At 39.2% G+C, this 141,666-nt stretch overlaps 12 protein-coding genes and 1 long non-coding RNA gene across 14 annotated transcripts; 9 read left to right on the top strand and 4 right to left on the bottom strand.

Moving 5' to 3' along the window:
* Window positions 1–445: 445 nt before the first annotated feature.
* LOC111605769 (GTPase IMAP family member 7-like) lies at window positions 446–2,978 on the bottom strand. Its single transcript, XM_023346398.1, has 2 exons — window positions 2,905–2,978; window positions 446–1,898 (listed from the first exon to the last, which is right to left on the bottom strand). The coding sequence occupies exons 1-2, from the start codon at window positions 2,909–2,911 to the stop codon at window positions 712–714; spliced, it is 1,194 nt and encodes a 397-aa protein (XP_023202166.1). The 5' UTR covers window positions 2,912–2,978; the 3' UTR covers window positions 446–711.
* A 6,597-nt stretch (window positions 2,979–9,575) lies between these two features.
* On the top strand, window positions 9,576–14,965 carry LOC111610987 (GTPase IMAP family member 7-like). Its single transcript, XM_023346397.1, has 4 exons — window positions 9,576–9,752; window positions 10,348–10,478; window positions 10,857–10,920; window positions 11,444–14,965. The coding sequence occupies exons 2-4, from the start codon at window positions 10,365–10,367 to the stop codon at window positions 12,472–12,474; spliced, it is 1,209 nt and encodes a 402-aa protein (XP_023202165.1). The 5' UTR covers window positions 9,576–9,752; window positions 10,348–10,364; the 3' UTR covers window positions 12,475–14,965.
* A 767-nt stretch (window positions 14,966–15,732) lies between these two features.
* Window positions 15,733–19,295, bottom strand: LOC106699932. Its single transcript, XM_023346394.1, has 3 exons — window positions 19,220–19,295; window positions 17,422–17,472; window positions 15,733–17,108 (listed from the first exon to the last, which is right to left on the bottom strand). Exons 1-3 carry the CDS (start codon window positions 19,224–19,226, stop codon window positions 15,775–15,777), a joined length of 1,392 nt encoding a protein of 463 aa, XP_023202162.1. The 5' UTR covers window positions 19,227–19,295; the 3' UTR covers window positions 15,733–15,774.
* Window positions 19,296–19,893: 598 nt separating this feature from the next.
* On the bottom strand, window positions 19,894–24,612 carry LOC111610984 (immune-associated nucleotide-binding protein 12-like). The gene is made up of 4 exons (XM_023346391.1): window positions 24,538–24,612; window positions 23,312–23,654; window positions 23,127–23,177; window positions 19,894–23,042 (listed from the first exon to the last, which is right to left on the bottom strand). Exons 2-4 carry the CDS (start codon window positions 23,622–23,624, stop codon window positions 21,580–21,582), a joined length of 1,827 nt encoding a protein of 608 aa, XP_023202159.1. The 5' UTR covers window positions 23,625–23,654; window positions 24,538–24,612; the 3' UTR covers window positions 19,894–21,579.
* Window positions 24,613–36,406: 11,794 nt separating this feature from the next.
* Window positions 36,407–53,433, top strand: LOC106699931. The gene is made up of 14 exons (XM_023346664.1): window positions 36,407–36,648; window positions 37,881–37,996; window positions 38,628–39,065; window positions 39,201–39,437; window positions 39,527–39,745; window positions 40,240–40,297; window positions 40,788–41,863; window positions 45,661–45,955; window positions 47,175–47,290; window positions 48,572–49,696; window positions 49,833–50,069; window positions 50,159–50,377; window positions 50,987–51,062; window positions 51,237–53,433. Exons 1-14 carry the CDS (start codon window positions 36,471–36,473, stop codon window positions 52,328–52,330), a joined length of 5,484 nt encoding a protein of 1,827 aa, XP_023202432.1. The 5' UTR covers window positions 36,407–36,470; the 3' UTR covers window positions 52,331–53,433.
* A 2,304-nt stretch (window positions 53,434–55,737) lies between these two features.
* LOC102221863 (E3 ubiquitin/ISG15 ligase TRIM25-like) lies at window positions 55,738–60,889 on the top strand. 2 transcript variants are annotated; one of them, XM_023346393.1, is made up of 7 exons: window positions 55,738–56,194; window positions 56,837–57,202; window positions 57,282–57,377; window positions 58,035–58,268; window positions 59,479–59,626; window positions 59,704–59,763; window positions 59,857–60,889. In XM_023346393.1, the coding sequence occupies exons 1-7, from the start codon at window positions 55,919–55,921 to the stop codon at window positions 60,384–60,386; spliced, it is 1,710 nt and encodes a 569-aa protein (XP_023202161.1). In that variant the 5' UTR covers window positions 55,738–55,918; the 3' UTR covers window positions 60,387–60,889. The 2 variants fall into 2 exon arrangements, with proteins under 2 accessions (XP_023202161.1, XP_005809241.3); XM_005809184.3 differs by having other exon boundaries at window positions 55,741–56,170.
* Window positions 60,890–62,671: 1,782 nt separating this feature from the next.
* Window positions 62,672–72,597, top strand: LOC102221598 (leukotriene B4 receptor 1-like). Its single transcript, XM_005809183.3, has 5 exons — window positions 62,672–62,819; window positions 69,542–70,090; window positions 70,183–70,383; window positions 70,479–70,522; window positions 70,864–72,597. The coding sequence occupies exons 1-5, from the start codon at window positions 62,802–62,804 to the stop codon at window positions 71,156–71,158; spliced, it is 1,107 nt and encodes a 368-aa protein (XP_005809240.2). The 5' UTR covers window positions 62,672–62,801; the 3' UTR covers window positions 71,159–72,597.
* Window positions 72,598–75,514: 2,917 nt separating this feature from the next.
* Window positions 75,515–81,012, top strand: LOC102221337 (leukotriene B4 receptor 1-like). The gene is made up of 4 exons (XM_005809182.3): window positions 75,515–75,840; window positions 76,622–77,163; window positions 79,177–79,450; window positions 80,277–81,012. The coding sequence occupies exons 2-4, from the start codon at window positions 76,667–76,669 to the stop codon at window positions 80,661–80,663; spliced, it is 1,158 nt and encodes a 385-aa protein (XP_005809239.2). The 5' UTR covers window positions 75,515–75,840; window positions 76,622–76,666; the 3' UTR covers window positions 80,664–81,012.
* An 8,763-nt stretch (window positions 81,013–89,775) lies between these two features.
* Window positions 89,776–96,060, bottom strand: LOC102221074 (kelch-like protein 33). Its single transcript, XM_023346379.1, has 6 exons — window positions 94,617–96,060; window positions 92,975–93,417; window positions 91,927–92,169; window positions 91,542–91,792; window positions 91,173–91,343; window positions 89,776–90,403 (listed from the first exon to the last, which is right to left on the bottom strand). The coding sequence occupies exons 1-6, from the start codon at window positions 95,263–95,265 to the stop codon at window positions 89,881–89,883; spliced, it is 2,280 nt and encodes a 759-aa protein (XP_023202147.1). The 5' UTR covers window positions 95,266–96,060; the 3' UTR covers window positions 89,776–89,880.
* Window positions 96,061–97,215: 1,155 nt separating this feature from the next.
* Window positions 97,216–113,677, top strand: LOC102220820 (solute carrier family 12 member 3-like). The gene is made up of 28 exons (XM_023346374.1): window positions 97,216–97,290; window positions 97,906–98,091; window positions 98,701–98,857; window positions 100,112–100,246; window positions 100,420–100,495; window positions 100,774–100,869; window positions 102,053–102,192; window positions 102,464–102,574; window positions 102,690–102,801; window positions 102,892–103,022; window positions 103,099–103,183; window positions 103,430–103,587; window positions 103,709–103,816; window positions 103,909–104,032; window positions 104,159–104,260; window positions 105,165–105,320; window positions 105,437–105,536; window positions 106,448–106,559; window positions 106,726–106,860; window positions 108,510–108,616; window positions 108,762–108,844; window positions 108,944–109,012; window positions 109,820–109,930; window positions 110,715–110,826; window positions 111,452–111,538; window positions 111,798–111,933; window positions 112,017–112,084; window positions 112,195–113,677. The coding sequence occupies exons 2-28, from the start codon at window positions 97,925–97,927 to the stop codon at window positions 112,331–112,333; spliced, it is 3,117 nt and encodes a 1,038-aa protein (XP_023202142.1). The 5' UTR covers window positions 97,216–97,290; window positions 97,906–97,924; the 3' UTR covers window positions 112,334–113,677.
* A 4,468-nt stretch (window positions 113,678–118,145) lies between these two features.
* On the top strand, window positions 118,146–121,410 carry LOC106699930 (C-type mannose receptor 2-like). Its single transcript, XM_023346400.1, has 5 exons — window positions 118,146–118,193; window positions 118,594–118,685; window positions 118,855–119,232; window positions 120,149–120,514; window positions 120,776–121,410. Exons 2-5 carry the CDS (start codon window positions 118,652–118,654, stop codon window positions 121,129–121,131), a joined length of 1,134 nt encoding a protein of 377 aa, XP_023202168.1. The 5' UTR covers window positions 118,146–118,193; window positions 118,594–118,651; the 3' UTR covers window positions 121,132–121,410.
* A 2,505-nt stretch (window positions 121,411–123,915) lies between these two features.
* Window positions 123,916–126,777, top strand: LOC111610988 (C-type mannose receptor 2-like). The gene is made up of 5 exons (XM_023346399.1): window positions 123,916–123,983; window positions 124,096–124,157; window positions 124,289–124,684; window positions 124,774–125,130; window positions 126,069–126,777. The coding sequence occupies exons 2-5, from the start codon at window positions 124,124–124,126 to the stop codon at window positions 126,428–126,430; spliced, it is 1,149 nt and encodes a 382-aa protein (XP_023202167.1). The 5' UTR covers window positions 123,916–123,983; window positions 124,096–124,123; the 3' UTR covers window positions 126,431–126,777.
* A 6,358-nt stretch (window positions 126,778–133,135) lies between these two features.
* On the top strand, window positions 133,136–133,938 carry LOC111610996. The gene is made up of 3 exons (XR_002753849.1): window positions 133,136–133,206; window positions 133,303–133,373; window positions 133,557–133,938. It is a non-coding gene; the product is annotated as an uncharacterized LOC111610996 (long non-coding RNA).
* Window positions 133,939–141,666: the final 7,728 nt, after the last annotated feature.

Here is a 141,666-nt window from a genome sequence, read left to right as displayed (position 1 = left end):
CTTCAAACAAAGTAATTCCATACAAAAATGTCCTTCATTTTGACTGCATTGTAGTGGATCTTTGCCTTTTAACTCTTGTAAAGGTTTTATTAGAGTACAGCAATTGTTCTTTTAGCATTTCTTTCTGTGCTCTCATCTATAATGTGATTCCTTTTTTTTAATTTTCTCACATTACACAGATGATTAAGTTTCGACATAGGCCAGATACAAATTAATCAACACAATTCTTACAATTGGTCAAATATTTCATGAGCCCAACTCCGGGGCCAGAAATGATTCTAGGCCTAAGTGTACACACTAGATGAGTACGTAAACAGCAGCACTGACACGGCAATATTTTTTAATTTTAGTTATTTATTTTCATAATATCTCACACAAAATCTCTGTCCATCAAAATTGTGTCTAATTTTTTGACCTGGATAAATAAAAGTAGATTTGAAACGACTACAGGAAACATTAAACATACAGGCTGAAGAATAAACCAATGACAACAGGTTTAACAATCACATCTATATGCTTTATTCCAATCAAATTAGTTTGACAATGTATAACTAGATTCCATTAATGACAGTTTAACTGGACGTCCCTCCTGTCCACTTTCCTCCTGCAGCAGAAATTCATTCATGTTGGAAGTTCAGAAGACACTTAAAATGTTTACCAGAATAATCCACACAGCCAGTAAAGATGATTTCAGTAAAGCTTGTAAAGGTTTTACATCAGAGTACAGCAAGATGTCTTCTTTTTTCTAGAAGAGTCCTCCTCTAAATTTTCACATTTTGTTTCTATAACTTTGTTCCAGCCCTGGTTAATCGTATCTAAGCAAACCTGCGCCTCATTCTTCACAGCCTCTGCTGTTTTCCATGCAGCTTCCTTTGGAGTCGCTGCTTCTTCAGCCACGTCGTATCCAGTTAAAGCACCTTTAACAGCTCCCGTTGCAGCAAATGCTGCTGTTACACTCAAAAACATCGCTGCTGGTACCACACAGCTCCCTACTGCCTTTCCTCCTACCCCTAATGCCATCCCTGTTGATGCTGCAACTTCCACCACGTTCCTCAGCTTTACTGGCTTCGAAGATTCCTGTAAAACAGTAAGGACTGCTCCAACCATGAACACCACACCAAAAATCGCCCCTAACAAAACGCCAACGCCAAGGCCCGTAAATCTGATCAAGAGTTTATCAGCAACACTTCTCTTGGCCTTTTCTCTGATCTCTGCATCCGGCAGGTTTCCTGAGACCAGTCGAAGGTTCTCCTCCTCTTCTTTTATTTCTTCCTCGGCCGCCTGCAGCAGGTCATTGGTGTAGCATTTGCCCTCGTTTTCCGTCACCAACGTGTCAATAGTTTGAAGCAGGCTCTCCATCTGGAACGGGTTGGTCCTGTATTCGTCCTGATGCTTATTGTTCCAGTGCTTGTTGTCCAGGACGAGGCAGCGGCCGCCACACTTCTTCACCAGTTCACTCACAAGCTTATTGCGCCCGACTAACTCCTCAATCTGCGTCCCATCAGGCAGCTGGTCGCCATGAGTGAACACCACCACGGCGTATTTAAGAGCGTCCTCAGAGAAGCACGTGCAGATTTTCTCGATGACGGCCTTCTCGTGCTCTGTGAATTTCTCCACCTTGAGCACAATGAGGAACACATGGGGCCCAGGAGCGCACTCTGCGAGGCACCTCACTATCTCAGGCTCCAGCTCCTCCTCCGGCCGGTCCGTGTCAAAGAAACCCGGGGTGTCGATGACCGTGAGGTTTCTCCCACTGACGGACCTGGTGATGGCTTTGCAGTGGCTTGTTTCAGAGTTGATCGTGTGGTTGGTGGTGAACAGCTGGTCTCCGCATATTGTGTTGGCCAGGCTGCTTTTACCAGATCCGGTTTTTCCCAGGAGGACCATTCTAATTGGTGCTGCAACCAAAACGAGAGCAATGTTGATTAATCGTATTTTGCTTCCTGTGTAAGCTGCGTGTGAACATATATTTTAGGGTTCTAGTAAGAGAGGATCCAAAATAGTTTAACATATTCTAGCATGTTATTTTTAAGCAATACAATTGTTACAGCTACTTTTATGAAAAAAAAATAGCTAGTGACTAATTACTTTTTAAAAGTAATGTGCCCAGTACTGGTTATTATATTGAAATTAATTTTAATACAAAAATATATTTTATACAATACAAAAGCACTATGAGTATAGACGATGATAATAGGTTGACAATGAAAACTACATAACAATAATGGACTATCGGAAAATTGTTAAACTGAAAGAATCTTAAATTAGAAAGATTTCACAAATCTGGGAAACTTAGAAGACAGTGAAACATTTATTTTAAAATAGGAAGCCATTAAGCAAATATACATTTTACAAAGACGTATCCAAAGCCCCGCTTTGTAAGTCAGACTTTACTCACTTTTTCTTCTGGGGCAGCTGTGCAGTTACAGTAAGTATTGTCTTTGATTGGTCGACTTAATATGTCAAACACTAAAACAGCTAGCGGCCTGACTTGTTTGACGGTTAGCAATAATGTTCCTTTTGGGAAAGATTGTTGTAGCTTAACATCAGATGTAACAGAACACACACACAACAAAACGGTGTACTTTTTTTTTGTCACTCCCCAGAAAATGTTCCCTAAGGTTTAGGGTATAATCAGGAAGTTCTTGGTTTTTAAATGTGAGACATGCAATGGATGCCATTTTGCCCAGACTCTTTTTTATTGCTTGATCTTGATTTCTGATCTTGACTGAGACAAGTGAGAAGAGCTCAGTGTTTAGTCACATTTTAAGCATAAAGAAAATTGAAATGCAGAAAAGTGCCTTAATGAAAAGGGTCTATAAATTGCAGACCTAAAAAGTGGAACCTTATCTTTAAAATAGTTAATATTTGAATGTAAAAGATTTTAAGGTAAGCCTTACTCACCACCCATGATAAGTGTAGAAGTTCAGAGGATCAGTCTTCTAAAAAGAAGATGTTACGTGCTTCGTGAGAGATTTGCCGTCTGAGACAAGATGGCCCGGCAGCTTTGATTTATTTGCTGGGTTTTTTTTGCAGTTGGTCAAGCCCAGATCTGGGTGTGTTTATTATTATCTTACACGTTCTCACTGAACTTCCTTAATCCTCTGCCAGTTTATTTGGTATATTCCATAAAGTTATTAAATTACACGCTGTATAAATATTTTTAAAACTGTGGAAAACTAATTCAATCAACACATTGACATTTTTCCTCCTTTCTGACTGTACAATGTTCAGATTTCAGCAAAGATTTCTTTATCTGCAGAATGACAGTTCTCTTCGTCCTCAGCACAATGATAAGAACAGAAACCTCATAGGTTGGTAACCACATATTCATGCAAAGTTACTGCACCTTAAGCAGATTTTTCTGTACAAACCACATTGCATCATCGTGACCAGTGCCGTGGTCGTCAGACCACTTTTTTCAGTAACGAGTTATCTAACGCGTTGCTATTTCATATCCAGTAGTCAGACTACAGTTACTTATCAAAATCATTTTGCGTTACTATTTTCTTTTGGAATTTAATTTTATTTCCTCTACGCGTCTTGTCGAGTGATCGCTGTTTCTATGCGACAGTATCAGCAGCGACAGAAATGTAAACAATGGAGGGAAGAGGGAGATGCGCATTTTGTTGGTAGAAAAACAGGAACTACTTTGAGTTTCTGTCGCCAAGTTCGATTATTATAAGCGACTGTGGGCTTTTATTTTTTTAAAGTCGCTAGCAAATTTAATGAGTCGCGGGTTTTGCTTTTTGGGCTCGTTTTTTAACGTGAAGTTGCTCATTTGGGCTTGGAAATAAGCAGACATAAACCCCAGAATGTGTCTGACCTCCAGTTAGTTTTAGTCAGGCTCTGCCTGTCCATCATTTCCCGGATGATCCGTCCCGCTGTGTCTTTGTTAATGTCAAGTTAATATATTACCTGGCCAAAAAAAAAGTTGCCACCTGGATTTAACTAAGCAAATAGTTACAAGCCTCCTATTGGATAAGTACTGCATAGGCGATTATCTTTCAGCTGGCAACAAGTTATTTAACCCCAGCTGATGCAATGAGTAACTCCTCATTTCTTAAACAACCATGGCAAAAGACACATCCTGTGGTCGTGGAAAAGACGTTAGTCTGTTTAAGAAGGGTCCAATCATTGGCATGCATCAAGCAGAGAAAACATCTAAGGAGATTGCAGAAACTACTAGAACTGGGTTAAGAACTGTCCAACGCATCATTAAAAACTGGAAGGATGGTGGGGAACCATCGTCTTCCAGGAAGAAATGTGGTCGGAAAAAAATCCTGAATGATCGTGATCGGCGATTACTTAAACGTTTGGTCAAATCAAATCGAAGAAAAACAACAGCAGAACTCAGGAGTATGTTTAATTGTGAACGCAAAAGCATTTCCACACGCACAATGCGAAGGGAACTCAAGGGGTTGGGATTGAACAGCTGTGTAGCCGTAAGAAAACCTCTAATCAGTAAGGCTAACCAGAAAAAAAGGCTTCAGTTTGCTAGGGAGCATAAAGATTGGACTCTGGAGGAATGGAAGAGGGTCATGTGGTCTGATGAGTCCAGATTTACCCTGTTCCAGAGTGATGGGCGCATCAGGGTAAGAAGAGAGGCAGGTGAAGTGATGCACCCATCATGCCCAGTGCCTACTGTACAAGCCTGTGGGGGCAGTGCTATGATCTGGGGTTGCTGCAGTTGGTCAGGTCTAGGTTCAGCAACATTGTGTGCCCAAAGAATGAGGTCAGCTGACTACCTGAATATACTGAATGACCAGGTTATTCCATCAACGGATTTTGTCTTCCCAAATGGAACGGGCATATTCCAAGATGACAATGCCAGGATTCATCGGGCTCACATTGTGAAAGAGTGGTTCAGGGAGCATGAGACATCTTTTTCACACATGGATTGGCCACCACAGAGTCCAGACCTTAACCCCATTGAGAATCTTTGGGATGTGCTGGAGAAGGCTTTGCGCAGTGGTCAGACTCTCCCATCATCAATACAAGATCTTGGTGAAAGATTAATGCAACACTGGATGGAAATAAATCTTGTGACACTGCAGAAGCTTATTGAAACAATGCCACAGCGAATGCGGGCTGTAATCAAAGCTAAAGGCGGTCCAACAAAATATTAGAGAGTGTGACCATTTTTTGGTGGCGACTTTTTTTTTGGCCAGTCAGTGTATATTACCTGTCAATTACGTTGAGCTATCCAGAACATTGGAAACATCGAGACTAATATGAACAGCGCAATAAACGTGAAAACAGCCACGAATGAACGAGTCCGTAAAGTTGTGCAACTAAACACCATTATAATTATTAATATTAAGATAAGTGTCACAAATCTGTGCAGCAGCCATCTGAATTGTGGAGCCACAGGAGGAGCTCTGTGCGCTGTGCTTTGACACCAAACGCAGGGCCGTAACGCACAACCTGGAGGCCTTGCTTGGGGGTTAGGGGTCAGGGGTTGGGGGGGGATTAAAATCCTTAGCGTTTTCCAGACAATAGTGGACCACACAAAAACATGCACAAAATAATAAAGTTTTGTTTTTTTGTACTGCAACCATTAAAAATCTCCCCTTCAGTTCAACCTTATAAGTGGAGACACATTGTTGATGTTACCGTTATAAAATAGCTTACAATTAAGTTTTGTTAAAGATCAATGTAATTTTCACAGTGTTGTTGTTAGCAGCTGCTGAAAGTAACTAAAAATGTTACTTTTAATGTAACTTAGTTACTTTCCAAATCAAGTAGACAGTAATCTAACTAAGTTACTTTTTCAAGGAGTAATCAGTAATCCGATTAAAGTTACTTTTTCAAAGTAACTATGCCATCACTGATCGTGACAGAGATTAGAAGTTTTTAATCCCAAAAACAACTTGTGCTTAAGTTACCAAAACGTGTGCAAATGTATTATATAGTTATAGCTCCAATTAGCCTTAATGACGTCGCCTGGAGATTTTCTTTTTTTTTTAACAATTCAGTCAAAGTTTTAAATTTGGATTTTGCATCTGATTGCAAAAACCTATTATGTACTAGAACCTGTCCTGTAGAGCGAATCATCAGTAAATTGATATCTATTCAAGGACATTGCAAACTTTACTATAATATCAAGAATATTTAGACAATCTTTTATCACAAATTTCTATTGGAATATTCTTTTTGCTTTGACTGCTGTAGTCATTTATTTGTATACTTACAGATGTATGAAGACATGTCAACAGATATCCACGAAATGGTAATAAAATCAAAATTCATAGTAGCTTCACTGCTCTTTTTATTTTTGTTCTCTCTCACACACAACAAGCAAACAAGTTAAGAAGTTCTAAATGTTGCTCAGTTTAATCTTGGGGTTTTTAGAAGACTGGGAACCATTTTAAATCAAAGTCATGACATCAAGTGCAGTTACATTTCTTTCCCCATTATCTTAATGTCTTTATTATATTCTGACCAACATCAGGGGCGCAACTACATATTTTTGAGGTGAATGCAAACATGTCGCTGCCCCCGCATCACTCAGAGGACCTCTGGCTATGTGGGAAACGAGCTCCGGCTCCTTCGTCCACGGAGGCGCAGGCGATTCTTCTTTGTGGCTGTGTCCTTGGCTCACCACCTGCAGCTCTCGATGTTATTCTTCTCGCTGCAGCCATTCGGATCACAGCTACGGGGGGCATCTGCCTGGTCCTGCTTACCAGCAAGTTCCTGGAGGTCCATATGGCGTCTTTGATGGTGGCTAGGGTGAACCACATCTCAGCGAAGTCCTTTTTCGCAATTTCCCGGAGGCTCACCCCGTACAGCACTAACTTTTACGGGGTATATCTAAAATCACTTTTTATTAGTTTCAATGTTCTCAAATAGGAACCTAGCCAGAATCTGTTCATTGTGTTAGTTTTTTGGTTGGTGCCGGAAGCAGAGATCAGAGAAAAGGCCAAGAGAAGGGTTGCTGATAAACTCTTGATCACATGTACGGGCCTTGGCGTTGGCGTTTTGTTAGGGGCGATTTTTGGTGTGGTGGTCATGGTTGGAGCAGTCCTTACTGTTTTACAGGAATCTTCGAAGCCAGTAAAGCTGAGGAACGCGGTGGGCAAAACAGCTGCAGCTTCAGCAGGTATGGCATTAGGGGTAGGAGGAACGGCACTAGGGGGCGGTGTGGTACCAGCAGCGACGTGTTTGAGCGTCACAGCAGCAGTTGCTGCAACGGGAGCTGTTAAAGGTGCTTTAACTGGATACGACGTGGCTGAAGGAGCAGAGACTCCAAAGGAAGCTGCACAGAAAACAGCAGAGGCTGTGAAGAATGAGGCACAGGTTTGCTTAGATACGATTAACCAGGGCTGGAACAAAGTTATAGAAACAAAATGTGAAAAGTCAGAGGAGGAGAAGTCATTACTTTGTGACAAACTTTACTGAGATCATCTTTACTGGCTGTGTGGATTATTCTGGTTAACATTTAAAGGATCTTTTGAAACTGGACAGGAGGGATGATGTGTCATTTATTGAATCTAACTATAAATTGTCAAACTAATCTGATTGGAAAAGAGCAATGAAGCTATATAATTTTTGATTTTATTGCCATTTCTTAGATATATTCACTTGCCTTCCCAGACATCCATTAATATACAAATACATGATTACATCAGTCAAAGCAAAAAGAATATGATTCCAATAATGCGTATCTTCCCAGCCTTCCTGTTCCATGCTCTCTCCTCCCCTCAGTCTGATTCCTGCTCCAACTACTCACACCTTCACTCAATTAGCTCATTAGCCTGGTCCATTGTTCTCGATACCACCTCACAGTATCTAAGCTCCTCTTTTTCAACCATTAGCTGCCAGTTTGTTTCGTTACCTCCATCCTGTTACCTTGTTCCTCTTGCCACCGCGCCACATTGTCACATTACTTTCCTTGGTTTTACCCAGTTCCTTATGTTCTCCTCGTGTCTCTGGTTTTAATTTGTTTTTTCCCCTGGACTTTTGCATTCGGTAAGTTTTTGTTCATTATTCAACACCACCTGACATCTAATGACTGCTGCATTTTAGTCCACACTTCAACCACATAGCATGACAGAATCCATTAATATTGCAGTAGTCACTTCCTATTTTAGGAGAGTCTCCTGATGAGATGGGACTCAGAACCACAATCAATGCGGAAAAATGGAATACAAAGTTTTCAAATGAAGATATGCTGTATAATATTTTTGACTGTTCATCTTTGTATTTACAATGCCAAATTTCAAAGATGGAATAATTCATACTATAGTTTAAGTACATGCATTCAAAATGACTTGCTTAGATGGAAATATGAAGGGATAAAATGGATTCAAAATGAGGCCACAAAAGTTTTCTTAAGCTCCCATCACAGTAGTCCAATGACATTGGAATGGACATATGGTTTTAATTTTTATTGGTGGGATGGGAATAACTTTCTCATTGATGACTCAGCCTGGACCAAGCTTTATTTGTCGAGGAGACGACCTTGTGTTTGACTTCACATTTCACTCCTAGTACATAAACTAGATACAGTCCCAGTTTAGAAAAGGTACTTTCTTCAAATTCCCCTATTGAGCATTGCTAACACACACCAAGCAAAACTCTGTATCTCTGCATGCTCTACATCACAGGTGTCAAACTCGAGGCCAGAGGGCCAAATCTGGCCCACCATAGCTTTTTATGTGGCCCCCTAGACTCCAAATCACATAACTACTTCCCTCCAGTTTTTAACAAATTTACGAAATTCACACAAAATCAACAAATCTCCACATTTATTTCTGATCTCACTGCAAATTTTCCTTAAATTTACAGTGAACAGGTGGGTCTTTAGTCTAGATTTAAAGGAAGTCAGTGTTTCAGCTGTTTTACAGTTTTCTGGAAGTTTGTTCCAGATTTGTGGTGCATAGAATTTGAATGCTGCTTCTCCATGTTTGGTTCTGGTTCTGGGGATGCAGAGAAGAACCAGAACCAGAACATGAAGACCTGGAAGGTTGATACAATAAAAGCAGATCTTTAATGTATTGTGGTGCTAAGCCGTTAAGTGATTTATAAACTAACAACAGTATTTTAAAGTCTATTCTTTGAGCTACAGGGAGCCAGTGGAGGGACTTTAAAACTGGTGTTATGTGCTCTATCTTCCTGGTTTTAGTGAGAACGCCAGCAGCAGCATTCTGGATCAGCTGCAGCTGTTTGATTGATTTGTTGGACAGACCTGTGAAGACGCTGTTGCAATAATCAATACGACTGAAGATGAACGCATGGATGAGTTTCTCTAGATCTGGCTGAGACATTAGTCCTTTAATCCTGGAAATGTTCTTCAGGTGATAGAAGGCCGACTATGAAGAAGAGCACATTACATGATTTTCTGGAGGCAGGTCTCAAAAAAAGATAACAAATCAAGCAAGGGAAAATCTCACAAATCATCTTAAAATCATGCTGATTATGAATAAGTTGCTGTCTCTTATGAACAAGTTGAAAGTGAAAGTGTATTATGTTACATTTCATCATGGAAAAACCCATTTGTGTGTTTACGAAAACAACAGTACTTAGGGTGCGGCCAAGAGGAACTAGAAGTTAGTTTGCGTTCTGAATGAAGATGGAGGACTGTTATCCATACCCCGTTTTCATCGAGTGTTCAGACGTTCTCTCAGAACAAAATAAGAAGAAAGTAGAAAATTATTTTCAGATTAAACGCAAGTCAGGCGGAGGAGCGTGTGGACCAGTAACAATTGCAGCCGATGAGACCTACAGTATCGCTTTCAAACTTCAAAGAGGTAAAGTAAAATACTGTCTATCAGTTCCAGGTGTAAATTATTTATTTCAAGTGTAAATTGCCTTTAAAAAAGTTAATTTAGTGAGTGGAACAAACTTGAAAGATGACAGAGACAATAACAAAGCACAGATGATGTAGGAGTTTTTTTTTTCAGACTTTTTTTCTATACTAACTTTCTCTTTAGTTGTTTGGCATCCGGTGTGTCTATTTAGTTCAGGAAGGTTTAAAGGAAGTAATTTTTTGTAAAATGCAGTGATGGGTTAATGAGACGTCATGAAGCGTATTGACACATTGCCAGACTGTGTTAATATTGTGTCACTGAATATTGACTCTTGCTGGACCTTAAAAATCTCTACAGGCAATTTGATTGACCCCGTCAACTGAACTGACCCTGATTTGATCACCTGGTATATAATGTGATATAATTTAAATCATTGTATTTTACATTGTATTATTTCTTATCTTCATTTAAATTTAAAATGTCTTTGATATTTCTATCAACAGTTGACTGTTGATCGTACAACAATTTGGTTGTAATTGCACCATGTATACCTTATTAAAGCTCAAAATAATGATTGTGATCCATTTTGTTGTAGACCAGCAGGAAGTCCTAATGAGATGTGAGCACACAGTGGAGCTGCCCTCAGGTCCTCTGGTCTTAATTGTCACAGAGAAACCTCTATCTTCTGACTCTTCCAGCACCAGTGTCTCCACAGCTCCAGAAGAGGTTAGTAGGACTCAGCAGCACTTTGGACGCATACTCTTTCTTCACTCTCAAATCTTCTTGACCAACATGACCAGGACAGGCCTCTAGAAACCTTGTGAACAGTTGATCCTCTAGAGTTCAATATAATGGTAATAATATGATTGCTAAAATATAATAAGACATAATATGAATATTAATAGAAGATTTTAAAAAATCTGGAAATTGGGTTTTAGGTGCAGATGTTTGGCGGTGTGAATATAATATTTGCACATCATTAGGTTCTACCAAATTCTGTGTTGATAAAGTGTTTTATTGTCTCTGTACACCTTATTTTCATCATTACTGCCTAAAGACTTAAAAAAAATTCCTACATAAATAAACCATTTTCTTGTACACTAGAGGGCTGTGTCAAACGAAAACGACTGGGACTGCATCAACACTGGTAACAGATGTCTTCCTGATGGTAAGTCACCCTCATTTATTTTCTCTAACTTTTTCCTTTTCAGAATACAATATTTGAAAGCCTGCCTGAGAGTTTATAATATCAAAGTATTGTAAACTCAGGCAATAGGCTCTTTCTGTTCTATAACCAAATAAATGGTGGTAAGGTGAGGCAAAAATATCAATCTCATCAAGGAAACATGGACCAAACCTTACTTTACAGCAGAACAGAGTTCAAGAAAACACAAGAAAAAACAAACATCGCAGTCTGACCAAAACAGTGCAGTCAGGGCGGAGCCTGCTACAAAATATCCAGAGGGCGGTGATGCAGGAGGCTGACCAAAAATCTCTAACACTGGGTCTAGCGGGCAGTATATATATGTTTTCTCCAGGGCCAAGCTGCAATGTTTTCTGTTTGACAACTGTCTATGTCTAATATTCAGCTTTGAATACAAAGTATGACTTTGTTCACCAAACATTAATCAACTTGATTTTGTTCACATTTCTTCAGTGTTATAGTAATGACGGACATTTTTATGTTTTAGAGTCTGATTTGAGAAGAGTTGTGATTCTTGGGAAAACTGGATCTGGGAAAAGCAGTCTTGGAAACACCATATTTGGAGAAAACAAGTTCACTGTCTGCCCTGGTGCTAACTCTGGTCAAAGTCCATGTCAGGCACAAACTGATTCACTCAATGGGAGACAAATTACTCTGATTGACACACCAGGCTTCTTTGATACAAAGATGCCTGAAGAAAAACTGAAGGACGAAATATGGAGATTTATCACAGAGTATTCGCCTGGGCTGCATGCCTTCCTCATTGTACTTGAACTAGGACGTTTCACAGACCAGGAAAAAGAAATTATTCAAAAAATTACTGAAAGCTTCTCTGAGCAAGTGTTTCCATATGCAACAGTAGTTTTTACTAATGGTGAGAATCTCCCTAAAGGGCAGAATATCAAAGAATATATTAGCCAAAACGAATCTTTGATGGAAATAGTAGCAAAATGTGGTGGTCGGTGCCATGTTGTAGATAATGAACACTGGAACAATCATTCTGTTGAGACCTATAGGAACAACGCCTTCCAGGTGAAGGAGATGCTCAAATCAATTGAAGAGACGGTGGAAAAAAACAAAGGGAACTGCTATACCAATGAGCTTCTGCAAACAGTGCAGAAAATGACACAACGTGTAGCACTTGCAATTGTTCAACAAGAACAGCAAGCTGTTCATGAACCGGTTGTTCATGAAGAACAGCAAAACGATGGAAAGTACTACACCAATGGTTTGCTGCAAGGAGAGGAGGAAATGACACAACAGTTTCTACATGAAGAAGAACAAATTCCTTATGAAGAACTGGAAGTTGATGAAGAATTGCCAGTTCTTCGAGAACAAGAACAACAAGTTGCAAAAGAAGGAATCATGAAGAGAGCTATAAGAAGAGTTCGTGAGATTTTAAAGACAATAAAAGACATTACAATAAATCTTCTATTGAAAGCCTTTCTTGGTACACAAGAAGCTATTAAGACTATTCTTGCATATATAACAGCTGCCTACAAGGCACTGGACCTGTAGGTTAAGCAGAAGATGGAACAATTGTTGGAGCTGCTGGTTTCACAGTAGCAGCAGCAGCAGTGGCAGGTTTAAGACCTTCTTCCACTTAACTATAATCTGGCCTTAAGCTTTGGGAAAATAATGTAACTGTGAGATAAGATTTATTGCGAATTATAAGATGTTTTTCAGACAGCTGATTTACTAATAAACTTGGAAGAGTGCCCTAATTTGAAAAAAGTCAGAGTACAAAGGTTATTTTTGACATTTCATTAGTTTTTTGTGGTTTATATTATTTTAGTTGACTCATATCACTAAGAAAAATATGTATTTATAAAATGTTGCTTTGTAATCAGGAAGGGGTTTAGTTCCTTTCTGTTTTTTATGATGTTACTTGTTGTGACATCAGACACCAAACTAAAACCAAAAAGCATCAAACTGAGGGCCGCTGTCCCAATCAGTGGATCCTGAGAAATAGGAGGATGTTACTTTATTTGTTTTCGTAACTTCAGGCCTCTGTTGCTCCAAAGTCACCATAAAACTTGTTTTAGTGACTTTCTGTTGAGATTTAAAATCTTTTTTTTTTTCCATACCTTGATGACTACGAATCCTAGTTGGAGCAATAAGATTCCTTTTTGTGTGCAGAGAGTCAAAGCTTTTCATCTTCCTCTGTGATCAAGACTAGGAGAAGCCGTATTGTATTTTCTTTAAAGCAACAGCGCCCCCTTCTGGATATTTTATTTTTGTGCTGGAAAGCTTTGTTCCCACCTCTAGCTCAGGATCTAGCTGAAATATGAGATGCTTTAAAAAATTTGATTTTAAACCAAATTATGAATATTTTTATTCCATGTTTCAGGGTGGAAACATCTAAATACCTCAATCTGATAGAACTCCCTGTGAATCACAAATGGTAGCCATTGCTTAAACCTGAATCTCGAATGGTTTAACAACAGAACTTATCTGTCATTGCAAAAGGTTCAATATAAATTTAATATTTTATATTTAATACTAAATACTTCAAATATGTATCAAGTATATCTGCCATATTAAGGTTCAATAATGTAAGATCTGCATTTAGACTTATTACATTTTAGCAATTTCATTTTGGTTCAATATTTGGTTCTTCATAAATAATTAGTTTTGATGTGTTTAGAATGAAAATGGTAATATCTTGCTCATACTGAATATTTAGGTATGTGATTTATGTACTTGTTCATCTTGAAATCATTTTTTTCACTCGGATCTATTAAATCAAATGTAATATTCATTGCAATAACTTTACATCCAGCTCCAGATTCTATCTGTCCTGGTAAAGATAAAGGGGTTGATCTGTGGCATTTATTCATAATTTTCTGTTATGCATTGACAGAACCAATATTATAAATATAACATATATATCCTGTGTGATTTCTTTTGTGTATATCTCAGTGGTTAGCAGTGAAAAATTCTTATTTGAATTTTGCATTTGAAAATATCTGAGAAGTCATTCCAGGACTTGTTGGATAAAAGTTCAGGACGGACAAGAAGTATGCCAGCCTGTCAACGACAGTAGAAACAGTCCAGGTATAATTAATGTTTTTACTCATGATATCAAACAGTTATGACTGCTGTGAAAGTCCAAATTCGCTTAATCCTGAATTGAATTGTTTTTGAGAGTTATATCTGTGCCACACCTTACATGTTTGTTCATTTTCTTTTATTTATCTTTCTTTCTGTATTCCTGGAAAGATGGAACAAATGCAATAAATGTCAAGTATCAAAAACCTCTGGAGCTGCATTGTTTGAGATCATTTAAACTGAGCAGGATGACGACTTGAGGCATCCAACCCAAGAATAAAGAGTTTTACCCTTACAGGCTGTTGCTAGAGAGTCTCTACGTTCTGCTTTGATTTCGACAAGGACTGGACACGCAGGGGAAATGTTAGATGTGAAGTAAAAATGTCTACAACAAATTTTAAGAAAATATCTCTAAGAAAAAGTCTAAAGTCCCAACAAATCTAAAATTGTCAGAATTTTACATAGCTTAAGTTTAGTGTGCTTTTGGCAAGAAATGTGCTCAGAACCAACTAACTTTATAGAATCCTGAAGATTTTTCCCAGCGGCTCAAGACAAAACAACCTGCTATCATCATTATAACGCAACTGGATGGTGTTGAGACGTTTGCTCCAGACACGCACCATACATGCACGCACACACATCTACGGACACAAAGATTCTGCACAAAAGCCTTTTGTTTCATACGGACACTTTCTGTAGAAACGAAACTTAACTTTAGCTCATCGTCTGACCACTAGGCAGTGACGTAACACACCAGCAGACCAGGAGGTGGACTTCAGGATATAAGCAAGGTGTCTTCCGTGTTTGAGCAGATGCTGTATAGATTCGGGCCTTTACACTTGACATCCACATAAGCCTGTAAGGGTAAGCGTCTCTTTCTTTTTAGCGCTAAAAAGAATAAAATAAGTAAACTCTGATTGTTCTGTGTTGGCTGATTTCCTGTTCGTGTGCTCACACGTTTTGGGTCCATCGAGCTTAAATCACAATAATGGTTAGAATGATGGTTGGTCCAATAAAAAGATCTGATTAAATAAAATAAATCTACATATAGAAAACATGTCTAAAGGTTAGTGTTCTCTGAATTTAAAGAGATTATTCATCCAGCTAATAGGATGAAACATCACACTAACATCGGTTCACAAGAAAAATAGTAAAATGGTACATTTCAGCAATGCTTTTGGAAAACTATGAAACACCAATTTTTTTAGTGGACTTTATGTCTGAGTAATCATAAACTCGGGTTTTTACATATTTTGTGTTAATCTAGAGATGAGCAAATGCAGTCACTCTAATAATATGACTGTTATGTTAGTTGTTTTATTTAACAAACATTATACATCATTAAGCACATAATTTCTCTAGATGTAAATCTGTACCATTAAACCTCTAAAGTGCACAGTTTACTTCTCCCCCTTCAATCCATTATTGTCTCTCCTGGAACCTTTAAAAGATGCTCAGGCCCCTGGGGAATCTTTTAGCCTGAACACCAGGCACAGGAAGAAACAACAGAGTTACGTTACTTGTACTCTGTCACAATAAATTCAAACACTTTTTGCCCTGTTTCAAGGATTAGTCACACTAAACCTTATATTTTATCTATTTGTTTGTTTTGTTATCAGAACTGATCATCATCAGTACCAGATGAGAAAAAGCTGCCTAAGAAAACCCACAAACTAAGAATAAAATGCTTCAATCTGTTTCTCTTGGTGTTTTTTTTTTTTTTTTTTCATTTATTTTTAAGTGTACTGGAGTAAATAATGAAGATTTTTAAGAGTCTTTGGTCAATGGTTTAGCCACTGCTTTAACAAGATCTGATGCCAAATTCTGAGATTTCTCTATGGCTGTAAATCCTGAAGCTGACACAGCCTGAGCCGCCTTCTCTGCTGCTTCCCATGGAGTTTTTGCATTTTCTGCTGCGTTATATCCTGTCACACCCCCCAAAAACGCTCCCGCTGCTGTAGCCGCACCCACTACTAGTCTTAACGCTCCTCCTATTTGTGACGATGCTCCTCCGATTTTTCCAGCTACTTCTGCTGCTTTTCCCTCTTCTGCTGTTGCCACCTTTTGCGCTACTGGTGGCTTTTCTGCTGCTGCTGTATCTGCTGCTTTTTCCACCGCCGTTGCTGCTGGTGGGTCTCCTGCTTCTGCTGCTACATTTGCTTCTTTTTCTGCTTCCCCTGTTTTATCTGGTGCTGCACTTGCTGTTGCATGTAAGGCTGGTTTTGTAAACGTTGCACTCCATGATTTGGTTGCAGAGGCGAGGACTCTAACAGTTGTTGCCAGCAATGCGACAACCACTGACACAGGTACTGCTGAACCAAAAGCGGCTCCTAACAAAGCACCAACAGTGATGCCTGCCAGCCTGTTTAAGAAATCATCATACGTCCTTTCTTTAGCCGTCTCTCTGATTTTTTCCTCTGGTATGTTTCTGGAAGACTTTGCGATGTTTTCTTCTTCTTTTTTGATATTCTCCTCTATTTTTTGCAGCATGGCATTGGTGTAGAAGCTCCCGTCGTTTTCTTCCACCGTTTTCTCTATTGACTTGAGCAGTCTCTTCACCTGATACCGATTGCTTCTGTATCCGTACTTCGATCGCTTGTTCCAGCGTTTGTTGTCTACGACGTGGCAGCGATTTCCACACTTTTCTACTAAATCGCCAAGGAACTCGTTTTCCTTCACAAACCCTTGGGTTTGTTGCCGCCTCGGGAGCCGGTCACCGTGAGTAAAGACAACAGTTGAATATTTAAACACTTCCTCAGAGAACTGCTCATTCATCTTGCTGACGATGTCGTCGTCTTTCTGGGTAGATTTCTCCACGTTGAGCACGATGAGGAAAGCGTGAGGCCCAGGCGAACTCTCTGTGATTCCTTTCAGTAACTCAGCCTTCATCTCTTTCTCATCTTTCCCTGGATCAAATAAACCAGGCATATCGATCAGAGTGATTTCTCTCCCACCAACACGTTTGGTCTTTGCTTCACATCCTCTGATCCCAGGTTCCACGTCATGGTTGACGTTGAATTTCTTCTCTTTAAATATGGTGTTTCCAAGGCTGCTTTTCCCTGCTCCAGTTTGTCCAATGATGGCGATTCTTCTTTTGGGCACTAAGAGACAATTTTGTTTTTCAGACAAAGAAAAAACATTTAATTTTGTTGATTGTTCTTCAAGAAGCAACATATTTGTGCGACATCTAATTTAACTCAAGAAAAATTAAAGCTGAGGCATGTGGCCAATAAAGCCATGACATGAGAAATCATCTAGTCTGACCTGAAATACACATTTATAGTTAAAAGTTGTTTTATGTCATATATATTATTCATCATTATTGTTATCATAGTTAGAATTCTTATACAACATTTGCTTTGTCGTAAATTGCATTAAACTCATTTACACATGGTTTGAAAAAAATAGACCTACGTTGGGAATTGCTCCGTTTTGCTCCCAACCCACAACAAGCAGCTGGACGGCCTACAAATACAAGAGAAACAGATCACAACCAAAAACAGCAGAAATGCAACTTAACTTTTGGTGTTTTCTGAAATAGAAAATGATGAACTTGAATTTTTTTGCGACAGTAGGCAGACAGGAAAGAGGGCGAGGACATGTGGCAAAGGTTGCCGGGAGTCGAACCCGCGACGTCCGCGTCGAGGACTAAGGCCTCCAAACGTGGGGCGTGCTAACCCCCTGCGCCACCACAGCACGCCTCATTTAATTGCAATTTTGTTAATTTGTCAGATTAAACTTGACGGAAGACGCCCTCCTCACAACACCGCCCGTGTCGCCCATATCAGCAGAAGCCCCTGTTCAAACATTGTTTTGGATTACAACCTGGTAAAATGATTCAAGACATCATCAAAACATGATACTGGCAATGAGTCAGAATCATCAGTTGTGGGTTTTTTCACCTTTAGGACTCTCAACAGATTCTCTATTAGATTCCAGCTGGGATTCTGACATCACTCCAAAATGTTCATAAGACTTCCAGGGAAGAAAATTTAAAGATCACTTTAAATCTAAATATGCAAATAGTTTTTGGTTTATGAACACAATTTCTACATATACAGTACAGACCAAAAGTTTGGACACACCTTTTAGTTCAATGAGTTTCCTTTATTTTCATGACTATTGACATTGTAGATTCACACTGAAGGCATCAAAACTATGAATAACACATGTGGAAATATGCACTAAACAAAAAAGTGTAAAACAACTGAAAATACCCCTTATATTCTAGTTTCTTCAAAGTAGCAACCTTTTGCTGTGATTACTGCTTTGCACACACTCTGCATTTTCTTGATGAGCTTCAAGAGGTCGTCACCTGAAATGGTTTTCACTTCATAGGTCAACCTGCCCTGTCAGGTTAATAAGTGGGATTTATTGCCTTATAGTCATGAAAATAAAGAAAACCCATTGAATTAGAAGGTGTGTCCAAACTTTTGGTCTGTACTGTAACTGAAGACAGGTAAAGCATCAGGTGTAAACAGGCAGAACTGAGAATGTCAAGAAATGAAACCAGCTGTACTATTTGGTTCTCTGCAGTAACATATAAAACCGCCTTGGGCTCATCTACATGGTGGATTACTTGCAGGTTTTTTCCTGAATGAGCAGCATCCTCATAAATCAAGTTCATATTTGTCATCTGACACAATGTTTCTATCCAAACATGAAACTACAGGCAGAAGGAGAATCAAAGGTAATGAACAAGTTTATTTCACCACACATTGCACAAGGACATTTTTTTAAAATCTCTCAGAAAGAGGACTGTATTCCTTCTTCTGCCATTCTGTCTAGTCTAAATTGTGGACATGGCATCACCTCTATTTTTTTATTAATTTGACCTACTTTATAACTCCAGTTATATAATCTATTGACATATTATAGAGAAAATCAACTAATGTAAATTGTGTCTACAAGACCTAGTTAGAATAGAAAAGAAATGTGTATTTTACACAGAAAATCATCTTATTCTTCTTGAACTGGACGACCGCGGTGTTAAAGGTGCAGTGATATTAAATTAATATCCCAAACTTTTCCATTAGCTGAACTACTTCATGTAGTTTACAAGAGAAGTACATGTGAGAAATGTGCTGGCATTCCCGCTCTGTGTGAGAATGTCAGTGAAAGCATGAACTAAACTGCAAGCAAAAACAACGAGTTTACATTACTAAAAAGAGTTAAGAGTTAACATTTCTTATTAGTTATTATAATATCTTACCTTCCATGATGTTGAAGACAGTATTGCTCAGGAATCCCTCAGAAAAGCCACTCACCAAGGCGGAGCGACTTTTTTCTCTGGCTTATTTCGTAGACGGTCTGACTTAAAATTAGGTGAGTGTTTCATTTCACTTTTGGTTTTATTACTGGTTACGCAACACAAGCAAACTTAACAACATAAACATAAGATACTTCAAGATCAGGGTGTGTTTAACATTTGTCTGATAAGACAACTGAGATGATGTCAGACATCAGTGGTATTCACACCCCTTGAACTATTTTTTTTATGCCACATGACAACAACAAACATAAATATTATTCAAATTTTATGTGAAAGACCGACACAAAGAGGTGTACTATTGTGAAGTAGAAAAAAAATTCTACATGATTCAAAACATTTTTAACAAATAAAAAACTGAAAAGTACCTCAGTTATTTTTAATTAAGGTAATATTGTCATAAAAAAGGGCTGTGTGTGTCAAGAATATTGTTTTTATCAGCTGCATCAGATTTGATAATCTGGATGAATTGGATTTTAGTGTTTACAGCTGGCAGATAAGTTTCAGCTGATCTGCTGATGGATCCTACCTTAAATCTATTATCTTGGATTCCAGTAGAACAGATTTCTTTAAGGAAATAATCAAGAAATTAAAAGACAATTAAATCATCAGTTTTGCATCTGTTTTTATTACTATTATTTTGTTTTTAAAAGAAACATTTTGGTGTTTCTACCTAATTACTTTTATTCAGAAAACATAAAAAATGGCAGCCAGACTGGAAAGAGAAATTAGATGAAACAAATGAACAAATCCGATTACAGTGGTGAAATGACACAATGTTCTATAAAAGACGCGTAGTTTAAAAGTTCTCTTAAAAATATAAAGATATTGTCGAAAAAACAAAAACAGACATCACTTTCCATTAAACAAGTCCTGAAAACGACAACACACCTGACTAACTTTCTGCAGTCACACATGTGGATCTTCGACTATCAAATCACATTGAAACAAAAAGTTCAGAAAAGCAAATTCAAGCGACCAAACTGCTGCTGAGCAAAGTCGAACCTTCCCACAGTCTGGTACTTAATACAAACAAATACAAAGTCTTACTCCTAAATCTTGGCACAAGATTGCTTAGCGTTAGCATGTCTAGCACTGGGAAACATCACACCAGATACCTAATGAATAAAATTACATTTTATTTACACTTTATTGCTTTGCCAAAGGCTGTTGCACACATAGCTGGTGTGTATATTTAGACAAAGTAGTCAGAACATTTTGTTAAACATTGAACCGTGTTGTCCTATTTAACTTGGCTTATCTGAGATAACTTGCAGTTTTCTAAACAAGGAAGAAGCTAGTGAGGTGGATGCTAAGGATCAAAAGGGCTTTTGATGACATTAAAACCACAGTGGGCCAACTACAGTGTCTTGGGAGTTTCATCTAAATTTTTTCTTAATCAACAAATACCAGCAGTTTACATGAGTCTCTAGTCTCATGTAAATATATTTCAGAGACTACTCTGTGGTTTGATATGTCTAAAATATCTCCTACACACTTTTTATGTGTGTAGGAGCAGACAACCACACACACAGCCATGCCTGATGGAAATTTAGAGATCAATTAACCTAACAATCATGTTTTTGGGTTCTGGGAGGAAGCTGGAGTACCTGGGGAAATCCCACACAAGCACAAGAAGAAAATGCAAATTCCATGTAGAAACACCCCGACGTTTGGACTCAAACCCAGAACCTTCTTGCTAAAAGCCAACCAAATTAGCAACAGTACCATCCCCTAAAAATCAATCTCTCTGTTTTACAGGTGACCAAAAACCAATCCAGCATGTGTTCAAAGTTCTCATGTTTTGAACAACATCAAACTGAAAACCAACCTGAAGTTCAAAATTCTGTCCAGACATTTATGACCAGAGGTGAAGACAAAGGGGGGACATGACAAGGTCCAGCAATTAACAGAAACAAACTACTGGTAATGAGAAGGATTCAAATATCAATTGACATATAAATAGGAACCAGAGATCTCCTATATAAAACAACTAAGACTGATGTGATTTCCATTCTTAAATATTCTTTAAGGGATTAACATATTGTCCAGTGATCCAGATCTAATCCAGATTACTAATTGCTCCTTCTTCACCCAAGAATCACCTTTCATGAAGAGAATACACAGATGCATTGATTATGAGTTCAAAAAGCAGTAGCGGTTTGGAGATTTTTTTTAAAAATCTCCACATTCACTGAAGATGATCACACATCTTAAAATCCAACAGTTACGTCTCCATATCTTCAGATTTTGGGCCCAATTCCCGAAATACATTAAACTGGGTACAGAGTCACAAACTATCATTATTTCACAATGACAATGAATAACAACAGTATGACCAAAAACATCACCAATATTCCACTTGAAAGGAAAATGGTTCCAGCCATTGGTACTCTGTCACAAAACGACAGGAACAGCAGGAAGTAAAAAGCGACGACCAGAAGGACGACTCCGATGTTCTTCTTGATCATCTCATAAAAGTCGATGATCTTGTCATGCATTTTCTTGACCCAAGTGAGAAACCATGCTGCTGCTACCAAAGATAATATACCTGCAGTTATTTTTGCCACCCAAGTTATAGCTGTTCCAACTGCCCCTAAAACTCCCACTATCATCCCAGTAAGACCTGTTCCAACTGCCCCTAAAACTCCCACTATCATCCCAGTAAGACCTGTTGCAACTGCCCCTAAACCTCCCACTATCATCCCAGTAAGACCTGTTGCAACTGCCCCTAAACCTCCCATTACTGCCCCAAGTAAATCAGTTACAAATCCCCATAAACCTCTAGATTCTTTCCTTACTGTTTCCTTCCTCCTGTCCGACTTTTCAGGCGCCTCGTTTGTTTCTGTATCAAACTCTCTTTCTTTTTCATTTTTCTCTTCCTCCTCCATTGAAGTGGAGTTTGTTTCAGATGGACTCTTGTACTTTTCATCTCTCCCTTTTGGTTCAGAACGTGGTACTTCATATTCTCCCTGTTTACTAGTAGTGCATTCTCCAGTCTTGGTGGATGTCTGTGTTGTTTGCCAAACTGCAACATCTGACCCAAAGAAAGCTTCTGCCACCAAGTTCCCCTCAGGGCCTGACAAGCTAATCCACAAGTTGTTGTTGGCATTACATTTTTTGTCGTCGTTTGGATGTTTTGGGTTACTTAATTTTGTGTTATTTTTGTCTCTCTGATGTGCCTGGAGGGTTTCGTTGGTGTAACACCTTCCTTTGTTTTCTATCACTATCTTATCCATCATGCTGATCAGCTGTGACACCTGGGAGTCGTTTTCGTCACCCTTCGGGCTGTTCTTATGATCAGCTACCTGATATCGGCCACTGCACTTCATTACCAAATCCTTAAGATGTTGATTCTCATTGATATACTTTTCAATGGTCATTAGATTAGGGCCATGAGTAAAAACAACGGCAGCATATTTAAATGCTTCCTCTGGAAGACACTGGCAGATTTTGTCAATTACAGCCGACTGTTGCTTTGCGGATTCCTCTACGTTCAGCACAATCAGAAGAACATGGGGACCGGGACGGCACCTTGCGGTACACCTCGCTATCTCATCCTTCAGCTCTGCCTCAGGTTGGTCAAAATGAGAGAAACCAGGAGTGTCCAACACAGTGATTCTTCTTTCGTGGGCAGATTTGGACTGAATTTGATAGTCAGTCGTCTTGCCAGGTTCAAACACTTCCTCTCCTAAGATGGAGTTTCCAAGGGTGCTTTTCCCAGCCCCGGTTTCTCCCAACAGGACGACCCTGTAGGCTCTCAGCACTACGAAGCAATAGTGAAAATTAAATCATCATGTTCATTTGGAAGGATAACAGAAAACTGTAAATCGCTGTAGTCTCTAGTTACCTTTGATGCACTTCTGAACTCCATCTGTTCCTTTGATGAAGACCTTTGATGCTGCCACCAGAGAAGAAAAATTGTAAAGAAAAAGAAAATTCTTACATTGTCTATTGCTTTCTTGTCCCTGAGCTTCACAGGGACGGATTTATGACTATTGCACATTTCTGTTTACCACCACTAAGGGTCTTTACCTCTCTTTGGTTTCATTCCCTCTGCTCGTTGTCCTTGTGGCGCTGACCAGGTTGCATTATGAACACCTACATTTACAGAGTGTTCTTCTACAATCTGTCTCCTGTCAGCGGTGACTTTTTGAACTTTAACTTCGTCTTCTCTTCCTGCAGCCGTGAGTTCTGCTTGTACCATAACACTCGATCCAAAGAAAACGTCCCCAAGCGGCGCAGCTGCAGGGCCTGTTATTTTCATCCATGCTTTGTTGTGGACAGAGTAGTCGGCCTTATTGTCAGTGGAGTGGCAGGTACTCTTTTTGTCAATGTGCATCACCATCTTCACCTGTATATTTAACCTCTGCTCTTCCTGGAAATGATAGAGTACAGTAAGAAACATAAAACGTTAGGGATAGCCTCATCTATACATTTAGGGAATCTTACAGAAAACCGTCGCATGAAGCAGATAAAGTTTTTTCTTGCAACTGCATGGTGTCACATTTAAAACTACATTCTCTACCAGTGAATTCTGAAACTGTTTTCACTTTCTTTGTGATTTTTTTTTAGCTATTTGTGGTGTGGAAAGATAAAGTTTGGTCACAGTTTAAACTGTGTACTCTGTCTCTCCAACTGTAGATATAAGCTAAAGTGAGTAGCTGCATTGCCATATTTCCTAATATAAATCTGCTTTTCGTCAAAGACATCTTGTCTTATTTTACCTTCTTATGATATCAGCTTATCAGCTTAGTGAAATAAACTTCTTTGCTTTGTCTTCTTCAGAATTTGTGAGTTTATTCCCATTTGAAGTAAGGTAAATATTTTCCAGTTGGAACAGAATGAGAGATAACCCTCAATCAAAATGTCTGTCTTGAAAACGTGTTCTCTGCACCTCAGAGTCCGAGTGCTCTGACAGAGAGAAAACAGAAAGTGAAACTTGTAAATCCACCCTTCACTGGTAAACAAGTTGCATTTATACGAGACGTTGCTCATTCTTTACACACAAAGAGACCTAATCACATTTCTCTGCCAGCCGACTGTTGCTTTGAGGATAAAAGACATCCTTGTACCTTTGATGGATGTCTCCAGCTGTATGATTTTAATGCTGTGTGGATGTGAATTAATGTGTGAGCAACAGATAACCCCAATTTCCCTATGGGATTAATAAAGTTTAACCTAAACTAACTAGTTTAAGTCAAGGATCTACAAATGTAGTCTCTAATTTGAAGTACTGCAAATAAGTGAACATAACTTACCAACACTGATATTTATTGTGGAAACTCTGAGAGGATCTTGTAACGGTGCAGGATGGGAGTGCCTCTTGATCTAGACCACTTTCACTTTCGGTATCACGAGAAGGAGCTCCTGTACGCCCCCTCGTGGATACTAGAAAATCTACAGGTTATATTTGGAACCATTTTTACAACCTATAAAGAGTGATTAAGAAGTAAAAGTAGCAACTCAAAAGATTTAGGTGAACTTAATAGTTTTCTTTTTATGATACTTTATAATTCCACTTCAAATGTTTTATGTAATTATTGATGTTAGACTAAGTTGTACTGCCACTAACTACCTTGGAGAGGATTCACACAGGTTATTACAAACTGTTTATATATTATAGGACAGAGACGACAGTGAAGTCAAGGCTTTGTGGCAGTGTTGGTGAGTAACAGAGCAATTTTACATTCAGTTCCAGCTTCCAGCTTTTCTTTGATAGCACTCTGTCTGCATCTCATATGCTGTCTTGAAAATATCTGTGCACTATTTCTCAAATGCTCACTAAATAAGGACATCCAGAAGCTTCTTTGGGTTTTTTCCTGAATTAGTTCTGACATCTGACTCCTCCATTCCAAAACTTTACTTTTCTGTCTCAGCGTTATGGTGTTCCTCTTTGGTCATGTTCTGTAGTTATGCCAAACAAATCTTGGCCTTAAAGTTCAAGTGTGGTTCCTTTCAGATGATAACACACTTTACTAGTTGATGTGCCTCCGTGTCAAGAGTTACTAAAACTAGGGTTAGAGACAACTATTTAGTTAAAGTCTAAGGGGATTTTAGGAATAAGAGTCTCTTTTGCTTGACACCGTCATTTCCACAGCACCCGGTGAAACAGTCACATTTTCTAAAACAAAATGCTAGCAAAATGTGTGACTTGCTCTACTTTTCATTTGGAATTGAAGTAAGTTTTGAAGCTTTTTGAGTGTTTGAGATCATTTTTTTAAAGGAAAACTCATTTTTGAGTGTAAACTTGCAGACATTGTGTAAGGATTTGAGTTTTTCTGTGCGTTTATTTAGGATTCTGTGTTGTCAGCTGTGTCTAGTTCCTGTGACCCCCTGTGTATTTATACCCGCCTGTGTTTCTTGTTCTCTGTCAGGTCCTTGTCTAGACTGTCTGCCGTCTATAGATTAATGTTTATCACTTGCTACCAGATATTAGCTCCTAGCTTTTGCGTCTCTGTTCTGCCTGGATTTTTGTCCTTTTCTTTTCATCATTAAACCACCATCATCATCATCTTCAACTGCTTGGGTCCTACCATGTTTATCCTCATTATCTTCACCCTACTTCTTGCCACATTGTGTTTCTCTTTGAAAAGTTTTTTTTTTTTTTTAATAAAAATGTCCTCTAGACCAGTGGTTCTCAAATGGGGGTACGCATACCCCTGGGGGTACGTGGAGGTACTGCAGGGGGTACGTGAAGCTTTTCAAAATATCTTTAAAAAATCAGTAGGCTCCTCATAATAAGTCTTGGGAAAAATTATTTTGTAAAAAGTTCGATAAAATATAAATGTGTGTTCCTGCATTGAATTATTATTTATGTATATATTTAATTTTGTACCATTACAGAGACCAATATAAATTAGCAGCGTTTTGCATATTTCAGTTTTGACTGGTTTTATACCTTCCTGGTGGTCACCATCTTCTGTTTTTCTTTTTGTTTTACCATGCAATGTTTGCAATATGGATGTATTTGTCAGGTTCACTGATATAAGTTGTTTGGCTTTAATAAATCAGACAGTGATTTTACACTGTCCCAGAGAGAAGCGTCGTTTTTTCTCGAAAAATGTTTTGCCCGTGTCAGGGGGTACTTGACTAAAAATATATTTTTAAGGGGGTACATCACTGAAAAAAGTTTGAGAACCACTGCACTAGACTGCGACTTTAAAAGCTCATCAGTAATTTAAAGAATTAAACAAACATTTTTTGAGCTTCCAGCAGCTCGGTATTCAGTGACACCAACGGCGTGAACCCAAAAGTCTAATTGCCACTCAGGTTTATGATCCCCTCTGTTCTTTCACTTTTACTGGCTTCTATTTAAGTTAAGCCAGTAAAAGACAACAAAAGAAAAGCATCAGCATAGCTTGATTCTATTTTGTTTTATTTCGGGTCAACACACTCACATTTCGGTTCACTTGATGAGCAGCTTTATTGGTGTCAAAATGAAAGATTTCAGGATGAGTCAGAATATATCTCCTTTTCATTTGAACCTCACCATGGTCACAGAATAATAATACTAAATATTTATCTAAACATCAGTTGACTGCTTGTGTTCAGCTTGATTCCAGTTTACCTTGATAGAAGTTTGAAAGTGTGTGAAGCAACAAGAGAGGCAGTATTTAAAAAAGCTCTTCAAAAATCTAACAATTGTTAGCTGTCTCTATGTTAGTAGTATTAAACACCAAACATCAAGTGGACAGAACAAGACTAATTAACACAAGGAAAGCTGAAGTAGACATAAACAATAAACCAAGGGGAGAAAACTAACAGCAATCTAAGGAAACTAAATTATAATATCCAACAACAGGAGGCAAGAATAAACCAAGGAACAAAACTCAAAGGAATTAATTAAGTCAGCCCCTGATAGCCAACAATAAACTGTGTAAAATGAATCAAATATGGCCAAAGTTGTGATCAGAAATAACACACAATAATAAAAACTTAGATTCAAAATCAGAAACTCATAGTGCCCGTTGAATGTGCCCCAAAAATGGTAAAACAGATTTATAGGATTTATACAGGCCAGGCTACATGACTTGGCTCCACCGTGACAAGCAGGAAAGTTTGTCCATGAACTTGTAATTCTTATGACTGGATGACAAACCCTCAACTTTTTAAGGGGCAAAACCAATCTGATATTCTGCCACTTTAAAAGTTAATCCATAGTTTGAGAATAACCAAGATCTATCTTTAGCTTGGTATTTGGTCACCAAAGGTGTGGACACAACGGTCTGAAAACCTTTTATTTGTATACTTGGTAGCATAAGCCCATCCCTGATGTCACACAGATTAACTCCACCTTTAAAAAACATTAAAACATGTCCTCCTGTTCTCACATGGAGGACATGTGAGAACATGTTCGATCAACATCGTAAAGTTGCAGCTACAAGTTATTCTAAATTCAAAATGTAAAAGTGGGAATCGATTTCACACAGATTTGCGTCCGCTCTGCATGAACAGAACATCAAAGAAAACATAATAATCGCTAACAAGCGTAACATATAGTCATGACGATTTCTTGATGATTTGCTCTGTCCTTCAAGTTTATCTTATCTTATTAGACTGTTTATTTATTGAATATTTCCTTGTATTGACAACTGCAATTCACTCACAAAGTTATGAAAGACCGTAGAAAACATATGCATAGTGGTCACTACAGTGGACAGCTATCTAAAAGCCATTTTCTTGTGCTTCCTGTGGATTTTTATGTTATAAATGCACACAGACCACTGAAGTGGACACTAATGCATCATAAAATATACCATCAACTACTGGCCATCAGCTGCAAATGAAAGAAATTATTTTTGTTAAATACAATATGGCCGACAGATAAAAAAGCATGAGAACCAACCCGGTCCTCCTCCTACTGTAGACGACTCTTGCAAGTAAAAAAAATATTGTGACATCAGATAACCCCTAAGGAACAATACTACTGATGTATTTTTCAAATAACAACTTTGTATTTGGGCAAAATTACAATTGATCACATAAAAAATATATATATATATTTTTACAAAAAAATTTTCCTACCTTTTTTATGCCTTAAGATTTTTTTTTTTTAAATGGAAAAAAAATTCTGACACAAAGGATCATAATTCATGCATGAAAGGGTTAATTTGAACATTCAGTTTTCTGCAGCTTTGTGTTTGATCGCACCTGAATTTTAATAGGATTGCTGTTCCTGCATTTAATTAGATAGCATGGCAACCACACTGACAGCAAAACAAATAAATATGTTTAAATGTGAAACTTATTTCAAGTTATTTCACTTCACACAAAGAAAATACAGTACATGCCACCTTTAGGCAGCACGAAGGAGGGCAGCTCAGTTAACCACACAGCAGGCTATTATTAAGGTTCCTTGCAAAAGTATTCATAGTGATGGTGTTTCTTTAATCTTGTAATGATCATGAACTTCAGTGAATGTTGTTTTGACTTTGTTTGACAGACTAACACAAAACAGCATGTTGCTAAGTGGAAGGAACATTTTATTTACCAGTTTTTTTTTTTTGCTTGTTTTTATGTGTCTCTGAGTCAGAGGAGTTGATTTTAATATCTCAAATATGAAATTAAAAAAAATAAACCAAATGTAAAACTTGTCATATTCAGTTTTGGTCACAAAGCACTTATCTCCAGAGATGCATCATGGACCGGCTGCTAGCATCGAAGCAATGGAGAGACAAAGTACAGACAGCAATGCACACGCAGTTGTCTCTGAGGGGAAGTTAAAGAAACGAATTAATCTAACAATCATGTTTTTGAATTGTTGGAGGAAGTCGGAATCCCTAGACCACACTGAAAAAAGTGATTTTGGAGAGTGGTAAATATGATCTATACAAATCATATAAAATTTAATAAATTTTTTCAGACAGCCAAGGAATTATAAAATAATGGGTAAATTATACACATGCTACCCATTCGTTAACATTAAAAACCATTACATAGGAAAATACAGTAAAATATAACCACGAATCTTAAGTCCGCTGCTCCAAATTGCGCATGCGTCAGACCGTGTTTTTGAACGAGCGGGACAGAGAAGTCTGCATCCTCTCTGCCATTGAACCGTGAGCTGAAGGTAAGCTATTTACATAAGGGTGCTGTGAATAATAGCGCGAAGGCAAATTGTAATATTTGAAATGATGAGATGTTACACTTCACTTATATTCCATGTGCATCTGTGTAACATGCCATTACTCGAAATCAAAGTTTGAATCTGTCCCTGGCGCCACCATGGCAACTGCAGGTAAGTTGCAATGAAATGTTCGCGGTGTGCTTTAAACAAGATTAGCCAGCATGCATGACTGTGTCTGACCGCTGGTTTAAGGTTAGAAACTAGTCAACGCCAGCGTTTCCTAATATATTGAATGGGCGGCTGTTTAGGCAACACATAGACTGTAAAGCGGATAGTTCAGCTTTTGCCCAGTGGTTAAGGTATAGCTAATGGTCAGTAAGTACCTGCAGGTCTCTGCTCCCACATCACGCTGCACCGAGACACAGCCAGTAAATACACTGCTGTCAACGAGGAACAATTCATTTAAGTCCCGTCTTCAAATACTACTACACTAACATGTGGCCAACATATGAAATGACTGACGTGTTTTCTGTTGTTAGCCTGTTAGCTCCGTTAGCTCCCTTAGCATGGCTGCTAGAGTCGGTCTGTTTAAAAACAAAATGATCCGATGTCCAGATTACCTGCATGTCTCTGTTGTTAAAGTTTAGCGTTACTTCTCAGAGTTTTATTTTTACAATCGGGACTCTGAAGACTCACGTGAAGATGACGTGTCGCACGTCTTTTCCGGTCAGTCGTCATGGAAACAGGACGCTCATCCAGCGTGCTGATGCGGACCAGAGTGGAAACAAACATGTTGTAAAATGAAAACAAAGTACCACTGTATCCACCTTTATGTGTGTAAACACCCACTGTTGCTGCACCTCATTTTTTTAATGTTCAAGTAAAACATTTTAGAATTGATTTTATATTATATTGGGTATTGTTAAAACGTCAGTGCTTAATAAATGTTTTCAGAATCTTGTAATATTGTTTATGAAGCATATAATATCTATGAATATGATCTATAAAACTAATTTTATGAAGAATGAATATTACTCTATGCAATTGCATTGCCTTTATTTTAGTGAGGTAAGTACAGTTATTTCTGCACAACAGACCCTGTCAGACAGACAGACAGACAGACAGACAGACAGACAGACAGACAGACAGACAGACAGACAGACAGACAGACAGACAGACAGACTGCTCTGATCAGAGGAGCACAGAGAAACTGCAAAATATTGACCTTATGTTTAGTTTCTACCTTCATTAAAGAGCCTCAGACTAATTGTGACGTTAGATAAATGACTTGTAACTTGTTGGTTGTTAAAGGGAGAGTGGAGGCTCAATTCCACATCATGGTTTAAAACCAAACCTGCATGATCAGAACCTTGGACCCGGTGTCACAGCTCTCGTCTCTGCGGCATCACAATTCTGGGCCCCGTAAAGCATAATCTCTTGTTTATGAGGTTGTTCATGAGGCTAACATGAAGGTAATAACCTCTGAACTATACATTAGCCCTTATATATTTCTTCTCCCAGGTACATGTCTGATCATTTCTTTCTCTCTTATTTCTGTTGCAGCCAGAGTCTTTGTATGTGGACACTCAGTATTTGCCGTCTCTTCAGTTCCTCTTGTCTGTTCTCCACAAGCAGGGACTCACTGATAGACCACTCTGCTTCTGGGGCTGACACACTCTCCCACGTCCCCACACCCAGTGTATCCTGTACAGGTATGCAAGTTTGCTAAATAAAATAAATAACATTGACCTTAAAGGTGTAGTTACCTTAACCAAACACCTCAGTTATGGGAAAAGGAACTGGAAATGCAAGTTGTGCAACTTCACAACATCAAAAAGATTAGACCTGCTGAAACACAGCAGGCTAATGCATGGGCATTTTGGTCGGGTCCACTCCATCCCCTGCCTCTATGCAGATTGTCCTTGCACTGTCAAGACATGGGGTGCATTAAGGACACATTTATCAAGGCAGCATTCTCAGTCTGTCATTTAAAATTTTATTTGTGTCCTTTTATTTCCTAGATCAAGGAAGAGTTCAGACGTATCACGACAGTTTCCTTGGAGGAGACATTCATGCTAAAGCTTGATGAGTACACACCAAGTCTTATGCAGCTTATGCGTGCTAAAGGAGGGGCTGCTGGTTCCAAGATGCACCCTCTGTTGGACACTTTAAATGACGTATGTTATTTAACTTTTTTTCTCAAATATGTCATTATTGATATACGTGAATTAATTTGTAAAGAATTGCTTTGTTGTGCACAAAGTTGAGCTCCTTACCAACTTAAACTACCCTTTTTTTTAAGCAATTCGGTGTTAGTGTATGTAATTCTCTCCCCACTTTCCACTAACAGTCTTTTCACTAAATTGTATCTCCCTACAGACACAGAGCATTGAGAAAAATAGGGATGCAGTTGTCTGCTGCCTCATTAACTACCTTGGTGAAAGACAAGAAGATCTTTTCCATGACTGCCAGGTATGTCATTGATAACAGATGATTGATTAACTCAAGGGATCCTCTCCTCTTTTGATCACTCCCCTCTGCTCTCCTTTAGATAAGTTGAAATGTATTGAAACAGCATATTCAATAAAATTAAAAATGTGTATCTTTTTTGTTTCTTTCTTTTTAACATGTAGGAATGTGAGGACTACACAGACAAAATAATGAAGGTGATCGTGATGCACAACATCATGGCTGAGGAGGATCCATCAGATTGTGATTGAGGGAAACCAAGTGATGGACGGATGTGGAAGCCGAACATCTGTACTGCTGATGGGACTGATATATGCCCTCAACCATGACTATCCAAAGCAGCTCAAGAACACATTTGAAGCTTTTCAAAAACTTTTTTTGGAACTTGATGGGGCAAAACTACTGAAGAAGATCCACAGCCTCAAAAACAAGCTCATGCAATAGACATACATTTCCCCTCTTATTCCAAGAGGATCTTTTGTCTGGACAGAGAGTTTTAATGGAGTATAGTTTTATATTTTTGTTCTCTTCCCTCCTCTGCTCCACACACAGACACAGAAATATCTGTACAGATGGATACATAAGTATGTTGCAACCTCTCTCAGTTTTTTTGTTGTGTATAAATACACCTGCAGATTTCAGATTTGCTCAGTCACTGTTGTGTGAGGCCGAAGAAACACAAGTAAGAGTTTAGATACAAGAAAATCTTCATGTGATTGGACATCTCTTGCACCTCTGCTCTGATCACCTCACTTCTCCTTTTCTCTGATCTACTCCTTTCTTATCGAGCAGTCTGGATGTTCTAAAGCAGGGATATGTTTTATTGTCCAACATTACTGAAACAACAGTTGAAGTTGTTGGGTTATAATGCAGGTTCATTATTTGAAATGTGTGACACTGTTGTGCTGCAGTTTATTCTGTGTTTTTGTTTTTGATGACTTTATGGATTAAAAACATTGAGAAGGTGTACGAGCTGAATGTCTTTTTTGGGGGTACATCTTACCTTCTCTGAATAAGTAATGGTTATTAACTGATTTTAATTAACTTTGATTTGTAATTATCAGGTATTACCTACTAGCAAACAAGACATAGTTTTACCTAATTTAACTGAGTAAGTAGCTGTTGAATATATACATAAATATGAGGTAAAGTTTACCCAATTTCTTTAAGTATTTCATATATTTTTTGTTCAGTTACTTTATACTCAATATATGGAATTGAATTTACCCCAAAAGAGTCAATGCAAATTGTTACCTCAGATTTATTAGGTAAATTCTATAGATGAGTTTTTTCAGTGCAGGATTCAAACCATAGAAGATTCAAACTTGCTGCGTAGACACTGCAACCACTGTGCAGCCCAGAATACAACATACTGCTCAGAATTAATATTCAGGCAAAAGCAGAACTGAAAAGTTTCTTGTTGCTGTTTTGTTTGCAAAGCAAGGTGACATAAAGTGTCGTAAAGTTTCTCTTCAGAGCTGTTACTAAGGTTCCGCTTATTTGCCTTATCGACAGATGGGCCACAAGCTTGTAAAGTTAATAAAACAGGATTTGCCTTGCAAGCTGCAGCTCATGTGACTGTCACGTTGTTGACAATAAATATAGGAACTGTGGAGCGGAACAGTACAGCAGCATCAGAATCCTGAAAATAGCTGATTAGTCAGAAGCTATAGAGAAGCTACACCACAGGTGTCAAACTCCAGGCCTCGAGGGCCGCAGCCACTAAGGTACAAGACACTGGAATGAAATGACTTAATGACCTCCTCCTTGTGTAGATCAGTTCTCCAGAGCCTTAATGACCTAATTATTCTATTCAGGTGTGGTGCAGCAGAGGCACATCTAAAAGTTGCAGGACTGCGGCCCTTGAGGACTGGAGTTTGGCTCCCCTGAGCTACACAATGCTGCGTTTTGTAAAACATGAAATACAGATTAGGCTAAATGTGGGACATTACCTAATATACAAACGTCTGTTGCCATTTCAACAGGTGCTATACAGGGAGCCTACAACACATTTCACAGTATAAACTTCAAAATACTACTGAATAAATCAATATTCTGTGCAGCTGGGCACAGAGTTCACAGCCATGGAGAGCGTTACCATGGTTCTGCCATGTGTAGTGTTGTCTTAATGGCTGAAGAGCAAAAAAGCAACTTACAAGACATAGAAAGTCTAGAGAGAATCAATCTTTCTGAATATGTATATATATATATATATATATATATATATATATATTTACATGCAGTTAGGCAATATTATTCCTTGTTTGATACGTATTACATACAAAAATGTATCCACTTCATTGTAAAATAATATTTCCCAGCCAGCTAAAGCAGTGTGCGAACACTAGACACGGTGGAGTACTTCAGTGGGTTATGTATGTATATAATACAGCTACACCTCATCTCCCACAGCATGTGTCTGCAAATCAGGTTATTGTACAGATCAACGCGCTGGTGCATTAAAACAATATGCTTGCAATATGCACGTCATGCTTCCTTCTGCTGAAAGGGTTCATGGAGATACTGGTTTCATTTTCCAGCAGCTCACTGCCAAAAGATGTGAAATGCTGGCTTGATGACCTTGGTGTTACTGTGCTCTAAAGGGCAGCAAGCTGGCCTGGCTTGATTGTCAAGAGGAAGGTGAGTCAGAAAACCCATTATGCAAATTACCTAAAGGATATCAAAACAACCTGGGTTTTCAATTCACTGCCATGGCACGCCACATGACTGCAATAATTCATGTGAAAGGGGTCCTGACCAACTAGAGTGTATAGACATGAATATAGTTTTCAGAAGCCTGACATTTCTCTTTGAAGTATTTTACTCATCTTGTGTAATACTGTTGTTAGAAATGTCTGGATGTGCCAAAACTTTCTCCAGCTGAACAGAAACAAAACTGAAGTTATTGCCTTTGGACCTGAAGAGGAACGATCTAGAGTCAATGCACAGCTTCAGTTATTACAAGTAAAAACCAGCCATCAGGCCTGATAACCTGGGAATAGTGATGGACTCTGACCTGAACCTTCAGAGCCACATAAAGACAGTTACAAAGTCGGCCTTCTATCACCTGTAGGACATCTCCAGGTGATTAGAGGACTAATGTCTCAGCGAGATCTAAAGAAACTCATCCATGCGTTTATCTTTTGTCGCATTGATTACTGCAACAGTGCATTTACAGGTTTGTCTAAAAAAATCTATCAGGCAGCTGCAGCTGATCCAGAACGCTGCTGCTAACATCCTCACTAAAACCAGGAAGGTAGAGCAGATCACACCAGCCCCTACACTGGTTCTCTGTAGCTCAGAGAATACACTTTAAAATATTGTTTAGTTTATAAATCACTGAACGGTTAAAGGCAGGCATTAAAAATCTGCTGGCGTTGTACCAAGCCTCCAGACCTCTCAGGTCTTCTGGTTCTGGTTCTGCTGTGCATTTGCAGAACCAGAACCAAACATGGAGAAGCAGCTTTCAGAAATCTGGAACAAACTTCCTGAAAAATGCAAGACAGCCAAAACACCGAGTGTGTTTAAATCAAGACTAAACACTCATCTGTTTATTGGTGAGTTTTAATCATCATAAGTGAAACACTGACCAATATGTTGATGTGTAATGACAGCACATGGCAAAATGTGTTTACTGTGTCGTGTTTTTATAATGTTAAGCACTTTGAGCTGCCTTGTTGCTGAAAAATAAAATAATAAACTTGATTAATTTATTACGCTCTTAGTTGAGCAAACAAACATTTTTACAGAAATCAGTTAAAAAGTGGCACGCCACAATCTTCAATGCAATACCAGTATTGCTTATAGGCTTACTGTATATGTTGCCTTGTGTCGGGATCTGTCCCTTATCTGTGTTTATTTTGAGTTTCTGTCTCTCTGAGTCTCCGTGTTGTCCTGTCTCCCCTTGATTGTTTCCAGGTGTTTCTTGTCTCTTTGATTACCCTTTGTGTATTTAACCCCACCTGTGTTCTTTGTTCCTTGTCGGGTCCTCCTCGTGTTTGCCTAGTCTGCCAGTGTCACCAGTTGTGAGCATTTGCCCTGCGCTCCTTTTGTGCTACCTGGTCTTTTGGACTTTGTATGTTTTTGGATTTTTGGACTACTTTTGTTATTAAACCATCTTATTCATCTTACCCTGGGTCTGCTGCCTCTGCCTCACCACCTAAATCATGACACCTTGTTTGTTTTGTAGATTTTGAAACATGTTTAAATGTTTCAAAATCATTTGAAATGAACCCATTTTTTTCCTTTTTTTTTTGGTATTCGGGCTCATTTTAGGAGAGAACTGGAAGAGAACATGTTAAGTCTGCGATCTTTCATATTTCAGACTTCCATATCCATGACCACGACTGTAGGAACAACTGTGTTTTTGACTTTCACTTGAATCCAGAGGTTTGACTGAACCATTTAGATCATAAACTAAGAAATTTTGGAAAGTGTTTTATCAGAAATGTTTCTGCGACATTAAGGGTTAACGCACCCTTCATTTCTTATTTAGAAAAAAGAAAAGCAAACAGGTGGATTGATGTGACAGCTGCGACTCCTCTCTGCCTCAGTTATCTCCATTGTGGCCACTAGGGGGCGGAGCTCCGGAGTACATTTGACACATCTCGTCGTCTCATTAGGGAGCGCGTACTGTTTTGTCAGGGAACCATAACTATGGCGGACAATTACCAGTACCCCGTTTATTTCGAGTGTCACAGTCTTCTTTCGGAGAAGGACAACAAGAAAACTGAGATGTTTTTCCGCGTTCACAGGCTGTCCGGCGGAGGAGACTGCGGTCCACTAACCAGAGTGGCTGATAACTTCTACAGCATCGCGTTCAAAAGTCAGGAAGGTACAGAAACACAAGACTTTCTTTTGCTGTTTGTGTTGCGACGTTGCCTTAAGAAGCAAGGGAGACCTGATACATGTCCTTCAACACGTACGCACGCGGCTATGTTGTCGTGCACGTTGTGTTTGTTGTTATTAATGTTATTAATATTGTCGTCCCGTTTTGGAAACGGGAAATTAAAAAAAATGAAACTTAACTCAAGCTGCCAAAGGCCAGAAAGAGCCGCTGAAAAACTGACAAGAGTGTCAAAGAGCAACGCACTGTAAAAAATGATCAGTTACACTAGTATGAAGCTTAGTAAAATCTGTTTTGTTTTTTTTTTACATAACGAAAACTACTGCGTAACATGACTGATTCAGAATGACACTGAAATATAAGTAGGAATTTAATTTATGAAGCCGGAGCAAATATTAAAATATTCTGAGTCTTGTATTACTATATTATGTTGCTCAGAAGGACATTTTTGGAAATGTTCATTGCACTTCCACACAGGTGAACGAAATTTAGCAATGGTAACCAAAATGTTGTTTATACAGGTGTCACCGCTAAGGCGGTACAGTAGATTATTAGAAATAAAGGCACATTCTAATGTCCTAAAATGCTCAGTAGTTTAAAGTATTGTACAACATTATGGTTATTTCAGTTCATACAACCAGCAAAATTATGTTCTGTAACTAAAAGATGACAAAACCAAAGTGAGTTGTCAAGCAGTGTACTGTAATATAGCCTGGGAATCACTAAGCCAATGTAACTCAAGAGTGGAGGTAATGACTTTAAAACTAAAGTCATTAGTTTTAAAGGGATAGTTCAAGATTTTTTTTGTAGGTATGCTCTGGGTAAAGGTAGTAGATTGTAAAATCTGCTCTATTAGTATAGACGACTCTTAGTTTGCATAGATAAAGATTAGTTGTTGCTGGAGGTGGAGTCTGGTCCTCATGTGACCAATTACTTGGTCAGATAATGTGACCAACTAATTGGTCCTCATGTGACTCAAAGGGTCTGAAACTACATTATATTTCAACCATGAATCAATCTTGGTCTCTGGAGTTTCACATGAAACTCAGCACTGCTTCCCTATTTGCATTGGATGGTTATTTCCATATAAAACTTCCGTGATTATTTTCACAGAAGTCTGAGCTCGCCCTGTAGGTCCACAATGATACCATTTTATTACACACGCACACAAATATATAATTTTGTATGCATGCATGAATTTATGATGCTTTGTGCTGTAGATCAACAGGAAGTGTTGAGGAGATCTAAGCATGTCGTTGAGCTCACTGAGGGTCGTCTGGTGTTGAGTGTCAGGGGCGACCTGTCACATGACTCCACCGCTGCAGCGCCAGCAGAGGTCAGCACAACGTTTCCTTCTGGGTTTCTAATTCAACAAAACAATCATGTAACAGGGCCTTCAGGGATGTTTTATAATCTGCTAAATGTCTGATCCACATGTAAATTCTTTGTTTTTCTTTCAGGAGGTGTAAAAAAGTAAATAAATAACACTGCAATTTTGAAAAATATAGTTGGTTAGACAGATGTTTGATATGCATTAAATAAGTGGTATTTTGCATTAGATAGACAGACAGACAGACAGAGTACTAAATAAATAAGTCTGCCTTGCCTACAGCTTAGCCTGAAAAGATGACCCAAGAAAGTAATCTTTAACATTTACCGTGGAATTCCCATAAACTAATAATTACCAACTTATCGACTGATTGTATGAAAGCCTGGGTGTTGGTCTTGTGTTAGGAGTTTGCTGTATTTCAGTTGTTTGGCGATAGAAAAGTAAAATTGGAAGAAGAATGACCAAGAAAGCTGTTAATGTTCAAAGGAAAGACTTCTAGGATGCTAAAATGTTATTCCAGTTTTAAATATAACTAGAAAATCTAGTTATATGTCTGCTATGATTTTTACATGGGACCCTTCCTATATATGTTTACTTTGTAAATTCTGTTTTTGTTTTGCTGTTATGCTTTCAACAGACCCAGCAGTCCATTCCTGACCTCACTGATGCAGTGGTTGAAACTAGTGACTGGAAAGGAGAGGAAGACCAACTGGGTGATGGTACGCCAGTCCATTTTGATGAAAATCCACATGAGGGTGAAGCTCAACACTACAGAGGAGAAGACAGCAGATCAAGGATCTCAGGTGTGGGAGGTACTTTGGTGAACGCAGAGTCGTTGGATGTAGAGGAGGAGCCACGTTTCGATGAGAGCTCTATAAAGGTGGTGAGGGCCATGCAAAAACCATCTGACAGGCGGCTTCTGGGGCAAAGTGCCGCCTACGGTACAGGAAGCGAAGATTCACTTGGAAGGGAGTTTGATTCTGCTGGACAAAACGTAGCCAGAGGAGCCACAGCCGCAGCTCCCAAAGGTCCTGTCCAGGTTGAGGTTGTTCAGGGGACCATTGAAAGCCAGCAGGTGAGAATTAATGTTAAAACGTTTCTTGTCTCTAAAGTGGATTGATTATTGCAGTGTTATGGCACTGTTAATATGCTGCTATTTTACCTGTCAACATAAGCAAGTTGATAACCTTTGGTTTTGAACTGTTTGTAGACAGATGCAGTGGTATCTCCAATGGTCTTCAACGATCCTCTGTCTACTCGTGTTGGAAACATTCTCAGTGAAGCAATTGGTCGAGATGTGACTCAAAGGGTTAAACAGAAGTCAGAAGATAAAATGGGGCCTGGTGACGTCATACTAGAGGAAAATTTGACTGGAGTTCCTTTTGGTGCCGTGTTCTTCCTCAGCCTTGTTCAGTGGGATGCAGAAGACGATGGAATCGCGGTTCAGGTGAGATAACTGAGCATTTTCACCACAATTAGTCTGTCTGGATCAGTTAAAAATAATGTTCAGCTTGTTTCTAATACTTGTTTTTACAGGTTCTCCGACTGGGCATCAACCAAATTCTGACTTCCTGTGAGAGCAAAGGGTTCGGCTCTGTAGCCCTACCTGCACTTGGGACTGGCATTGCTCTGTGTTTTCCAGTCACTCTGGTAGCCAGGGTTTTACTGGAGGAGATCTCTAAATTTGAACAGGAGAGAACCACCAGCGCACCAGTTCGAGTTCTCCTTGTTCTACCAGATCCAGAGGATGTAGAGGTAAAGTACAATAAACATGTTCTTTCCTTGAGTGATTCACAACAAAGGGGTTTTTTAACTTTAAAAAAATAAAATATTAGCTAATACATAGTTATATTTTAGCAGTTCTACAGTGGAAAACTTCCTATCTACAGTTCAATATTTGTGGATTCAACTATTCACGTTTATAAAATATATATATTTTATTTATTTATTTTTTTGCCGATCATATCGAAGATAATGCTCGTCTTCTTGTCTGATCTCACAATTGCTTTGGTGTAAGAACGGTCAATCATTTCTGTAGACAGTCTTTCTTAAGAACTGAGGTGGTTCTTGCTGAACAAAGGTGGGGCAAATTATTTTGCAACCTTTGAAATAAAAGTTGGTTGTCATTTGATTTAGTTGTGTGTAAATGAAAATGACATTAATTTTGGCAATATGGTGTAAATCTGCATTGCACAGGGGGATCCCATAATTTGTTACTTGTCCTAAATTTGAATATCTTGTCTCTACAGATATTCAAGTGTGTACAAGAAGATATGAAGTACAACAGATTTACTGAACATGATCATGGTGGGTAGACAATATGGGAACAATAAGATTTAAATAAATTTGGTAACACTTTATTTGAAGAGGTGTGCATAAGGCTCTGTCATAAACTGTGCAAAGTTGACTCTTTTAATTGACGTTTAATGTAAGTTTTAATGCAACGTTGCATAAAAATGTAATTATTTACCAAATAATGCTAAGTTGACTCATTTAATGCACTTTCAATGTGACATGTTATGTAAATTTGCATTAAAAGTGTCATTATTTACCAACAGACACTTTGTGACAACAGTCACAGACATTCATGAAGACCACCTTCATGTTCATAACAGGGTCTTGTCAGTCTTATGAAAACCCCTTCAAATAAGTTACCATAAAATCTGTTTTTAGTCAGGATTATTGCGGTGAAGATTATCAAATAAACATTAGAAAGCAAGAAAAAAACTGACAGTACTAAAAAAAAGGTTTAAAATTATATTATGTATTAACATCATCAATCTCAACATTTCTCCAGACTCCAGTCCAACGAGGATCGTTCTGCTGGGGAAAACTGGAGCTGGGAAAAGCCACCTGGCTAACACCATTCTGGGGGAGGAAGTTTTTACTATATGCCATTCTCCTAACTCAGGCACACAAACATGTCAATCAGAGACCAGAACAGTCAGTGGGAGGTGCCTCCATTTGATCGATACGCCTGGTTTCTTCGACACCGACAAGTCGAAAGAAGAGTTGAATCCGGAGATAATGCGTTGCCTCACGGAGTGCGCACCTGGACCGCACATCTTTCTCATTTTACTTAGAGTTGGCAGATTCACAAAGCAAGAGCAGCAGGTTATCAAAGAAATATGCGATCGTTTCTCAGAGGATGCTCTGAAATATGCTGTAATCGTGTTCACTCACGGTGAGCAGCTCCACGAAGGGATGAAAATCGAAGAGTTTGTCAGTCAGAATGAGGATCTGAGTAATCTGGTGAAGAAGTGTGAAGGTCGGTGCCATGTGTTTGATAATAAACACTGGAACGGAAACAGGCAAGATGATTACAGGAACAACCAGGTCCAGTTAGAGGCATTCCTTCAGACAGTAGACAAGATGATGGTGGAAAAAAACGGATCCTACTACACCAATGCCGTTCTGCGACACGTAGAAGAAAGGATCCAGAAGCAAGAGCAGCAGATTAGAGATCTGGCAGTGTACTTACCCCCACAGGAGATCAGGAAGCAGGCTAAAACTTTTGTGTCTAATGAATTTCTGATCAAGTTAGCGGGTACTGCCACCGGTGCTTTGTTGGGGGCATTTTTTGGAGTGGCAGCATTATTGGAAGTTGTAATGAAAGTTGTAAACAATCCCACTGAAGTGATGAAACGCGTGAAAAATCTAACAACGATGGCACCTGCAGTGGCTGCAGCGGGAAGTGAGGTGGCAGTCGTGGCTGGTTGTGCCGTGGCAGGTGTTGCTGTAGTAGGTGCAACTACTTTAGGGGGAATTCAAGGTGGTGCTATTGGATGTGAAGCATCTAAGGAGGCGAAAACACCGATGGAGGCAATTGAGAAGAGTTCTGAGGCTGTTATGAAGGAGATGCTGCCACAAAATTAATATTGTGGAAACGTATCAATCTCCTAACGACTGCATTGGCAGTGATTAGGAAATTTAAGGATAATTCTTTTTTTGCATCACACTTACCGTAAAAGTACAATATTTTGTGTAATCAGCCACAGCATTTCGAGTGTCTTTTTAACCTTGGATGCCACAGCATCAGCAAGCAGCTGACAGGTGCATATTGCTAACATATACAGGCTGGATTGTCAAAGGAATGTTTTATGTGAGCTTCATAGCGTCTCGTGGAACCATGAGAGATAAAGCGATATTTTTAGAACCAACACTATTCAAATGCTGCAGATAATTTTTTGTCAAAAATACTTTACTTGTTTCTATGTAAAAAATTCTATTTTAAACTGCAAGATTTGAGTACAAGGGGCCCCTAGTTCTTCTTTTTTCTTTACTTATCTTTTTAAAGTCCTGCTTTTGTAAAGGCACTTTATTTAGTCATGCAGGCAGTTCATAGTGCTACTTGTTTTAGACAGACTTTGTCATTCTGCTGCACATTCACAGCACACATGTTGAGCTAAATTTTATTGCAAGGCTCCCAACAGATAAAAACAACAACAACAAAAACAAGTTAAAAAAGAAGACAGCATAAGTATTTATCATAATAATAAAAAGACCAGCAGGAGTTTGGCAGTCTTGTGGCATTAAGCTGTTAAGCAACGCTGTTCTGCGTTTGAAGTTGCTGTACATTTTGTCGGACGATAGGATGGAGGATAAACCGCGGTGAGGGAGGATACTTTACACGTTTGAAAGATTTTACTTTTCTTGAAGACTTAAAGTATTTTGTATTTTTTGTCTTTGTAAAAATTAAACTTTGTCGATTCCCTACCTCCACTTTCCTAGTGAGTGCTTCAAGCTTTTGTTTTTATTTTTCCAACGAGACTGACTTCAAAAATTAAGCATCTGTCGAGAAATTCACAAAGCAGGAGAAAGACGTCATCAGAGAAATATGCAAATACTTCAGGGCGCCACGCCGGACTCAAGTGTAAAAAGTGAGAAAGAGGAGAAAGACTGAGAGTGAAGGAAAGGCAGAAACAGATTCATTTTGTTTATTTGGACGCGTTAAATATTAACAGTAATATAAAATATGCTGATTTTATCTCTTGAGAGAATCATATACGCTCTCAGCAATAATAATAAGAATAATCTGCCAAATCATGGGAAAGTATATGTTGCAATAATATTTACTTTTTATTTGATTCTGTTTACCTAACGAGGTCTACTGATAAACTGTTGTAGACATACTTAGCCTCCAGGGGGAGCTAAAGCGCATGAAAGGAAGAGCAAAAGAGGAAGAGCAAAGCTTCTGAGCTGCTTTGTTGTTAAGTGTTTATGGGCTGCAGATATAAAACCATGCTAGAGAAAATAATTTGTTCTGTGTGAATTTTGAGAAGCCAAACTAATCAAAGGGGAATTTTTTTTAAAAATACAACTGAATATTTAGTCACACTTTCGGACATTTAAATAGAAATATGAAACATTTTGCAGCTTCTCTTTTGAAATGATTATTGAAGCACTGATATTATTTCTCATGTGTGGAATTTCTCAATTTTGCACTGATTTACGGAAGAGTTTTTTTAAATTATTTGTTTGACACAAACCTTAAAATGTGTTTAACAATTTTACAAAATTATTTCCCTTTATATTTGACACGTTTTCTTCATGTTGTTTTATCTTCCACAATAATATATGAACCTTAAACTGAGGTTACTTGCTGTACAACCTTTTTATAAAATAAGAACTGAAAACCAAGTTTTTAATCATAAGACGGAAATAACAAAGGAATGTCTACATCCCAGACAGAAACTTTATTGAACTCACGAGAACTGTCTATTTTGTATTTAAAAATGAATAAATAAAAAGGAGTTTTTTTCATTTGAGCTTTTTTGTGGCATATATTATATATATATATATTTTCAGAAAACGTAAATATAAAGGCTGTATACTGTACATAATACAGCTTAAAAATCAGTCATGTTTTATTTGAGCCTCCTGTGTCTCAGTAGTGTTTAAAATTCATCAAGTTAACACGATTTGCAGGGGAAAGCCAAAGTTTACAGAATAAACAGCGCCGCCTAGAGTCTACATATATAATCGTTGCAGAAGTAGGTGCATTTTTACAGAATTAAAGCCTTTTATTCAGAATGTGCATTATTAAAAAAACTGTGTCAATGCATGCAGCTTGGCAATATTATTGCTTGTTTGATATTTTGTCTGTTGTAACTTTATTATCGAAGAAAAAAATAATTACTCTCCCTAATTTGTGATGATGAAATTATGTGCATTTATTTATTTATTTATTTATTTATTTATTTATTTATTTATTTATTTATTTATTTATTTATTTATTTATGTATTTATTACACTATGACTAGGATTTTTAAAACATACAGAAGTTGATCCACTTTATTGTAAAAAAACCTAATATTTCCCAGCCTGCTAAAGCAATGTGCGAACACTAGACATGGAGTACTTCAGTGGGTTATGAATATAATAATACCTCACGTCCCACAGCGCGCGCGTCCGTAATTCAGATTATTCAATCAAGTATCAATCAATCAATTTAGTTGTATGGCACAATTCAGCAACGAGACAATTCAAAGTGACTTGCATCATAAAAAGACATTCACACACAAAGTGAAAAGTTACAGGACACACAGTTACACATCAAAATGTTGATTAAATCCTACAGATCAATGTGCGGCTCGTTAAAACCGCACATGCGCTGTGGGGTTTTCCATAACTGCGCTTGTCCAATTATACAATTATGTCGAGTTAAGAAAAAAAAAGAAAGAAAGAACGCTATATAAGATGCTTTTTGATTGGTCATTCCTGCCACAAACGTCACCATTATTTCCGAGCAGGTGAGAATGCTGACTCAGTGACCATGGTGTTACTGTGCTCTACAGGGCAGCAAACTGGCCTGACCTGATTGTCAAGAGGAAAGTGAGTCGGCAAACCCAACTGGATTAACCTAAAGGTTGCCATGAAAACAACCCAAGTTGTTTTCATAGCAATAATTCATTTGAAAGGAGCACGAACCAAGAATAGAGTACGTAGAAATGAAATATCCTTTTTTGTTGATCTTCTGTAGCATTTGCATTTTCTGAGACACTGAATTATGGGTTTTCACTACATGTAAGCAATTATTGTTTAAATTACAATACAAAGAGGCTTGGAATATTTCACTTTGTGTAGTTAATCTGTACTTGTTTTTCTAAACTAAGTGAATTTTAAATTTTTTCTTTAGGTTTTCAACATCCCAGGGTTAGGTTTTTCCCTTTTTACAGTTAGTCTAGTAGTTCCCAAATTTGACCAGCTTTTAACCCACAAATAATGTAAGCGGTTCATCAGGACCCCCAACTGAGCAAACAAGCATTTCTACAGAAATCTGTTAAAAAGTGGTGAAATCGCACCATAATTTGCATTGACAGCCAATATGTGGCTTTTGTTTTCAAGGACTGTTTTGTATCTTTTACAACATATTTCTAAAATACACATTTCATTGTCGTTTTTTTTTAGTATTTGGGTTCATTTTAGAAGAGGACCTGAAGAATCCAGACTTCTGCATCCATGACCTCATGTGGGATCTTAACCCCAACTTTTAGGAACAACTCTTTTTAACTTTCACTTGGTGCTTTCAGTGCTTTTACTGAACCGTTAAGATATAAATGCAATATATTTTGATGGTGGAAATAACCTAATATTATTTGACTGTTGGATTAAGGCTTAGGAAAAAAAATGGATTGACATGTGATAGCTGTGATGCCTCCATTCCTCAGTTGTCTCCATGGTTGACACTAGGGGGCGCAGCTCCGGAGTATATATTGAAAACGCCTCGTCGTGTCTCGGAGAAATGCGAACTGTTATGTCTGACGTTCGGGCGTGAAGCGATAACTATGGGGGACAGTTACCAGCACCCCGTTTATTTCCGGTGCCGGACGCTTCTTGTGGAAAAGAACAGAAGGAAAACTGAGACCTACTTCCGTGTTCACAGACGGTCCGGCGGGGGAGACTGCGGTCCATTGACAACAGTGGCTGACAACGTCTACAGCATCGCGTTCAGAAATCAGGAAGGTACAGAAAGACGAGATTATAGTTTGCATTTTGTTTGTGTTGCGACGTAGACAGGTTGCTTTAAGAAGCCCGAGTGACCTGCGTTTTTAAAATGTCCTTCAAAACACGCACGACCATTAAAAGTCCTAAAACTATTATTATTACTGTTAATATTATTATTACTGTTAATATTATTGTTGTTTTTTTATTATTATTAACGCTGTTATTAATAATTATGATGTTATAGCCGATTGCCTGTATGAACATCAATATTGACAAATTGAAACGGAAAATTTCTCTGGAAAGTGAAACTTAACTCAAGCTGCCAAAGGCAAAGAGCAGCTGAAACACTGACAGCGTGGCAAAGAGCAATGCACTGTAAAAGGTGATTAAAAACGCAGTTATGCTGTTATGATGCTTAGTAAAATCAGTTGTTGGTCTTTAAAGCCACTGCATAACCTGACTTGACGTAAAACTAGAGATTAGAGCTGAAATAAAGCCAGGAGTTCATCTGGTTCTGGGGCAAATATTAAAATATGCCGTCTGAATCGTATTGGCATGTTAGTCAGTACACTTTTGAAAATGTTCAGTGCACTTACTAAATAACAGGCAGAAATTTAGCAATAGTCAGCATAATTTGGCTTAGGTTACCACCAAAGCGGGCTTTACATAACACAGTGATGGTTTGAAATAAATGTATACGGATTAAAATGTCCTAAAATGCTTTGCAGTTTGAAATATTGTACAACATTTATTAATAGTTCACTTCTAAGCTTTTTAATAACTACCAGAAGATAAAGTAAAATCAGTTAGTGTGTTGTCAAGTGGTGTACTGTCATAAAGCTGGGGATTCAAGCACAGATGTAATCTCGGTTTCGCTTTCCAGTCATTGGGGTCAAAGGGATAGTTCAGGAATTTTTGTAGGTGGAGCTCTGGGTAAAGATACTAGGCTGTAAAATCTGCCACATGGAGGTTAACAGCTCCTTGTTTGCATAAATAAAGATTAGTTGTTGCTAGAGGTGGAGTCTGGTTACAATCTTAGTCTCCAGATTTTCACATGAAACTCAGTACTGGTGTCTTATTCTCATTGGATGGTTATTTCCATAAAACTCTCTTGATTATGTGAACAGATGTTTGAGCCGGTCCAAGATTGACAATAAAAGCCAAATTCACATATATTGCACTATGTATATATACATATATATTCATATGCTAACCTCTGTTATGCTTTGTGCTGTAGATCAACAGGAAGTGTTGAGGAGATCTAAGCATGTCGTTGAGCTCACTGACGGTCGCCTGGTGTTGAGTGTCAGGGGCGACCTGTCACATGACTCCACCGCTGCAGCGCCAGCAGAGGTCAGCACAACGTTTCCTTCTGGGTTTCTAATTCGACAAAACAAACATGTAACAGGGCCTTCAGATGTTTTATAATCTTCTGATCCACATCTCAATTCTTCATGTTTTTTCTTTCAGATAGTGTTGAAAAATAACAGCGATTTTGAAAGATATAAGACTGTCTATGTCTATATGAGCACTTTTTTCATATAGCATAGTATTTTGCATTAGTACAGTGATGTCTGAAGAGTTAACACTCCTGAACTTTGAGCATGACAGATGGCTAAGCTAAGGCAAGGCAGGTTTATTTCTTTAGTGCAATTCAGGAAGAAGTTCTCTTTACAGAAAAACATCAAAGAAAAAAAAAACGTAGGCAAAATGCTGATTTAAATTCAAAACAAATACCATGTGATCATGACAACCTGAAAAAGTGATCTTTGACATTTACTGCAGAAGAATCCTAAACTAATAAACTTTTGTTTATCTCTAGTCTCACTGATTGCCGTGTCTACACAGGTCTGCCTAAAAATAAAAAATAAAATAAAAAATCACACACCTGCTGCTGATCAGAACCCTGCTGCTCACATTCTCACTAAAACCAGGAAGACGGGGCACATCACCCCAGTTCTGAAGTCTTTAGATAAGCAAATAAACTTTAAAATACTGTTAATTTGTAAATCACTGAACGGCTTAGCACCACAAAACATTAAAGAACTGCTGTTGCTCTATCAACCTTTGTTAGGTTCTGGTTCTGGTTCTGCTCTGCATCCCCAGAACCGAAACCAAACATGGAGAAGCAGGTTTCAGCATCTATGTGCCACAAATATGGAACAAACTTCCAGAAAACTGCAAAAAAGCTGAAACACTGAGCTCCTTTAAATGAAGACTAAACCCTACATGTTTAGAGCTGCTTGTGAACCATAATAAATGGAACATTGACCAACATATTTGATGTGTTGTCAAGATGTAAAGCACTTTGAAATGCCTTGTTGCTGAAATGCACTGTACAAATAAACTTGATTGATTGATCGTTAATAATTACCAACCTGTTGAGTAATGCTGTAAAAGCCTGTATTAGTGGTTTGCTGTATGTCGATAGAAAAGTGATATGTAAAGGAGAAGGTAAAAGGAAGCTGTTAAAGAAAAGATTTCTCGGATACATGGGATGCTAGACCTCTGTTGTAGTTTTAAATATAACTACTCTCATTGAAAGCAAAGTCAGAAAATGAGGAACCAGCTAAGATTTTAACATGTTGCCTTTATATATGTTTGTAAAATCTGTTATTGTTGTGCTTTTACCAGAACCAGCAGCCCATTCCTGAGATAACTGCCCCACTGAGTGGTAAAGGAGTTGAAGAACAAGCAGAAGAACACAAGCGTCCTGCGCTGAAGGACTCCCCTGATGCTGAGGAACTGCTCGCCTCTGGTTTTTACTCTGCTGAGCATTACCAAAAGGAGGAAGAGACTTTAGTGAGAAGATTATCTCAAACTGACGCTGTGGGTGAACTTAGTTACTGGAAAGGAGAGGAAGACCAACAGCGTGGTGGTACTCCAGACCACTCTCACAAAGATCTGCATGAGGCTGCAGCACAGCACTACAAAGATGAAGTCAGCACAGCGAGGACAGCAGTTGTGGCAGGTACTCTGGTGAAAACAGAGATGTCAGATATAGAGGATAAGCCATGTTTAGTTGAGAGTTTGGGAACTTTGCATTTGGCTGAAAAAACTGCAGTAGCCACTTACAACCTTACTGATGATCTTCAGTTGATGGTGTATCAGGGAGACATCACCACGTTTGGGGCTGATGCCCTGGTGAGCTCTTCCAATGAGGATCTGAATCATTGTGAAGGCATTGCTGCTGCTCTGACTCGGGCTGGTGGTCCTGACGTACAGCTTGAGATTGATTCTTTAAGGAAACGTAAAGGACAAATCCCTACGGGTGAAGTTGTAGCGACCATTGGGGGTAATTTACCTTGCAGAAGACTGCTGCATGCTGTTGGACCTGTGGCTGGAAAAGCAGCTGGTAAGGAGAGGGTGTTACTGGAAAGAACTGTTCGGCATGCTCTGAGTGTGGCGGAATTGATGAAATTTAAGTCCATCGCCATGCCGTGTATTGGCTCAGGAGTGTTTGGCATTCCCGTCGCAGTTTGCTCTGACGCCATTGTGTGTGCTGTCAAGGATTTCTGTAGTGAGGGTGGAAAGAGTCTTAAGACAATTTCACTGATAGATGACAGAGGAGAGGTGGTGAGGGCCATGCTAGAAGCATGTGATAGGCATCTTCTGGAGCAAAGTGCTGCCCACCCTACAGAACACAAAGATTCACTTGAAAGGGAGTTTGAGTCTGATGGACGAAATGTAGCCACAGCTGCAGCTCCCAAAGGTCCTGTCCAGGTTGAGATTGTTCAGGGGACCATTGAAAGCCAGCAGGTGAGAATTCCTTCACTTTAAGCTTATTTTCTCTAAAGTGGATTGATTATTGCAGTGTTATGGCACTGTTGATATGCTGCTATTTTACCTGTCAACATAAGCAAGTTGATAACCTTTGGTTTTGAACTGTTTGTAGACAGATGCAGTGGTATCTCCCATGGTCTTCAACGATCCTCTGTCTACTCGTGTTGGAAACATTCTCAGTAAAGCAATTGGTCGTCATGTGACTCAAAGGGTTAAACAGAAGTCAAAAGATAAAATGGGGCCTGGTGACGTCATACTAGAGGAAAATTTGACTGGAGTTCCTTTTGGTGTCGTGTTCTTCCTCAACCTTGTTCAGTGGGATGCAGAAGACGATGGAATCGCGGTTCAGGTGAGATAACTGAGCATTTTCACCACAATTAGTCTGTCTGGATCAGTTAAAAATAATGTTCAGCTTGTTTCTAATACTTGTTTTTACAGGTTCTCCGACTGGGCATCAACCAAATTCTGACTTCCTGTGAGAGCAAAGGGTTCGGCTCTGTAGCCCTACCTGCACTTGGGACTGGCATTGCTCTGTGTTTTCCAGTCACTCTGGTAGCCAGGGTTTTACTGGAGGAGATCTCTAAATTTGAACAGGAGAGAACCACCAGCGCACCAGTTCGAGTTCTCCTTGTTCTACCAGATCCAGAGGATGTAGAGGTAAAGTACAATAAACATGTTCTTTCCTTGAGTGATTCACAACAAAGGGGTTTTTTAACTGTTAAAAAGTGGACATATTAAGCTAAACTATATAGAGTAATATTTTAGCAATTTTATGTTTCTTGACAGCCACATTCTTTGAGTCCTAACCACAGTGAAACCCCAACTATCTGCAGTTCAGTATTTGCGGATTCACCTATTCACAGATTTCTTTTTTTTTGTGGAACATAACTCCAAATTATTGATAGAAATCCTGCCTGTAGATTTTTTGGTTTATTCGGACAGCATATCTGAAATGCTGCTCACCTTCCTGTCCAACATCAGTGTCTGATCTAACAAATTCATTGGTGTAAAAATAGTAAAAAGAAATTCCCATAAATGCACATCTAAACATTATAGACAGTCCTCCTGAAATAACCAATGTGTTGTTTTTGTCTGAAAAAGGTGTGGCAACAGTTTTAGCAACCTTTGTAATAAAGATATGATGTCATTAGATTTGGGTGTGTGTAAATGCAATTGACCCCATTAGTTTTGACAATTTAGTGTATATCTGTATTGAAGTGGTGGATCCTTGGACTTGTATTAAACTTGAATGTATTTCCTCTACAGGTCTTCAAATCTGTCCAAGAAGATATAAAGTACAACAGATGTACTGAAAATGATCTGGAGCGTGATCGACATCAGGGTCAGTATAGACAATAGGAAACCTGTAAGATTGAAATGAAATTGTGCCATTGTTATCTCCCTTCTGTGAAAATATGATAAAATAATTTATTAAAAAAACCAATGGAAAACGTAATAGTACTAAAATTTACCAAATTTAATTCCGCATTCATTTTTTCAATCTGAATCTTTCCAGACTCCAGTCCAACGAGGATCGTTCTGCTGGGGAAAACTGGAGCTGGGAAAAGCCACCTGGCTAACACCATTCTGGGGGAGGAAGTTTTTACTATATGCCATTCTCCTAACTCAGGCACACAAACATGTCAATCAGAGACCAGAACAGTCAGTGGGAGGTGCCTCCATTTGATCGACACGCCTGGTTTCTTCGACACCGACAAGTCGAAAGAAGAGTTGAATCCGGAGATAATGCGTTGCCTCACGGAGTGCGCACCTGGACCGCACATCTTTCTCATTTTACTTAGAGTTGGCAGATTCACAAAGCAAGAGCAGCAGGTTATCAAAGAAATATGCAATAGTTTCTCAGAGGATGCTCTGAAATATGCTGTAATCGTGTTCACTCACGGCGAGCAGCTCCAAGAAGGGAAGAAAATCGAAGAGTTTGTCAGTCAGAATGAGGATCTGAGTAATCTGGTGAAGAAGTGCGAAGGTCGGTGCCATGTGTTTGATAATAAACACTGGAACGGAAACAGGCAAGATGATTACAGGAACAACCAGGTCCAGTTAGAGGCATTCCTTCAGACAGTAGACAAGATGATGGTGGAAAAAAACGGATCCTACTACACCAATGCCGTTCTGCGACACGTAGAAGAAAGGATCCAGAAGCAAGAGCAGCAGATTAGAGATCTGGCAGTGTACTTACCCCCACAGGAGATCAGGAAGCAGGCTAAAACTTTTGTGTCTAATGAATTTCTGATCAAGTTAGCGGGTACTGCCACCAGTGCTTTGTTGGGGGCATTTTTTGGAGTGGCAGCATTATTGGAAGTTGTAATGAAAGTTGTGAAAAATCCCACTGAAGTGATGAAACGCGTGAAAAATCTAACAACGATGGCACCTGCAGTGGCTGCAGCGGGAAGTGAGGTGGCAGTCGTGGCCACCGGAGTGGTGGCAGGCGTCGCCACAGTAACTGCAGCTGTCGCAGGAGGAGCACGAGGCGTTGCTATTGGTCAGGAAGCATCTAAGGAAGCGAAAACTCCGATGGAGGCAATTGAGAAGAGTTATGAGGCTGTTATGAAGGCAAGAAGTACATTTAGGATTCTTCCACAAAATTAAAGGTGCGTTCCCACCAGCTCTTGTTTAATCCGACTGTAGTTTATTTATCTAGAGCAAGTTTATCCAAAGTCAGTCCTCGGGGGCCGACATCCTGCTTCTCTCCCTGGTGTTAGTAACAACCTTCTCAGCAGGTCAGTGTTCTCCTAAGGCCTCTAACGAGCCATCATTTGATCCAGATGTGTTAAACCAGGAAGAGAACTAAAACATGCAGGATGCCGGCCCTCTAGGACCGACTTTGGACACCCCTGATCCAGAGAGTCTGGTCTGTTTGGGGAGGTGTGAATGCACAACTGAACTCTGAGGGCCAAAAAAACTCAGAGTTTGAAAACAACCTCTAAGGTGTGAAAACAACCTAACATTTGGTATTGGCAATCGTAAAGCTTGAAGTTTTGAGTAATGTTTTTATTCTTTGCATTTATCTTAAACATTCAGGGTTTTTTGTGCTATTTCTTGCTCTGTTGAGGCGTTTTGAGTGACTTCTAACCATGGAAATTACAGCATCAATGTGTAGCTGGCAGGTCTGCAGAAATGATCATGTTAGATCCAGAACAGCAAAGGAATGTTTCATATGAGCTACATAGCATCTCGTAGAACCAGAGCTGATAAGAGATAATATCTTTAGTACAAACACTTGGTTTGTGCTGCTGCATTTAACAAACTGCCTTTTATAGGAATGTATACTCTTAGCCTGTATTGGCGAGGTTTCAGCACTAGAGGGCATCCTCAGTTTTTTTTACTTTTTTAAAAATTCCTGCTTTTGTAATGGTACTTTATAAATCCTACAACCGCTTTTTCTAAATACTCTTCATTCTACTTGTTGATGCACTTTTGGTGATAGTATTCCTTGTTTTAACTGGACATTCTTTTAAAGACGGACAGGGTTTATTGTCACTGTTACCTTGTTTGAAGATTTGCATGTTATTTAATTTCTTTGTAAAAATGACACTTGGTGTGAGTTCTCGCCTAATTTATTAGTGGGTCATTCAATCTGTTGACTTGGTGTTTTGCACATTTATTCTATGTTTGTTGACTTTACGAAATAACCTACAGTACATACTGTACCTTTTAATGTATTTGAATAAAGTTTCTAAAAAATAAAAGCATACCATGCGCCTGCTTCACTGTTTAACTACAATTAATCTTGAAGGTACTTTTTGTCTGATAATGTCTTTTAAGCTTATTTACTTCTTCAGAAGTGTGGTGTTACTTTTCTGAAAAGGAGAGATTAATATTTCTTTTACTTAAATTGAACGTGAGCAGGCTTTCTAAAACTTCAACGTAATTGGTGGAAATAAATATCACGACAGCTGCATATTGTTGCCTTCCTACAATAATGAGTCAAGTCAAAAGGGATTTTGAGTGATGTTATGTAACTCATATCACTCTCATCAGTTGTACAACAGCTAACTCTAATCACCTGTAGCTTTCCATTGTTTGTTTCAAGTTGAAGTCCGAGAAACATTTTTTTTCTATAGATTTCTTTACACTGATTAGACCAGTGTCACGCAACCTTTTCGAAAACAGTCTCCACATATTTTAAAAGTATTATCATGGAAATGACACATTCATATTTCTTAATCCTCCCGGGATGGAGGGTAGTGTTTAGGGTCAGTAGCTTTGGATCAAAGGTTGACGACGCATAATAGACAATATCATTGATGATACAATAATTCACGTGTCACGTTCGACATTTTCTGGACATTTCCCAAAAATAAAAAAGTGCAATAACAAAGCTTATTAAAAGTTTAGTACTCTTCTGTCACACAATGACTATTTCAAAAAATAGTATCTGGACACTTTTTTTCAGAGGCTACGTGTCCAAGAGCACGTTTGAACACGTGCTTCTGAATACGTGTTCCAACACAGTTTTAATGTACTATGAATCGCCACCCGCAGAAGCCCGGCCATTTTGGCAACACTAATTTTGTTTCTGCGGTCCTGCGGAGGAGACTGCAGTTCATTCACTGACAAAAGTGGCTGCTGACGTTCAAAGCATAGTCTTCAAAAATCGGAAAGGTACAGTAAGATACGGCTTCACTGCTTGTTCTTGTTTGTGTCGTTGTTACATAGACAATTTGTGTAAGAAGCTTGAGTGACGTAAGGGGCCTACAGTTTCGTTTTAAAACATGCACGACTGGAAAAGAAAGAAAAGTACTAGAAGAAACTATTATTGTGCATACTGCTGTTAGTGTAGACGTGTGGTCCGTGTGTAAGGGAATTTTGAAATTTCTCTGGATAGTGAAACTGAACTCTACTGGCCAAATACGACAAAGAGCAGCTGACAAGCTCACAGGATGGTAAACGAAGAGCAATTCAACGCGAAATATCATCCAAAAATACCAGCTGCAGTTCCTGATTGTGCTGCTAGAACAAAAGCCACTGCATAACAGAACTAGAGAATGATGCAGAAGTTGGTGTAAACATCATAGTTTTAGTACCAAGAGTGGATAAAGATTGGTGTGTGATCAGTTATTAAGCTGGGACAAATGTTAAAATATACTTTATTATCTGTCTGAGTGATATTGGTGTATTACTCAGAAGTACACTTTTGGAAATGTTCAGTCCACTTCTGCTGTAAGTCTAAAATGTAGCAATTATAGTGAGTATAGTTTGGTTTACACAGGTATGTCTCTGCTAAACAGGACTCAACACAATCAGTTATTTGAAATAAATGTACATTGCCTAGATTCTGCTGTCCTTTTTATTTTATTTTTTTTGCAGTTTAAAACATTATATAGTTCATAAAGCCCTGTTCAATCACAAAACACATTAAAATTCTGTTTCTGTTTTATATAGGAAAACAAAGTGATGTACTGTAATAATGGGAATTCACTTTCCCATCATTAGCCTTAAAGGGATTTTTTGGTGTTTTTTTTGTAGGTGAAGCTCTGGGTAAAGTTAGCAGACTGTAAAATCTACCATAGACATAATACAGTTGTTGTTTTGCATAAAGATGCCCAAACGAGACACACATTTCCTGGGAAATAAACTACTGGTAAAAGAATGGCTATCAGGAACTTTGCTTCACTCCCATCATTTAAGAACTCCAGGTTTTCTAGCGATGTCCTAGACATTTTCTTCTATGCCGTTTGAATTTCGTTGAAAAACTTATGCTGAAAAAAAAAATTCACATTTCCCTTGAGCACATACAGACCAAAACATGGGTGTAGTTTGGAATGCCTTCAAGCAATTTGTCAGCATTTAAATTTCAGAACTGTGAATCAGCGAATAGCTCATAGATTAAAAAAATAAATAAAAAAGCATTTCAGAATCTGTTTGGTCATGCAGAAGCATACCTTATCAGAATCCGTTTTATTCTCTCAGCTTTATGAAGGCCCACTACAATGCTGTATTTGTTCTATGTATCTCCCCTGAAGTCATTTATGATCAACATTACTTAGACTGATTACTCTCGCAATGCCCTCATCAGCCCAGCACACTTTATCAGTACAAGCAGTAAATGGTAATTGCAGTTTGGACATTGAAACCTCTCTACTCATCGCCACGTGTTCATTTATTTCTCCAGCAATTGAAAACTTTGAAAACCTCTCTGGTCCGTTCCTCTCGTGTTGCCATCTTTTTAGCTAAATGGCCGGTAAGGAGGAAGATCTGCAGGACAGCCAGCACGGAGTCAATCTGGACCGTGAGCAGTTCTGCTGCTCCGTCTGTCTGGATCTGCTGAAGGAACCCGTCACCGTCCACTGCGGACACAGTTACTGCCGAGGCTGCATCGAGAGCTGCTGGGACGGGCAGGGTGAGAGGGAGGAATACAGCTGCCCCCAGTGCAGGGAGACCTTTCATCCCAGGCCTGTCCTGAAGAGAAACAACATGCTGGCTGAGGTGAGGGGGGGCCTCTGCTCTAAGGTCGGTAACTATGCTGTCTAAATCTGAAATATCCCAAGTCTTCTCCGAGGGCCATTTGCAGCCTCTGGGCTGATTTTGATTCCTGACTACAATTCATGAAAAATACTAATTTGGCATGACATCACCGGTGAGCTATATAGACTATGACAGAAATTTATAACAGAAATGTTTAAATTGTCTAAGGAAAATGTTAAGTACAACACAAAGTATTCATCTTCTAGCAACCAAGCTTTTTGAATTCTTTTCACTTTCATAGCAAATATAAGCACATCTTTCCAGTGACTTTTATTCTAAGATAGACTTTGGTGTGCTACAATATGATTTTAAGTTATTTATTAAATTGGTGTAAATAGTGAGTTTTTCCCCCCAAAGAAACAGTTACCCAAATTGTGTTTTTGTTGCTGAAAATATTATTTTTCTAATGTTCTCAATCTGATCCAAAGTGGATTTCTCTCTTTTAATCAGGAAAATGTGGAAAACACAGTTTTTCTAGTTTCGGATCTATGACATACTTTTAACTTTAATTATCAAAACGTTTGGACTCCAGCTGTGCTGAACAGATCTTATGAAGGTCTCTTAGGGGTATCTTAAGAATCAAATTTTATCACTCGTCCAAACTGACTTGCCTTCCTGCTTCTTCAGGTTGTGGAGAAGCTGAAGATGAGTTATCCCCAACCACCGCCGCCGTCTCTGACCCTGGCCGCCCCGCCAGACGTCGCCTGCGACTTTTGCAGTCTCGGACAAAACAAAGCCACCAAGTCTTGCTTGACGTGCTTGGCGTCTTACTGTGACGAACATGCTGAGCCTCACTACACTGTCCCCGTGTTGCAGAAGCATGAACTGATCTCAGCTACGATGCCAGTAGGGGACAAGGTGTGCACCGAGCATCGGAAGTTGATGGACCTCTGCTGCCAGACGGACGAGCAGCTCATCTGCACTGAGTGCATGGTGGACAAACATAAAGGTCACCAGTTTGTGTCAGTTTTGGAGTTAAAGGAGACAACAAAGGTAAAAAAAAAAAGATGTGAATAAAGTGTCCCAGTCCAATTCAAAAGATATTCAATGGGAGCCTTCTGGTTTCTTCCAGGAACGGCTGGAGAAAGTTCGAAAGCAAGTTCAAGAGAAAGTCCAGCAAAGAGAAGAAGAGCTGGAGACGATCATACAAGCAGAGAAGAATGTTAAGGTATAGCCTCATAAAACACAAAACAATTAAAATAGACCTTTTTTGTCTGTTTGTTTCAAGAGGTGTAATCAGTAAAACTGAATGTACTGTTAGAGAACTGTAACAAAAGACTGATCTTTATTGTGAAATGTAAAGATCAAAGATCTAAGCAGGAACAGCACGTCTCCCCCGGACGTGACTCAGCGATGTATTGCTGAAAACTTTCAGCTGGAATTGAGTATTTAGTTTGTCTGATACGGTGCCAGACCGAGTCTTACGGGTAACAATGTCTCTCTGCCGCCACTTGATGGCAGCAGAGAGACATCCTACATTGTTGGAGCCAGACGTTGAGAGCTGAAAAACCTTCAAAATTCTTCTGAAGCGCAACAATTTGTAGACTCTACTGTAATCACTAAGAGTCGGTCCAACCTGCTATCCAATTTGAGTTTTAAAGAATTGCAACTATAACTCATTTATTAAAGCAAACCCAAAACATAACATTGGGGCCATGCAATATTTGCTGGCAAAAGATAAGCAAACCATCAAAGCCTGTTTTTTATCTTTTAAGTGTCATTTTAGTTTGAGCAAAGAATAACCGCAGGTTTGATTGAATCCCCCAGGAGGGAAGTTTAGCTTTTATGAATGTAACTTGAATAATCGCCGCGTTTGTTCCGACAGAGCAGTGCCCAGACCTCAAAGGCAGACTGTGCCAAGGCGTTCTCCGAGCTGATCTCGTCCGTGCAGAACAGACGCAGTAAGCTGGAGCAGCTGATCGAAGCCCAGGAGAAGAGCGCCCTCGCTCAGGCCGGGGCGCTGAAGCAGCAGCTGGAGAAGGAGCTGGGCGAGCTGAGAGGGAGGGACGCTCAACTGCTGCGGCTTTCAAGCAGGGATGACGTTGTCCCCCTTAGACAGGTATAGACGGCGTTCGGACTTGTGTGCACTTGCTGAAGTTCTTTTTCCTTCTGACTTGAATAAAGCCGGCTTACCAACGAACTCCCAGCAGAGCGCCATTGGCCTGTTTAGCATATCAAAACATTTGCAAGAATTTAGGCTTCCTTTAAGTTTCCGTTTTTTGTTTTTTTTTGTGTGTGTGTGTGTGTTACTTTCCAATGACACTTCAGCATTTTTCCATTTTCTAATGCCACCTAATCATTTTGTACAAATTAAAGTTTTACAAATCAGAAAAGAAGGATTTTCTCCACAACAAAGGCACCTGAAAGACAAGTAGCTACTTGTTTTGGAGCAGCTGAGCCAGAACCTGGACTTAAGTCTGTTTGAGAATATATGGTGAAAGGTAAAGATTAGGATGATGGCAAGGATGCCTTCCAGCTTTAAAGACTTGTATCAACCAAGAGACACATAAAACATATAAGTGGAAAAGTGAACAAACTGGTCAGTAATTGGGGTCTGGTTACTGTCATGGCAACAAAGATTTGTTTTCATTGGTAATCAGAAAGGGTACATGTCGTCTTTTAGATGCTATTTCTTTTTTTAAGATGTGCCAGTAAATAAAAACGATACATCTGTGATTACAATGAACACTCATAATGAGTGTTGACTTTTTCAAATAATATTATTGACTCCCTACGGACATGAAAGAGCAACTGTTTTAACGTATAGCCTGGCCATTTCTGTCCTACACAGTTCTGTTCGATTCTAATTTCCTCTCCCTGCTCTGTCTGGGCTTTCTCCCATTGTGCTGGATTTCTAGAGAACAGAAGGAGACATTTTCTGCGCTGTTTTAGAATTGTAGTCTGCCTGTAGTTTGGCAATGGCCAACATGGACGTAAGTGAACCCCTTACGTCCATGTTGGCCAACTTTCCAAATATTGAATTAACATTAACAGCCATCTTATTCGACTCGGTACATTTCAATTCACAGTGGAGGATGGTTGTTGACGGTAAGCTTCATCGCGTCGAACTGGCGCATTACATACATCACGGCCAAACGTTAGCAATTGGGTCAAATTTAAGACAGAAACAGGCATGGACAACAGAATCCATGCCTCCAGCTAGGAATCGTTTCTCAGTCGCCGAGGATCCAGACTCTCTGTACGAGACAAAAGGTAGAACAAGAGGCTGGTTTCTATAGCGTTAATTGCTTTCTCTATATATTTTTCAGCTTAACTCCATTTCCATTGCATTTCAAGACTTTGCGCTGGGTGCCGGTCTGCCACGTTCTTTCACAGATGTGACTGCCTGTGTGACTGAGCTGAAAGCTAAAGCAGACATTTTGCTGAAGGAGACATGGCCCAAGATCTCAACTACGGGTGAGTAGAGTTTCTGTGTGTATAAGATTTGCTTTCTTCCAGCGTCGCTTAAAAAGTACTGTTGTGTCTTCTCACAGTCTCTTACGTTGACTTCTCCCTTCCGCCTGCACCCAACAGCAGAGAGGAGTTTTTGCGCTGTAAGAAATCAAACTACAGATGTCTTTCTTTAATGGTCACAAATATTGTCAGAATTATTACTGTGGTGACTCTGTTTCTGCTTTGCTTGGCAGATTGGCGTCCCCTTACACTGGATGACACGTCAAACTACATTAACCTCAACCTGATGGACAACAAACGTAAAATCAGGCCTTCACCCATCCCCTATCCTACTAATCCAAACAGATTCACACAGTTCCCACAGGTTCTCTGCAAAGAGGCTTTAACAGAGCGGTGTTACTGGGAGGTGGAGTGGCACGCTCGCACCCTCTCTGCGGCGGTAGCTTACAAAGACGCCAACCGAACGTCGGACGAGTCAGAGTTTGGGAGAAACGACAAGTCTTGGGCTCTAGAATGCTCAGGAGACACCCTGAAGTTTCGACACAATGACGTCGATGTGAAAGTACCGGGCTCTTGCTCCAAAAAGATCGGCGTGTTCCTGGATTACCAGGCAGGAATTCTGAGTTTTTACCAAGCTTCCGACCAAATGCTGCAAATCTTCGAAGTCCGGACCACGTTCACCGAGCCTCTTCATCCTGGTATTGGTATGAACTATGAGTGGTATGATACTGGGGTATTTGCACAGCTGGCCAAATTGAAATAGTACAAGAACATGAAGATAGTACAGAAATAGAACCACCGCAGTAACAATTCTGACAATGTTTGTGAGCAGCGGTTTGCAGGCGTGGCAAAAATAATTCCGTGCAACTGAATTTCTGTCAAGAACTTGGAAAGTCTCCAAAGCTACAGGTGAAAGGGGAGGAGTAATTAAACTCTGTGGTGGAAGGAAAGAACGAGGAAGTCCTTTCACTTGGTTTGATGTGTTTTGAATTCCCCAACATTTCCTCGATTCGTTCATGTTGTTTTTCTTGCAAAATCCATCCGCATCAATTTCTCACAAGAGAAGAATCAGCAACTCCCCTTGTACTTGTGAAGTCATTTTTACTTTGCATCGGTCTGTGGTGGAACCAGCTCACACAGAGAAATGCACAGAACAGATTTTCTGCCGCCGGATTTTCTACTTTTGTAGTTTTGAACAGAAATGGACAAAGTCAAGTTTCTCAGGGTGTTTGATATGTAAAATTGGGTCTTGGGGAAATAAACATCTTTTCTCAACAATTTTTGAAGGTGTTATGTAATCATGATTATTGGTAATGCATTTTAGTGTTGGTTGCTATCAGAAACGATTCACCTAATAACATTTATCTGTCTGAGGGGAAAGTGACAGAGTAAGACAAGATAGAAGCCAACATTAGTTGTTCACATCAGCCCAGTTTTACACATCGATACAATATTAAAAATGACTAAAATCAGCCGATACTAATATCAATACTTGCGTATTGTGCATTCCTAGAAATTATTGCTGTTATTATTACATCTGTCCAGTGACTATTAGAATTTCCAGAGACTTTTAAAGTAATTTGTCTGTTTTGTTATTGATTGAAAGCCTGACAAAATTAAAGCTGGGGTATGTAGGTTTCATAAAAAAATGTTTATTAAAATTATCACTGTGTCATGGTAGCAGGGTGGTATGAGAAAGATAATGTGTGAAAAAAAACTGAGCTCCTCTGCCTTTTCCCAGTGCTAACTAGAGAAATACACAGTTCCGTCAGAAACAACCAATAAGAGCCAGGAGGAGGGTCTTAGCCCTCTCAGTCATGCTTGTGTAGGTGCTGCTCACACCCTCTCACTTGCTTTCTTTTACGCTGCAGCTTCTCTCCGACATGAATGCTATGGTTAGTTAGCGTAGCCACCCATGACGGCAGATAAGAAGTTTTTCTGAGTTGTTTCTCTGCCATTAGCAACGCTAGTAGCCTGTACACAAAGTTGATTGACAGCACCGAGACCCGCCTCCTGGCTCTGATTGCTTCTGCAGACGGCAATAATAACACTGAGGAGGTGAAGGAGCTTGATCTGTTCACAGATCATCTGTCTCATACCGAACAAATATGTAAAATGAGCATTTTATTGATTTACTTTTTATGATTAAACTTACATACCCCAGTTTAAGTAGACAGAGTATGACAGAAGAGTTGAGCAAGGATCCTCTTTTTTTGGAAATCAAAATATGGTCACCCTGATGCTGCCACAACTAAACCTAAGATGTAGGAACCGATGGAATGGTGAGAGCATCAGGTTTCATGATGACTTAACACTGATCCTGGCCGAGGAAGCCAGATGCTCTTTTTAAATTGTCTCCTTGGGAACGTTTTAAAAAAATCATCTTTATCGTTTCTTTTGATATTTAAAGGTTTCTTTAGAAGGAGTCGTGCACGAGGGACCGGTTTTACTTATGAGGCTGTAAATCTCATTTGGTTTGTTTTATTTCTCTTAGTTAAAGTGCTGGGCTAACCTAGTTATTGTTTGGTGTAGGTTGGTTAACTTTGGTTTGTTCCTGACATTATTGTTTTGTTTCACTTGTTTTTTATTTTATTATTACTTAGGACATAGTTCAGCTGTTTTCTTATCCTGGTCTAAATTATTTTAAGGGGGAAAAGTAAGAGGAAAAAAATCTAAATCGGGTCTTTGATAGCGCTGGAAAACACCCAGCTGATATTTGCTACAAACCAGACCAGTCAAATAAATTAAACAGCAAAATAAATAGTAAGATAAATATTCAGATGTAACAGTTTGAACTACCTTGTCGCTAAAATATGTTACATATAGACTTGACTCGAACCCTATTTAAGGAACAGAGAGCTGTAAACAATTGGCAGGAGGGATTTCAGTTAACTGTTAAATCACGGCTTCAAACAGGCAACTGGGAAAATATGTTGTCATAGAAGAATGAACATTAGCAGACTGCAGACAGGAGCAGGCCGGGTTACTACGGACACACCCATCCTCTGGTAAAGACGTGTCGGAGCAAGACGGGCAAACCTCTGGCGTGAGACACGGGGAGAAAAGCACGGGGAGGACGTGGGTGGGTTGGAAAGCGTGGGCAAGAGGAAAGGTAAAAAGGAGAGGAGGAAAAGTGTTCCCACCTGAAAGGGAACCAGTCGCGCCTTCACCTGTGCTCATGGGGTCCTCTCACTCGGTGAGTACGCGTCTGTTTTTCCACGCGTGATAAGAACCTGAGGCGTGAACTATGAATGCTGTGATTTATCTAAAGAAACGTCCAAGTTAGTTTTTTTTTTTTTGATTGCGCAACAATTTGGTATTTGATGCTTTATGAAGAACTTTTTAAAAAAAAAAAAAAAAAAAAAAAGAAAGAAATCCAAACAAATCCTGTCCAGCTACATCCGCGTCGCTGTGTTTTCCACGAGAGGTGCAGTTTGTCGGGTCGGTGTAGATTTTCCTCCATAGGTGCAGCAGCCGCCACTCTGAAGGCGCGTCTCTGTGTCACGGCGCACACAAACACACCTCCTGAGTCACTCGGGTCGCAACGATTTGCTTGTGCAACTGATGGCGGGGAAGCGACGAGCCCTATAGCAAGTGTGCTGTAGTGCGGACAGGAATAGAAGCGGGACGGATAACTGAGCCACAGACTTTCTGTTGTCACTCGTCACTTGAGACTTTACTTTAACAACGAGGAATCCAAATTCATCCTGCAGGGACCTGTTGGAAAATTCATTGCAATAAATCTCTCTCGGGTGCATTTGCGTCTCTTGAGTACACTGCCTTTAGAACCAACAATACAGTGATTTGCTCCCATGATCATCTGGGATAATAATAATAATAATAATAATAATAATAATAATAATAATAATAATAATAATAATAATAATAATAATGGTGATTAATCAGAAAATCGACGAAGCCGGTTGAACGAGATCTTGGTTGGAACTGGCAGAAAAAGAACGTTCCGGTAGAGTTTTGTGAGTGATGGGAACGATACAGAAAGCAAAAGCTGCAGGAACTTTTGCAGGGAGAGGGAATGACTTTATCCTAAAGAAAAAAAAAATCATGCGTTTGAGTTACTTTTCTTCAGATCGTTTTGAGTTGTTAATGATTTTAATTTTACCAGTGTTGGCCTAAAACCTTAAGTTTGAGTTTTAGAAGATTTAGCTTAGAAAAAAAAAAAAAAGTGAGACCTAGCAGCTGGACATCCACGTCACTAAAAGGATCACTGGATGAGTTGTTAAAAAAAAAAGGACAAAAAAAAGTGTTCTGGAATTACTATAGTATTGGCCACAACTATGTTTGATTAAAAAATAATAAAATCTGCACGCTCACCTGCAGAGCGCTGTGAGATCTGATTGATTTGAAGAACTTCTGCCAGGCAGAGTTGGCAAAATATTGTCAAGTCCAGATGTGGCACCAGATCGAGTGCTGAGATTGAATCAAAGTTTGTTTGTTTTTTTCCCCGCCTTTAAATGTACTTGTTCTCCAGTTGAATTTTACAAATATAACACGTTCCATTTTCCTAATCAGCTGCACGGTTTTTTTTTTCCTGAGTATGGTAGTTTTCTACCGTATGCTGCAAATTTGTAGTTTTTTTTTTTTGCTTTTTAATTCTTATATTTTTTGTTTTTATTCACTTTTTGTACAAACCTGCATGATTCCATCACTTTGCTGCCGGAACACCTGAACTTTCCCGCTGACGGACCGATGAAGGATTATTCTTCTGTTCTGTTCTACATATTATGTTTTTCCTGCACTTTGTCAAAAAGACTCCATGCATATATATGCATGACGTCCCTAAATGAATGAGAATAAGAATAAAGTGGTTGTATTACGAGAATAAAGTCATAATATTATGACTAATATTAATGCTGCCAGTGAGTCTGGTTCCTTGAGAACAATAAATATAAAGATAATCTAACTAATTAAGTTGGAAAGAAGCTTTTTGGCTCTTAGGCTCTTAGGCTGCACTAACAGGTTATTCCTGTTTTATATGAAGCAGAGCCTAACCGATCTAAAGCGCTCTCATTAAATAACTATTCATTTTTAAGCCAAACGTTTTATCAGCTCTTATGGCAGCTTTCACTGCTCCTGCAGTTTCCATCTGCTTTACATGCTTGAACATCTGATTTCAGTCACATGGGGAAAATGGAAACTTGCTGAGGCATACAGCTTCCAAAAGTATTCACGCCGTCTACACAATACACAACCACAAACATGAATATATTTCATTGGAATTTTATGTGAAAGGCCGACGCAAAGTGGTGTACAGGTGTGAAGTGGAGGGAAAAATATGCAAGATTCAAAATGTTATTTACAAAAAAAAAAAAAAACAACTGAAAAGTGTGGTGTAAAAAAAGTGTTCAAGCCCCTTTTCTTTAGGTGCTTTCAGAAGTCGCTTGACGGCTGCTACAAATCCAGCCGCTCTGTGGATTTAGGCGTTTGTTTGCTGAACGATTAATTGTCTCAAAAATTATTGCGATAAACGATAATATTGTTTGAAGACCTTTTTACACTGAAAATGATGCGATTTTTTATGAGCGAAATTGCTACCGCAGTTTATAAACCGGTAACTTTTCAGCTGTTCTTCGTTAACGTGACGTAAACAGGTTCTAATGATTTTCATTCGGTCAGGACTTTACGCTGACACTAGTTACATGCATTGCAGGTAGATTGTAGTAAAGCATTAATTAATGCCTGGTTTTAAAATTAGTTCACTGGACTTGTAGCCATTATTTTGTGCCCATTGTTGGAAACCACACGGCAGGAACGAACCCGATCGAACCGTTATACCTAGGATTTCTGTCGGCTAATGTGTGGTCTGTCAGGTTTTGAAAATGGGCCGACAATCTGCCGACAGCTCTAAGATCGTGTCGTGTGCGCTGGGCTTTACACTAAGGAAATGAGGAAGGGAGGAGTCAAGAGTTACAGCCGGCATTAGGAGAGCAAGCTGAGTAGTATAAAAGTTGAATGGTGAAAATAGCACAAAGTATGCAGGAGAAGAAGCGTGGCGAAATTTACGGAGCAACCAGGAAAGTGGAACTCAGTAGTGTGAATGAATGCCTGCAGCTTTCATTCACACTAATAAAAATGTGTAGGGGGGTAAAGTGGAGGGACCAATGGTTCCCTGGCCCAACCTGTTCTGGCGAATCTGCGCAGGTCACTTCCAGTTCAGACTTGTGGAAATAATGTATTTAGTGCCCACAGATGATTTATTTTCATAGCGCATGCTCACTGTGAGCTATTAGTACCCCAGCAACAGTTGCCATGCTGCTGACAATGATGTCATCAGCCTGATTTCAAATGATGTCAGTGCCAGGAGGCCCTTCTAAGGATGCCTCTGTGATGTCATAGTCCATGACATCACAGTTTTGTGTCAGTCAACACAAAATTCATTTGGACACTTTAGCTGACGGAATAAAGATGAGCAACGAAAGCGACGTTTATGTGAGACCCAAGGTCTCCTTTTGGAGCAAAGTCAGGAAGACGTGTTCTAACAGAGTTCATCCTGGGCAAACCACCCCAGATTATAGGAAGAAGAAATTTCTTGGAGAACTTCTTTGGAAAATAATAGGGAAAGTGGCAGACGGCCCCACCATGCATCTCGTCAGAGAAATCTTTTCTGAACAACACAAAAAACTTTTGGCCTTACTGCTGAGGAAAACAGGGGAAATAAAAGTGGACGTTCTTTCAGACGTATCAGAGGAACTCAGCGAAAGAATTTTTCAAAGCATTGCGAGGGACGCGTTCCACTTTGCTTCAGGACTTAATTTGATTGCCCTACTCGACTACCCAGAAGGACATGCATTTATCGTGAGAAAATTCAAACGCCACTTGGAGAATCCTGTTCCTAAAAGGAAAATGTTTACAAATACGAAAATAAAGATCAGAAGGACATTTTTTCCGAATGAGGATTTGTATAGTGACGAAGATTGCCTGAGTGAGGCTTACACTCAGGCAGAAATGGATCCGGAACAGTTTTTGAAGGACGCAAATGAGATGGGATTTAAACGGGGAACTGAAGCTCAAAGGAGGAATATGGTGGAAAGAATATTTTGGAGACTGATTTACATATCTAGTTACAGATCCAGCTATGGTGCTTATAAAATGAAGGACACCGACCCCGTCCACAAAAAGCTTGGTCCAAAACTTTGGGAAGCAGTAAAGGACATAGATTTTGTAATTTTTGAGGAGATGGAGACAAAACTCGGCCAAGACATATTTCAACTTCTGAGCGGAAATGATGACGTAGTTCAAGAATTATTGTTTAAGATGATAAAAAGTGAAAACCCGCTAGTCATTTACAAACTAAACGAAAGTTTCCGAAGAACCCTGGCACGTCCAAGGAAAATTCATTTTAAGAAAACTTATATTAGAAAGGTGTGGAAGTGGATTGAACAGGCTGTCTGCTGTGGAGAGGATTCAGAAGAGAGTGAAGACGTTTTTAACAATGGACCAAATGTTGAGCCTCGCCCTGCCTCTGACTCGGGACCGGCCTCTGACTCGGAACCGGCCTCTGAGTCGGGGCCGGCCTCTGACTCGGGACCGGCCTCTGACTCGGAACCGGCCTCTGAGTCGGGGCCGGCCTCTGACTCGGGACCGGCCTCTGACTCGGAACCGGCCTCTGAGTCGGGGCCGGCCTCTGACTCGGAACCGGCCTCTGAGTCGGGGCCGGCCTCTGACTCGGAACCGGCCTCTGACTCGGAACCGGCCTCTGAGTCGGGACCGGCCTCTGACTCGAAACCGGCCTCTGAGTCGGGACCGGCCTCTGACTCGGAACCGGCCTCTGACTCGGAACCGGCCTCTGACTCGGAACCGGCCTCTGACTCGGGACCGGCCTCTGAGTCGGGACCGGCCTCTGAGTCCTGTCCGGCCTCGGAGTCGGGACTGGCCCCTGGCTCGGGACCGGCTCCTGGCTCAGGACCTGCCTCTGACTTGGGACCGGCCTCTGAGTCCTGTCCGGCCTCTGACTCGGGACCGGCCTCTGAGTCCGGTCCGGCCCCTGGCTCGGGACCGGCCCCTGAGTCCGGTCCGGCCTCTGACTCGGGACCGGCCTCTGACTCGGAACCGGCCTCTGAGTCGGGGCCGGCCTCTGACTCGGGACCGGCCTCTGACTCGGAACCGGCCTCTGAGTCGGGGCCGGCCTCTGACTCGGAACCGGCCTCTGAGTCGGGGCCGGCCTCTGACTCGGAACCGGCCTCTGACTCGGAACCGGCCTCTGAGTCGGGACCGGCCTCTGACTCGAAACCGGCCTCTGAGTCGGGACCGGCCTCTGACTCGGAACCGGCCTCTGACTCGGAACCGGCCTCTGACTCGGGACCGGCCTCTGAGTCGGGACCGGCCTCTGAGTCCTGTCCGGCCTCGGAGTCGGGACTGGCCCCTGGCTCGGGACCGGCTCCTGGCTCAGGACCTGCCTCTGACTTGGGACCGGCCTCTGAGTCCTGTCCGGCCTCTGACTCGGGACCGGCCTCTGAGTCCGGTCCGGCCCCTGGCTCGGGACCGGCCCCTGAGTCCGGTCCGGCCTCTGGCTCGGGACCGGCCTCTGAGTCCTGTCCGGCCTCTGACTCGGGACCGGCCTCTGAGTCCTGTCCGGCCTCTGAGTCAGGACTGGCCTCTGACTCGGGACCAGGTGCAGAGATCCACAGCTCAGGTGAAGGAATCTGTTCACGGGAAAACTATTAGTCATGCACTGGAAGAGCAAAAACCAAGATGGTCGGTGCTGATGGGAAGATGAATGGAGCCAACTACAGGGCAATCGTGGAAGAAAATCGCTTTGAGTCTGTTTAAAACAAAACGTCATTCATGTGTAAGAATGGTCCAGTCAAAGTCCAGACTTTAACCTAATTGAGAACCTGTGGCAAGATCTGAAAACTGCTGCTTACATACGCTCTTCATCTAATCTGACTGAGCCGGAGCTGTTTTGCGAAGAAGAATGAGCAAAAATTTCAGTCACTAGTCGTGCAAACTAGATAAAAACTAAAAGACTTGAAGCTGGAATTGAAGCAAAAGGTGGTTCAACAGAGTACTGACTTTCACACCGCAGTTTTCAGTTTCTTATTTGTATAACATCTTCAGAATCATGTATAACTTTCTTTCCGCTTTGCAACTGTATACCACTTTGTGTTGGCCTCTCACAAACAATTCCAGTGAAACATATTCATGTTTGTGGTTTTAATGTCAGAAAATATGGAAAGTTCAAAGTGTATGAATACGCTTGCAAGACACTGTTACTGATTTTACTGTTGCGGTTTGTAAATAAGCTAATCCTTTAGCTACTTTATTCTCACCAGAATGCAGTGTAGTGGCCTCTGCACCTCAACCGCATGAAAGTAGGAAAATCAGCCTGAGCAGTTCCACAGAACATTATTAGAAGACCTCATAATTACGCCGAGGTGCTCTTTTTCCATTTTTGCAGGATGAGATATTGTCATATTCCGCGGTGTTGCTTTTTTTTCTCTCTCTTCTTCCTGTGAACTGTTGAGTTGAAGTGTTGCTTCAGAGTTTAAATGATTCAGAAGGTTTTGCCCCATCAGGCATGCAAATAAAAACCTTGCTGTAAATCATGACTCCAGTCCCGAAAGCAGCTGTTGCTGAGCGGTGCGCTCTGCTCATGTCTGGTCTCGTTGTTCAGGAATTAGGTGTCCCGGTTAAAACCCGTCACACTTGTGCTGCTCTAAATACGCGCCAGCGCAAGCAGTTCATACCTGTGAATCTCACGACCACACCAGGAAAAACATTGAGGTCCTGTTCTTCTGTCAGGCAATCGGGAAAAGGTGTTTGTTTTAGAACGGCGCTAGGAAACAAAAGAACCTTCCCGCTCTTGTGGTTGCTAATTTGTGGTTCTTTTTTTATGGGAAAGGTATAAACGCAACAACCCTTAATACAAATTACTCTCCAACGCTTCCTCTTTACCAGGCAATGCAGATGCCCCACAGTAACAGCAGCTGTGCCGTCGATGAGAGTATTGTAAGTACTCCAGCTTCCACAGTGACGGGCACTCTCATCCTCTCCATCGTGTTTCTGTTGGGATTCCCCGGAAACCTCTTCGTCATCTGGAGCATCCTGGCGCGGGCCCGAAAGCAATCCGTCACGACCCTTCTCATCCTCAACCTAGCCCTTGCGGACGGCTCCCTGATGGCTCTGACCCCGTTCTTCATCGCCTACCTGGCTTTTATGAACTGGAAAATGGGGACTGTGATGTGCAAGGTTCTGTTCTACCTCTGCTTGGCCAACATGTACGCCTCCATCTACCTGATCATGCTGATGAGCATTTACAGGTTGGTGTCGATAGTGTGGCCCCAGCGCATCAGCGTGATCACCGGCAAGAGGACAATCACACGAGTGCTGGCGGTCATGTGGCTGTTCGTCATGGTTGCCTCAATTCCTGCGCTGATCTATCGAGATGCGAGGCGTAATAAAGAGAATAGAACGGTTTGTGATTCATTCCACGACAAAGACCCAGATGTAAGTTTGGACAATCCCTTCTTTCTTTTTAGCTCTGTGGACACATATGAACTTTATTTAATTCCTCCCTTCTTTTGCCCCCTGTACCCCAGGCAGTTCTGCAGTACATGCTGGAGAATGTTTTGGGCTTCCTGGTACCCTACGGAATCATTTTGGTCAGTTACATTTGCATCCTCAGACGAATCCGGCAGACTAAATTCCGCCGCCGGATCCGCAGCGAAAAGCTCATTCTGGCCATCGTGGTGACCTTCTGCCTGTTTTGGTTACCCTACCACATCATCAACATGGTACAAGTACGTCACGTTTCTTCTGAGCATGATATGGGAGTTCATTTTTGAATACGTTCAATCAGCAGATTAATAATCGTGTCGTTTTTAATACTCCTCAGGTTGCATCGGCTTTGTTTCCAGAATGTTCACCAAAAAGAATATTGTAAGTGATCCCCCGTCCGCAAATGCACTCATCTTAGAATAAAAAGGAAAAAACAACTCAAACGAGCACTGAGCTGTCGTCCTCCAAGATTATATTAACACTTTTTGGTACCAATGAATGGACTGAGGACAGAGACAGAAACTGATTGGCTTAAAGAACGGCTCTCACGAACTGAAACTCCAGTCCTATGGTTCAGGGTATTGAGCCATTAAAAATATTCTGATTTTTTGACAAAAATGCGGAGAGTAACAAGTGCCGTATAGACGTCTGGCTCTCAGTTTTTTAATAATTCATGCTTCTTTCCCAACTCTCACTCGTCTGTTTATGTCTTGTCTTACAAGGTTGGAGAAAATATGGAAGAAATTCCGTGCCGTTACCTCCACCGTCGCCTTCATCAGCAGCTGTGCCAACCCGGTGCTCTACTTCTTCGCAGGAAAGTCTTACATCAGACGGGAGGGCCTGGCGTTCATGGCTCGCTTGTTTGAGGCCACGGGCATGGACTACACCAGGAAGAGCCGATTGAACAGCCAGAACAGCCGGGACAAGGACAAAGACGCGGAAGTCGTGCTGCAAGACAAGGACAGAGACTCGTCCACAAACTCAAACTCTAACATCAAATTAACAACGGAAAAATAGAAGTGAATCCCCTCTCCGGTCTTTAAATCTTTCTTCCGTCCAAATGTTAAAAAACAGATTTTACAAAGACTTGAGAGTCTACATCACCAAGTAAGATTCAGCGGATCGCCGAAGAGGTACTCTTGGATACATTGGCAGAAGAAAAACCTGTTATAATGGTGATGCTACATACATACAGTATATAAACAATTGGAAACGGGCCCAACACCCATATGAACCTTGGAATATCAGACAAAATGAGATGGATGCTTAAGACTTCTCAGAAGTCTAGCTCAAGTCCTCTAACTTTGTACATTCTGAATAGTAGCTACGTTTCTACATGCTTTTAAATACATTGCCTGCTATTAATTTGCTTGCTGATGTCTTTTCCCTGGGACACCGTCTTTTATTATCTTTGCATAATAGTATTTTTAAGGCGTCATTGAAATAGATGTGAATCTTTAGAGCTCAACAAATAATTCTACCTTTGTCCAAAACCAAAATATTGTGTGCTTCATCATATCAAAACATTGAAAGAGAGTACTGGCATCACTTTAGCGTCCTTCTCGTGTTTGCACTACATTGCTGTTCCCATCATGATTTTTCCCCCACCAGGACTACAGTGTTTAGTTTCACTAGACATGCCACTAGATGTCACAGTTTTCCACCTGCTGAACCTCTATTTCTTTCTTCTTTCTTTTTTTTTTTTTTTACATCTAATTGTTTTCTAGCAATTTGAGGGAGGAAAAAAACAATCAGTCTTGAACGGCAAAAAATAAAACACAAGACTAAATTGTCTCCTCACCTACTACGCTCAAGAATGGTAAGTAATTTGTTTTTTCTTCATATACCACATCCAAAGTAGAGGTTTATAGAAGGAAAATGTGTTTTTTATTTCCAAAAGCTTGTAACAAGACGTGAGTTTGAATTTGCGTCTGTATGGCACAGAGGTATACAATACAGCTAGACAAAGCAACATTCTTACTATTATGCATCCTCATAATTTTTTTTTCAAAGTCTTCTGCACGATCGTACAGAATACAGTACTCACAACTAGATATGTTGAATTTTGTACTGTTTTTCCCCCCGTCATCATCAAAACTCTGTTCAATAACCTTCTGCTTTGTAACATCATCATTTGCTTATAGAATGTCAGTCAACATAAACTACACTTCTGAATGAAGAATCGTTCCCTATACAACCAGCAGACCTTTTATTTTTCTAGGCATTGCAAACAAAAATGTGCCACTAACGAATATCTGTGAATTTAATTGATTTCTTTGTCGTTTTTTTTTCTAGAAAATGTCTTTCAAATTCTCACAGCTCTCACTGATTTATAGCTATGCACTACAGGTTTAGCCAAAGTGTTTGTTGTACATGTGATTGTACTTTGCTTTTGCACAATGTTGTGAACAAATTAAAATACCAAAAAATGATATGCAATAAAAATGTGAAGCATATATACTTAGTCCCTGGTATTCTTTTAAGTGGAAACAATCTGCAGCTTACAGTAACCGTATCTCAAACAGCTGTGCTAGTGGTGTATGGCTCTGTCTTGATTATTTACAGGCAGTATCACACAAGATCTGATTCTACTGCACTGAATACACCAACAGAGATACATATCACCGTGAAACTGTGAAAAAGTCTTTCTTGCTAACAAACATTGGCGTCAGGACTTCTCATTTTGACGACGCTCACACTTTCATTGACCTGAATATTTGCCTTTTAGGAATGATCAGCAAGTGTCGTGGTGTTTTCAGGGCACCGACTACAGTAATTGCTTAAAGAAATGAACAGTGAAAATGCTCACAGAGATGCCAGAAATGCACCAAAGTGACTGAAAAACTGTACTGAGTCATGGATTTTCATCTCGAGAAACATTTCCCTGAAACTGATCTCGAGAACATGTTTTTTTTTTTGTCTGTCTGTCTGTGTGTGTGTGTGTGTGTCTGTTGCAATACACCTATATCCTTCATGTTCCAAAGTATTTTTGCAATGTAGTTGAGCCAAAGCCAGAAATCTCCTTTGGCAATCTTTTTTGTTTCCTTATTTCCTTGTGAGCAATCTAGCTAGATATCAAGATAATTGACTGTCTAGCTAGCTGATATCAAGATATCTTGAGATCTAACAAGATAGCTAGCTATCAACAGAGCTAGCTAGCTAGCAACAGAGCTAGCTAGCAAGATAGATAGATAGATGGAGTAGTATATTAGGCTCTGTGAGAAGTGGAAGCAGAACACAAACAGTTTAACATTTTTGGCATTATTTGTGTTTAAACCCTCACTTGTGTACACAAAAACCTTGAAGCGGTGCTCTTCGCTGGGACCCGTCTCCATATATGGCAGCCTGCAGCTTTTTAATGTGAGGATGTCGCACATTTCTCAGTAGGTCAGTCCAAACACGGAACTTCTTAGCATAGATGAGTTAATGAGTAATGATGATGGTTTGACAATGGTACTTGTTTTTCTGGTGATATTTTAAAACCATTTAGACCGCTGTCAGTTTTGAATTAAGTGATTATCTGGTTGTATGGGAGGCTTTGGTAGAGTGAATGATGACCCTACGATTTTAGCCACTTACAGCAAAACACGAACATAACATATCTGTTCATAGTAGCTCTCTGTCAACAAAACAAATATTCCTCATTTTATTTGATTGATTTTTATTCTTTTTTTTTTCCTATTGTGAACCAGTTACTGCTGGCTTCAAATATTTAAACATTCGGTGTTTCTTTTCTGATTTTGGGGTAGCTAAAAAGACATAGAGTAAAGAAATCAACAGGAACACACACATACATAGCCAATGGTCTGTGGCAGGAAGTTTACTGTGTCAAGGCCCTGGCCAGCCTCGGTTCAAACTGGTTTTGCCGTCGCTGAACCTCTTGGCCCAGTTTCACCTCACTTTCTGTAACCTGGCCTGAGTGCTTCTCTGCTGAATTTTACGTGGCCTACATATTCTATTGACCAATTGGACCACTGGAATTTAATTAGCGGTGAACAGTAATACCAGTTTGATGTTATCCAACGCTGTGTTGTAAAGTAGGAGAGGGGAGGGGGGGGGTCTAAAAGCGGGGAAACTCCATACATTTCGCTTTGGCATGTTGTTGGCGTACTGACAGCCACGCTATCCATCTTGTGCCCTAGTGCATGTAAATGTAATGGTCCAATGAAGGTAATTTAAAAAAACAGGACATTTCCTCACTTTCTAAAAAAAAACCCGGGACGCCCGGGACAGGACGTGAAATACGGACATGTCCCGGGAAATACGGACGTTTGGTCACCCTATTGTAAAGTAAATGAAGTCACACACGCAGGTTTGCCTGCATCGATAACGACAATTCCCGCCCATTTTCGAGGCGGCACTTTCCTTAATGCTAACGTAGCTAACGTAGCTAGCATTAAGGTACAATGGGGCCAGAGCGACTGTAGTTTGGCGGTTTAGCTTTAATAACTATTTAATTTTTGTAAAAAAAAAAAAGAGAGAGAGAGAGACAGAAAGCTAAACCAAAAGTTAGGACAATGTAAAGGGGTGTAAAACAGTGTTTGTATGGACTGCGACAATCATTCTCGGATTTTAAGGTGACAGAAATCCTCTTCACTCTCGGTCCAGTTTGACAAGAAGTTGGTTCTAGCAGGTAGGATGTTCTCTATTGCCTTTCAAAAAATAAATAAATTAAGAAGCAGTTAAGACCCAGACAGTTTGACATCACACACAATATTTTTATTCAACACTTCTGTTTGAGGACTAATGCCATGGAAGTTGAACCGAGACGATCTGAGTAGCTACTCTAATTCGGTAGTGGGAAGAATTATTTTCTAGGAAGGAAAGCTGAGTTAAGCACGTATATGCATTTAACCTGTTGTCTAAAAAATTCAGGTTGAAAGTCTTTTTAAAAAAAAACAACAACTGAGCCAGTTTCTGGCAGAAAAGTAGATCATGACACAATTGACACATCGCCGATGCTTATGAAACTGAATACATCCTGTCCACCGGCTTGACACAGATGTGGAAAGAAGAAGGTGCCGTAAAAAAAAAAAAAGGGGAAAAGAAAAAAAAAAGGCTATTGCAACAGCAAAAAAAAAAAAAAAAAAAACACAATGCTCCGTGATCCGAAGTCGTGTGCGAACAAGAGTCAGTTTACTGGAATATCCACCTCCCTCATGTATCTTATTTTCTGCCCCAAATGATGAAATTTCAACCTATTCATTGCCTTTCTACCATAAAACAAAGGACGCTGATGGTTTTTAGGCATTTTGAAGCATTCTTTTACTTTTATCGAATGAAATTATGGGGGTGAAGTAGCTTCAACCAGACTAGTATTTATTTATTTATTAATTATGATTGGACCTTTTGCCTCCTCACACACTGCTTGACACAGACCTACTTCTGTCGCGTGCCAACATTCTGGCGTTGACGCTGCAGGATATCAGGTTTTTCTTCCAGACTGTCAGAGCAAAATGAAAAGAGGAGGAAGGAAGAGCAAGGACTAACCTTGAGATCCAGTCAGGTTTTCTCTTGGCTTCCTGTACTCAATGGTTTTCCCCTCACGTCACGTGACCAACATTTCGCAACGCGCTCGGTTTTTTGCTCGTCACAGAAACGGTAGTCAGAGGAGAGCAACAAAGTTCATGCCAGTTGGAGAATACGAGGAAATGCAGCGGAGTTATGGCGGTGAATTGAATTGAAGAGATCACTTTCAGGTCAGTTTCATACTATTGATGCTTTGACCTTTCGATTAAAATGCAGAAAATGATTTGATTGATATTGCCTTGTTTCATCAATATGCATTTTCAGTCTTGGGCTGTGCAGGTTTGATATTGTTATTCATTCATCATATAATATAGAGGTTTTTTTTAAATGAAAGCTTTACCATGTCTGTTATTTTTATTTTATTTTACTTTTTGAACAACTTGTGATGTTTTGGTGGTGGGCTGGTCATTATTTCTTTTTTATTTTTCTTAAATTCATTCATTTCAATGCCTTAAAAGCAAAGGAAATGTTCCTGAATAGATTGAAAAGCTCATTCCTCAACTGTTTCAACGTTTACCGCACCACAAAACACAAAACTCTTACCAAATAGTTTTAGTTTATTTTCTAGACCACATATCATAATACACTTAAATAAGACAAAACTGACTTACAGGTAACTTTTAAGCAAGACATAGAAGCTAAATATTGATTTTAAAAAAAGATCAATATGTTTGACTCCACTGGCAGATTATTTTCACTTAAACAAAACACATTCCCCGTGTTATAAGTGAAATTATCTGTCAGTGGAAGTGGCACGTTTTTCTAATCAATATTGCGCCATTATTAAATTTTTACAAGCTCCTATATCTTGCTAAAAAAATTCCTGTGAGTTTTATTTCAAGATATATGCACTAGAAAGCAGACCAAAAAAAAAACTCTGTAAGATTCTGTGTTTTTGCAGTGAGGATAAACAGCATACCATGTCTCCTCCCTATCCTCCCTTTCTGACAGGTTTGGCAGTTTCATGCTAGCTGAAGCCAAATCCACATTCTTAAGATGAATTTTTCTTTGGGGTCCAGTATGAACACCACTACCGCCGTGCCCTTCTCGCCTTCTTCCAACAACGTCTCGGCTCGCATTGGCACCGCCATCCTGATCCTGGCGTTCCTGCTGGGTTTCCCTGGCAACATGTTCGTCGTCTGGTCGGTGCTCTGCCGGGTGAAGAAGCGCTCGGTGACGTGCTTGTTGGTGCTGAACCTGGCCGTGGCCGACGGCTTCGTGCTGCTCAGCGCCCCGCTGTTCATTCGGTTCCTGGTGGCAGGACGGGGCTGGGAGTTTGGCTCGGCGGCGTGCAAGCTGGTGCATTACCTGTCGAGCGTGAACATGTACGTGTCCATCTACCTGATCTGTCTCATGAGCATGGACCGCTGGCTGGCCGTCACGAGGCCCTTCATGTCTCAGAGAATGAGGACCAAGCGCTCCCTGCTCCTCCTCCTGTTTGGGGTCTGGGTGTTGGCTTTCCTCCTGTCACTGCCAATGCCGTTCTATCGCAGGTAAGACCAACACGGACAAAGGTTTCAGTACAACGAGGTCTTTCTGATTGTGACGCAATGGAAAAACCCTTGGAAATGTTTCAAAATGTTTTAACCACTTTTTAGTCTCTAAAACCCATTTCAAAAAGGGGTTTAGAGACTAAACTGACTACCAAGTAGTTTAGTCTCTAAAACCTAGAGACTAGTTTAGTCTCTAGAGAAGGGGTATCGAACTCCAGTCCTCACGTGCCGCTGTCCTGCAACTTTTAGATGTGCCTCTGCTGCACCACCTGAATAGAATAATTAGGTCATTAAGGCTCTGGAGAACTGATCTACACAAGGAGGAGGTCATTAAGTTATTTCATTCCAGTGTTTTGTACCTGTGGTACTTCTAAAAACTGCAGGACAGCGGCCCTCGAGGACTCTAGTTTGAGACCTGTGCTCTAGAGACGAGTTTAGTGGCCGTCAGAAGGCCACTAAACTAGTCTCTTGGGCAACCCTAGAGACTAACTACCGTTAGACTAAACCCTGTTTTAGAAACAAGGTTTTAGAAAAGGGGCTTTTAGAAACCTACTTTAGGAACCCCTAAAGAAGGTTTAGAAACCAATTGGCAACCCAACAGAGGGTTTTGGATTTTGGAAACCCTTGGAGACATGGTCTCCAAGGATGGATAAAAAGCCATTGGTTGCATTTTGACAAAAAGCAGTCAAGCCATTTGATTTCTTTTTTTTTTATCATGCATGGTTTCTTTGAAGGGGTAAAGGGACATCTCTCTAGAATTTCTTTCAAGTTTAGGCCTTTTATCCACCTTCATTCACGTTCATTGGGCAGGTTCACTCACTCCATATGTGAACTTTAACCAGTCCAGTGTATACATAGAACTTAATGGGACATAGTGAATTGTATTGAGCTACAGCAAAGAACTAAGATTTTATGTACAGTAGAAATGAAAATTATCACACCCTAGGAGATTTATGCTTAGTATTTTCATTTTACCGCCATGTTTTCTTCTGACTGACGGTATTGTTAATATTTTTGGAGAGTCAAAGCCAGAATCGTAACGTCAATCTGAAGAAAATGTCGAGGGAGCTAAACATTAGGACGATGCCAACCTCAAAGACTTGGAGTTCGTCAGCAAAGACCAATGGTCAAAATATAGTACGATAAATTTTATACAGATTGAATTTTAAAAAAAGCATTTTTACAACTTCAAATAACAGAAAAGGAAACAGTGACAATGACATTGGTTGTCAGAACAGTAATTATTGGTCTGACATGACTCAAAATTATGCAATGTTCCATCAAAAACAAAACAAAAAATATTGCATAATTTGACCCACATTTGTCTTCCAATCAGCCCTGAGTCAACAACGCATGATCATTGGTCTTCTGTTGTGGAGTTACGATCTTGTTTGAATTAAATGTTTTCTATGAATGAAAACTATTTAGTTTCATACAGTTATTTTATGAATCAAACAAACCTGCAGATTTCATTGTACTTTGACAAGCTTGGATGAACTTTTCAATTAGCTTTGTTTTATTGGCTAAAAGGTAAAAAAAGTTTAATGGTCTCAACTTGTTGCATCACCAACGACCTCTGATTACCTTTGTTCACATCACTTTGTTCAACAAATCTTAAGTCTTAAAGAGGTAAGGCAGGCTAATTTTTAGCAGCATGTCTTTGTCGCTTTATCAATCATCTGCCAGTGATTAAGTTTATATATTAAGTTTAGAAAGATTTTAATGCTTCATGAAATATTTTTGAAAACTTGTCATAGACCTTTGACTGTAGAGTTTTGACTTCACAAAAAAATTGAAGTCTACCCTTTGTGAAACAATCACCGATTATAGATTTTATCAGCAATGGCACAAGAATATAATCAGCAACTGAATGTTGCATCCAGTGTTTAATTGATACTTTATGCATAGCCCATATATACGCTATCCAGACGCTTTTCTTCTACACTCCCACTGTATCGTGTGGACAGTGATTTCATCTCTGCCTCATTCTCTCTTCTTGTGTCTTTTCTACAGTATTATAAAGATGCATAAAAGAAACAGCAGCATAAGCATTTGCATGCCATACCACTGGGGGAGCATGTGTCACCCGGTCTTCCAGTACCTGTTTGAGACCGTCATGGGCTGCTTGGTTCCCTTCTCGCTCATCAGCACCTGCTACTCCTCCGTCATATGCAGACTGCAAAGTGCCAAGTTCCAGCGCCGAGGACAAGGCAGTCGTCTCATCCTGCTGATCATTGTCACCTTTGCCATTTTCTGGCTTCCCTATCACGTCGTCAACATCATTGAGGTGATTCTCCTAATGCAATTGTTGGTAGTAGTATCTGAAAGCGTCGTATGACGTTTATCGCTGTTTATTTTTGGTTTTTGAATGCATTTAGATCAGTTGACGCGTCAAACTGTACGACGGGCAATCGTGTCGGGCACAAGTGCGTTCAAAGCTCGTTTGTGACTTTTTGTGAAGTGAGCAGTGAACCTTTCGAAGAGTGCAGCATCAAACAAATTCAATTAATTGTGATGTACTTTCCAGAGACGTCGTGCCATTCTATTGAACAATCAAGTAACTGTTACCTACAGTTGTTCTGAAAATGTTGTATACATCCAAAACAAAAGAAATGTGATGTTGCGCCTTAGCCCTCTCTGACACATTGAAACTGGCCACTCAGCCCTGCTCAGCACTCCCCCCTCGGGTCGTCATCACAACGATGACCAATGATGATATTCTGCCCAATAACACAGCACTTGGCGCAGAGTTCTGTCGAGTGGAGGATGCCTCCCATCAAACACAATGACGCAATTTCCGCTTTGCGTCTATGTCAGTGACAGATGATTTTGGCACTTTGGTTGAAGTATGTGAGCCTTTAACTATGCCCAGGATATTCTTCTTGGAATTGCTATGTAGGTCATTTTTAATGCCATCTGCTAATTGGCATTGCAGAACCATCAACTGGAATTGTTTATGAACAATTTCCTAAATATGGAAGAAACACTTTCCGAAGTACTGTAGCTGAGGACGAAGAGCCAAACGTCTTCGTAGAAACACACTTTAAAAAAAAAAAATCCACATCCTCCTGTTACGGATTATTTGTGAAATGTCTCTCTTCTCACTTCCTCAGGTGGCTTGTTTGCTGAAGAACGATAACCCGGGGAAGCCCTGCTCTCCCAGCGCTCGGCCCAACGTCACAGCCTTCGCCTACTTCAGCAGCGCGGTGAACCCCATCCTCTACGTGTTCGCAGGCAGCTCCCACATCCGCCAGGCCGGGCTCAGCTTCATGGGCCGGCTCTTCGAGGCCACCAACTCGGAGAGCAGGACCACGTCCACCATCGCCCGCAGCGGCCGCAGCGGCTCTTCGCCGGACGAGAGCTCCGTCCTGTACTCGCTGTCGACCAAAATCGGGAAGCCTTTCAAAGGAAAGGGCAAGGAGAGAAGCAGCAGCCTGGCGGGCAAGGAAGCTAACGAACCAGCGCTCAAAACTCTTGCCACGGTCGAACAGTTAGAATAGCACTCGAGCTTATAGATACTACAAAGAGGAAAGTAGCTTTAAAAAAAAAATTAAGCCTTCTGTTTTTGAGATTCATTGTTTTTTGTTAAAACTGGGAAATATTACTGTGCCTGAAACAACGTACCGGTAAGTTATAATGTATTTAAATCTTGTTATAAACATTAATGCTGCACTGAACTTTTTTATGCATTAGAAATAGGACTTCATGTGAAATAGCGGTAACAGAGCAGTAGATTCAAACTTTGTATGTATATTTTTTTTAAATCGAATTGTGTACACAAGAGTGAAATTGCTTTGATTATTTAAAAAGAAAAACATTTTGATATTAAACTATCGTCCCGACACCTTATTGTGTGTATTTATTATTGTAATTTGAACATCATAACTTTTGTGTTGTATATTCTTCCAACACTTGAGTTGATCTAATATATTTTTTAAATGGGAAAAAAAGGAAGAAAAGCTACATGCTTTATTGATTTAAACACATTAGTAATAATACTGATACATCTGTGTCAAGATTTGTTTTTGGGTGACTTTCTGGATTTTTTGTACACAACGTACCGTGTGTTGACGCATCCACATTTGTAAGAGTCCGATTAATACACGATGTTCTGCAACACAAACAGAACATTGCACAAGAATAGTTTCTTCAATCATCCTTCCTGTAATCGTTGTGATGCATCGCTCTTCCCTCCGTTTCTCAACCCAAGTGAAATGTTCGTTTTGCTCGCGCCTCGTGGTTGAACTCCGCTGAGGCTCAGAGCTGCTGTCAGACCTGTGGCGAACTCGTTGGCATGGATGTGAAAATGGAGCAACCTCACAGGAAACATGAGTCACATTCACCAAGCGGCCTCAAAAACCCGACTCATTTCAAGTGTTGATTGAGTGATAAAGCTTAGAATAACACGCAAAAAATGAAGAAAAAGACGATTTATAATATCCCACCTCATCAGTCATGCTTGTTCGTGACAAAGAAAGCAGGAATAATTTTGCTTCCGGGGGCTACCAGTTCAGACGTGCACCTTACCAGCTGACGATTTTCCAAAGAAACCTACATTTATTACTCATTTATTACTTTTTTATTAGAAGTATCTCTATTTCCAATTTATTTCTGATTATGCGTTTAAGATTTTAAAATCATGTATTCTTTGTCTGTTAGGATCCTGAGTTGTTTTGACGTTTGTTTGTTCTGTACTCCTCGGTTTCCTTTTTATCAGACAAATCTTTTTTATGTTTTATTTTAATTCAATTCTTCCTTAGTGATTGGTTTACCGTGCTTATTTTTAATGTTTAGCTATACTTTGTTTTTCTTCTGAGGTCTAGTTATTCTTAAGTTTTAGATTGATTTCTTAGTCCCTTGAATCTCTCTCCCTTCAAACCTACAACTCATTTCTAATCAGCCATCTGTTCATTGTTCAGTTACTCATTCTCAGTTTCTCCTTGCTGGATCCTCCAGTCTAATACTGTTTATCACATTAAACCTGGTTATCTCCCTGTTGATTTCCTGTTTTGCTCCTGGATTCCTGTTTTTGTCCTGCTCTGGCTCCTTGTGTTCCCTCTAGGTTTTTTTTCATCATTTTTGGTCATTTAACATTCTTCGTCTTCAAGCTGCCTGCATTTTCTGCATTTTGATTCTCCATCACAACATATATCATGACAGAGTATTTTGTGTTGGCTCTGTTACATAAAATCCTAATAAAACACATTAATGTTTTTTGTTGGGCTCTGGTGGTTCAGGTCGTAGTTCAACCTGTAACGGGTAGGTTGCAGGTTCCAAGCCCCAGCTTTGTCTGCCTCAATTGCCGTATCCTTGGGCAAGACACTTCCACCATTTCTCTGATTGTATGGCAGCCTTGCTTCTGTTAGCGGTAGCTCAGGGCAGCTGTGGCTTCAGTTTCCCACCATCAGCAATGACTGGACATAGCGTAAAGCGCTTTGTCACCTGCTATTTTTACCATCTGCGGTATTCGTACGGCAACACATCAAAAGGTTGTGCTGTGGTTGAAGAGATGTGAGCAGGAGATAATATGAAACAGCTGTTAGCCACCGCTAATATGAAAATAAACAAAATCAGCATAAACCAGGGCGTGTGTAAAGAGCACTAAGTGTGGACAGAGTTTTGAGAGATTGCCATGGATACACTGGCTTGAAGAGTTAATGGCCTGGCATGGTTTGATGACACCATCTAGTTTTAGCTGCGGTGTAAAATGTCACACAAGCTACAGACACAACAGATGAGATGATTGGGATACAATAAGGACTCCTCCATTATTGCGTCATGTGCTGTTATCAGTAGAAAATCATGACATTCTGTTTTCGGCTCTCTTGTCTACAAAGTCTGCAAGACCACATATTTCCTGCAGCTATATGACTCGACAAAAAAGAAGAAGAATTTATCAATTATGTCAATATCATCCATGGCCTGATGAGTGAATCTCTTTCTTTTCTGCTAAAACGCTGGGATCTTATTAGTTGGATTAGTTCTGGAAACCGGATGTGTCTGTTCCTCTATGTAAACATGTTCTTAGAAGTAATAATAAAAGTCATACATATTATGCACTTCTTCTATGTAAATGTGCCATTTATATGTCTCTAAATACTAGTTTATTAGTAGGGAAGTGAGTATTGGCTACATATAATTTTGTTATTGCCCAACCTTGAGCTTTTAAATAGTGAGTAGCTTTAAGCTAAGTCAGAAATTTGGCTCATTCAATTTAACTTTTTATTGCATTATTTTGCTCTGACTCATCCAATACCAAATTCATTCATTCAGAAAGAGCCAGTATATTAATACATCATAATGTGCATTGTATTATAAAATAATTAATCACAGACAAACTCATAGCAGCCAATTCATATTTTAGTAATTATCGCCTGATGTGTTGTGGCAGTGGTAAGTTCATGAATCCTCGGTGGGGCCATTAGAAGTTCATAGCAAAACAACGAACCTTTCATGTCATTATTATTATTATTGTATAATAAATAATGACAAGTTTTATGCAATTTATGCATAAAAACAAAATAAAACTATTGCTTCTGTAAGATGTAAGAGGGACATCCAGCAATGGTCTGAGAAAGTTTAAGCAGACAGAAACATCTCCCTGTCTCTGTCTCTCTATAAATGTGCCAGTTTCAAATAGAAAGTGTTGAAAGTTAATGGTGGAGCAGTTAGGAGGTTTGAACTCTTTTCTTTTTTTTGGATGGTTGCTATGGTAAAAACTCTGAGCCAAAAAAAAAACCCCTCAAGAAAACAGCATGACCTAGTTTCTGAATTTACATCCAATACCAAATACAAAGGCTTTCCACACATTTCAGATTTTCATTTGTAAACCATGTAAAGAAATGCATCCATCTCCCTAATACTTCACAATAGATATAAGGGAAAGTCAGCAGCAGTTAACGCTGTTGCAAGAGCATCTAGTTCCTTGTTCTCTTTTGCGTTATTACCAAATAACCTTAACTGAAATCACTTCACTTCAAATTTCATAAACTCTGTATGTTTCTTAATGTTTCCCCTGTTAGTCAATTTTAATTTTTTTTTTTTTTTTACTGGTATAAAGATGTTTACAAGTTTGTTTTTTTAATTTAGTATTTGGACTGCTGCAAACAATACCTGAAGAAGGAGAATTTCTAAGTCAAAATAGTATGGCTCTGAGAACAGTCATGGCAAAAAGGACACTTTGGTGAATAGTTATGTATTTACCAAACTTATTCAAATCTGAGCGCATCTGCAAAACATCACGACTCAGATTCAAACGTGTGGTCAGAAAAGACGAAACGCATGAAAATAGGAAATCCTGGTGACAGATTTTACTGGTGATGTCAAGAGAATTTAGAAAAGTGGTTTTTGAGTGACGTACTTTTCATATTTGCACGTGTCACTTTTCAATTTAACAATGGAGGAAATTACTTTTTGACTCATAAATGTAAAAAATAAATAAGCGAATGAAACATCCTGACCAAAATGCTGATCAATTCCTGTCTGACACATGTTTTGAAAAGAAAAGACAAAGAACAACAACAAAAAAAAGAACAAGAGCATTGCTATTACAGTATGTGAAGAATGAAAATGCTTTTTCTTTTTTTTAATAGGTCAACGTACTGTTTTCAAGCCAGCAGACGTCTTTTACTCACAACAGGACGCTGCTTAAGACCGTGCACAGTTCAATAAATAGGTCACAGCACACATGCAAAACAGTACAAACAAAAAAGAAAATCATAGTGGTTTGTCTGATCTCGTTCAGCAACATTCACAGGAAGTAGCTGAGCTTTAAGAAAGCTTACTATATTAAAGTGATGATGCTCTTAGAATTTCCTTAGATTTTGACACTTTTTTTATGTTATAAGCTCTTCTTCCAAATAAAAAAATAACAATTTCGCCATCATATTGCATGCAAAATCCAGCATAATCCTAATATTCCAGCACTGTTCACAGCTGAAGCTTTTAACAATTTCTAAAAACAGAAAACACTTGAAATTCTTGAAGCTTTGCGTTAGTTTTGATACCGTTTCAGAAATTTTTATTCGAGGAAAATGTAATGAAAATGTCCTGAAAATAAGATGTGTGGCTCAATGAATGAGATTTGTATTTTTTCATTTTATTAATTCAGTTCAATAATTTTAGTCATGAAATTTCTGAATTGAATTAATATTCCAAAGATATGTTTCCATAGTTTGCACAATTCTGGCCTACAATCAGTGAGTGATATTTGGAATGTTGCATAAGATTATTTAAGGGTCTAGTAGACATTTAATGTAACTTTTTTTCCCCTTACTGAAGTCACTGTTGACAGGTGTTTTGCTCAAGTGGCCTGAAAAAAATGTTTTCCATTCATGATGGTGGTTGTCATAACACAACCCACTTATTTTTCTAAAGGGACAGCACCAGCGGCATCTCAATCAGGGCATCTCACAAATTTGTGACAAAGATCAAACCTTAGATGTATTAAATTATTCCAACAAGGCATAATATTATGACCACTTCATTGAGAAATGAAGTGAATGATACTTTTAATCTGTTCATTTTTCTGTTCATTTTGCAATTATACAGTATATTGGTCAACTATTGAACATTTCCGTCTTCAAAACGGATGTGTTAAAAACAAGAAAAGGGTTTTAAGAACAGTCACATCTTGATACGGAATGACGTAGCATCTCCAAAGCTCAGGGCCTCTCAACACCTGCTAGCCGAAAGACTCGGTTCGATTGGGAACCAAAATTTCAACCTTTGTTACATTTTCAGGTGGTGCGTTTCACTTTGTCAGACAATCCAAAACCTCTGAAAAACCTGTTCACCCCTTTGCCTGTGGTGGCGCTACACAAATAACTACTCAAGGAAATGACAGGAAACCCTCTGAAGACACTGAGCACAACTTCCTTCTTCACAAGATGCAACAAAAATGGCGTGGTGTCCGATTTTAGTTGGTGTAGGATTTCTCTTTTGTAGTTGATAAAAAGACCATGAGTCATGTCCCCCGCCAGCCTTAGACTCTCACGTTTGCTTTGGTTTTATTTACCCACAATCCCCTGCGCTACAGTTTGCTTCCTGCTTTAGGAGCGGTCTCTGGTCAGCTTGACAGTCACAGATTTATTCGAACCCCACTAGAGTTCACTTCCATCAAACCAGGACTGAGGTTTTTAAACAGACAAAGAGTTTATTTATTCACTTATTTTTTCGCATTCAAAATTCCCCAAACAAACCAGACTTTCTAGGCAAACAAACCAGAGTTCAATTAAAGTGGACTCAACAGGGCTGGTGTGAATGCAGCCTTAAGCTCTCTTGTTGTGTTTAGGTGCTCTATGAAAATAACAGTGATGGATGTTAAAGCTCTCAGAGATGCGTGTGGGGGGTTAAAGACTCGCCTGTAGTTGAACAGATCAGCTATTTTTGCTCAACTTGCTGAAAAAGCACAGGGGTATCAGTCATGTTGGAAAACCCACACAGCAAAAGTGGTCTGGCCCAGTTCTGGCCCACAAAGTACACTTGCACTCGGCAGACATACCGCGAGGAAAACAGTTCTCTGGTGGCCTAGATCTGCTTTGCCGCTGGTGGCTTCAGCACGGGAAACAGATTTCAGCCAGGTGTGCACCTTGATGAAGCCATTTAATACATTTTTAACAATTCCTCAACACTGATGCTGTTGTGCAAATGTTTATTTGTAATTGAACGGTCAGATATAACGGCAAAAAAATGAAGACGGTGACGTTCATGTGCAATCCAATTCTTCTGAGCAGCTGTTTACACTAAACGATAGGACTCGAGTCCCAGTTACACACACTGCAGTAGCTCTTCTTGTTCAATTTAAGATAAACAATTTATTCATTCAATCAGTGAATTAATGAAATAGACGAAAGAAAATAGAAACAAAGGGCTCGATCCATGAGCACACAGAGCACGTTCCAGCTGCTACCTGTGTGTTTTCGTCACGTGTCATGGCGGCTCTGTGCGCGACCTGATTGTTTCTGTCATACTGCGGTTACTTAATACGGATGACTTAACTTTTTTTTGTGAACTTCACCCGCAAAAACCATTATGGCTCGTTCTCAGAAAATACATATACATTTTCAAAAACGGATCATTGGGACGGTTCCTTGAAGTGAGCGCATCCCTGAAGATTCAGTTCTCTTCAAAGAGCCATAAGTTCCATCACTACTTCTATTTATGTTACGCAACAACCTCTAACAGCAGAGGCTAGCATGTATTCAAACAACCCTCAGTTAGGCTTGTAGTGTTTCCTGCACATTTTAAGGAGGAGCAAAGTTCATTCACAAAGCTGCATTGTCAGTTAGCGTGTCATGATAAAACTGGGAGTAAACATCGACCAGTCAGATAATCTAACAGTGAAAGGAATGACTAACAAAAGAAAACGTAGACATGAGTAAATAAACTGCGGGGGAGATGGATCTAAAATAAAGCAAACGTGGCAGAAACAGAACAAAAGATAACTATGGCAGACAACAGATGAACATTTGATGAAAAATACAAACACTGAAGACACCCCGTCAAAAACCCACAATGTTTGGTTTTCTCTTTCTCATTGGGTGAGCTACCACTGAAGGTACGAAAAAAAACCCCCGTAGAAATTAATTCTCTAAGGTTTCATAATAAGCACATGCAGGTTGTGGGTAGCACGAGTTGCTCAGCCCACAATCGGCCCAGAAATGGCACACACAGATTCAATGCACGTAAACTAAACCATTATCGGGCGCTTTGTGGTATGCCTCCATATAGTCGGTGCCATCAGTGCCAGAACTTGACCAGTGCCGGTTGAAATACCGGTTGCCATGACAACAGTCAGTCAGCAGTGCCGTCCTGATGTTAGATCTGGCCCAGACCCGACTGCTACATGGAGTATTTAGTCTAATTTTTTACTTTTAAAGGGGCAGAGTCATGTCAAATCGGCTTTTTTGAGCTTTACATCATGTTCTCGTTTTATTCTCTCATTAAAAACACACATGTAGTGTTGCCTTGATTCTTTCATGCATGTTTGAGAAATCCTTTAATCTTCCTCTGCAATCAGTCAGCTGTACAAAACGCCCGGGCGGACCTAGCCCCGCCTTCAAGGACGATGCTCCTCCTCTATTCTAGAAGAAGCTCTTCCTCGGAGCAGCAGGTTCCGACCTTCCGCCTCACAGAGCACCCCTCCCTCACGGCTCCTCCCCAGTCAGTTCCTTCTGACTAGCCAGCAGCAATTAGCAAACATCTGGCAGAACTGCACATCTGTTCACATCATCATACGAGCTACTTCTCTGGTAAAAACATTTGCTAAGGGGTTCATAAAGGAGCCATGTTGTGATGACTTTCTGAAGGCGGAGTTTCAGAAAGAGTAATGACTTTGTAAAAACACAGAGGCTCAATCTCAAGGTGTTAAATTATGAAGTAATAATTTAACACCTTCTTTTTAAGTCAAATTCTATATATATAACATTTTTACAACAACTGTAAGCAGTATAGTTTCTTGGTTGTGCTGTAAAATGGCAATATATGGCTGGAAAATAATACTGCCCCTTTAGTTAAGCTGTCAGATTGCATCCAGCACTCTTCCAAAACTTTATTGTTCATGTTCAAAAGCTCGGTCTGCAGGGACCTCTGAGTGTTTGGGAAGCAATTTTAAAAAATGTTTTTTTAGGTTTTCCAAAACTTTGTACTTTAAGGTTCTTTGCCACTGTTGAAGAAAAATTATTATTTTTAGTGCTTAATACAGTTAATCTTACGGCATGTGTAAAAGGTATATTGAACACTCTTATTTTGAACAAATTTCTTAATTTTGAACAGGTTTGTGTTAAGGATTTAAAACTAAACCATTGATGGGTAAGTATTTAAAAGTATGCAAACAACAGAAACCAAATGCAGATCAAATGGAGATTGTTTGAATGAAAATGTTTTGTTTAGTATTAGAAAATTGCTCAGGATTTATGCTAAACTGGGGTTTTGTGAAGATAACCTTTCCTTGAACCAAAATGACTGGATTTAAGTTTCTCCTGAGAATTTATGTAAGGAGAGATAACGGGAGAGACTTCGGATTTCACAGGTATCTGTGAAATCTTATCTCATGTTTTTCTTTGCTCAAATGACCGTAGAACCCAGGAGGCCAGGACGCAGCTGTTGGCTCTTTTGTTTTACCAGAGAGCAAATGGCCTTTGATCTTTGGCGTAAATTAGGGGGAGTTTCTAAGTTTCTCTGAGTGTCCAAGGTAACTTCCAGTTGGTCAGCCGGAGGTACGCCTTAATTGGATATATTAAAAAGGAAAGACACACCTTCAGAATAAGACTTCGTGCACAGGACTAAAAATTCAGAGAGCTGCCACTATTTTGCTTTTTTGCATCGGCTATCTCCAAAGACGCGTCTTTGTTTTGTTTTTTGTTTGTCTGTCTTGTCTGTCTTTGTCTGTATAAGGTAATGTATATCTCTGTTCCTCTGCGGTTTTGTTGTTGATTCATGTGTTGCTTTGTATGGGATTAAACTCTGTAATTCTGTGACGTCAACACGCATTGTTGTTTCCTTGTGGCCGCACGTCGCCCGCTGAGAGGACTTGGGAGTTTAAGGAAGAGAGAGAGCCAAACTTTTTTCCAAAGTTAATTTATAAATTATTCTTCCTTAACACCACAATAATCCCCTTAAAATTGAAAATATATTTTCAGCATGAAGCATTTGTGACATGGCATTCTTTTTACAGAGCCAAACCAAAACTACTCCGGCGTTTCAATTAGTCATTAGTTAACGAGTCGTATTAGGGAGTGGCAGGGCACAAACTGCCAGATCAGTGTATGGGTGAGGCATAGCACCCAGGTTTTCCCAGCATTCTTTCTTGGGGTCATAGCAGTGCACCCACTTGGTGTCTCTGGCCGTGTTGGCCGAAGAACCCCCGACCACGTACAGGCGCCCGTCCATTACAGTTCCACCCGGAGACAGATGGGGCCGGGGCAAGGCCGGGAACGAGGACCAGGAATCACAGGCCGGGTCATAAACCTCACAGAGCAGCTGGTCCCCGAACCCCACCCGGAGGGGCTGCACCCCTCCGGCCACCACCAGCCTGCCCCCCACGGCTAGCATGACGTGTCCAGCACGTCCGCCTCCCACGCTCATGGGACTTCTGGGAAAGCAGCCGCGGGAAGGGTGATAGGTCCACAGCAAGGAGCTGCAATGGTGATAGGAGTCGCAGCCGCCTGAGACGTAGATTTGACCGTCCAGCACGGCTGCAGCGTGACCACAGACCGCCGCTGCCAGAGGGCGAGCCGACCTGCAGGGGAAGACGACAATATAAATCCAAAAAGTGTCAGCGTGTCGGAGAATGCTTATGACTGTGAAATAGTCACTATTCTTTAATTGACTAAATGTATTGCATGACATAGGCAGTCAGTTTTATCTATGGACCATTTTCCTTCTTTGATTGTTTAGCAGTTCCCCCTAGTGGCTCATGAGCCACATAACAGGAAGGAGGTAAAGTTTTACGTTCTGTGTATGAACCTTGATAAACTCCAACTTTTTTCCTTTCTTGTTCAGCAGTTCTCACTGTAATAAAATCTTTCCTGCTTGGCATGATCATTGTGCTTGATTTACTGTCATGTGGACAGTATGGACAGTGGTTCTTGGATCCATGTTGCGACTGATGCACCAAAAGCTTGGCACTAACTCACTTTGAGTGCCACCGGTGTGAGAGCTTCTCCCCAGAATGCAGCCAAAAAACCACCTGATCCTACTGCAAAAACGTTTTATCAAAAAATGTGATTGTTTGTCTCAAAATGGGCATGTTTCCATTCAGCAAATTCATTTGTGCAACTCCAATTTGTGTAATTTTGAGGTTTTGTTCTACCTCTTGACAATGCCTTCCGGAAATAAACTACAAGCCCTGAGCACACTAAGTGAGCCAGCAGGTCCACAAAACGGCTGGGTCAATTGATGCTGCTTTTTAAAACACCATCCAAATCAGTCCCACAAATTTATCAAGGCGCTAATAAGGGAACCTCTGACATGTATCCCTGTGCAGATTTGTTTAGTATTTCATGCACCTCCAGGTGTTTTCCTCAGGACTGTAAAACTGCACATCGTCCGTGTACTGGCTGTCGTCGTAGTTACCACCCAAAACAAAAACCTTTGCGTCTAGGCACACCGCTGCAAAGTAGTCCCTTGGGCACAACATGTCAGGTAGTTGCTCCCATTTCCACTGCGTCAGGTCTAGCCTGTGAAATAAAAACAAACAGATAATTATCCTTCTGACGTATGCTTTAAAAAAAAATAGCATCCATGTTATACGTATAGAAGAACATCATCTAGTTAGACTCCAACTTTTAAAGTGTTATAAACTCATGCAAAATATTCAGAACCCCCATCTGATCCTCTGGTCTGCATCAGCACCGTTTGGTTGAACGCAAACTTGCCTTGCAGCAGATTTGAGGACATCCAGAGACCCGTAATATTTGCGTCCCCCTAGGATGTACAGTTTGTTGTTGAAGAGACAGACAGCGTGTCTGAACCGAGGCGGCTCAGGGATCTTCGTCAAGAGTTTCCACTCGATATTTCTCATCAGACCCGGCCCACGGTGAAACTGTTGAGCATACCACAGGGACCGGCTTGGAACCCTCTTCATGAAGTCGTCGTCAACAGCGTCTCCGCCAACCAACACCAGAACCTGACAGGAGAGAAGAACTACTTTCACCTCATAATCCTAAAAATAGCTATGATAAAACAGTCTGATTCTTAATAATGCCATTATTTACAAGTAGAAGTTTCTATGGGAGCCGTGGCAGAGGTTGATGCACTCGCCTGGTTTGGTGAGCGAGGCTTACGTCCAGATCCGACCTTTTCCCCTTTTGCAAGTCGTTGCAGGGTTTCTAATGTCGCCCTGGTCTTGGAGCTTCTGTATAGCAGCTTCCATCTCAGAGCTTCCTGAACCTCAGAGGAAGTGAAGAGCGGGAGGCGAACGTGGGACAACAGGCTGGACAGGAACGGATGTCGTTCTTTAGGTTCCTCCTCTACCCAGCTCACTACTGCCCTGAACACCACAATCTGGCAGCGAACAGAAGATGTAGAATATTTTCAGGCGTGGTTTACTTTTTCTCTTATTACATTGTAATGATTGGGGGGGAAAAAATGAGTAACTTTCCTCAACCATGGTGCCTTAAATGTGACGTGTTACATGAGTTAAAACAAACAAATTTTATAATTAGTTGTACAATTTGGTCATTTCATTTAAAGGGACAGTATTATCTATTTATTATCTATTTTTCAGACACATGGTTCCATTTTATAGCACAATCAAGTAACTATGTCGCCTTCAGTTGTTATAAAAATGCTATACAAAAAAATATTACTTAAAAGAAATTTGACTCCATAAGTTAACGCCTTGAAATTGGGTCTCTTGTCTCTTTAAGAACTCCTGCTTTTTCGGAAACTCCACCGTCAAAAAGTCTTCACAACATGGCTCCTCTATTAACCCTTCAATAGTCTTTTTTTTTTTTATCAGAGTCGCACTGAGAAGTAGCTCGTATGATGAGCTCAGCAGATAATGATTTTCCTCGAGGTTTTTGCTAATTGCTGCTGGCTAGTCTGAAGGTGGGAGCCATTCTGGACGGCTGAATGGGAGATGAGAGGATTCCGCATACATGCATGAAAGAATCAAAGCAACACTACATGTGTGTCTTTAATGAGGGAATAACATTATAACTTGATGTAAAGCTAAAAAAAAAAAAGTCAAACACATATAATACTGCTCAACTAACGTCTCATTTAAATGTTCAAATGACAAAAGAAATAGTCAAATTTGATAAGGACTGAACAGACTAATAATAATAATAATAATAAAAAGAGTTACCTCTCTGTCTACACACAGTGAATCTTTGTCCAGCAGTCGGTCCAGCAGAACAAAGGGAATATCCTTGAACTTCTCTTCAGCAGAGACGAGCCTGAAGTGGGTCAGGACGTATTCCTCGGCAGCCTGTCCCAGCTGGACAAGCCCAAATGTCTCCGCCAGGACCAGAACGTCCAGACAGGTGCTCTCGTCCATTCCGCCCTGCAGGAAGTCAGTGCAGAGCGACAGCGCCCCCTTCAGCTGGAACTGATGCAGCGCGTCCGTCAGCTCCCACACGCGGGCCCAACTCAACCCGAGCTGGCCCGTGTAGAAGAAACCGACCACGGCTTCGATCACCCAGGAGGAGAGACCCCGCAAGCACACGGTGTCCTCCCGGGACTCCCTCATGCCGCCACACAGCAGCGCCCGGAAGTAGTCCCCACCGGCCGCCAGCACAACACGGTGTGCTGAGGAGAGAGGTGGAGGAAATAAATGAGCAAGATTGAGGCAATTTTAAATCGTACAGCCTGCACAAAAAAAAAAAAAAAAAAAAAAATTTAAATAGAAAGTTGATTTATTTGTACTCTTCTGCCTATTCGGATCCACAAATATATATATATTTTTTAGACAATAACAGTTGTAAAGATTAATCAGCAGGTATTTTTAACTTTACTGAGATTCCTCTCGTCTGTTTCAGTTAAACTGCTGTCTGTTGATCTCATACTTTGAGATATCTAAGCATTTAGTAAAGCACGTCTTCCCTCTTTGGTCTTGCGGATAATATTTTCATTGTTTTCCTTTAATTAAATTAATAATAACAATAATAATACAAATAAGAATTATTATTATTATTAATCTTACAAATTAATATAATAACTATCATTATGACAATAATAATAATGATAATAACTATTATTATTATTTCATTATTGTGATGTAGTTATTTAATTATATGTATTATTTAATAATTAAACAAATTTAAATTATTTCATTATTATTAAATACAATAAGAGATGTATTATATTTAATAATAATTATTAAATATCAAAATACTACTAATAATAGTAACTATTTTTATTATAAGTATAACAAAGGATTAATTTGCGATGGCTTTAGTTTCTTTTGCAATGAAAAATTCACTTTCTTAATGTATTTTTATTTTTTATGAATGTACAAAATGACTTTAAAGGTAATTATGCTTTCTGAGAGGTATAAGTTACTTTCACACCAGTCTTAAAGAAAACTTTATAAGGTTCAGAAAAAATTAAAAGAAAAAGAAGAAAAGGTGTTCAGCATACCCTCACATATGTGGATATATAAACAGTTTCACTTCTCCTGAGGTTTATTTTTTAAAAGAACAGCAGATGATTCATTATTTATTTATATTGTTGACAGGCTGTTTGGTCAGCTCAGGGAAATAACTGTAGACAGGTTTCACCGAAAGGCATTCCTGCGTAAGGAGTTGGTAAAACCGTGACACATCATTTGGGTGGAAAATGTCAGAAATAGCTGAGGCATGTGTTGATATCTGACACTGCTTTCTTCTGACAACCAGGATGGACCACAGCTGATGTCAACAAGTGTATTAAGCGTTCTGGGAAAGGGATATTGGGAAAAATGTCAGGAAGACGTACACAACGTATACCTGGAAGGTGTATCATCTGACCTGAATATCTCTCTCCAGTATCTGCTTGTATTATTATATCACATCCTAATCCTTTGTCCCACATGTCCTTGATCAGCGCCAAGCTCTTGTCTTTCTCCTTCGAAGCAGAAGTGGTGACCCTTTGTGTGAGCCCCTTCCTCAGCCGGTCCTTTTGTAGATACTCACAGGCATTCAGGACCCCCACCGTCTCTCCTTCTTCAAGGTGGCTCAGAGCCACGTGTCCATAATATGCAAACTCCAGGACAGCCCCGAATCCAAGTGGAGTCAGGAAATCTGGAATTTCTTTCATTCCAAGTCCAAAGATTGGTTTTACGCCAAAAAATAAATGTGGGCATTCACTGGCAGTTGCGAGCACTAGACCATGGGAGCGGAAAGTCTTGCCTTGAATGCAAAGACTGAAATCCAGGAGAAGCTCTTCCTCTCTAAGGCTTTGAAAGTTATTAAAGAGGATGTCAGAGTATGATGGGAGGATGTAGAGATCTGTTTGCTTGGGTTGAGTTGAGGAATGATGGGGAAGAAGGCGATGGGCTGCAGAGTCTTGGACATGCTTTGATTTTTCACCTTGCATTTTGCTTTGTGGGAAATGTTTGGGTACAACTTTTCTCTGGACATCCCGTATGGTTCTGTCTCTTACCCCACCTCTTTCCATTGGTAGCTGCAGAGCCTACCACACTCTGGGACAGCAGCGAAGACAGGCAGGCGTTTATTTGGAAACAACAACACATGGTGAGAAACGAGAAAGTTAGAGAGATAAAACAAGGAAAAAGCAGGGAGGGAGCAGCAATAGCATTCTTGGAAATGTCACATACACAGTCACCGCACGCCATGACATCAGACACACATCAATATGCCTTGTGACCCCTGAAGAGTCTTTTAAACTTTGTAAATATAGGCACAGATGTTAACAAATGGTCAACAATGCCAAAAAAAAATGTTTCTCACACTAAATCAGTTTAGTGTGAGAAATGTAAAAAATGCCCCAGGTTCACAAGAGTTCACATACAGTATGTGAACTCTTGTGAGTGGGTGGTTACGGAAAATGAAGTCACGCAGGCCTTGCAGTTGAGACTAGGACATGTGATAAGGCATATGACAAATGTCTGCATAACTTAATGAGATAAAGCAATAAGGTAAAGAATGAACCTCAATTCCTTCTTAAAGATTTAAAGTCTCCTATGGAAACCTTCTCATCACCATGTCAGCATTTCAAACCGTTTCAGCAAAGTCCGAGTTTCAAAACCTATAAAAAATTTAAACATATTCTGTTCTTCCTTTTGCACCAAGCAGAACATAAAAGGTTGATATTTCAATTTTGGATCACCAAAGACGTACCTGACTTCTTCTTCTTCTTCCAGCAGCGTGGGTGCAATGAGGGGCTTCAGCTGGAGCACAAAGGCTTTGTGTGCAAGTCGGGTATTCAACGCCTGACAGCGAGTCTAATTATAGCAGGGCTACGGAGAACACACTGCAAAAAAAGTAAAAAAATCTCCACCTGTTAATGGGCACTGAAAGTTATGTAATGTTTTTTTTTTTTTAGTTAGTTGGGCTTTTTTTTTTTTTTTTTACCAAAACCTGTTTGTTAAAGGACAATGTAGAACATTAGCTACAATCAAGCAAGTATTTGTTTTTGCTTCAGCGTAGCTGCAAAACGCAAATCTTGGTTTCCGGTAAAACCTACACCTGTAGCACATTGTTGAAACTATTAGCTAGTTTTGAATAGAAATCGATTAGTGAGTTTTTGGCATCATTGGGATGGCATTTGGCTGATGTTCCTGAAATCAATTCTTGCTTGGACAAAAAAGGAATAGAGAGGCTTAGGGTAGGGGGCCCTGATCCTATTTTTACTATGGTCAGTGACAACGCAGAGGAGGATCTTCCTGTTTTTTATTGATGCAGAAAACACTACAAGCCTATGTATTGTCAACAGTTCTGAAAAAAAATAATGTTGAGTTATGGTTTAACTTCCTATACGGACTCATTTTAAAAAGTATTAAGTTTGAATTTCAAACTAGTTTTCAAAATTAAAAGTAAAGAACATCTCCATCTGAAATTTAAAAAAAGATCTAAAATTGGGATTTTGTTGTGTAGCTTTGTTTTTTGTGGCATTTGTACGTTGTAAAACAGCTCAGGTAAATGTAAAATTGAAGATAAAACAAATTTTGGGGGAAAAAATGTCAATCGATTTCACGTTGGGTAGCAACATAAGCAAGTCGTATTAATCTTTCAAAGCCACCATGGCTACTTAGCACCCGCTTGTTCTCCCTGTTTACTCCAATAACTTTACCGCTATAAACCAGCGGCTCACGCTCCCATAGTTTTGTGTCTAAGACTCACATTTCCAAACACCATTTTCCAGAAACTAGAGGTGGAAAATTGGAAACCATTTGTGGCTCAACAAAAGCCAATATAGAATCGCTTTGCAGATGTGTGACTGTGCGCGCGTATACCTTTCCATGTGCATGTGTCTGGGTGTTTTTTGAAGACAGAATGAGTGTGACTATGTATGCTTGTCTGTGTGTGTCTGAGGGGGAGGGAAGTGCATGAAGTAAATGGGAGGGATGTAACCTGCCTCACCAAGGTATAAATTACAAGAGTTTTGCGGTGTGTTGATCTGGGATGTATGTTTGATCTGGGGACAGATCAAGCAGCTCTTTCATCAGCTACAGAACTACTTGTGAGTATTTTTTCTCTTTCTTTCCTTCTTTCAACTTTTTATTTGACATTAGACCGAATAACTCTTTTTCAGAGTCAAAACTTGGAACATGGATTAATATTTGTTCTTTGCTTCTCATTTGGGAGAGACTTCAGATTTCATAATGTCTTAAACTGGAAGAATTTTTGCATGTGAAATTGTATTTGCCAGAATTTGTCATATTGTTATTACCAAGTATGATGCGAGTGAAACATCACGTTGCTAGGGGAGTTCACACCAAAATAATATATCATGAAGCATATACAAATTTGACTTATTTTGTGCACTTAGTCAATGTACAGTCAGAAAATGAAAACTACACTATGTGCAATATGGACTCTTCATAGATGATGTCAAAAAGATTCAAAACTAAAGAAAATATCAATATCTGTTCCATATTGTTTATTTTGTTGCATTACAAAATTCTATGTACATTCTTAGAAAATCAGCAAAATTTGCAGCAAACCTTTAAGGTTTTTTTTTTACTGTCTCGTTAATCATGATTTTGGTCAGAAAGTCTAGCATGCTGATAAAAATAAATAAAAAAATTTATTTGTTAATTTAGTGAATTCTAGTCAAATGACTATAACTCCACAGGAAGCACAAGGACGCACTGATGGGGCAGTTTGCGTCCAAACCTAACGTACAGACCCAGGGTGTGCACTTCTCCACCAATGAGGAGGGACCTCCCAGGTACTCCTCACACCACTTTAACGGCAGCACCGTCAATGGAGGCAATGGGCTCCGAATTCCTCCCACCATCGTCGTCTCCGATGAGTCCAGGTTGGTGCCGTCATGAAGAGTTTTCTCACTATCCGACATAAAATCCAACCGGACTGTTATTGGTTGAGGTCTGGCGGGAATATCGATGGTTTTGCTAAATACCAGAGTAATTTGTGACAATGATATTATAATTATTCTCTTCAAAGTCAGAGGGCAATACAGACTATCAATCCCAGAATAAAAGCAAAATACCTTCTAAAGTAGATATCAGCCTGATCCTCTAACCCAGCCCAAAATTAGGGCCGGGTTGGGCTGAAATGATATGCTTGATGGTGAGTTTGGGTCAGAACCGGGCTTTGATAGAGTGTTGAGAATGAGAATGCCCAATATAAAGCTGTCTTAATCTACCATTTATAGTTTACAGGAGCAGGTAGTTTACAATGTTAAAAAAAAAAAGAGTTGTGGACTTTTAACAGACTGTAACAAGCCCAGAGCTTTGCACCAATAGTGCATATTTAGCCTTGCCCTGCACCGCTCCCATCAGTCATGCATCCTAGAAGATTTGCTCTTCACTCACCCTGCACTTTCAACAAGCAGCAAAAATGGAGCTGGAAGATATCAAACAAAAGCTACAGTTTGATAAACATGCTTCTGCGTCTTGTCATGCAGTACAGCAGAGCGTCGCGGCTCCAGGGCAGATCTGCGCAGGTCCTCCGTCTACAGCACCATGGACCTGGTGCCCCAGCTGGAGCATTACGCCAACTCTTTGCCACGCCAGATGATAAAGAGCAGGCCGTCTCTTGAAACCCTGCGCAAGACACCTGAGGTACGTTTGTCCTTTAGTTCATGCCTTTTGGCTAATTGTTATTAATGCGTTTCTCTGCTATGTGCACTCGATTTCTTTATAACATCAGTGGCAGCATATGGGAAAACATAAGGAGTGTAACTGATGACATTTAGCCCCTTTAAATGAAATGTGATAAATATGTATTAAAAATGTATTATTCAGACTGCAACAGTATTATGTAAAATGTACTTTTTTTAGCTTTACATCATGTTGTAATCAAAATCATACTTATAGCATTGCCTTGAGTCTCCCATGGCAACCATTCAGATGTCCAAAATGTCTGGGTGGACCTAGCTCCGCCTTCGAGGCGCAGCTCCTCCTTGGAGCTGAATTTTCCAAGCTTCCACCTCACAAAGCAGTCCTCTATGTCAGTGGTTCTCAAATGGGGGTACGTGTACCCCTGGGGGTACGTGGAGGTACTGCAGGGGGTACGTGAAGCTTTTCAAAATATCTTTAAAAAATCAGTAGGCTCCTCATAATAAGTCTTGGGAAAAATTATTTTGTGAAAAGTTTGATAAAATATAAATGTGTGTTCATGCACTGAATTTTATATTCAGTATTTAGTTTCAATATCCTTTCAAATAAAACGGTTTGACTGGTTTTATACCTTCCTGGTGGTCACCGTCTTCTGTTTTTCTTTTTTGTTTAACCATGCAATGTTTGTAATATGGATGTATTTGTCAGGTTCACTGATATAAGTTGTTTGGCTTTAATAAATCAGACAGTGATTTTACAGCACTGTACCCCTTTTTAATTCCAAAAATGTTTTGCCCGTGTCAGGGGGTACTTGACTAAAAATATATTTTTAAGGGGGTACATCACTGAAAAAAGTTTGAGAACCACTGCTCTATGTGACTCCCCCACTCAGCTCCTTCAGACTAGCCAGAGGCAATTGATCAATAAAGCTCATTATAGGAGCTACAACTCAGTGCAACGCTGGTAAAAATGCTGTTAAAGGTTTAATAGAGGAGCCATGTTCTGATGACTTACCGAATTGTTGGAAAGAGAAGAACTTTCTTAAAGAGACAGAGGACAGATTTTAAGGTGTTAAATTTCTTTTAAGTCACATTTGATACACGAAGCATTTTTATAACAACTGACGGTAACATTTTGTGCTATAAAATAATTTGATGTTCCTGTTAAACACCTAACGTTGCCCCTTTAAACAAATTATTTGACCGTTTAAGGCCGTCAGATGGTTTAGTTTCACCAGTTCTTTCCGTTGCATTAAAGGTTGTGGAGATCGAAATGGACGGAGCGTCCGCCTCCGACTCAGGCAGCCTGCCGGGACCAGATATGGAAAACGAAGAGTCTGAAGGTCCTAAGGGCAAAGCTCCAGTTAGATTTGGCTGGATAATCGGCGTCATGGTGAGATTTTGTTTTTCATACTGAATTTAATGCGGGTAAAGGAAATGTTAAACATGCAACATTCATAAAAATAAAAATAAATCACATTTCTGAATTGGCAGCTAAATTATCAGTACACTCACATGGTCACTGTACAAATGTCCCACGGCTGTTTTCTGTTTCTTTGGGAACAGATGCGCTGCATGCTGAATATTTGGGGGGTTATCATGTTCTTGCGTCTGTCATGGATCACGTCTCAGGCAGGCGTTGGTGAGTCAGACCCTTTGGGTTTTTGGAACTAAGTTTATTTGATGTTCACAATGTGGTAAAATGGTGTTTTTTAAAACTGTGAATGAATTATGTTTGTAATGATTTGGATACTTGATTTGACGTATATGTCTTGGAAAGGAAAGGAAGAAAAGAGAAAAGTAACAAAACAGCAACGGATTTGCCAAGTTATTATTTTCTGAACATGTTAAAGAAGAAAATAAAATACAGAAATGAGTTATAATTATGACTAATAAATATATATTTTCCTCTCCTGACAGTGTTGACTTGTGTAATTATTGGGATGTCTGTGGTGGTGACCTCTATTACTGCGCTGTCCATTTCTGCTATTGCCACCAATGGGAGGGTGAAATCAGGTGAGTCTATGTGCAAAGTAATAAAATGTAAAAATTTATTTGCATTATTGTAAATTAAAAATGATGGGGAATATGTAGCTTGGGTCATCAGTACAAACAAATTATACATCACTTTATTGCCTGACATTAGTGGACACTTGAAATTTTTGTACTCAGCAGAGAAACATGATGGGAACAATGACATGATGCACAAAATGTATCTGTGTAAATAGCGAAAACAAAGACACTTTTATTAATTAATGAAATTTGTTCTACAATAAAGCAATGGAAGACAAAAATGCTTAAGAATTGCCTTGCAAAGATCCTTTCTCTGTTTTATTCTGACAACTTGCTTTTACTGTTAATGAAAGATAAGACAAAGACAAAAATACTCATTTTCACATGTAAGTTGATATAAATTGGCAATGGCTGCGTTTCCACTGACCTGAAATTTGTGCAAATTCCGAAAATAAATTTCCCAATGTAAACACTAGTAAAAAAAACCCGAAAAAACAACACTTTTTACATAACGAAATTTTTTGCACTGTGCTGAGGCGTATGTTGTTTAACGACTTATCGCGTGACCAAACCTATTCATGTGATTTTAACTGTATTTCTTATTTAATAGAAACATTCAACATTAGTGGAATAACAAAGTTTTGCTCACATTTGTTGTGGGATTTAGAAATTAGTGCAGGAGGTGCATTTAAAAATCTGCCAGCAGTTCCATTTGTCCTACAAGGTGCCCTTTTTTTCCACTTGAGCCCCCGACCCCAAAACATCTGTTCACGCCACTGGTGCTTGGACAGCCAGAGCTATGATAGAATGGCCTGAATCAAAGATGTCCATGTGTTAATATGACATCATCAAGTGATGTTCAAAAGTAGAATCCATGGCTAGACATTCTGATAAAACATGGACAAGACAGATTTTTGTTAACAGAAAAAAAAAATCTAATCTTTAACTTTCTTCTCAGTTCACAGTTCTACACTATTTTGTGTGTTTCAATCACAAAATAAAACACATTAAAGACTGACAAGAACAAAGTGTAAAAACAAAACAAAACTAAGTTGATAGGATATGAACAATTTTGAGAGGCAAAGCAAATCTTATAGCTGTAATCAGTGTTTTATTATTTCAGTATTTGTTTGCTAGCTTTTCATAAAAATAGTTCTTTTTTGTGTGTGTGTGAAACATTTTGCAGGCGGTGCATATTTCATGATCTCCCGTACACTGGGTCCTGAAATCGGAGCACCAATTGGACTGGTGTTCGCCTTTGCAAACGCGCTGGCCTGTTCGCTCCACACTGTTGGTTTTTCATTGGTGGTTCGTGATTTGTTGCATGTAGGTGGATCTGTTTCATCTTATGTCAATACTTGTTTTATTCAAAGAGAGAAAAAAAATCATACTTATAAGTTTAGTGAGTATGTTTTAAGGTGATTTTAGTGTATGGTAAAAAAATGTCTGTGAAGTTTTTCATGCATATATTTTGTAAAAATGATTTAAATACACATACAGGTAAGAATTTCCGTAAATCTTTTCCTCATATTACGCCTTTCATATTAAAACCCAATTTGTTGCATAGCTCTTTTGAGAATTATGTCACTCATTTTAGGACTTTGGTGCCATCATGGTGGATTCAATCAATGACGTTCGCATTGTGGGCGTAATCACAGTCACGATTCTTCTTATGATTGTTCTGGCTGGAATGGAGTGGGAGTCCAAGGTGAGCCTATCCGTGAGAAATTTTGTGCTAAAAAGCAACACTGTTTTGCTTAATTCATGAAATGTTTTTTGACTTAATCACTGTTTTTAAATAACTTGTTTTGTGTTGCTTTCAGGCCCAGATTTTGTTCTTCTTAGCGCTTATGGTGTCCTTTGCAAACTACCTTATTGGCACCGTAATCCCTCCAAACAATGATAAAAAGGCTATCGGCATCTTCGGATACCGAGGTAAAAAACTCTTCTCTTTCCCACCAAACACTTCATTTGACAACATAATTGGAAACGCAGCTGCTCACTCTTTGTCAACGCTCTCTACAGGCGATATTTTTGTCCAGAACCTCACACCAGACTGGCGGGGCCCTGACGGCAATTTTTTCCGGATGTTCGCCATTTTCTTTCCTGCTGCTACTGGCATTATGTCCGGGGTCAACATCTGTGGAGATCTAAAGGTTTGAATCTCAACAAGGCTGAAAAAAAGACGTTGAGCAACAAGAAGCAAGGAGATGATCATCTTTCTGTTTGCAGGACCCTGCAACAGCTATCCCAAAGGGTACATTGTGGGCTATTTTTTGGACAACATTCAGCTACGTGGTGATAGCCGTAACTACTGGTGCGTTACTTTTATCACATTCCTATCTTCGCCTTGTCTAATTATTGATTGGCGCAGTATATCTTTGAGCTTGCTGAAATTAGTGTTTGCCAATACTGACTGTCTTTAAAATTGTTGAACAAAATGAAAATGCAAGAGGTAATTTTATGGTTTAGCGTCCATGTAGTAAAAAAACTGTAGTTTTCCAAAAAATGTGATAAGAAATACCAGAAATCTCAGACTTGGAGTATTTTTTTTTTTTTCCAGGGTCAAGTGTAGTGCGGGACGCCTCTGGGAATAAAAGTCACATCCTGACGGGAAACAACACGGACGGCTGCGTGGGACTGGCGTGTACAATGGGTTGGAACTTCACAGACTGTAGCCAGTCGAAGACCTGTCGATATGGACTCGCCAACAACTTCAATGTATCAATCAAACTCATTGTTGTGGATAGTCTCGACTGTTTCACTTAAGGATCGTTTACGATCTTTAAGGGTGGCTGTACAAAATGATCTCCTGTTGATTTTGCTCAAATATTCCAACCAGGTTCTTGGACAACTCTCTGGTGTTTACTACATCATCCTTGTGGGTATCTTTGCTGCCACTTTATCTTCTGCCCTGGGTTTTCTTGTCTCTGCACCCAAAATCTTTCAGGTGAAACAACGTTCAACTAAAAGTATTCTGTTTTATAACACTAAATTGTGTGTCAACATTGAATAAAACAACTTTCCTGTCTTCTTTTTCAGTGTCTCTGCAAGGACCAAATATACCCGTACATCATTTTCTTTGGGAAAGGTTATGGGAAAAACAACGAACCATATCGAGCTTACGTTCTCTGCTTCCTTATTGCTACAGCCGTCATCCTTATTGGTGTGTGAGACGTGATATTTTTTGCAAATGATTATTCATAAGTTAATCATAATCATATGATTAACTTACACAGGTTAACAGTGTAAGTTTACATTTTGTCTTTTTGCCCCCCATGTGGCAATACAGCGGACCTTAACGCCATCGCTCCCCTCATCTCTAATTTTTTCCTTTGCTCCTATTGCCTGATTAACTTCAGTTGTTTTCATGCGTCCATCACCAATTCCCCTGGTAAGTCACTTTCCTTTTTTAAAAAAATGTTTAATTAATGTATTTGGTTTAGGGTTAGGGTAAGGGTTAGGGTTAGCTTTACAAGAACAAAGTAGAAGGCCTCTAAACCTCATGGAAGATGATTTGTTTGTTCTTTGGTCCCAATTTAAAATAATTTTCTCCTTTCCAGAAAGTGATTCCCATATCCAAAATCTATATTTCTAATTTCTCTAACACGTCTAGACTTTCTAATCTGGACACTAACTTACACAATCCTCTTTGCTGAAAGAAACACAATTGTAATATGAGACTATTTGTATGTTATGCATAAAGTCAGACATTAGCAACAGCAATTATTTAATAACAAATTTTAGATTATGATAGGGGTTATGACCCTAACCCTACCCTACCTAAGTGAGCACATTAACTTTTTCTTATGACTAAGGGAGATTTGTTCATTGTATATTTATTTACTTTTTTTTTGGTTTATGTTTCTTTCCACAAGTACATACATAAAAAAGGTTTCACGCTGAATCCTGGGCCTCTCTTGTACAAATAATCTGGAATAGAAAATCCTGAAAATTTACTCAAGAGTAGAAATACTTCGTAATAAAATAAGTCAAGTAAAAGTCAGCCTCGTAAAAATACTCCTAAAAGTACATTTTTCAAAAGAAGTTACTCAAGTAAAAGTAACTAGTTACTACCCAACTCTGCAGGTAACTACCTAAAGTTCTGCCTCTTTATACTCCGTATGAGTCAGCTGGTTTAGCATCTCAGTTCACATAGCAGATTGGACAAACATGACCAACAACCCTTCTCAGAGAGAAATATCAAAAAGTACATCTGGTCATTTTAGACAAACTTTTAGCCCCACATTTAAGGCAGATAACACGGAAAAACACGTCTTATTTGTCGACTCTTTCAGGCTGGAGACCGTCCTTCCAACACTACAGCAAATGGGCAGCTCTGTTTGGAGCGGTCATATCTTTGGTTCTGATGTTCCTGTTCACCTGGTGGGCCGCTCTAGTCACCTGGTGCATCATCATCTTCCTCTTCGGATACGTCAACTACAACAAACCGAGTGGGTGCAGCTCGTTGAACCTGAGCTCAGTTCAGCTGAGTGACGTTGAATTGGAAGCGAGCAGAAAACGTTTTGCTGCATTTGCTCTTGCTAAGCCACCGTTTCGCTTTCCACAGAGATAAACTGGGGTTCGTCGATCCAGGCAGGCACATACAACATCGCTTTGTCTTCCTCCGTCTCTCTGACCGGAGTGGAGGATCATGTGAAGAATTTCAGGTGAGTAGATTATCGTCGATTTTCAATATATTTTCATTAACCCAGTAATGACCATCCTTTGTTCATTCATTTTTAAAAATGTTCTTACTCATCCAATTCCTGGATATTTTTGCTTATTTTAATTGTACGCGGTTCTTTTAAAGTCCTGTGAGTAAATATATTTGCCCATTAATCCATAACAACTGGATTTTTCAATATCTAGCAAGTTATTTTCGCAATTTACCGTCTATTAAAAGAACGCCCCTCAGATTAATTTCACTCGATGCTATACTAGAGATAGCGTAAAGTGTGGCAGAATTACAGTAATTCTGCCACAGTATTACCAATGAACCAGTTTTAAATTAGGTCTTTTTGCATTGCCTGGCACATGGCAAAACTCATTTAATCCAAATTTTGTCAATTCGTATAGCAAAAAAGCTAAACAGGCAATCTGTTAATGGAACAAAATCATCTAGTTTTAATAGAAAACCGTTTTAAATGTTTGAAATTCAGGCAACATGGAACATTTTTCAAGTTATTTAGCTTTTTTTCCTGATGTGGAAAACAGCTTAAGTTTATTCTCAGCAACAAGAGCAAGACATTAATTTTTTGTGTGTATGTTTTCTTTTTTGGGGCGGGAACCTTAATGTATAGAGTTTAGTAAATGGGTGCAACATGTCTGCTTTTTAGTAGAAATCCCATTTTATATGATATTAACATAAAAACTAAAGGAGTGGCTATAAAAAAAAGACAAAACATTCAATTTTAAGATTGTCAAATTGCCCAATAAAGTCCACACTTTATTAAATCTCCTCTTAGCTCTTTGGACTTGAAACGTAAAGAAATTAAATTGATTTGAAACTTTTGCCCGGCATTCTGTCCAAAGCATTTACCAATTCCCATTTTTTTTGCTTTCTCCCGTCTTGTTCCAGGCCTCAGTGTCTTGTCCTAACTGGTCCTCCAAACCAGCGGCCCGCACTGGTGGACTTTGTCTGCACCTTCACGAAGCACATCTGCCTCATGATCTGTGGCGATATTATACTGGTAGCAGCTTTTGGTCATATATACTAAGAATCCCCTTAAAAAATGAGCATTAAGCTACACTTTATCAACACTGCAATTGTTGAGCTGTATTTCTGGTTGCCGTTCAGTCCAATTTTCCTCCACTAAATCTTCCCATCAATTCATTTGATTTTTTTGCCCTTTCTAGGAGCAGGACAGGATGACGCGGCCTGAGGACGCCACAGACTGCCTGGTTAAGTGGCTGAACAAGAGGAAGGTGCGGTCGTTCTACACTTCTCTCACTGCTGACAACTTAAGGGCTGGAGCTAAGCAGCTGCTACAGGTAAGAAAAATTATTTATTTTATTCATTTCCCAATATGTTTGCTGAAGTAATCCAAGAATACCAAAGATAAACATCGGAGTAACTACTAATTCAAACTTAATGGGACTCTGGAAGAGTGGAAAACCTACAAATCTCAGTTTATTTTGGAGTGTGTGTTGCAGTGAGTGTGGCAGATATCCAGAAATAAACTATTTAAAAAGGTTAAAAACGACAAACATTGTAATAAACATTCTATCAAATGAAGTGCTTTAACAATATTTAACCCCTTCACTGGCAGTACAAAAATCAAAAAAACAGTTGAAAAGTCATACCCAAATTAAATCAGCTGCTGGACAATTTGGAGTACATGTCGAAGCTTGGCCTCTTTATGAAAATGACAAGCTACATTTTCTATTTTTTCAGTCAAAAATATTTAACTGTAAGTAGTTTGTAGCTATTACGTTTGTAACACAAAAGAAATAGAAAAATTTTGCTTCAGCCAGATTTTTCATTTTTATTTCTTGTAAATGCACATTGAGTGTTGAATGTATGGACTGGAAAATACAATAAATGTGTAGAATAAAGTATTCTGCTCGTGGATTTCAAGACTGACCAAGATAGCACAAAAAGAAATGTCATTTTGGACATGTTTATTTTTGAGGATGTACAGGTGTTGTAAAGGTCAATGAGGGCTCTAATGAAAGATAATGACCAGAGGAATCCTCAGATAGACACATTATTGCTGATAGTGGAAATTACTTATAATTATATAAATAAAATAGCATATCTGTCAAGTTTTGGATTTGAGAATACAGGAAACTTTTCGCAGGTTGCCGCCATCGTCAGAGCGGCGGAGGTACGGACGGAGAGGTGGTTAGTGTACAGTCAGACCTCCTCCCCCGTCTTGCGATACGCTACCACCCCTGCACTCTAGTGGTACGATGACCCCCCCTCCTTCTACTTTGCCCCCTAATTTCCCCGCACTGTAACGGTATGCTCTACCCACCTTGCTCCGACTGTAGCAGCGGACGACTAAAAGTTTCCGGTATTCTCAGATCCAAAATATGTCAGCACTCTTACGGCCATAATCATCCACTCGCGTGAGTTGTGAAGTTTTGCTGAAGAAACACATCCAGTTTTGACGCGTTCTGACAACGTGTCTCTCCGTTGGTGAGAACAAGTCCTGTAAACACCTTTACGCATGAGGGCGCTCAGAGCCCGACTTTGACGCACACATTGCGCATGGTTATGCATGCAGCTGGTGGATTCATGTCAAAACAAACCCCAAAATGCCTTATATCCCTATGACAGGAAACGTATTGGCTACACATCCGTGGCTTTAGATTTAGTCTCCGAGTTGACCAGTCAGAAATATTAAAGAAAGAATACAGGCATGTCAAAATGAGCTCAAGTCGCTCTCTGGATATTATTGGCTCAGGAAAAGCCATTTTATAACATTATTGGTTGAATGCGGTGTCAATCAAAAGGCTGGGCGGAGGGGGATTCTAGGCTGCCCAATAAAAACGTCATAATGGACACCAGCAGTTTAAAGAGGAAAAGAAGGCAGAGAATTCAGAAAATCTAGATTTGTCCCATGGATGGGATGCCGCCAGTTAAAGGGTTAATCAAAATCTCATCATATTAACTGTTCATCTTCAATCTTTTCAAGGCGTCCGGTCTGGGTAAACTGAAACCCAACACTCTGGTTCTGGGATTCAAGACGAACTGGAGGGACAGCGCTCCGGAAAGCATCGAGGATTACATCAACACCATTTAGTAAGATTGAGATTGTTTTTTTCAACTGGCTCAAAATATGTCATTTCTGAACTAACAGCAGCTGCGATATGAATGGTAAAAACGGGCTGCGGTATGTGATTTAAAAGAGAATTTCAGATTTTCTAATTATGTTTTTTTTTTATAGTGATACATTTGACTCTAACTACGGTTTGTGCATCTTGAGGATGGTGGAAGGACTGGATATCTCTGATGATTTAGAATATGAAGGTTTTTTTTCTTATTCAACAACATTTTACTTTTGGACTTTAACACATAAAGTGTTAATTAAACTAACATGGATCTGACCATGTCGTTTGAACCCCACAGTGAACCAGGGCTTTGAGGCCGATGAAAATGTGGACAATCCGGACCAGCAAACCAACGAGGAGGAAACGGGTGAGGTGGCACGTTAGCCAAAATATAAAATTCTGTTGTTCTGAACTTTATACTGGAATAAACATGGTGGCAAAATGAAACGAAATGCAAAGTAACGCAAGAAACAACTGTGAAGATGTTGAGAATGCCATGATTACAAGTCATTGTATTCGGAGAACATTTTCCACCTCTCTTTTGTTTACAGTAAAGAAATCATAGCTCTTGCTGCCATAGCATGTTTTTCTGTTCCACTTTCACTTAAACTAAAAGTTACTTCACTTGCAAGTTACTGACTGATGCAACACAAATGATTAAGTGTCCTTTTGTATAAACACATACCACAGCTAGGTACCATAAATATTGACTCTCATACTCTCTCTTTCAATATTTCTTGCGTGTTAAAAATCAAAATGTCTTCATAATTCTTAACTTCTCTTCACAAAATTGCAACTTGTGTTGCATGTTCACATTATTGGCAAAGGTCAAAGTTTTTCAGGCGTTTGCAGTAAACCAATAACACAACCATTACATTTGTTCACATAAACATGGATTTCAAGAATTTTTATCTGACTTTAACACTAAGTTAAGTGAATTTAGGTTCCGTTTTGGTAGTTTTTGTATTGCGGTGTTTCTCGGGATTCACGACATATCAGTACAAAGATTGTTATTGGTTGATATCTGTCCTATTTTAACGTGTCGGTATCGCCCAGCCAAATAAAATGGACTGATTTTAACAACCAATATTTATTTCTGTCTTGCTGCTGCTTGTTTCTGGAGGGGAAGTGGAAGAGGCCGGTAATGTGGCATTTGTATGGTCATGTGATACAGATGCAGCTGATGACATGTCTGACGAAGGCAGCAGCGATCAGATGAACACAGTGTTTCAAAACAACCAGGGAAAGAAAACCATTGATATCTACTGGATAGCAGACGATGGAGGTGAGTAATACGGGCAAACGTCTGATTTGAAAAGGATTTAGTCTTAGATATACAGTATATAGATAAAAGAAAAACATGAAATGGCTGCAAACATTTCCAGGCGTGATCAGGCTAATAAGAATAGTAGCAATGGGGGTCTTCCAAAGGCAAAAACATCTAACCAAAAAGATCTAGAAAGTCTGACTTACATTTGCCAAGAAATGCATATTGAAGATATTTGGGGAAATATTCTGTGCACTGATTGGACAAAAATTTTACTTTTTGGAAGGTGTGTCACATCACAACACAGCATTTCAGAGAAAGAAAAACATATCCACTAAAAAGCATAGTGATGCTGGGAGAGTGCTTTTTCAACCTTCCTACAGTTGGACCAAGACTGTGCTGTTGTTTAAAAAATTTAACATGCATTTCATTTCTGTAATTAAAAATTAAAAGAAGAATGATTTTTTAAAATGATTCTTATTACCTAATAAGTTTTCAGATTATTGTGATATAGAAATCTGTAGATGTTAAAGGAACAGAACGTAATTTTGAATAAAAAATATCGACTGTATGAACACCTCTGCTTCCAAGTGAAGCTGTGAGACCTGCCTTAAACATAAGGGTTTACATTGTAAAAATTGTAGCTTTTATGACCAAATACTTAAATTTTTTAGTAATAATATGTTACTGTGTTAATCCCTTTATCTTAAAACCAGATTTTAAGATAAATGTGTTCCCGTCACTTCTATCCAGATCAGCGGTACAAACTGCCACCATTTACAATCACTTTGTCTGTTTTAAGGTCTGACTCTACTGGTGCCCTACCTGATCACCAGGAGGAAACGCTGGCGCCGATGCAAGATCCGAGTTTTCACCGTGGGCGACGAACAAAACATGGAGAAGGGTCGCGATGAGTAGGTTTTTCAAGAAAGATTTAGACTCCGAAGAGAAAAGACATGTTTTGCTATTTATCCCTTTGTTGAAATCAAGTTGTTTGAGTACTTCTATACACAGTGTCAAGTCTAAGCACCTAGAACATTAAATGCAAGACACAGGAAAGACAAAAGAGAGTTAGTTTCTTTTTACTCGCGAGAACGGACAGAGATGTGTTTCAGTTACAATCTCTGCCTATTCTGAAAACACATTCTGCCGCACCTCTCATTTTTATTGAAAATCATCCCTAGTCTAATGCACGTTTCAGCTCTTATCAAAACATATGCAGCTGCAACGTGATTCACAGTTTCATAAGATAAACTAGAACATTTACTACGAACAGTATGACTGAATAAGGCTAATCAGCACCATTACGCTATAAACTTATCTTATTATAAACATGAAGAATAGGATGTCCTTCTGCTGAGCAGCCGTCTGATTAAAACAAGCTGGCGCCCCAGCTGAGTTCAATATACTCATAAACATACTGATTAGCATTTATATAGGTCATTATTTTAATTCTATCACACAGTTTCATTGATTAGAGTGGATTAGAATGGAATGCTGTGTAATGCAGTGAATATGATGTTATCTTGTATATTTTAGGATGATGACTCTGCTGAATAGGTTTCGTTTGGACATTAGTGATGTTATAGTCATGACAGACATTGAGAAACGCCCTCATCCAAAGAGGTAAGAAAAATTTAATGATGCATCTTTTTTATGTTTATGAAGCACAAAAAAGTGAAATGTACTTTTAATAAATAATCTACAGAATTGGTACTTTAACTGTTGGTTTAAAATGTTGAGAAAATCCATTTGTCTCAGATACCAACATAGCGGTGTTCCAATAAGACTCACTCACTTTCACAGGTTTCCATCTGTGTGTGTTCACTTTCAGGCAGTGTGTTTGTTCTTCACAGGAAAATTGACCTCTGCTTTCTCTTTTCAGCATGAGCAGGTTTGTGGACAGTGTCGCCCCCTTCAGGCTGCATGATGAGCAGCAGGAAGGCGTCTCTGTGGAGGAGCTGAGACAAAGCACTCCCTGGAAGATATCTGACAAACAATTTGAGGCCTTTAAGCCGAAGGTGGGCGTTTTTAGCAAATATTTGAGACAAAAATATGTCGTAGTACAATAAAAAATATCTAACGTTTTGTTTACATTTTACAGTCTGAGAGTAAGGTGAGGCTGAATGAAATCATTCGGAAGAATTCGAAACACACCGCTCTTGTTCTAGTGTGAGTGCAGATTATAAACACCTGAAAATGTTTGGATGAAGAAAGCATTTACAGCTAACTGATGTAATTGTATATTTATCGACTCATTTATTTGTGTATCTAACTCGCAGGAGCCTTCCAGTTCCTCAAAGCGATTGCCCCAGCGCTTTGTATATGGCCTGGCTGGACACTCTGACGTGTGGCCTTCACTGTCCTGCCGTGTTGATACGAGGAAACCAAGAGAACGTCCTCACGTTGTACTGCCAGTAAAACTAGCGATGCACCAATCCACTTTCTTTCGCTTCCAATATCGATATCTCAGGTTTAGCATCGCCTGATAAATTGACTTAGTGAAAAAGTGAAACGTAAACTGCAACAAACCTTGAAGAACGACGGCGCTCAGAGCACCAAGCATAGAACTGCTTAGCCCCTATGAACCAGACACATTGTTACTGGTACCCTATCTAAAATAAAAAAAATTTCAATATCGGAACCGATGCAAATATTTAATATCGGATCAGAGTATCTCAAAGTGAAACTTTATGTTTAGACAAGGGATTGCAATAGGAATGAAGAACTGGTCTGTAAATAATTCTCCATGAATAATGGCGAGATGAAATGTTGAAATATGTATGTCTGTAATATTACAAAAAGAGATGCAGCTATTGGTTTGAAAAAGATGTTGTAGCTCCTGCTGGAGTCAAATGAGTTAACAACAATGTATAGATATGCAGTAACTTGATGTAGTGAATTTATTCTTCTTCTTGTGGATCTTAATTTAGATTTCAGTTCAACCAATAGTTGAGTTTCTTGGTTCTTAAAGAAGACGAGATGAGAATCAGACTCAAAAATACACAAGAGTGTTTTATAGGATCCTGTTAGCCACACAATCTAGACTTAAAATGTAAAAACAAACATCCTGAAGAAGCTTGAAAAGAAGTATCAAAGAACATTAGCCAAAAAAAAAAGCATATATAAAAAGAAATGGCTGGGTCATGAATCAGATTAATTAATGCCTATTCCGTACAAGATTCTCCTGACAATTTTTGTCCCGATTTTAAGGATTATCTTGGTGTTCTTGAGATAAACTTGAAAAATATTCCTGCCATCTCGTCTTGAGCCAATACTGTAGCAAGCGTTCCTTGAGAGATAGGAAGGTTATTATCATTATAAAAATGTAAATATATTATATATTCAGGGAATTTGCCTTCCATTCTTTTTAAATGCCACATAATGTGAATTGATGACTTCTGGAGTAAAATGGTTTGACAAAATCAACCATTTTCTTTTTGATTGTCAATATTTTTTATGTGAACTCTTATCGATTGAGCACATACTTTATGTTGCTGTAGCAATATGTAAATGTTCATACTGCAAGTACGGTCATGGGTTGTGTCTAACTCATATATGATATACACTTTTTGATGAAGTGAAAGCTCTGCTAAGGGAAAAAAAAATATTATTCAAACAATAGAAAATGTCATACAGTTAATTCAGGAGTTAATGGATTCATGTGTTTTTTCTAATTGTATAACAATGCACTAGTACTTGTACATGTATATTTTAGCTGTGTAGATTTTTCTAAAATATTAAATAGAGAGTTTTTGTTGTGTACATCTTTTATTACTGACTACAGAATTTAAAAGTTTAGTATCTTTATTTGTCTCGCTTGGGAGAAATTCTTTCTGGACTGGGGAAAACATAAAATATTGATCACATTATACACCCTACGACATGAAAAATGATCAAATGAATTGTATTTTCCATAAAAACAATCATTAAACATGTGACCAATGTCACATTTTTGTAACTGTGTGATCTTCCCACAGCTATTTCAAGATATCCATCAATCCAAAACATGAATATAGATTCCAATAAAATGAATTTTTCATTAGGTCTCCTGCGATCCGGCTAATCTAGTTGTCAACGGTCATATGCAAATATTCAAGTATTCATTTGGCAGAGTCCATTCAACAGAAAACAGTAAAGCCTTTGATAACACAGGGAAACATGTGACTGTTTATGGTGGATTTATGGCAGAAACGGCCTGGGGTGGGAAACCAAACTGCTCTAGTGATGAGCTACGTTTATAGAATGAGAAAACAAAAAACGTGTTTAATCAAAACAAACTAGAAATTAAGTGAACTCTGTGAAGTGAAATGAACTCTGTGTGCCATGAGTTGTGAGTTTATTGATGGACTAAAATGCAGAGAGGAGCTGGGAGCATGGAGAGTGTTAAATGTTTTGATGAAAATAGACTACAACCCCAAATACTCAGTGGATAAGTTTTCAGCTCATATTGATGGCTCATATAGATATTTAATAATAATAATTAACCTGTTAACTTTCTAAGTTAACCTGAAGAAAAGTTATACAGAGATCTGAAAGTATATTCGATTTAATAATAAAGAGGCAGGCTCACAAATACACTTATAAAAATTATCTATACTCCAGCAGCTTTTAGTTTTATGTATTCATCTTCAGTGAGTTTAATAGATGAATTCTCACCTTGCCCCATACCCGACAAGCTTTGGGTTTGAGAATACGGGAAATGCCGCCTAGAGTTGGGGGCTTGGAGTGGTGGTGGCGGGGACGGAGGGGGGGTAGATTAGAGGCGAACGAAATAACGTAAGATGGGGGGTGAAGGGGAGGAAATAGACCAGGGGACAGACGAATATAAATCCGGGGAGGGAGGGAGGAAAGACGAGCGAACACAGAACAAACGTAATGTGAGGCGAGGGGGAGACACGACCGGTAAACCAGGGGACAAATATGAGAACGGTGAGGGGGGAGGGGGCAATATGGGGTATTTACTGCATCTTCGTTCATCACACTTAGAAACTCACCTACCAGCCATGTACCGCCACGATGATTTCTGCCACGTTTGTTCAGACCGGGATTATATGAAATTTATTGTGCTACACTTACACTATAAGCATCAGCTACTCAGCCGCCCGCCATGTTCAGTCTATCCGCTCACCTGTATTAATCCTCCCGCAGCGCTCGCTCTTCCCGCCATTCGCTGTCAACCAGCAGCTCCCGGAGGAGAAAGGCTGCCGTGCTCCAGGCATCGCACCAGTCATTTTAAAGATGTCTATTGGCCCCAAAAAACGATGAAAACCCGGGCATTATCATAAATCAACAAAATTCCCACGGGACGAACTTGAAAATTGGACGTTATGCCGCTAACACTTAGCTTTCGGTAACAACTCAGAGGCGGAAGTCTTCTTCTTCTTCTTCTTGAAATTTATTGGCGGTTGGCAAAAAACGTTGGGTGAGCATTACCGCCACCAACTGGTAAGGCGGAAGTCAGAGCTAGGCGTAACGCAAATAATGTCCCGGCCGGAACACGGTGCGCTAAATAACCAAACATAAATTAACGAAGCTTGTAGGTAAATTTTCCTCGTGGAATTGTTTAACAATTTAACTTATAGGTAGCAGCTTTTCTTCAATATTAAGGAATTGTGAACTTAAATTGAGCTCATTTATTGTGCTAAAAAGTTACTTGCAAGTTTGTTTTGTCTTATTTCGAGTATGCTGAAAGTGTTGCACTAGAAACTAGACCAAAAAATACTTTGTAAGATTTAATGCTTTTGCAGTTCAAGATAAAATCACAGGCAACCTGTATTTGTTGTGATTTTATTAGCAAAAAAAAGTCCAATGGGTTAAAAAATTCTAAAAGATGTTTGAAGTGACAAAATTGTAAAATAAAGGAATGATTGAGAATAAAGAGGGAAAACGAACATCCTTTTGGTGTTCAATAAAATGTTTTTCTGAATCATTTCATCCCTCTTGTATTATTACTTCGTTGTTCTTGTAGTGCTATTCCACATAAAGCCACCAGATGGCAGCAGTCACAGTAGTTTATGAGTTTTAGTGCAGGCTTATGACACAAAGGAGGAAAATAAATATTAATATTGAAGTGTTAACGCAGGTGTGTGTCTCTCCTTGGTTCTGAACTACAGCATCAAATGTCTAAAGGACAATAATAAATTAATACTTTTAATTATTTGTCTTGTCATTGAACAGAAGCACATCAAGACATCTTTTCAGTACGGCCGATTTACTATGGAAAACTGGATTTGATCACTAGGTCAGTTTTATTTCACATGTGCAGTCATATGTTGACAAACATTTTTATGTTACCAAATTCCCTCAGCATGAATTGGTATGCTTGGTTCTCAATATTAAGTTTGTTGATTGCTGCTATAAGACTTGTAAATGTGTCGATTTCTGTGTTGTTTTTTTTTTTATCAAACTAAAAACTTTCAAATATACCTTGTTTTTAAGATAGATATTTCCAAAGTTGCTTTCACATTGCTGTTTTGTGTAATTTAGCTGACAAATTGGTTTCCATCAGAACTTAATAAAGTAAGGTTGCCTGGATTGTAGAGCAACATGACAGATAAGCAGATATTTTGCGCACTAAAAATGTGAAGTTGTTACACGACGACAATCATTGTATAAATAATTGATAGTCCTCATTTGACTAGCCTAGGTTAAAAATAGTGCAGCTACAGTTGAAACCATATATTTACATGCACTGCCTGAAGTCAAATCAGACAAAACCTCTCTTGTTTTAGGACCAAAATCCTCAGACAGTGACAAAAACAAAATGCGTTTGTGTCTTTCTATTTGGTGTATGTAAATATCTGGTTACATACAGCCTCCTGGTCATGTGCTGTAGAACATAAACTTATTAAATTATTGTTCCACTTTGCTCGACACTCAGGAACTAAGTGGGGCAAAAAATATTAGAGTCAGTGATTGATCTGCAGTCACTTGTCTGAGTGTCTTGGAAGAAGGAAGTTAAATGAAAGTTTTACAGGAAAAATATGGTCCCTTAGCGCTTGTGCTGCAAAAGGCAAATGAGTACGTCTGCAGATAACGAAGACGCAAATAGAACCTCGGATTCTCATAGAGAACCAGAGTGAATCCAGAAAGAGCTTGTTATTAGCGTTTCTGTCATGAAGTGCGGTCAGAGGGGTGGTGAGGCAGACGCAGCGGACCCAGGTTGTTGAGAATGAATGATGAATTTAATGAAGAAGTCAGAGATACAAAGTCCAGGCAGCACAGAGTGAGTGGAAGGCTAAAGCTCATCTACTGGTAGCAACCGGTTCACACGACTGATAACTGACAGCAAACTAGACTAGACAAGGCTAGACGAGACGAGACGACTAGACGGCTTGACTAGTCTAGTCGTCTTGGTCAAATATGTGATCAAGGAAGTGATTGCATATTTGAATTACACAATTAAAACCAAAACATACCTACTACTTTTTTTTTGTAGATAGATTTTATTTAAATTAAGTAAATTGAATTCTGAAGTATCATTATCCACAGGTGTTTCTGTTTTAGCGTTTAGCTGCATTTGTATTTCTGACTTTTTTTTTAAATTATTGTTGACAATGTCTCCCCATATTTACTTCATTATATTGGGTATATAATGACGTAAATTGTTTTAAAAAAGACAATTCCGGGGCGTGCCATGGTGGCGTAGTGGTTAGCGCCACCCATATTTGGAGGCTTTGAGTCCTCGACGCGGCCGTCGCGGGTTCGACTCCCGGACCCGACGATATTTGCCGGATGTCTTCCCCGTTTCCTGTCAGCCTACTGTCATATAAGGGACACTAGAGCCCACAAAAGACCCCCTGGAGGGGTAAAAAAAAAAGACAATTCAGAAAAAATGGTTTACTCCTTGTTTTCAGGCATAAACAAGGAACAGGTGTAACTGATCAAGCGGTAGACTGGACACCACAGAGACTCCACCGAACACAGAACCTGAAATGAACACACAGAAAAACTCAAATCCTCACAGTTTCTGGATTATCTTTCACGTTTATACAAATATTCTACTTCTGCTGGGTGTTTTAAAATCTTTGACTAAATTATTGGCAATGCTGACTATAACACAAAGTAATCTAAACACCCCTGACTGAAGTGACTTTCTCTAGTAGGTGGCTATTTGTCCAAGAGTTGTATAATTTATGTAACTGAGCAACAGGGTTGAGTGACGCGTATATTCAAATTGTCTCTTTGCCAACAAAAGCCGTCTGTTCTGAGCAGGCGTCTACATTTCTCCCGGACCTGTCTACTACCGAACCATTCATCGGAACAGATGTAACCAGATGTAAGTCTCTTCTCTGCTCACCATTTGATCATATTCCTGTTCTATTGTTAAATGTCTTGACTTTTTAACTTGCCGTTTAATTTGTTTTTATAACCATTTCGATGATTTTTTTATTGTTTTTGTTTTTGCATGTTATCTCTATACTGTCACAGAAAAGTAAATATAAAGTCCTCTCTGAGACTAACTGGCTGGCTGGTGAACTTTTATAAAGAGTTAAGGCTCAAGCTAGAATAGTTGAATGGATGAATACTCAAAAACAGCAACTTTTACAAAACCTGGCCAGAAAATATTGAATTGTCTAGAATGTAATCTTTATTAGTGGTAGACGTTCTTGTAATCCTGCAATTGCTTTTACCTTTACAGAATGTGTTTGAATAATCTACTTTTTTCCCCCCAACAGACATGGCTATTTGAAAACAAACTTAAAGCACAAACTGTTCACCCTTGACCAAGCAGATATGACGCTGATCCTTTTCCTCCTCATTCTGTTGGGTGAGTGGTTCTGAATAAACATTATAAATACAATTTTGGTTGCCGGATCAATTGGTTTACAATTTTGATCAAATTCTTACAGCTAATTCAAAGTCTTCAGATTACAAAACAGAAAAAAAAGACTTTTAAATACAAACCATTCACTTAATTTCTTTTCTGTTGTTTACAGCTCAGTGTTGCTTCATGGACTGTCAGCTCTATCAGTATCACTACATTAATGAGAATAAAACCTGGACTGAAGCTCAGCAGTACTGCAGAGAGAAACACACTGACCTGGCCACAGTGGCTAACATGGAAGGCCTGACCAGACTCCTCAGCAAATCACCAGGAACAATGGCAGAAGCTTGGATTGGTCTGTATGGTCAGACAAATGGCATCAGGAAATGGCACTGGTCTCTACCTGGAGTGGAGTTCGATGTGAATGAAACAGAATGGGACAATGCTGAGCCAGATGATCATGATACTGAAAACTGTGGGTTTATTTTAGAAAGTCTAAAGTGGGGCGACATCTCTTGCAACAGAGAGAAGTACTTTCTCTGCTATAATGGTAAGATTGTTTTGTGTCATTAATTGGTCTTGTTTTTTGCCCTCTTAAAATAAATATATAAAAAAGAAATACAACAATGAAAATATTCCCACTTTTAAGCCCACTGTGGTAAGTGTGGGCTTAAAAGTCCACAGTTGGAAATGTTTGCCTACAGCCAGAGGAGGCGATATCAAATCTTTTTTTTTAAAACTGGTAGCTAAGGATACCAGTAAAACTCTTATTAATGCTGGTGGTAACGACACCTTGCTTACGGTGATCAACAGTAACTTACTTCAGTGTGTAAATGTATTAAAACAGCGCCAGATTCTGTCATTTTCTCTGGTCCCCTAACTGATCTGACCCATGGCGTCGTGACTAGCACCCTGCTGTCATTCCACCACTGGTTGCGTAGGTGGTGTCCAGAAAACAAATTGAGCTACTTTGTTTATTGGTGAACATTTCGGGGGAAACCTAATCTGATCCTGAGAGACACATTTCATCCCACTTTGGATGGAACAGCTGCTCTAGTTTTAAAAAAAAAAAATTTTTACATTTATTTTGCTGAATTTCTTAGTTCTCCAAAATGCTGGGATGCGAGAGTCCGGACGGGGAAGCAGAGTTGCAGGTGGAGCAAGATTTCCGATAGATATCAATGAGGTTTATGTCTCTAATTTTAGACCTCCTCATTGAGGAGGAGCTCCCAGTTGCAGTCTGAGTAAGGCAGCCTGTCAACTTTCAAAACTCGGCTTAAAACTTTCGACTAAAGCGTAAGTTTATCCTGAGCTACCTCTGTAGCTGTGCTGCTATAGGCTTTGGCTGATGTAGGGCAAACTGGCCACTTTTATAAAGCTTAGATTTTCATTTTTTGTTTTCTCGGGGTTTTAAAACTGTCCCTGACTTTTAACCCATCCTGCTCCCATTGACTGTCTCTCCACAGAAAGAAAAACTTCAGATAAATTCCATCTGATAGAGCAAAGTAAGACCTGGCTGGCAGCTCAGAGTTACTGCAGAAAGGAGCACACAGACCTGGTCAGTGGACTGGACCAGGTGACTGATGAACAACTGAGGAAAGTATTGAGCTCGACAGGCAGCCTGCAAAACGAACTACGATATGTGTTTATGGGTTTGTTCAGAGACACCTGGAGGTGGTCAGATGGAAGCAGTTTCTCTTTCAGACACTGGAATCTACAGTTTGATGATGAGCAAAACAACAACGGTCAATGTGCCCTGGTTGAATTCAGTGGTGAAGGCAGATGGAAGAATGTGGACTGCTCTGTTACAAAACCTTTCTTCTGTTATGATGGTGAGTTTTTCTTCAACATCTGTCACTATAAAACAACATAATCTACTTGCTTGAAATATGAACTGTAATATTGCATATCATGTTGTAAACAATTCAGTCAATGAAAGTCATTGACATGCTAATGTTTACTTTGGATTAGCATGAGTGTGTATGTCCTGGGCGTTGCTGTTTTTCAAAGCCCAGTATAAACGCATTTCCAGGCTTCAACACAACAGCTGGATCGGTGGTTCAGGTTTGATGCATTATCTGTTTCACTGCCAGATAAACTGATTCTGATCAACAAAAGTAAAACCTGGGAGGACGCCTTGTACTACTGCAGAGATCACCACCATGACCTGGTCACCATCACCAACATGGATGACCAAATATGGGTCCGGGAGAAAGTCAAGAAGGCCACAAGTCCTCTAGTCTGGATGGGTCTGCGCTACACCTGCACTCTGGATTTCTGGTTCTGGGTCAGTGACCAGGTGGTCAGCTATCAGAACTGGGCCTCAGATGAATTGATGGACGACTGTGACATGTCTGGAGCCATGGAGACGGGAGGAGAATACAAGTGGTTTAAAAGAAATGATGCCAACATGTTTAACTTTGTCTGTTCTAAACATCCTCTAGGTTAATAAGTGATGTATTAAACACCACTTGTTCTCATATTCTTGTATATAAAAGCTGATATACTGTATGTAGAAGAGGAATTGATTTCACATTGTAGGTTATGCTGTTTGGATTTTGTTCTGTTTTACCTCATATGCATATGTATCATGTAATTATGTTTCTTTTCAAAGCACATATAACTTGTTTTAAATTTAATCTAATAATATTCATGTTTGTATTCTCAAGCTATCCAGGTTGCTCACCTGTTTAATTGATCACTCTATTAAATTATTACATTACTGTGTGTATCAAAAAAAAAAAAGACAATAAAGTATAACCAAAATATCTACTGATTTATTTATTCCTTAGATTTAAAATATATTTTTCCTTCATCCATGCTCACAATTTGGATTTCAACTGGTGGACAGCAGCTAGAAGTTATTGCTGCATAGATGAGATTATCTAAATTCTTAGTAGTGACAGAGATAATGGTAGATATAGAGATACAGGTTTCAGAGGTTTGATGCATTACCTGTTTCACTGCCAGATAAACTGATTCTGATCAACAAAAGTAAAACCTGGGAGGACGCCTTGTACTACTGCAGAGATCACCACCATGGCCTGGTCACCATCACCAACATGGATGACCAAATATGGGTCCAGGAGAAAGTCAAGAAGGCCACAAGTCCTCTAGTCTGGATGGGTCTGCGCTACACCTGCACTCTGGATTTCTGGTTCTGGGTCAGAGACCAGGTGGTCAGCTATCAGAGCTGGGCCTCAAATGACTTGATGGATGACTGTGACATGTCAGGGGCCATGGAGACGGGAAGACCATATCAGTGGTTCATAACATTTGATCATATGTGGTTTAATTTTGTCTGTTATGTGTCTTAATTAATTAATTTTTTTTGCTCTGTGTTTACCACATGTAAACTATTGATACAAATTTGCCACAAACCAGTTCCTGTCTTTACTCAGTCATGGTGTGTATCCTGTTATTGCCTGTTTAAGCATAGTACACTCATATCAAAAGTAGTTTGCACTTAGCAGCTATACATACAGCTAAAAAAGCTCCATATCTGGCCTGCTTTGCCAAACATAAGTCTACGTATGTGCTTCGCTCAATGGGCTAAGGCTCTGAGATGAAGAGAAGCACACACACACTTCCAAATTGTGCATAAAGAGAGTATGGTGGTTTGAGTTCTTTAGGGTATATTTCCAATTAAAAATATATATCCCTGTCAGCATGAAGATTTCAAACTAATGCTAATGTTTTTCTGTGAGAAACTGAATTGGATCATTAAAACGATATGTTCTTTCAGGTTTCTTTGTGTCGTCTCACTTTGATTTATGAATTTTGAGTCCTTAGTACAAATGCATTTTTTTAAAAGGTCCCGATTCTGCAAACTCTGTGCTTCTCCAGAGAGGTTAGTAAGTCATGTGATGTATTTCATAAAAGCAACATCTGCTGCATGTTTTCCTATACGTGTGGAATCAAAAGTGAAATATGACAATGATGTAACATGAACAACACTAACACAGTTCATTTCCTTTTTTTTTTTAATTTAACTTTAAAACAGTCTTATTCAGAACATGGGACCTTGGTTCTGTGAAACCAGCTCTTTAAACAAGCTCAGCAGTTTCACTAATGAAATTGTTGTTTGTGCTTTTTTGTATAACCAATTCTGTCTGCTAAAGATTGTAGAGAATTTAGGAAATCAAGATAACTGAAATATTAAGCTGAAACCAACTAAGTTGGGTCAAATGACGATGAAGCAATTAAAACAAAACAAAAAAAAAAACTGCAGAACCCAGCAGGCCACATGTCTCTGATGTAAACTGGAAAAGGAAGAAAACAAAAACACACTTCAAAAATTTGTAATGAAACCTGACCTGACTTTCCAGTTGCTTTGGATTCTACGGAGCCCCTAAGGGGACATGGAGAGAGAAAAAAAAGGAAAGAAATCCCGACTTATTATCTCGAGATCCCGACTTATTATCTCGAGATCCCGACTTATTATCTCGAGATCCCGACTTATTATCTCGAGATCCCGACTTATTATCCCGACTTATTATCTCGAGATCCCGACATCAGTACATAACGACCTAATCACAGTGATGGAGGACACCCACCCATGGGGTAGATATATAGATTTTTATTTCGAGCTTGGGCTTGAGTATAAACACATTAAATCAGTGCTTGACAGCAGACATGGATTTAGTATTAGTGAGAGACATCTGAAGAGAGTTTTCAGAGCGCGGGGACTCATTCGGCGCAAGTCCTTTTCCGACTTGGCAGTTTTGGTAGAATTCATTAATAACCAGCTACAGTCCTCTGGAACATCTCTGGACCGCAGAAAATGATATAAGTCGTCCTCCATAATCAATGTAGACACACTCCCCCACGTTTACCGCATAAAAACATGCCTTTCCCCCCAAAAAAAAGTAACTCGCGATTTTTCAGAAATGTCGAGGGATCTCGAGATAATAAGTCGGGATAATAAGTCGGGATCTCGAGATAATAAGTCGGGATCTCGAGATAATAAGTCGGGATCTCGGGATCTCGAGATAATAAGTCGGGATCTCGAGATAATAAGTCGGGATCTCGAGATAATAAGTCGGGATCTCGAGATAATAAGTCGGGATTTCTTTCCTTTTTTTTTTTCTCTCCATGTCCCCTAAGGGGCTCCGTAGGATTCCATGACGCATATAATCAGCATAGGTTTTTTTTTTTTGGAAAGTTTGAATATTCAAATACAGTCGAGGTGCTAAAACAAGAGATCGGTGTCAGGCACCTAGCATTTCCCTGAGGACTGTCTTCAACTAAACATCAAACTGTTGGATTATTTTGAATCCTTGTGAACGGACATAATCAAATGTAAGTTTGTCTTTCATGACAGTGTATTATTATTATTATTATTATTATTATTATTACTGGGATGGGATTTCTAGAAATTCTATTCATTGTTTGACATTGACTTTTCCTCTAGCGTCTATCTCTACACAACTAGAGTAAACATGCAGCGGTATGTGTTCTTTCTTACTGTGATGGGTAAGTTGCTCTGAATAAATATTATGGAGATTTTGTCTATGCCCTCATAAAACCATTGGATGAGAAATCAAGAAAAGTTTTATTCTGGTGTAATGTGATTTAAAACTGTTTTCTTTCTGTTTTGTTTTTAGCTCAGAATTATCTGATGGACTGTCAGCTGTATGAGTTTCACTACATTAATGAGAATAAAACCTGGACTGAAGCTCAGCAGTACTGCAGAGAGAAACACACTGACCTGGCCACAGTGACTAACATGAAGGACATGAAGAGACTCATCAGTGTCTCACTAGGAGATATAAAGGAAGTTTGGATTGGTCTGTATGACCAAAGAAACGTCAATAGAGCATGGTACTGGTCTCTGCCTGGAGTGGAGTTCAATAAAAGTGAGACAAACTGGGCAGCAGATGAACCAAATAATCTTGGATCTGAAGGTCAAAACTGTGGGATTATATGGAAAGATGACTCTAATTTTCTCAAGTGGGGAGATTTATCCTGTAATGACCAGCACAATTTTATCTGCTATAATGGTGAGAAAATAGTCATTTGGTTTTGTCTAAAGCCTTTCAATGATGTTTATGAATTACATGCTTTGTGCTCTTTTGTCTTTATTTCACAGAAAATAATTCATCACAGAAATACCACTTGATTTATGCAGCAAAGAACTGGACAGGAGCTCAGAGTTACTGCAGAGCGAATCACACAGACCTGATCAGTGGAATGAAGCAACTACAGGATGGAGAAGTGAACAAGGGGTTAAATTTAATGACTGCAAATTCAAGGTACATCTTTATTGGTCTGTTCAGTGACACTTGGAGGTGGTCAGACGGAAACAGTTCCTCCTTTAGACACTGGAATCTACAGTTTAACAATCAGAAAATCAACAGTGGTCAATGTGCCATGACTGTGTTTAATGATGGAGGCAGATGGAGGAATGAGAACTGTGACAAGAAAAAACCTTTCATCTGTTATGATGGTGAGATGTTGTTTTTTATTTGCATGTACATTCCTGGTCAAACAATTGGGAGCAAGTTCACTTTTCTTTTTTTTTTTTTGCTGTAGCCTTCTCTGGGTTTATAAGCACCATATATACAAATACTGAATTAGATTTAGTTTTTTTCTGCATCAAAATTGTGACTCTTAAAATTGTCCTATTTTAAACCAAATCCTTCTTTCTTATTGTTAATTTTTTTTTCTTGCAAAGGTTTGGTTCCACTTATATCTAAAAGTTGAATTTGGTGTTATGGTGCATATTAATGAAATTAAAGTCTGATCCATTATTGGTATTCAAATGAAACACATATTTCAGAGACTTTCTTCAAGGGGCAGTGTTATGTAAAATCTATTTAACATCATTTTATAATGTTATTTGCTCATCAAAAACATACTTGAAATGTTACCTTGATTCTCCATGCATGTTTTAGAAATTCCTTAATCTCCCTTAGCAACAATTTGGTGCTCCCCCACAACTCCTTCATTCAGCTCCTTCAGACTAGCCAATAGCAATTAGCAACAATGAACTCTGCACATTTCTGAGTTCATTATACGAGCCACTCCTCAGTGAAAAGCGGATTAAAAGAATGCTATAGTTTCATAGAGGAGTCATTCTCTGATGACTTCCTGAAGGCGGAGTTTCAGAACGAGCAGGAATTTTTTAAAGAGACAGAGACTCAATTATAAGGCATTAAATTGTTATGTAAGATTTCTAAAAGTTATCTTTTCCATAAAACATTATTATCACAACTCAAGTTAGCATAGTTACTTGATTATGCTATAAAATGACACTATGTACCTAGAAAACACATAATACTAACCCTTTAAGAAGGATGGATAAACTGAGGGATAAACTATTAGTCCACAATAACGGCCTGAGTAAAGCTACAGATAAGATGTTTGTTTTCCTTATTTCAACAGAAAGTACAGTGATCCTGATCAAAGAAAATAAAACCTGGGAGGACGCCTTGAACTACTGCAGAGAGAACCACCATGGCCTGGTCACCATCACCGACTCTGATGAGCAGAGATTGGTCCAGCAAATAGCCCAGTTTGCTTCAACTCCTTTTGTCTGGACGGGTCTGCACTACGCCTGCACTCTGGATTTGTGGTTCTGGGTCAGTGACGAGGTGGTCATCTATAAGAACTGGAACCAAGATGGACCGATGGACGACTGTGACATGTCTGGAGCCATGGAGACGGGAGGAAAACATCAGTGGTTTAAGAAAAACGATCCAGAGAAGTTTAACTTTATCTGTTCTCAACATCCTCCAGGAGAATAAGTGATGTATTATATAACACTTACTCTCAAACAGGCTGTATATGAATGCTGATATATGAAGACAAGGAAATGATTGAATATTGTAGGTCACATTGTTTGGATTTTGTTCTGCTTTACGTCATAAGCCATGTGTGGCACGTAAAATATGTTCACTCAGAGCAACATGTCCATCCTAACCCTAGCTGTAAGAAAGTCTGATAAAAAACATAATACTTGTTTTTAATGTGATCTAATAATATCCATGTATATATTCTTATGCTATCCAGAATGCTCACTTGTTATTGCTCCATATATTAAACTATCATGTTAAATACTCTATGTATCGAAGCAAAAAGGCAATAAATAATCACCAAAAATGTATCGGCTTATTTCTTCATTAGGTTTAAGACGTGGTTTTGTGGATCACTGCCACACTGAATACAACGTGTTAATAAATGTGGACCAGCAGAGAGTCGTAGAAGTTGATAAGAGAACTTTTCATTTTGGCTTCTTGTCTTTAGTTCACATGTTTCTGTAAAATTCTCCTGACTTCTGATGCCAAGCTGAAATTGGGAAGAGCAAACATTTCGCCCTTCACCCCCCTTCCCACAATTTAAATTCAACATAAGTTATTATTGTTGCATAAATTAGGTTACCTAGCAACAAAACAACACATTTTAAACATTGAGGGTGGGGAGACATCAGAGGGTTACAGTGTTTGATATATTTATGTGTTAATTCCCAGTAGAGATAAAGATAAAGATGGTGGCTGGAAGAATGTTTCCATTTTGCAATGTGTCTCCTACTGCAGTATAAACAAGGTCACTTGTTTGCTGTTGTCTTGAGGATATTGATTTGGATGGACCTGAAAGAATTTCAATACATTTTCAGTCAAATATTCTGTTCAGCACCTGGTCCAATACATTTTGTATCCCATTAAGACTCAGATTTTTCAAGTACAACAATGAAGTCCAGCGTTACAGTTTTGTCAATTTGACATTAGAAGTCATAGAACAGAAAATCTGGGGCCATAAACTTAACATTTATTGGCTGCATAATTTCTGTCTTGTTCCATTTTTAGCCCATGAAAATAAATTTTCCAAACTATACAATTATATTGCGAGGTTGTTTTTTTTTTTAAAAGCTTTCCATTTGGGAATATATTTGATCTCGGTGTTTCACTATTCAAATGCCGCAGCTAAAAACAAGACGTCTGACGAGAGAAGGAAGCTGGATGTAGACCAGGGCTCTCTGTAAACTCTGATTTGCATTTTGTTTGACTTTTTAAACAGCAACCCTACATGAGGAATTTTCAACAGGAAGTAAAACACAGTCGGCTTATATTATGATTCCTGTCTTATGAGCAAACCGGTGTGAAATGTCAGGAGAACAGGTTCGGGTTTAACGAGCTGCAGTCTTGTTCCAGGTCAACATCTAAAACTGACTCTGCACACTACAGTATACGTAAAGATGGACAGAGGAAAGGTGAAGAAGATGCAGCAGCATCGGTTGATTTAGTTGAAAACGATGGAGAAGAAATATGATTTAATGGCCATGGTGGAAGATGAAACATTTAGGGTGTGGTAAGAATGCTGAACGTTATTTTTATGTCCCTATCATATTGTCAGCTTAAACATAATGAAAACACTGAAATCTGAAAACGACCAATGATGAAATAATCAGAATTGATCACATTTGTGAATATCTGCGTCACAGAGATAAACCAAATAACGTGTGTTGAACTGAGACAGGCTGAGTTGGACCAAATGACGATGAAAAAATGTACCATTTTATTTATACTGAACTATAAATAAATGACAAGACAAAATATTCATATTTTGCAGAGGCCCATCAGGATCTGTCTTTTTGATGTAAGCTGTAAAAGCATGAAAACAAAAATAAGCTTTTGGAAAATTTGGATTAGGAAATAACCTGACAGACATCTACCTACGGCATTACATCTGCTTTGGATTCCAGGATGGGAACATCAGCATATCATGTTATTTTAAGGTTTGAATATTCAAATAGAGTCTAGGTGCTAAAACAAGAATCTGCATCAGGAACTGAGCATGTCTCTGAGGAAGGTCTACAACCAAACATCAAGTTGTTGGATCATTTTGACTCCATATAAAAAGGAGAAAACCAGTTTTAAGTTTGTATTTAATAACGATGTGAGCAGATATATTATTAGTAAGGGATTTCTGAAAATTACATATTTGTTGTTGGCTTTTTTTCTTTAGTGACCATCTCTAAACAAAACAGACAAAGTAAATATGCAGTGGAGTTTGTTTCTTCTTACTGTAATGGGTAAGCTCATACATAAATAATATTATTGATACTTTATCTAAAATGATTGCAGTTTCATGTCGGCTCATAAAACAATTGGATGGTAACACAAGAAAAGTTTTATTCTGTCACATAAAGCACTGTGATTTAAAACAAGTTTGTTTTTGTTTTGCTTTTAGCTCAGAATTATCTGATGGACTGTCAGCTCTATGAGTTTCACTACATTAATGAGAATAAAAACTGGACTGAAGCTCAGCAGTACTGCAGAGAGAAACACACTGACCTGGCCACAGTGACTAACACTAAATAAAACATTTCAGCTTTTATTAAATACATATCAAAACATCAATTGTTAGTAAAAAAAAAAACAACAAAAAATCATTCTCTTCTCAAACACAAGCGATAATAAAGCAGCATGTATTATAAGACTGGTGGATCACCAGGATTTATTTGTTTATTTTACTTGTTTGTTCATTTTAAATGGGGTTTTTTTATGCACCAGTAACAGTAAAAACACAGTAAGCTAGATTTGACGCACTGAACTTGGTGCGAGGATGCGCAAACCAATTTGCATTTTACTGTTGTAGCTCTGAAAGAGTCAATGAATTTTAACACTGCGAAATTTACTGTGCAGTTTGTAATTAGCTTGCACATGTGCACATTTCTCTTATATGCTTTCAGTATAAGGCCTATACTGAAAGCATATATGATGTTCAAATTTAATGCTATTAAATACTGAGGAATTATATGTAAACGTCTCATTTTGAACACATTAATAAATGCATTTCTAACCTGCTCTTTCTGTCATTAGTTTTGACATTGAGCAAATTGAAGCAATTTTGCTCATTTTAACTGATGTAAAACAAGAAACTGATTAAACTTTAGACAATGAGGAAACAAGGTGTGTGTGTGTGTTTTTGAGATAATAATTCATTAGTGGTAAATGTATGATGGGACAGTGCAATGTTAAACATTGGCCAGCAGATGGCACCATATTTAGTCATGTCAAATAAAGACGAAACTGAACTACTGCAAAAAACTATGAGAGGCCCCTCTCACACTAAGGTAAGCTGAACATGAGCCATTATACTGAGAAATCTCTCTGACGTCACCAATATAATGTCGATTCAGAATACTTTAGCGAGACCATCTGGGTGAACTCCTCCTCTACCTCATTTTATAGATGTAGAGGTTTGGCTCTTCTGCTGCAGCAACAAATTACTTGTTTTTTTTTTCATTCAAAAGCCCCAAAAAACACAATCTGACTCTGAGAAAAATGTGAAAGAGACAATGCAAGTGACCCAACGGGCAGTGACGGAAATAATCTGCTGTCTGCGCCTACGTTCATTATGTCATCGGGTCACAAAATTGTTGCATCTTTGGTGCAGAGAGAGAGAGAAAGTTTTTAGAACCAGATACAGCTGAGGTGACAAGACAAACCACAACAAAGTGCTTTGTAAATTCACACAAACATCAACTTGTGATGGTCTTCATTCTCTTGACTTATGACTTCCAGAGGTATATCAATTATTCAACACACAGTTTGGTAGATAAAAAAATGCATTTCAACTCCACTACATGATTAATGTACATGACTAATAAGTTGACATTTCTCAAACAATTCAGGGTTTTTTCTCAAGCCACCATTAATGTTACCTTTCACACACATTCATCTGCTCTGATCCAAATAGCTTAAGTACAAAATGAGGAACACAATTGCTCCTCACAGCACCTGTGCACATCAAGCACAGTGCGGTTTGAGGAGTTGGGTAATAACTAGTTACAGTTACTTTACTTCTCTACCCACTGAGTGAAGCACAAACATGTTTTAACCAAAAATTCACCGGACACAAAACACACCTGCAGTTTTTGTTGAAGTGTCAAAATTTTTTATTATTGAAAAAAAAAACTGATTTGGAGAAATTTTCTTTTACCACATTTTGTTATTTTTTGTTACTTATACAGTAACAAAAATGAATTAATTTTTTTATTTTAGTCCTTAAAATACCAAAATTTACACTTAACTTTTTATTTTGATCCATCTGATGTTTTTTTTTTTTAAATATTAAATGACTGTTAATCAGATGATCAGAAACTCAGTATAGCATGTGCCTGAGGCGTCTAGTATTTTCACCAGAGAAAAGCTGCAGTGTTACTTTGCTGAATTATTTCATGTCAGCTCATTTGCTTCATGCACGTTCCTTTGAAGCAGAACAGACAGAAACACGGTTTCCTCGCCTGCTGCTCTCGACTCAGGATGATTTACATTTTCGGACCTTTTCTTAAAATTTCTATATGCTTGTGTGGAACACTTACACAAGCATTCTACTCAATGCTCATGTAAATGGAGAGAGAGAACACATGTAGAAACACTAATATTCTTTCCATTATTACACCATTAAGTGATAACATATCTATTAATGTCAATTATTCAATGATAATTCTTATTTTATTGCAAACTCTACTCCTGCTGCCTACCTGCTGCTGCTGTCCTCACAGTAAACAGCGCCCTCTTGTGGGTCATTTTGGTTCATTTTAGGTCAGTCACTTGTGTCATAATTGCATATGTTAATATTTGATTCTTAAGTCTATTGTTATTGCCCCAATGCTAACTATGAAAAATGAATTGACTTTTTCCTAGACATTAGCACTAAGCTAATAGCGTTGTGTGTAGCATGTGAGATTAGCATACCAGCTACTATATGTTGGAATAGTTATATGACAGTATATTACAGTATGTCATTGAACATACATGCAAGTTTTACCTAAAACATTGGGGGGAGGGTTGCTTATAAAGTTTAATGGTGTTTTCCTGTGGGAGATTTTTCCTTTTATCAAAACTGTTCATCTATCAGCCAAACTGTGTGAGAACACTGAGGGAAGACAGAAACATGTCCTTAGTTGTGATTAATTGCCTGAATAATTATGCTTTTGTATTTTCACACACCTTTTCTGATAGTAGCCTTCCTGGGAAACACATAATAATTATTTGCTTACACTACAATTATACATATTATATGAAGTTTAAACAAAAATGAAGAAGAGGACTCGTGAGAACTCCCTCATCTGAACTGACCAAATATTTTTACTTCAAAAATATTTTGTGAGGTCCATATCAGAAATCCCCTCTATCAGTGATTACTATCACTGCTTTAGGGGAAGACCGACTGTTAATGGTACAAGAGGAACCAGTCATTTCAGTCAGAGCAGAGACGGTCAGGTGACCTGATTCTGAAAACCTCCTCACTCTCCACTCAGCAGAGTTTCCTCCACAGTTCAGAGTCACAGACTCAGAGGTGAAGTGTTGCTCTCTGTCAGGACTCACTGAGAGAGAAGCTGCTGGATGAGAGACTAAATAAAACAACATAAAAATATGGAATGAGTTGAAACGTTCTCATTGTTTTGATTTTAAATATTGCTTAACAGCATTGTTTGATGAACAAAAAAATCCTTCAGGTTTTTTGTGCTTTATGAACTTTCTTATTTCTTATTATTTTAAACCAGTTTAAGCTAAATTAAACTGGTTTAATTTAAGCTAGTTGTACATGTGATCCTTGTAGCCTATTGAGTTAAGAGCTACCAGTGCAGTAAAGTTAGGAATGAAAAGAACTGTAACTTTGTAACTTTGGTTTGCTGTAAACACAGAAGTACTCTGGGTTTCCTCTTTCAGCTTTGCATGCGTTTCCTGCTGTGTGTCTCTGTACATGAATGACGACGGCCCATTGATGCCATCAGGCAGCAGCTCCTGATCAGCCATTGTTAGACTGATCAGGAAGGAAACCAGAAGAACCTCCAGCCTGCAGTCTGATCGTCATGGTTACAGCTCAGTTACCATGGCTTCAGGGTTCTTCCATGATTCAGACAGCCTGTTTTAACTGATGTATGGATTTTCTATAATAAAAACAAGTTTCAGCTCCTATAGTGAATGATTATTATCTTATTTGGAAATAACATGTCAGTATTGACCTTACTAATAACACTTGTTTATATTTGTAGAACAACTTTTCATAAATATCAAACTGAGAATAAAAACATTAGCACGTTTACTTTTCTTGTATTTTTCTTGTGTTCATGTCCAACCTGCTACTGGAACGACATTTACTGTCACAATCATTAAATCCCAGATGAAAAAATACTAAAATTTAATGGAAACTGGAACAAGATAACTTGGGTCGAATGATGTTGAAAAAATGAGAACATTGTGTTACAGTGGATCAGGCCGCATCTTTCTGATGTGAAATCATACAATGATGAAAACAAAATTGATAATTTGGAAAATTATTAATGGAGTCTAGGCTGACTGTGATCTACCTGTGGCGTGACAGTAGTATTGGATTCCAGGATGTAAACATCAGCATATCAGGTTCCTTCATGGTTTGAATATTCAAATAGAGTCTAGGTGCTAAAACAAGAGATCAGTGTCAAGCATTGAACATTTCACTGAGGACGGTCTACAACCAAACATCAAGCTGTTGGATCATCTTGAATCCATGTGAACCGACATAACCAGATGTAAGTTTGTCTTTATCATTGTATGTTGTATATTATATTATTAGAAAGGTATTTCTGGAAATTACATTTATTATTTGATTGGGTTTTTTTCTTTAGTGTTCATGTCTAAGCAAAGAAGATGGACAAAGTACATATGCAGTGGATTCTGTTTCTTCTTACTGTAATGGGTGAGTTTCTCTAAAGAAATATTATTGAGATTTTACCTAAAATAGTATTAGAGATTTTATGAGGGCAGTTTAATGTGCCCTCATAAAATCAGTGGATGAGAACAAGAGTTTGGTGGTGGTGTACTAAGCGTTAAACTGTCTTGGGAATAACTCAAAACAAGTTTGTTTTTGTTTTGTCTTTAGCCCAGAATCATCTGATAGTTTCTCAGCTCTATCAGTATCACTATGTTAGTGAGGAAAAAACCTGGACTGAAGCTCAGCAGTACTGCAGTCAGAAACACACTGACCTGGCCACAGTGACTAACATGAAGGACATGAAGAGACTCATCAGTGTCTCACTAGGAGATATAAAGGAAGCTTGGATTGGTCTGTATGACCAAAGAAACGTAAATAGAGCATGGTGCTGGTCTCTGCCTGGAGTGGAGTTCAATAAAAGTGAAACAAACTGGGCAGCAGATGAACCAAATAATCTTGGATCTGAAGGCCCAAACTGTGGGATTATATGGAAAAGTTCCCCTTCTTTTTCTCAAGTGGGCAGATTTATCCTGTAATGAAAAGCACAATTTTACCTGCTATCATGGTGAGATAATAATAGTCCTCTGTGTTTGTCAAAATCCTCTCATTCATGTCTGTATTAAAACTTTCATGTGAAAGTGTTTTGTGCTCTGACTTGTTTACTTCGCAGAAAATGACTCATCACAGAAATATTTCTTGATTAAAGATAGGAAGACCTGGCTGGAAGCTCAGAGTTACTGCAGAGATAAACACACAGACCTGATCAGTGGAACGAATGGAGAAGTGAGCAAGGGGTTAAATTTAATGACTGCAAATTCAAGATACATCTTTATTGGTCTGTTCAGAGACACCTGGAGGTGGTCAGACGGAAACAGTTCCTCCTTTAGACACTGAAATCTACAGTTTGACAATCAGATAATCAACAGTGGTCAATGTGTCATGACTGTGTTTGATGATGGAGGCAGATGGAGGAATGAGAACTGTGACAAGAAAAAAACACTTCATCTGTTATGATGGTGAGATGTTCTTACAAAACTCTAAACATGGAAGAAAAATGCCTAAAAGAGAAAAAATACTATTTCAAACTCAACTTACTATCAACAAAGATTTCACTTTGTATCTGTGTAAATACTACTGACTAAAGGTTTGTAGTAAGATCAAATTTGTCCAAATAAGTAACAAAGCCTGATTGTTTTTCAAAGAGGTTGTTCTGCAAACAACCTCTTTGTTGTTTGCAGAACAAAGAGGTTTTTGACATAAACATCTGAACACCTTCTATTAGGGATTAAATATGATGTCAATATTTCACTATTCCAATGCTGCAAGGTCGTAGGGACAAGTTTCAAGTTTATCATTGGGCGGGACATATGTCGGAAACCTGACAGATCCATAAATAGCTTGAGCAGAAATGTCAAACCACGGCGTTATCAACGCGTCATCTGACCCCTGGTAATGTGTAATCTAACACTTTACTAATTACAGTCCGATAATCAGATTAAAGTTACGTAGTCAGTGGTGCTCAGGAATGCATCACAGTCCTGATCTGGTGAGCTCTTATCCACATCAGCAGTGCTGGAAAACAGGAGTTAAAGTGTTTTCAGCAAGCTTAGAGCATCTTTGATAAATTACTGGTTCCTTTAAACAACCAGTTAAGAACCAGCTCTGGCACCAGGCCTGGTTAGGAACTTGAATCTTCTTGTTAGATGAGATAAAAGTGAAATAGTAATGTGTAAAATGGCCTGTACTTGTATAGCGCTTCATCAAGTCCAGAGGACTCCAAAGCTCTTCACTTTACATTCAGTCATTCACACATTTACAGGCAGATGACTGCAAGCTCATTCCTCATCGACCGGGCCGGTGTCCTGATAGTTTTAGTTGTCACGGCTCCAACAGAGATGATTCAAAGGGTCCAACTAGCTCCTCAGCATGTCAAAGTTCTACAAAGATCTGCTAAGAAATTGAAATTTTGATCCGTTTATTAGGAGCCCGGGAAAGAGCTAAAGTATGCAGAATACCGGACCTTGAGGACTGGAGTAGAAGAAGAGCAGAGCGCACTGAATTTATAAAACAAGACAAGACAGGAAGCTAGCGCTAGCCACTGCTCACCCACAGGAAGCTGACTTGTGATGTGGACCTTTGTTTGGACCTTTATGACTCTTGCTGTCATAAAGATTTGGTTCAGTATAATGAGCCAAGCTTTCATGAACAAACACATCAACAGCAGACAAGTCGAGAGCACAGGGAGTGCAGCGTGAGTCAGAGAGAGTGGGAGAAACTGTAACAGGAAGATTAAAAGAAACTCACTGTGAAGTAAGATGTTTTGGAATTAACTGGAACGGTTTCCCGCTGGCCCCCGCCCCCCGACTCAACTCTACACTCACGCTTTGTACGCGTGAAGATGTTTGCAGCAGACAGAGGAGAGGCTGTACAACAGCGCATCTTTGACCCAGAAGCAGTAGAAGTGGAGACTCCTGCACAACCATCAAACATGCAACAAGTGTTTTTTTTTTTTAAATTGTAAGTCAACAACAAAACACTCCCAATCATGAAATGAACTCTTCCAGAGTCTGCACTGGAGAAATAGACTCAGTCTGAAGAGATAATTACAGGCCCCTGTTTGAATCTTTTAGCCTGAACACACTAAGAAAAGAGGAGACAAAGGTATATGACCATACACTTAAAACTAAAGATTTGCTAAATTTGTTTTAGCTTTACGTAGCAAACCAGCCATTCAATTACACTCTGAGAAATTTCTGTAAATCTACGGCAGAATTCTAGCAGTAACATACCGTTATTGTTAAAGTACAGTAGAAGACTGTTATTTGATGTATTTTTTTGTTGTTATAATTAAGAATGATAACTGCCAGCAAACTAGTGTAAAATAACAGTGTGATACAGTATTTTTTCTTGGGTGGACATTTTTCTTCAATATTTGTAACTTTCACAATCAGCATTCATCCTTTAATTTTAAAGCATTAAAAGGGTAAATAAAATCACTCTGGATCATTTAACTTATGGTTTTGCATAAAGGAATGAGTGAATTTAGACCAGAGATTCTGCTGCTATGTCATTGATTTGACTTTGGATAACCACACGTCTTGGGTCACAGTCAAGTAGCAGGGATTTTAAAGTGGAAAGTTAATCATTTATTTGTAATATTTAGCTATAACACGAGAATTTTGTGCCTAAGGTCTGTCTAATACAAAAACAATACACGACCACATTATATTTTTCATCTTACATCTTCCCATAGCTGTGAATTCAAGCTAGCGTTAGCTAGGCCTAATGTTGATAACTGGTGGGAAATCACTGCAGGTAAATACTACAAGTTTTCTCCATTTTTGCATATGCATACTGTTCTTCCAATACACACTTACCCATGCTATGCAGGAGCAGGCAACAGCAGCAGATGTTGAAACCAGGCTAAGTTTGTCAGTCAGGTTCAGGCCTCGTCTGACGTTGTGTAAGTAGAAAGAATGACCAGGATTTACCTGTTTTGCTCATGTTGATTTTTTTTTTTACATAATAACATGATTCTTTAAAAAAAAAAAAAAAAAAAAAATTACACATGAAAGAAGACTGGAAGGCTCTGTCATTAACATGAAAGTGAAATCATTTTTAATGTCAACCTAAAATTAATTCAGCTATGATGTGTGAAAGTACAGAATCTATAAAATGTTTGAGGAAAAATAGAACTAAACTTCTCTCTCTGCCCATCGTAGAGCAATGACCAACTAGTGGTCGGATGGATGATTCAGCGCTGAAGGCCATCTTTGAGGGGCTCCGGTCAGCATTCGCGTCACTTTCAACACATTCAATCTCCAAAATCAAGGTGAGGACTTTGCAGCTTATTCAGCGGTAAAACGAGTCCCAAGATTTTGTTTTGAAAACACTGCAGACAATGAGGCACATGTTTCTACCCTGATCAAAAACACGATGGGCTTTTAGTGTCATTTCAGGTTGTTTGTTTCTTTGAAATAATTCTGTTTCCAAATCATTTAAAGTCTAACTGATATGTCCTTAATGTGATTTAATGATGAAAGCAAGCTGTACAGAAGTCCTGGGAGCAATAAGGCTTGGAGCTCAGACACTGGTAGCAACTGGAAAGACTCAAAACAGGCGCTGGGGAGGCCGACATCTGACACAAGACAAGGATCCGACAAGGAGCAGTGGACACAGGAGGGATTAAACACACCAGGGGTAATCAGGGAACAGGAGACACAGCTGGAAGCAATCAGGGGCAGACGAGACAACACAGGAACTAAATAGACACACAGAAAACCAAATCCTCACAAACGTTATTTTTCAGTCCTTAAAGACTGCAAGAAATTATTTAAACTCAGTTTGAGTCACTAAACCTGTAATTCTTCCATTTTCGTAACACTATTTTTGCAGTCATAACTAATTCTTAACATTGAAAGATTATGTTTTTGTAGCCGATTCCCTGAGGCCTGGCAATGTGCTCTGATTATTATTGTTCATGTGACCTTGGGTGCAGTTTCTGTTATGTGTGGAGAACCTTAAATCCTCTTTTCACCAGATCAGATAAGTTTGTAAAAAATTACCAGAGGCACTGTTGCAAATTAAATACAGTTTATTAAATTCAAATGCAAAAATAGTCAGTTTATTTTATTGTACAAAAATGACCACAGTAAAACTAGGAGTCTATGCTGGCCCTGGAAACCTCATAGAGGAAAAACATATTTAAAACCCAATTGAATAAAGTTAGTCTGCTTGGGACAGGAATAATAATAAGGAAAACACAAAAATAACTAAACGCACCTAAGTGTTCCCCAACAAAAACACACACACACACAAAAATCCCCGGTGAATATAGCAAAGAAAAGAAAAACTCTCCTTCCACTGGTCTCCTCCATCTAAATAAAACAGTTTGGGACCCAGGGACAGCAAAGGTCCTTTTTTTAAACAAGCCAGAGGGCTAGACAATAAAAACTCCCCTTCCTTAAACAAAACCAAAAAATAAATAAAATACTTTTGATCAATAATAACTATCCAAAAAAAGAAATTCTACACTAAAACAAAAACTGAAACAGTAGCAGGCCAACCTTCTCTAAAGTGAAACCAGTCGACGGCGCCCTGTATGTTAGCTCTGCACGAATCATCAGCCTGGGATCTGATCTCCTCAGCGATCGACCTGCTTTTAAATGTAAATGCTGATTACCTGTCTGGCTAACGAACCAGCAGCGCTCTGTCACAGCGTCTTCCATATATGGGCAAGAGGAAGAGTACGCAGAGCCATACTTCTGGGACAAGATGCCCCGGCGACAATCATTTAATTGAATATGATTTGTACATAACCGTGCCTTTGATTTAAAAAAATCTGTTCTAAAGAATGTTATCTTAACCTCTATTATGTGATATAACTTAATGATCATTACTAGCAAATTAGTTCATTTACGATTACTCTTGCATACATCTGCTCTTTTTGAACTCTTCCTCAGCCTTCAACACCATCGTCCCACAGACCCTGGTGCAGAAACTCTCCTCCAGCTGCTCCCCTCAGGCAGGAGGCTGAGGAGCATCCAGAGCAAAACCACCAGGCTGAGGAACAGATTCTTCCCTTCAGCAGTCAGACTCCTGAACTCAGGCTGCACCAAATACAGCTTCACCTGATAGATTATTTACACATGCATATCTATACATTACTTATTGTTTATTTTTAAAACAATTTTGTGTAGTAAATTTCTTAATCTGGGACCTTTGTTGGAATTTTGTAACCACAAACGAGCAGTATGTGGTTACTGCGGTATGACAATAACCAGCCCTTGAATCCTTGGTCATGCATTTTAAAACTGCACCAACTGCGGCACTTTCTGAACTTCTGTTCTACCGTCAAACTAAGACTGCTCAACGTTCCTCTGTTTGCAGGAGCTTACTGATGAAATGCATGGAGTAGTGAAACTAAATGTGAGAGACACCAAATTTATCACAGTCAGATCACATATGAATATGCTGTTGATGTGTATTATAGTTCACAGATACCCCACTCAATTTGTTTGGTTTGTGATAAGTCCAGTTTTCATTGTCGTTTGTTCATTCTTTCAGAACTTAGTTTGTCTGTCTGTCTCCTGCCTTAATCAGCAGTACTGATATTTCCTAGATGTCATTGAATGCTACTGTTTAACTGTGTTCCTTGAACGTGCGTTTTTTGCTAGTCTGTGCACCGCTTCGCTCTGCTGAGGCGTGTTAGGCACCGAGTGAGACAACGCGAGTTATCTGTGTCAACTGTCAACGTAAATAAAACCTTTTTTTTTTTTTTTTTTTGCAAAGGCAACTGTGCCTGATCCCAGCAACATAAATAAACAGCAAAATACTGGTAGCTACAGACGCCGGTATTTTACTGTTTTGTTTTACCGCTGTATTTAACAGTGAATGATTTTTAAAATTTATTACCGTATTGAACGTGTAAATTTACAATAACTTACTGGCAGCTAAATTCAACAGTATTTTACCCTTTTTTTTTTACAGTAAATATACTGTATTTACCTTAACGGTTGTCTACTGTCAAAATAAAATATGGCACATTTACAGTAAAATACTGGCATCTGTAGCCAGTATCTTACAGGATTATTTCTTAGTTTACTTGTTTGTTTTATTTATAGGTCAGGTATTCAAAAATCCCAACTAAGAAAGAAACTGCTACAGCACAAGCATAAGCAGTACCGACGAAATGACTCCTTGTGTTACAATTTAACTCAGTAACATACTTCAAGAACCCGACATGTTAAATATAGTTAGATAAGTAATGAGGACCTTCTTTATACACCGACTTAAAAACAGTCTACTCAGTACAGGAGAAGAACAGATTTCTGGTTTGTCAACAGAATATGAATTCAGTTTTTGCATCCACTGCTACTGCGTCCAAGCAAAGCTGACCTTTTCGATCGGCACCTGGATGTCTGCAGGGGCCCTTAGACTCCAATGGGTGGTTACCGAAAATGAAGTCACGCAGGCCTTGCAGTTGAGACTAGGACATGTGATAAGGCATATGACAAATTTCTGCATAACTTAATGAGATAAAGCAATGAGGTAAAGAATGAACCTCAATTCCTTCTCAAAGATATAAAGTCTCCTATGGAAACCTTCTCATCACCATGTCAGCATTTCAAACCGTTTCAGCAAAGTCCGAGTTTCAAAACTTATAAAAAATTTAAACATATTCTGTTCTTCCTTTTGCACCAAGAAGAACATAAAAGGTTGATATTTCAATTTTGGATCACAGAAGACGTACCTGACTTCTTCTTCTTCTTCTTCCAGCAGCGTGGGTGCAATGAGGGGCTTCAGCTGGAGCACAAAGGCTTTGTGTGTAAGTTGGTATTCAACGCCTGACAGCGAGTCTAATTATAGCAGGGCTATGGAGAACACACTGCAAAAAAAGTAAAGAAATCCCCACCTGTTAATGGGCACTCAAAGTTATTGTAACGTTGTTGTTTTTTAGTTAGTTGGGCTTTTTTTTTTTTTTTTTTTTTTACCAAAACCTCTTTGTTAAAGGACAATGTAGAACATTAGCCACAATCAAGCACCTATTTGTTTTTGCTTCAGTGTAGCTGCAATACGCAAATCTTGGTTTCCTGTAACACCTACACCTGTAGCACATTGTTGAAACTATTAGCTAGTTTTTGAATAGAAATCGATTAGTGAGTTTTTGGCATCATTGGGATGGCATTTGGCTGATGTTCCAGAAATCAATTCTTGCTTGGACAAAAAAGGAATAGAGAGTCGTAGGGTAGGGGGCCCTGATCCTATTTTTACTATGGTCAGTGACAACTGTTTTTTATTGATGTAGAAAACACTACAAGCCTATGTATTGTCAACAGTTCTGGAAAATAAAAATAAATAAAGTTGAGTTGCTCAGTTTTCGAGTCCTTCCCATATCGGCTCAACAGGGCCAAAAGGCCGGAGTCCACCCTGACGACTCTGATGGCTCAAATTAGCATCCCTTCTTCAATTGTAAATGTGGTCGTTGACCGTCGGGCCAGAAGGTGGGAATGTGAATAGTCCATGTTGGGGGTGGGTATCTATGATACCAGCAGGAGATCAGGTCTCCTGTAGGTAATGCTCTTCAGTTTAGTTTTGAAGCATACATGAAGTGTTTTTGGAGAGATGTGACCTTTTGCAGCTGATCCATGATGTTGTGCTGCATTATCCAGGTCATTTTGCCAAATGTACATAGAGTTTGCAAAACATAGAATCTGTTTCAAAAAGTATGCAAAGGTTTTTCTAAAAGAAATTAGTAATGTTTCTCTTTGAAATAAAG

Source organism: Xiphophorus maculatus, chromosome 14, assembly GCF_002775205.1.
Source record: "Xiphophorus maculatus strain JP 163 A chromosome 14, X_maculatus-5.0-male, whole genome shotgun sequence".
Lineage (NCBI taxonomy): Eukaryota > Metazoa > Chordata > Actinopteri > Cyprinodontiformes > Poeciliidae > Xiphophorus > Xiphophorus maculatus.
This window is presented reverse-complemented; position numbering and strand designations above follow the sequence as displayed.

Coding starts and splice junctions, on each gene's coding strand:
- LOC111610987 (XM_023346397.1), top strand. CDS start 10,365: ATGAGATGTGAGCACACAGTGGAGCTGCCCTCAGGTCCTCTGGTCTTA. Junction 10,479..10,856: donor TCTCCACAGCTCCAGAAGAG/GTTAGTAGGACT, acceptor CTTGTACACTAG/AGGGCTGTGTCAAACGAAAA. Junction 10,921..11,443: donor TAACAGATGTCTTCCTGATG/GTAAGTCACCCT, acceptor TTTATGTTTTAG/AGTCTGATTTGAGAAGAGTT.
- LOC106699932 (XM_023346394.1), bottom strand. Junction 17,109..17,421: donor AAAACGGAGCAATTCCCAAC/GTAGGTCTATTT, acceptor ATTGTCTCTTAG/TGCCCAAAAGAAGAATCGCC.
- LOC111610984 (XM_023346391.1), bottom strand. CDS start 23,624: ATGGTGATGCACATTGACAAAAAGAGTACCTGCCACTCCACTGACAAT. Junction 23,178..23,311: donor GGGAATGAAACCAAAGAGAG/GTAAAGACCCTT, acceptor CTCTGGTGGCAG/CATCAAAGGTCTTCATCAAA. Junction 23,043..23,126: donor AGTTCAGAAGTGCATCAAAG/GTAACTAGAGAC, acceptor ATTGCTTCGTAG/TGCTGAGAGCCTACAGGGTC.
- LOC106699931 (XM_023346664.1), top strand. CDS start 36,471: ATGGCGGACAATTACCAGTACCCCGTTTATTTCGAGTGTCACAGTCTT. Junction 36,649..37,880: donor CGCGTTCAAAAGTCAGGAAG/GTACAGAAACAC, acceptor TTTGTGCTGTAG/ATCAACAGGAAGTGTTGAGG. Junction 45,956..47,174: donor CGCGTTCAGAAATCAGGAAG/GTACAGAAAGAC, acceptor TTTGTGCTGTAG/ATCAACAGGAAGTGTTGAGG.
- LOC102221863 (XM_023346393.1), top strand. CDS start 55,919: ATGGCCGGTAAGGAGGAAGATCTGCAGGACAGCCAGCACGGAGTCAAT. Junction 56,195..56,836: donor GGGGGGGCCTCTGCTCTAAG/GTCGGTAACTAT, acceptor CTGCTTCTTCAG/GTTGTGGAGAAGCTGAAGAT. Junction 58,269..59,478: donor ACGTTGTCCCCCTTAGACAG/GTATAGACGGCG, acceptor TATATTTTTCAG/CTTAACTCCATTTCCATTGC.
- LOC102221598 (XM_005809183.3), top strand. Junction 70,091..70,182: donor TCCACGACAAAGACCCAGAT/GTAAGTTTGGAC, acceptor CCTGTACCCCAG/GCAGTTCTGCAGTACATGCT. Junction 70,384..70,478: donor ACATCATCAACATGGTACAA/GTACGTCACGTT, acceptor AATACTCCTCAG/GTTGCATCGGCTTTGTTTCC.
- LOC102221337 (XM_005809182.3), top strand. CDS start 76,667: ATGAATTTTTCTTTGGGGTCCAGTATGAACACCACTACCGCCGTGCCC. Junction 77,164..79,176: donor CCAATGCCGTTCTATCGCAG/GTAAGACCAACA, acceptor TCTTTTCTACAG/TATTATAAAGATGCATAAAA. Junction 79,451..80,276: donor ACGTCGTCAACATCATTGAG/GTGATTCTCCTA, acceptor TCACTTCCTCAG/GTGGCTTGTTTGCTGAAGAA.
- LOC102221074 (XM_023346379.1), bottom strand. CDS start 95,265: ATGGAAAGAGGTGGGGTAAGAGACAGAACCATACGGGATGTCCAGAGA. Junction 92,170..92,974: donor CACTGTGTGTAGACAGAGAG/GTAACTCTTTTT, acceptor GTTCGCTGCCAG/ATTGTGGTGTTCAGGGCAGT. Junction 91,793..91,926: donor AGCCTCGCTCACCAAACCAG/GCGAGTGCATCA, acceptor CTCTCCTGTCAG/GTTCTGGTGTTGGTTGGCGG.
- LOC102220820 (XM_023346374.1), top strand. CDS start 97,925: ATGGGGCAGTTTGCGTCCAAACCTAACGTACAGACCCAGGGTGTGCAC. Junction 104,261..105,164: donor GTCCATCACCAATTCCCCTG/GTAAGTCACTTT, acceptor CGACTCTTTCAG/GCTGGAGACCGTCCTTCCAA. Junction 106,861..108,509: donor GAGCTAAGCAGCTGCTACAG/GTAAGAAAAATT, acceptor AATCTTTTCAAG/GCGTCCGGTCTGGGTAAACT.
- LOC106699930 (XM_023346400.1), top strand. CDS start 118,652: ATGACGCTGATCCTTTTCCTCCTCATTCTGTTGG. Junction 118,686..118,854: donor TTTCCTCCTCATTCTGTTGG/GTGAGTGGTTCT, acceptor TGTTGTTTACAG/CTCAGTGTTGCTTCATGGAC. Junction 119,233..120,148: donor GTACTTTCTCTGCTATAATG/GTAAGATTGTTT, acceptor GTCTCTCCACAG/AAAGAAAAACTTCAGATAAA.
- LOC111610988 (XM_023346399.1), top strand. CDS start 124,124: ATGCAGCGGTATGTGTTCTTTCTTACTGTGATGG. Junction 124,158..124,288: donor GTTCTTTCTTACTGTGATGG/GTAAGTTGCTCT, acceptor TTTTGTTTTTAG/CTCAGAATTATCTGATGGAC. Junction 125,131..126,068: donor ACCTTTCATCTGTTATGATG/GTGAGATGTTGT, acceptor TTATTTCAACAG/AAAGTACAGTGATCCTGATC.